Source organism: Equus przewalskii, chromosome X, assembly GCF_037783145.1.
Source record: "Equus przewalskii isolate Varuska chromosome X, EquPr2, whole genome shotgun sequence".
NCBI lineage: Eukaryota > Metazoa > Chordata > Mammalia > Perissodactyla > Equidae > Equus > Equus przewalskii.
This window is the reverse complement of record NC_091863.1, coordinates 35240738-35384916: the sequence shown is the minus strand read 5'-3', so window position 1 is coordinate 35384916 and position 144179 is coordinate 35240738. Positions and strand designations below refer to the sequence as shown.

At 38.0% G+C, this 144179-nt stretch overlaps 1 long non-coding RNA gene across 2 annotated transcripts; it reads left to right on the top strand.

Moving 5' to 3' along the window:
- The first annotated feature begins 49653 nt into the window (after nucleotides 1-49653).
- LOC139080957 (uncharacterized) lies at nucleotides 49654-99522 on the top strand. 2 transcript variants are annotated; one of them, XR_011535850.1, is made up of 5 exons: nucleotides 49654-49771; nucleotides 57976-58042; nucleotides 94613-94776; nucleotides 96854-96914; nucleotides 98667-99522. It is a non-coding gene; the product is annotated as an uncharacterized lncRNA (long non-coding RNA). The 2 variants fall into 2 exon arrangements; XR_011535849.1 differs by having other exon boundaries at nucleotides 49655-49790.
- Nucleotides 99523-144179: the final 44657 nt, after the last annotated feature.

Below are 144179 nucleotides of genomic sequence, written 5' to 3'. Positions count from 1 at the left end.
CCAAGAGGGAATGAGACCCTTGAAGCAGAAAAAGCTTGTCTTCAGAAAGCAGAGAGCTACAGATTCACCAAGAGCCCATGAGAGGGCCCTGAGAAACAGAACCATCTCAGTTTTTCAGGAACAAAGAAAATCTTGTTTTCTCAATGACAGGGGAAAGAGTCATTCTCTCACAGATTCTCAGTTCCTTGTACCAGTTCCCACGAGATGTGGCAGTTTTTTCTTCTGCAATATTTCTGTTTATTTACAATGTTACAACATCTCGGGTTTGATTTGACCAATGGCACGTTTCTTTCTGTTGCTTTCAGCCAAAGAGGCTTGCAATGTAATATAGATAAATATCACCTCTTGGTTTTCTAATCTAGAAAATGACAACAAATGAAAAGAACACTTTCCTCCTCTCTGCAAACCTCCTTTGTTAAGCCTGAAATTTTTTAGCTTTGGATAAGAAAAGTAGTATCTTCAGAATCTTTCTTTTTTAATACCAGGAGTTGCTGTACTTCTCCATAGAATTTGGTTTAGTTTTACTTTGTGGTCACCATTAATTGTGAAGTTTATCAAGCTTGACTTTTTCATTTTCATGACTAGAAAGCTTAAAAATAAATTTGAAACCCACAAAGAGCGACAGTTTAGGAGTTTGCAATATTTAGTTTTCCATTAAGCTCATTCCTGGATCCATTTTCCAAAATTACTTTTTTCTTTCCTTTCCTTTTTTCATTTTCACCTATGTATATTGAAGGGGAACAAAATTAGCCACCTCAAAATATGTCTCTTTAACATGCGGATTATTTCAGGTTGATTATTTTTAAGAAACAAAAAACTCAGAAAGTTATTCTTGTTAGCTCCCCCTTTACTGCCTAAAAGAATTTAGACAAATGTCCTGTAACAGGAACAGAGCTACCACCAGAGATATCTACAAAGAATGTGGACTAAATGAAATGAGGGCGATTCATCAGGGCCTAGAGATCAGAGTCCTCTCCATGTCCCATTGTCTCTGCATGGCATGGCAAACATTTATTTATCAAACACTTGCTTTTGCATCTCCATGTAAATTGCCTTCCTCCCTTTTGAAGTCCCAAACCACTACCCCAACATCCTCCTTTGTCTTTAGCTGAAGATGGTATTTAAGGTGGTGGCTTTGGCCATTTTGGTGAGTTACTCAGTTTTCCTGGGTCTCACCCATGTATATACATGCTATTAAACTTTCTTTGATTTTCTCCTGTTAATCTGTCTCATGTCAATTTAATTCTTAAACCAACCAGAAGAACCTAGAGAAAAATTTCTTCCCTCCCTACCTTATGTAATCTTGTCTTATTTTACAAACTTTTAAAATAAATATGAATAAATGAATTAAAATCGTATCCAATGAGGCTGGCACACAGCTGTACATGTTAAAGATGTTCCATAAATACCTGTTGAATCTTCTTTCACTTAAGGTCATAAATGATCTTCTGAATGCAATAAGTAATGACTACCTAATAAGTGACTTAAATAAAAGGCTCTGCCCAAAAGATTTGTGGTCATTATCTATATCCATACATATTTATATCTATCTGTCATGCAGATGCAATTTTCAGAATTCTGTTATATTCAATGTATTACTTTAGATACATATACACACATTTTCAATAACATTATGTACAAATATAATGCTTTGTAATTACTCCTGCTCCCATTTCATGAAACATTTTTATTCAAATTTTTTATATGCATCATCAATGACACTCACCAGCATCACTCTTCCTACCACTAGAGACTTCTTTAAAACTTTATATTATAAAAGTTTTCCAACATATTCAAAAGAGAATCTTATAATCTTTCATGTACCTATTGTCTGGCTTCAACAACTATTGACATATGGACAATTTTATTTTATCTATATCTCTATGCACTTCCCTTCCCTGAAATAAAAGCCCTTTAAAATTCAATTTAAATTAGATGAACTTATGATGCATTTAATCTTGAAAATACTAAGTCAAGCCACATGAAACTGCTGATATACTACCATTTTTGATTTATAGAAAAAACAATTTCATATAGTTCAAAACCATGTGGTTCATATGGTTTCTTGCTCTGTCAAAAAAGCCCAGAAACAATGGGCAATCTAATAGCAATGAGTGTTTCTGCTACCTAAATTGTGGTCTCTAAATAGCCTTTCTCATTAAAAGGACTAAGTGTTCTTTGGAAAAATGGCTAATTCTAGCTCTGGGGCAGGAAATGTGCAAGATAAGCTTGGAATATCTTGCCATACCGTAAAGCAAGAATGTTGACAAAGACTATTGGGATTGGGTTAAAAGAACTCAGGAGCTAATTTAATGTTTTTAATGATTCTTGTTCACAATTAAATCAAGATCATTTCCCCTTCACATTTTCAGAGGTATGGCAGATTAAGGGATTTGATTTGAACTAGTTAATCAATAATAGCCTTTGTTGGTGATTTTCTTTCTCATTCTCCAGGAGAGCTACCTTTCTCTAGAGAACTTGTGAGTGACATGTCATTGATGAACTTTCTTTCAGAACATTTAACACTTAACTCCAGAGAAGGTTAATGGGTTAGAGTAGGTTGAAATTTACATTTCTGGTCCAAGTAGAAACATGTGTATATGACTGTGGAAATGTTTAACTTTGGAGTTATTTATATAAAGAGACAAAGGTCCTTTAGTTTGGGAAAAACTACAGCAAAACTGGATGAGGATGGTTATCACGAATGACTGCCAAATGCCTTAGGACTCAGGGAGGCTATTTGTGAATCTAGTGATTATTATGAACGAAATTGAAGAAATCCTTCTAAGATGCTATCAAGGTCTTCAAAGGGAACTGAATAATTGTTTGCCTCTGGTAAGTCTGACTTCAATTGAAAATATAGACAAAAATATTAGAAATGTGTGTAGATGTTCCTAACACACTGGATTCCCGGCCTTTGTATATCTGAGAACCAAATGAAACAAAAAATGTTAGGGATTAATTCCGAATTTCTCCTAGGACACTTTTGTCAGCAGACAGATGCAGAGAAATGAGCAAGGTTATCTGAAACCCTTATCCCTTCTTGCCAGCTGGTATTTTCTGCATTGGATTTGGGACAAGTTCCCTAGACAAGAGAATGAATGAGCAATGGAGGCTTTTGCAATGCAGAATGCTTCCCACTAGGGAGGGTAGAAAATATCCTGCTGAGAGGTGTGGATAGAACTAGACTAGACTGAGAATAAACCTCTTTCTTTGGCAGTACTAAAAACTGGCAATGAGTTTTTTTCTGAACAAATCTTCGATTATTTTAGCCTTTCCCCTGTATTTTACTCCCCATATAATCAACTCTCTGTTAATTACACCTTCTAAGTATTTCTAGTATATAGTTTTCTCCATTGCTGACCCTACCATCCAGAAACTCCTTATCAGTTGCCTGGCCTATCCTTATAGCCTCCTGATCCCAGCCTCTTCCATTCCTTCCGTTCCAACCCATCTTCACACTCTTACCTTTTTCCTCTTGAAAAATAAATCTGATCATGTCATTCCTTTGCTCCAATGCTAAATTAGTATGGTTCAAATACCCAAATTTGGCACTAAAAAAACCTCCTCACAATTTTAATTCCTGACTTTCCCAGCTTTATCTCCTGCCATATCCATTACCCCAGTCTTTCATCTCCAACTAGAATTCCTCTGGAAATACTTTTTAACTCCAATGACTATTAATGCCTAAATAAGTATGACAAAAGACAAGAGCATTTCATATTTCACTATTACTTCACACCCTCAGGGCAAAGTAAAAAATGCGAATACTTGAGTAGAGTTAAGGTCAAAAGAATACCCAAAACATAGTTCTTTCTGGGTCTTTCTAGAAGACTAAGATTTATAAAGAACTTTAATAAAATAAAGATATCAGGTTATTACAAGTAAGGGGCATAGACATTCAATATACACCAGAACAGCCTTTTTTCTTCCACATTCTCTGAAATTTCTTGCCTCAAAATAATTGTTTCAGATGTTCCCTCTCCCAAGTTTGCTTCCTTATATTCCACAACTTTTTATCAAAATCTCCCTCTTCAAGGCCAATTTCCAATTCTACCTTTTCCAAAATCATCAGTAAAATTAGTATTACTGGTCATAATAGTCCCTTCACATTTCATTTGCACCAGTGTACCACTCTGCTTTGTTTCAGAGTTTTCTACCTTTTATAATTCACCTGCGTATTACACGGAGAATGTTTAGAAAGCATTTCTTATCTTGTATTTCCAACAGTACCTATCACAATGCTTTATACACCATAGGTAATGATAAATGTGTTAAGTTGAATTGATTGCATTGAATGTAAAAGAGGAGAAACCCAAGACATATTTGCTTACTGCACCTGTTTTTCCAGGCCCACTTTTCATGTTGATCCCATGGTGAGTGACTCTTGGTAGGAAAACTTTTTCTGTCTTTGTATGGATATCTCAAGTTACCTCCTCAATTTAAACAAACTGTAAAATGTGAGGCACAGATTAATCTCTTGGAGTTATCCACCCTGAATGGTTCCTGTTCTTAAAATTGCTATGTGGAATCAAAAGTAGTTGAGGGCCCACCCAGTGATACAGCAGTTAAGTTCACACATTCTGCTTTGGTGGCCCACTGTTCACAGGTTAGGATCCCGGGTGCGGACATGGCACTGCTTGGCAAGCCATGCTGTGGTTGGCGTCCCACATATAAAGTAGAGGAAGATGGGCACGTACATTAGCTCAGGGCCAGTCTTCCTCAGCAAAAAGAGGAGGATTGGCAGCAGATGTTAGCCCAGGGCTAATCTTCCTCAAGAAAAAAGAAAAAGTAGTTGAGAAGTAGAAAGTGGTTGCCATCCGGAAATTTATCATTGACATCTAGAGGCACACTGCATAGTTGTTAAGCACATGGGCTTTGAGGCTAGATGGATGGTTAAGTTCTGGCTCTGCCCCTTACTATCTGAGTGACCTTGGTCAAGTTATTTAACCTCTGCAAAAGGTTAGTTTCCCCAGGAAGAGATGGAGTTTAGGGTATAGGATGTTTATTTTTGAGGAGCATGGGATCAACATCTGTGGAAGGGATGTGATGGAAGTAGGAATGGGCAAAAGGAAAAGTCTAATGCAAACCCAACAACAGCATCCACTAACTCCTTGAGGGGCTCTGTAGGTAGACTGGTCCTACAGAGTTGACTCAAGTTGGATCAAGGTGTCAGACCATTATTTTCCCACATAGTCATCAGATATATATAAATATTTAACAACTGGCTCTCTGGGGAGAACACATGACTACTCTGTGTAGTGTTTTCTGATTTCCATGATGTAAATACTCCCATCCATGCCCATTTCAAGCTATCAATATGATGTCACTGTAAATAACATTGGGAAGAGTTACACACAATGGGCTCTAGCAGTTCTTACAGGCTCCAGCACACACTGAAGGGATGTGACCTTGGGTGAGGGAATTCTCTGCAGCCAAGGCAATCCAAGAGGCTGAAAGGTGAAGGCTGTCTGCAGAAGGCACTCCCAGAAACTGGGGCAATCAGTTCTTCATTGAAAGGGGATCTGAGAGATACAACACACTGTCTACCACAACCTCTTAGTCTTAACTTTCTCCTCAGTAAAATGGGGATAAGACTAGTATCTAATGTATATGCTGGTTATGAAGTAAAATTAAATGGTATGATATAAATACAAAATGCTCTGTAAACTGCCTGGCATGTTGCAAGTGTAAGGAAAATGTAAGCTATCATCATCATTACTTACTTGGGACTGACAAAGCCTCTCTCCTTGACAAAGCTTTAGTTAGGCTCCTCTGAGTACTCTTTGTGACCAGGCCTAGTGCTTGGGCCCTGTCTGCAACCTGCCCAGTCCAATTTTAGCAAGATCCTACTAAGTCGGTTTAGAGTGACCTTTGACATATGATCATGCTCCTCAACTTCCACCTTTGATATATAAGTCCTTGACCTGCCTTCAGCAAGGACCCTGTTGAGTCAGGTTATGAAGAATCCTCCTACCTTTGATATTTCCGTTTTGGTAATTTTCCATCCACTGACCCCCTTCATTCTGCTCATTGGCTATAAATCCCCAGCTGTCTTTGATGAATTCAGAGTTAAGCCTGATTTCTCTCCCCTATTGCAGTAGTCTTGACAACTATAACAGTCCTGAATAATGTCTTTCTTACTATTTTAACAAGTGTCAGAATAGAATAATTTTTCTTTAACAGGATAAGCTCTGCAGTTTTAAATTATTATTTGTATGGACACCATCCATGTGAACCCAAACAGCACCCAGAGAAGGAGCACAACTCTCTCTGAGAAATTAGAGTGACTATGGCCTGTTGAGATCCTGTCAGGGGGAACACATAGCCAGAACTGAAGCATCCTCCACAGAGAATAGATCCCAACCCTAGACACTTCAGTATTATCTGTATAACCAATAAAAATTGGTGCTATGGCTCAACATGATTGTTTTAGAAAACCTAAAGCACCCAGCTAAGGCTGACAGGAAATCCAATCTCAGCCATGTTGTCTGAGATTTATTTATGAAGCCCAGAAAATGTGGGTTAGGGGCCGCTTGCCACTTCCTCTCTGAGCTTCAGCCTCTCTACATTCCTCCCCCTATAGGGAAGCTCAAGTTTAATTCTTCCGTAGACCTAATATTCCCTACAAGGGCCTGGCCAAGTGTTTCCTTCAAGACCATCTAAAATACAGTTTAGCTGTCTCCTGCCCCAGGGGTGGGGCTTAGAAGACCTTATGTCTTAAAACAGTTTTAGCTGTTCTTCCCATCGGGAGATATAGAGCTAAAAAAATACTTCACTATCTTTCTTATCTCTTACTGCAGTAAGAACAAGGCAGACATTGAAATCTCCATAGACAATCTTGCCACATTGGCTTATAGTAATGCTCAGCTTTCCTCACCATCCTCTGAAATCAGCCTTTCTCCCCCTCTGACTATAACAGTGAATCCCAACGTCTTTAGCTGTTCCTACACGTAGTAAAAAAGAAGTGGACCTCGGATGCCACACTTTCCTCTACAGTGCTCTAATTATGTCCTTTCTCTCTGGGCAGGCACTCTGTCACAAGCATTTCCCTCGAGGGCCGTTGTCAAGCCCAGAAAGCAATCCAGGAGCGTTAAGGGAGTCATACTTCCTGCCATTACTGAAGTGGAGGTAGAAGCACGTGCTACTGAGAACTTTCAGTGACTGGGCTCCCCTGGGAAATCCTGCGACTGAGGGTCATGTTTTCTAGCCCCAGGAGCAACTGGTGTCTGGACTCAATGGAGGCAGAAACAATTTTACTTTTTCTCTATAACTGCTCTCCCCCAGGGCAAAATAAAAGGTAAAATTAAAATATTTGACAATGATTAGTTTTAACAGTTTCCAAAATTCTCTTAGCAAATAATTCTCTGTGGATTTGTTCAGGAAAGTAAAATTGTATAAAGAATCCTCATCTTGAATCTGTAAAACCAAAATAAAACTAAATATTCTTGGGTAGTAAAGTTGAATAGCAACATCATACCCACATGTGGTCTACAACATCCAAAGCCAATACCGATATAATGATTCTCTGACCCAAAGCATCTCTGTTACTTTTTGAAATAAAATTAATTGATTAGAATGTTAAGACTCAAAAAGACTTTAAAAATATTTTACAGATGACAAACTGAGGCTTAGAGAAGTTAAATTACTTTTCTAAATATATTTTACTTCCAGCAACTCACGGCAATCCTTGTGTATCTAGGAACTAATTACTGTTCCCTAACTCAAAAATTATTTTTTTCTAGAAAACTTGAAAAAAATGGAAAACATTTGACTTTCTTGTTGCTCTCATGCTATTAACAAGAGAAAAGTTACATTTTTTTTTCCAGTTCTCAAAATTCAAGCTTCATACCACTGGCTGAGAAAAAATATCCTTAGTAGCCAGCAATTGGAAACAACCCAAATATCCATCAACAGAAGAATGGATGGATAAACACACGGTAGTATATTCATATGATAGAATATTACTCAGCAATAAAAGTGAATAGACTACTGATAAACACAACAACATGGATGGATCTTACACACATGTTGAGCAAAAGAAATCAGGCCTCAAAGAGTACACTTTATATTATTCCATTTACATGACGTTCTAGAACGGTTAAAACTAGTCTACGGTATTAGAAATCAGATTACTGGCTGTCTATTTCTTCCTCAGGCGACAGAAATGTTCTAAATCTAGTTTGGGGTCCTAATTATATGGACATATACATTTGTTAAAATTTACTAAACACTCATTGAACTTTATCTGTGCTGTATGTGTCTTAAATATATATACAACAAATGATTGAACAGAGCCGTGCAAATATTCAGAAGAAACTTTTGGTCATCTCACAACGTTAAATTCACTTTGGTGAAGAAAACAGAGAAATCAATTTATAGTTGAGTAATTTTCTGCTTCTAATCTTTAACCTCTTGGCTCTCTCCATTTTATCTCCATGTGTGCTTTGGGAATTTCAGTGGTTTTTCAATAAAGACTTTGTTTATATTATGTGGACCCACAAATTTTTGTATATTTGCTTATTCTTTCAATAAGTAAAGAGTATTTTAGAATGCTTATTTTCCCCCTCCATCACTTGTATTAATTAGAAATGTTTTTAGCTGCAGGTAATAGATAACTTGACTAAAAAAACTTAAAGCATAAACAGTTTCGTGTATTTAATAAAATCCCTGAAATGGGTGATTTCAGAGGTGGCCCAGCATTTTAATGATGTACTGAAGACCCAAGTTCTTTCCACCCTTCTATTGTGTTGTCAACAAGATGATGGCTTTCATCTTCAAGCTTGCAGCTTCTCCTGGAGTGGGTCACATTGCTACCCAAAGCAGGGTTTCCTTAGCAAGGAAGAAAGAGAAATAGCTTTTGAATGAGCAGCCAATAGCATATGTCTCAATTTTAATGCCATATTTTAAGTCATTTCCAACTACTATATGCAAAAGGGAAATGTAAATAATGACCTAATTGTAGCTCCTCCAGTGAACACTGCTATAATTATGATTAGAATGAGCATGCTTGCTGACATGCTTCTAACCCGTGAAGGGTCCCTCAAAAAATTTCAGTCCAAATCGCAACTCATATGCTATTTCCTGCTTGTTTTTCCTCCTCACCATTGTTTTTCAACAATTTCTTGAGTGAACTTGTGCATTTATCTTCTAGATAACTTGAGAATTAGCTTGCCTCATTCTATTTTTTAAATTCCTATAGGCATTTTGATTTGAATGGCATTGCATTTACAAATTAATTTTGGTAGTATTACGTGAAAGCATTTTCTCTGTACATTGATGAATCTCCCTACAAACAAGATCCTTGAAGGGGCTGACATTTTACATTTTACAGGGTGGCTGACAAGAAGCAAGTGGTTGTAGCATTCAGAGTCAGTGAAAATACAAAGAAGAATGGAATTATAATACATATTCATCAGTAAAGGTATAAGGAGAGAACCAGAAGATGACCCGGCATTAAATTTCCCACTATTCATGGTGGCTCCTTAATTGGGAGTTTCCAAAATAAAGTGAGAGAAATGAGATTTAGCCCTGAAGGAACATTGTTTGGCACTAAAGGAACATTACTATGCTACAAGCACTGATCTGCTGCAATAAACTCCGTATTCAGACATCACAGAGAACCCATGATAACAAAAGTGATGTCTTGCATCATTCATAAGAGACGTGTTCTCCTTTGCACAATAGATCAGCATTCTCTTACAATGAGTCACAGAGTAACTCAGTTTTCTTCTGCAGCTAAGATTTATTGTAAGAATTAACTCAGATATTGTGTAAAGTGCTTGATACACTGCCAGACATATAGTGTGAGCTTAGTAAATGGTAGCTATTACTATAAATAGAGAAATATAATAGTAGATAGTATTAGCTCCACTTTATAGATGTGGATAATGAGGCTCAGACTCCTTAAATAGCTTTTTCAAGGTGTTCCAGATAATATGCACCTCCTTGACTCCTAAATTATGCTATTTCCCACTATACTTTGCTGTCTTCATCATTTACCAGTATCTTACTCTAGGGAAGACATCTCTCAAGCTCTTTTTGTTAAGGACAATTATATCAAGGTGACGATTTTTCCCTCAAATATAGATATATGGTATGATCAGTATGCTCTTGAAAGAATGGGGAAAACTACTTGAATTTGAGAGGTTCCTAAATGTGGAATCTATGGACATGAAAGTCATAATAAACATCTTCAACTACATTTATTTGATTTTGAGATTGCCGTGGAATCATAGGTTTTTGTTAGACCTTGGAGATTACCTAGTCCATCCCCTTTAAATGATAGAATGATGACATCTGAGCAGGTGAGGAACATGCCAGAGTTAGCATGTTGGTAGATGTGGACTAGAATCCAGGCCTTCTGATTCCAAATCCAGTTCTTTGAACTAACATTGTGGACAGAAAATGTGAATTGTACCAATCTACGTAGAGAACCACAACTTTTATCATAAAATTAGGAATAATTATGCACTTTATTGCATTTAAAATTATTTTAAACATTATTTTAGGTTTTAAATATTTTTCTCTTTGCAATTTGTTTTAATATATCTTTGATAAGGACAATTTAAATTGAAAAATCATTATTGATAAAAATAAAAGAGACAACAAAATTTTATTGAGAATATAGTTTTTCAAGATTACTTAGATTATAGTTTGTACTTTTAACATATACAGTATTATAATAAATATCATTGCAAAAAGTTAAAACAACGCAGAAGTAAACAGAGCAAACCCTTCCACATTCTCACTCTATTCCTCAGCAGTAACCACTTCGATCAGTTTGGTGAATATTCTTCCATTTTTTTAGTCAATTCACTTACATATATGAAATTTAGATATTTAGCTTGATAGTTTAGTTATCTGAATCATTTTCTACTTATTTCTTCAAAAGCAATATGTCTTGATGAACTTTCTGTGTCACTACAAACAGGTGTACTTCATTTTTTTCATTTCTGCGTATAGTCAATGACTTGAATATTCAAAAATTTATTTGATTATACCCTTACTGATGGTCATTTAGGTTGTCCATAATTTTTCACAATTATTCTTCACAAAAATGCTGCAATTAATCTCCGTCTACATGCTTCTTAATGCACTTGTGTGCCAAGTCTTTCTCAAGGATAGATACCAGGAAGCACCTAAATGTGTTTACACACTGCTAAACTATACTCCAAGATTATTTTGCCAACATACACAACTGCCTGTAGTATGAGAAAGTCTGACCCTCAAATTTGTGCTAAGTCTTGATATTACTAATCTTTAGCTTTTACCTGATGGCCAGATAATATTTCTTGCTTCTTTTCATTTGAATGTATGTAATTCACAGTACGTTAGTACAATATATATATTTCTTCTCTTTTATCTATTTTTTACTTTTGTGTTGACTGTTTTATGCATATTATTTTATATAATATCTTTATATATGCTTGATACCAACCCACTATGTTATATGTAACAGATATCTTCTTCTGAATCTTTGTTTTTTGGAAGATATGGAACTTTACTTTTTGTATGATAAAATCCGTTATTCTTTTCCTTTTTTACATCTATATCTTCCCCACTTGAAAATTATAAAAATACACTTTAAATTTTACTTTTATACCTTGGTTTTTTAGGTTTAGCTCTTTATTCATTTTGAGCTTATTCTTGGCGTATGTAAACATGGAGGATTATATAGTTTAGTTAATAAAATTGTAGAATTATGTTACAAAGTAATAAGCATTCAGAAAACAAAAGCTCAAATGTCAAATAAAAAAAGGAAAGAAAAGAAAAACCTCCCCATTTCCCACAGTCACGGTCTCTGTTCATTTCTTGGGGAAGTGCCCGTCCGCATTTAGTATGAGGATTTATAGGTTTGTGCATGTTTCTGCAGTCTTGTTTATATTCTCCATTTCCCAAACTTGATGTTAACTTGTATTTAGTATATTTTGGCTTTTAATTGATTGTCCTTCCTACATTTTGTTGAATTGTCAACTTCTTTTTGTTCATTGTTCCCTCCAACACATCCTATTTCAGTATTTCAATTGAAATTTTAATGCACATTAAAATACATATAAATTTAATTTTATGTATTACTTCATATTTAAATGTGAAAATATAGAGTTAATCATTAGCAATGACATCTGTCTTTCTGTCTATGGCAAAATCTTAGCATGCTTTCACTTTCTCCATTCCATATCCCTTCTGCCCGACAACACACACACATGCACAAGCACACACACACACACACTTCCCATGTTCAGTTGAGATTGTCTGGAGTTTTCAATTTAGACTAATATTAAATTTTGTGACATACAGCATCAGCAAATATTTAAACAAGAGTAAAAGTTGTGCTACTGTGCTTGGCAAAAATGAAAAATAAATCTCAGGAAAGGAAGATATTGACCTCAAGAAAATGTAGAGATAGAGTATATCTTTTAAAATAACTTTTTGTGAGCTGCAAACTTTCTAACTCCTTGAATGTCCAAAACACTCTTTATCTTCACACTTAAAATATATGTGCATGCATATACATAGTGTGCATATAAGCATATATGGATACACACGTGTTTATAAGTGTGTATATACACAGGTGTACTTGAATGTTTGCAGTAGCATTATTCATAAAAGTCAAAAAGAGGAACCAACCCAAATGTTCATCAACTGATGAGTACATAAGCAAAATTTGGTATATCAATATAATAGAATATTATTTGGCCATAAGAAAAACTAGAGTACTGAAACGTGTTCCAATGTGGATGAACCTTGAAAACATTATGCTAGGTAAAAGAAACCAGACACATATTGTATTCCACTCATATTAAATGTCTGTAGTAAGCAAATCCATTGAGACAGAAAGTAGATCAGAGATTTCCAGGGGATGAGGGGAGTATGGAATTGAGAGGTCTAGGGTTTTATTTTGTGGTGATGTAAGTGTTTTGGAATTAGATATTGGTGATAGTTACACAACATTGTGAATATGCTAAAAATCACTGAATTGCATACCTTAAAATGGTTAAAAATGGTGAATTTTATGTTATGTGAATTTTATTCAAAAATTATAAAATTAGCATAACATACTATGATCAGTAAAATACTACAAATATTCAAGTAAAAACTTAATAATCTCTCCACTCCATTCTATTCTCCTGCTCTTCTAGCCTGGAAACTAGTGTACACAACCTTGTGTGAGTCCATTCACACTTTTTTACTCTGCCCACTCAAATGTAAGCATACACAGTGGATATGTACATGCACACACATATTTTTTATTGCTTTGTGTATTTTAACACTGATGGGATCATACCATATACATGCGTTATAGCTCATGGACATCCTTCAAGTCAATAAATATGGCTGCATCTCATTATTTTTGACAGCTGTATAATATTTCATAGCATGTGCATTAGTCAAGGTTCTCCAGAGAAACAGAACCAATAGGATATGTGTGTCTGTGTATATGTATATGTGTGTATATATGCATGTGTGTAAAGCAAACTTTTGCTTTACTTCCATAGAATAAATTCTAAAACTTTGGGATTTCTAAATCAAGGATATGTACCTTTAAAAAAATTTAAAAAGATGTTGACAGATTAGTATCCAAAACTGGTGTAACAATTCACAGATCCATAAGTCACTTTCTTACATTTAAAGTCCTTATTCGTTGTTGTTTTGGCATTCTGATGAGTGAGATTACATTTAATTTTTCACTTAATTTGCATTTCCTAGGTTGCATTTATAGTGTCTTTTGTCATACCTTTTCTTTGCTTTTTGTTTTATAATGTTTTTAAGAGTCCTGTTTTTTTCCCATTATGACTTCTAAATTTCTGTCTTCTTTAGGATGATGATTCTCTCTCACTATGAAATTATGCAAGTATTCTCCCAATTTTGTTTAATATTTGTATTTTTTTAATTCTGAATTCATCTATAATTAGTTTTTATATATGGTGTGAAGTAAGCATCTAGCCTTGTCACTTCAGATGATGTCAGTTATGCAAGCACCTCTACTAAAATAAATCCTCTATATTCTATTAAGCTGGAATAAACCTTCATCATATATAAAGCCTTCACATTTATTTGGATCCATTTCTGGACTTTTTCTTCTATTTCATTGATCTGTTTGTTTATTCCTGTGTCATTTTAACACTATTTTGAATATAGTAGTTTTATAAATATCTGGTAAGGGGAGTTCCTTAGCCATTGTTTTTATTTTTCCTACTTTTCTTGACCAATATTTGGCTATTATTCTTCCATAAAACTTGTAAAATAATTTTTTATCCAGTTCACATAAAAGCGATGCTAACTAGAATTTCAATAATTTCATCATTATTTAAGATATTATTTACATTTTTATACAATATGAATAGAGTGTCTTCTTTCTCTCAGTGCTGTTTTATATTCTTCAATATGATTTTATAGATCTCTTTGTATTATTTCTATACTTGTGTAGTTCAATGTATTAGTAGACAATTTCCATATTAAAATGGTTATTGCCAACATAGATAAAAAGTATTGATTATTGTATATTTTTTATTCATGCTTTTACCAAATATTTTAAATTAATTTTAGCAGTTTTAAAATCTCTTGAGATTTCTGGATATAGGAACTAACCAACTATATCTCTATGTACTTGTTGTATAAGTAGTTTTACCTTATTAATCATAGATATTTTTAGTTTTAATATTTTACCATAAGAATATATTACTTGTTAAATTAGAAACAAAAACTATTTCACAAAAAAGTTAGATTTAAAGCTGATTTTTACTAAAAATAAAAATCATTTGCATTTTCAGAAAAAAATAAATTCAAGGATTAATACAGTAGTTGAACTTCAAAATAAATAACATCTCTAACACCAATGGGAGCCATCAGTATTGATTTGACTTACTGATTATGCTTGTATTATTTAGAGTCAGTTTTGAGATTTTCAGTAATGATATCTTTGGTCAAATAAAAAGGAAATAGATAAAAGGGATAACAGAAACAGAGATAATGCAGACGAACTAATGCAATGTAGATCATGTGAAGTAGACGTAATTGTCACATCTACAGGAGAACCTTCTAAGTTTGTATTGCCATTCACTGTCTGCTTCCTCATGATTAACGGCATGCATTTGTATGACAGTAGACATGGGCTTAGAAGTCTGATTTGTTACTATCAAATAATGCAAAGTCAGCAGGCTCACTTCAGGAGTAAAAGGGAGATTTAGACTTATTTTATCCCTGCATGAATGGCTGCCCAGTTGAGATAAACCAGCCATTGCCTATCCTCTCATTATTTAAAATCACTGGTCACGACCATGCTCATGATCATCATCATGTTTCTAGCAGTTAAGAGGAATCATCACACTGTAATTAAGGAAGGAAAGAAATATTCAGTTTACATTTGAGACTATTACGGAGAAAAATCTCCCTGTAGCTTTGTATTTGATGCATTTACTTTAAATATGTAGTTTAAAGAATTCTGAGTAAACCAGACATGCAAGACCAAAAAATATTAATAATTAAAAGAATAACTCCATTTCTCACATATAAACAAATGTTGGCCACTATTTTTATGAATTGAAAACACCTGAGACAATAATTCCTAATATACAGTATGATATCTCCTTCACCCTTTCCCTACCCTATCCCCCGAGAATAGACAGTCACAAACAGAACTTTAAAAATGCCTTCTATGACAATGAGCTTGTAATTTGAATATTACATAACTCGAGTTGTAGGTCTATAGCAGTCATTTTATTCTGTGTTATGACTGGTTGTGACAAGCTCCTTAAGAAAACATCCACACTAATAATCAGGAATATTAAAATATCATGTATATCTACCCACAAGGCAAAGAATATCATAACCGTTGGCAGTAATAGACAACAGATATCACAGGCTGGTCAGGGCACAGCTCCTGCTTGGGTCTTGGTCCTGCTTACCCTTGGGAATTGCTGGGTACGTGATTCCTTACGAAATCTGCCAGAGTAGTTTCTAAGTATCATCAGGACAACAATCTATACCTTACGCAACCAAAGGTTCAATGATGAGACAACTATTTTTAGGGTATTAACATTTTTCTCAGCTGTTACATACTTTTTGCTAGGTGCATATTCTATTCTCATTGCTGCCATTGACTACATGACATTTCTCTGAGTTGAAATTCTAATAGTCTTCATTCCACAAGCATCCTACACTAACTCAGTATCCTGTTCCTAGTGATTCCAAACATCCTTGAGATCCTTCACAGGAGCTGTAATTAATTTTAAGAAATTCTTCACATCTTAAAAATCTCTTATGATAATGTAAAAGCTGGTAATTGCCTAGAAAGTTAAGTTTAACCTAGCAGAAAAATCTGTAAGCAAGCCTACCACAATTTCATATACAGGAAACTGACAAATGAATTAGGGATGTCCAAGAAGACATCATACAGGATTTCACAGGGTGGCATCCTCTTGGTGGAATCCCAAAGGTTGGAGGCTGTTCCTCACATTTTCAGATCTGGCAAATTAACATGTCAGTCTACTCTGTGCTGATTAGGGTCTCAGGGACAGACTATATCTAACCAAACTTATAAGAGGCTGGTGCATAAATTGCATTCAAATAAATTTATTGCTAAAGAATTACCCATAAACTAGAATGACCACATAATTCATTGTACAAACTGTGACACTTTTAAGATTGCAAAAAGGAAACTGTCAATAATTAAGCTGAGACAAGAGGTACAAACTGTGACTGACCAGGACAAAACAGGACATATGGTCACTTTATCCATAACTCATCTCCATGGTCCAGTGCTTCTCCTACTTTGTATCAAGGTCTCTGGGAAACTAAAATAATAATTTACAAGTTGTGTGGTCAGCTTGAACTTAGAGCCTAAGGAGATGGATAATTCTGGCTATAGATAAATCTATTGTAGTGGGGCAGGCAAGCAGAGTGCACCAGAATGTTTTTGTTGATTGCAATATAAGCATGTCCTCCAGGTCCAGTGTGTTTCTCCCTTTGGACGTATTTTTGTATTTCTCTTTTCTAGGTCCATTTCCCCCATCTATTCAAATGGGATACAACGCAATTGATTCGAATTCAATTTTCTAGGTTACAGATTCCAATCTTGTCTCCCTGAAGAGATGCCCTAGTCACCTGAACTTGAGTATTTTCCAAATCTTCTTAGCCACATCCACATCCACATCCACCATATCTTAGTTTACAGCTACAGGTGTTTAATCTCACTTATTAAGTATTAGAAATAAAATTACCTTCTGAGAATGAAACCAGGGAGAAGCAATTCCTTAAGCTTCCTAATTTCATCTTTGTGTACTGATAATATTTCTCTGTGCTGATTTATACAAGATTTCATTAAAGCCGTGTGTAATTTATAACTAAAATAAGACGTTGAATGAGATCAAAGGTTTTGTTGTGGCAATTCAGGGTAAAGTAATTACCACCAAATTTACTGCAAGCTTGATTGGTGATAAGTAAAGAGCATGTGTGACAACTGGTTACACAACTGAACCTATAATTGGAGGAAGCAAAGCTTTGGCTTCTACAAGATGTAGATGAGAGTAATAGGCTTAATCAGAACTTAGTTTAGATACCAACAGCAAACAACCTGTAAGCATGTGCTTATAAGCACATCAACAAAGTAGTAAGGGCCAAATCAAATGTTGTTTAGAAAATAGCACCTGTAAGACATTCTGGGAGAGCATCACAATAATAGAGGAACAAATCTTGCCCAAGAAACACTGGAAATATTAATGCAATGGAATGTGTTAGTTAGTAGAACATTTTGCAAATGCATTCAGAGGAAAGAAAAATGGGAATTGTTATCTTGGTCAGAGACACTAAAACTTGTGGAGAAAGTAGAGGGACTGATTTCAGTAATCAGGGAGTTTAGACTTATGCTGACTGTGCTTTGTCTAAGCAAATCATCTTTTGAAGCCAGGTTTGGAAGGCAATGCTCTGTTCCATTGGATCCTGAGTCTAAAATGAATACCAATAAGTGTTTGTAACCTTAAAGACTAAAAGGAGAATTAAATAGGATTGTGTGAGGGCAACAATAAAAACTCCAGGGCCAAGGATGAGTAAATAAATTATTGAGTGATAAAATTAAACGTATACAATGAGAAATAGGAAATAAAATTGACAAAGAAGAAGGTTTGGAAGAATCTCAATATTTATACTCCTACGCTACCACCACCAACACTGAGAGATGGTAAAATAAAAGCCCTCATCCATGCCTGCCTTTTGTGATCTTCCTTTGTCCCTCTTCTTTGTCCTATAATCCCTCAATTCAGAAGAGATGGGCTCAGTGCTTTTCAGTCCTCCTATTCTGGAGCAGTAAAACTCATATCCTGGCCTTCATACAGCAGAAGAGGTATTTTCTCAAACTCATGGAAGAAAATACAATGATCTGAGCCTGTTCTAATCAAAATAGGATTGAGTTATGGTGTAGTAATAAGCAATCCCCGAGTTTCGGTAGATTAACACATGAAGTTTATTTCTTGAACACATAAAGTCTATTGCAGGTCAGGTGAATCTCCAGTGCAACTACCTTCCGTGAGATGAGCCAGCAATGCAGGCTGCTTCAATCTTGCAGCGTTGCCTTTTTTTCTTAAAGATTGGCACCTGAACTAACAGCTGTTGCCAATCTTTTTTTCTGCTTTTTCTTCCCTAAATCCCCCCAGTACGTAGTTGTATATTTTAGCTGTGGGTCGCTCTAGTTGTGGCATGTGGGATGCCGCCTCAATGTGGCCTGGCGAGCAGTACCATGTCTGCGCCCAGGATCCCAACCAGCGAAACCCCTGGCCGCCAAAGCGGAGCTCGCGAACTTAACCACTCGGCCACAGGGCCGGCCCCCAGCTTTGCCTTTCTAATACACCACTCCAGGCTCACCACTGAAAGCAAGGTTGGACAAAGGTATTTCACCATTAGTCCAGAAGAGATACTCATTACTTCTTCTCATGGTCCATTGGCCAGTAGTAGATGCATGGCCTCGCTAACTTCCAGGAGCTCAGTAGGGTATTGGTGAACACTAGAAATATCTACCAAGAGCTTTCCATGCTTTATCCTTGATATGCTAAAGGGATTTATGAAAATTTCTCCCTCTCCTCAAAGCCTGATTTTTCAAGCTTGTTTTCCTAAGAATGCAAATAAAAATTTAATTTGACCCTTGATGCTGAGAAATGACAGAGTTCTCCGGGTGGATGTATCCACCCTTCCCCTGAAATACTGAAGTTCAGGGCTCCAATAGGCAGGAAATTCCTAGAGCCCAGTTGGAGAATATGCAAATACAGGGAAATGTTTCCAAAATATGACCTCGTTTCACGATGGAATTAAAATATAATATTAGGTCTTTGTAATACCTGGGAAATAATGCCCATTCTACAAGCAGAAAAAGGGTAAAATTGGCTGAGTTTAGTAAAAGAATCTCATCATCACTAAACGGAATTAATTTACCTTCCTCATTGCAAAGTAAGAGAAACCCTTAAATACAGATAATATATAAGCGAACAAAATCCTTTTCCATCTCCTGTTGCAAAAACCCATTCAGTGAGTAACTATGAATTAGAAATCAAAACAAACAGCTGGTATCTAAGTATAGACTTCTGAATATGGGGCTTTTTGGTTGACTATCTAAATATGTAATACTTTTTGAGGAAGTCAACACAGTCATCTCCTTCTGTTAAATGCATTATTTAAAAACAATCAGGCAGTAAACTCCTAAAAAATATGTTGGAAGGCTGAATATAAGAAGCGTCCTTTAAGCCATCTGACAAAGGTTCAGGGAAGCACTTTGAATGCTGTTAACATGAAAAACAGTTTGCATACAATGAATCTCAGTAAGAAGCAGTGTTCACAGATTTACCTATAAAACCATACACCTCTCCCTCTCAAATATTTATCCTGCCAAATTTAATTGGGCCAAAGCAGATAAAACTGTTCGAGCATGGAAACCAGTAATTGTTTGTAATTCATAAAGAGGATTATGCACATGCAACACTTCTGGAGAAACTACCTGTCTGTAAAGGCACACAGTTACAAAAAAGTGTCTTACGAATGTGTACTTTTTAATAGTCTACTTACCTACAGGAATAATGCAAGCATCAGTGCCCTGGGTAAAGTGGTGATGACAATTCTTGCCCATGCCCTTCAGTACAGTACACTATTTCAGAGGTCACATCTCAGCTCGAAGTTCATACTAAGTGTCAGATTTAGTTTCTAAAGCTTCATCTGCAGGCTAGACAGCTAAATCAGCAAGGGTCATCTACGCCCTGGTAAAGTTAGGACAAGACCTATTTCTGGGTCTTCCATGCTGACAAGTTTCCCAAAGGTACTCACTGGAACAATTATTGAAATTATCCTTCCACTGTACGTAATCGACATAAGCCTAAGATCCAAGCAATAAGGCAAGCTGTGTATATATGAGATTAATCTATTCATGAATTTCAGTTGGACATCTACTATGGGCACAGGATGGAATCAGGACTAAAGGCCAGACCAGTGTAGGCCAGATAAAAACAATATACGCCTTATACAGTAAGCAAATGAGAGTAAATAAGTTATTGTCCAACAGCAGTTAATTGTTTAGCTGGTAGACTTCTCTGGAATGGTAAGAGTAGAAATGCTGTAAAAAATAAACAAAAATCAGACTTGTCATTCAGAGAAATAGACAGTGGGGATATTTGTATGTGGGTTCCATGAAGCCATCTTGGGAGCATTTATTCATACAGAGAAACTAAATGATATCACTGAAATATCATGCCAAGAAATTTCTTCACAAATGTACAACGAGTCTTTAAGTAAATAAGCCATGAAAACATCAGATTTAAGAATAATAGAAAATGCCACAAACTTGCAATACTTTGGGAGCCTTCGTGGATTTAAGAGGAGGCTTTAGGAGAATTTACAATGGCAGGGAACACTCGTGCATTCACTGTACATCTACAGGGACTTCATTCTTCAGAGCAGAAAAATATGCTTCCCGCGAATTGAGACTCTATTATTTCACCATTAACTCTAGCATTTATATGAGTGCAGGATCATTGCCCGGATCCAACACACCATTGGCACTATTCCAAACCTGCAAGTAATTCTCAGGCCACTGAGGGGACCTTAACTCTGAAAGCCTGGAAATTATGCTTAATTAGTTTCCTTTTGTCATCTGTGGACAATAGATGACAAAAGGTAACATTTATACCTGTCAGGGACAACCCATCAGGGAGCAGGCTTCCTTGGAGTCAGCACTCCAAGAGGCAATCTTTCTGAGAGGAGTGATGAACTATAATTTGGTTGGAAGAAGGATATGCATTCATCTTATGGTCACCCTGCGTGTTTTACGGATTCACGCATTAATTTGGTTCACAAATACATAGCTTCATTTCCCCCCATCCTCATCCTGAAATGACCTTCACTGAACTCTGGGTATGACTTGAGTTTCTCATCACTTCCTTTTCCACAACATCCATCCCTTAGTGAATGCTTATTTTCCAATGGGAATTTAAGTTTTCTACTCAGAGATAGTGCACAGAAATGGGTCTTGTGTCTGTACTGCAGTCTGCTCTTTTGAGTTTGGCTGCAAACAAATATTGCCTAAAAATCAGGACAAAAGGACAGAAATAATAAGTCAGATATCCAGCTGTCCCAAAACTCCTGAAGAAGAATCATCCCAAACATGACCACCATGTGGAGTCTATGAACGACTGCTGTTTTCCAATCTCATTCTTGTTTATTTTCTGGGTATTTTAACCCCCCAATTCAAATAATCTTGTTTACTAGATTAAAGATGTATCTTATGAGCTATTCAAACCTTTTCTTCCTTCTTCTCTTTTCCAGATTCAGGACACCTGGAAGGCAAGCTGGGCTAGCAGGACCTTCATAAATCTGATGACCAGTGGAGCTTTAACAAATTATCATGCCTTGATGATAAAGTACGGGGAGGAGGGCTTTAATTGGTTTCTGGTTGCCGTCATGAAGATCTGTTATTTACAGGCAGTTCTAAACTGTGCATAAGGAAGTGAGGAGGTGTGACTAGTCTATAGCTAATTAAAGATTTTGATTCCAAAATCACAGAATTCAATTAATGTTATGGGGTTGGGATGAGAAAAGGAAAAAAAAAAAACCTGTCTCCCCTTTCACCACTTTAAGACATGTCAAAGACGGGCATGTCTGCCTCTTTATTTGCCCATCTGGAATAATTCCTATCAACCCTTTCCCCACCTGTTCTCCCTGACCACCTCCAAAATGTGTTCGGGATACCTAGGAAAAGAGCTGAGATGATTCTAGTATAGGCAACAATTTCGCAGTAAGGACAGCAACTTTAGCTGAGGTCAAAGGATAAATTTTACATGTCTTAATTAATATTTAGCTGACAAAGCCAGTACAGATCCTACTTTTTCCAGGGAATAGAAGATTTCAAGCCTCTTGGGTATATTTTTAAGTAATCTAATCTGCTTGAGGTTTATTTTTCCTTAGTAACCATGTTCCCAGCTCAGTCTGGGATTTTGGACCTAAATGATGATTTTTGAGAAAATCACAAGGTGAACTTCTCAGCTAAGAACAGAGAAAAGCCAAGGATTTAGTTGCTAATTGTACTCAATAACACAAAAGTCAGGTATGCCTGAGGTTCTAATGGATGCCCAAACCCTCTCACATTTTTTTTTCCAAATCTAATAAGGATGGAGCAGTGATTTCCTAATAACGATGTTGTGGTTGCTGCTGGGCATGCTCTGATCACATCTGGTCTCTAAGGAGGGAAGTGTGGGATGGAGGCTGGAATTTTAATGTTATGTCTCTCCTCCCGAATGCCCGTCCCTTCATTTTCTGTGGCTGGAGCCAGCAACTTTGTGCCATCTTTAGGATCTCACTTAGCCTAAGCATCTTCTTCTTCCTTTCTTCCTCCATCACTCTTTCCGAAAGCAACTGATTTTCCTACTGGGGGATTTTTCACCGATACAATGGATATAATTTGGGAGCCTTTGATGGAAGGACTTGAAAGAGTCATTAATTTCATTTTGCTTCATTTGTTTTCCAAGTCAAAGAATCCCCAAGAGTACTGCTGTGAAAAATAAGAGCATCTTAATTGACTGCCTTGAAGCTATGTGTTTCAGACATCATAGACAGGGGCTGAGCTCTCCTTTGAGGATGGACAGATACAAAATTCAACTATTATCTAAGGTTGGAGTTCCCCAGCCTCAGTCCAGTTCTACCCTTCTTCTCCCTCCCCCAATCTTCTGCCTTTGAGCATTGACTCTCCTTTGTAGTTTAGAACCCTACTTTTTCCTGTGAATTGAAGATTTCAAGCCTCTCTTGTATTTTTAAGTAATCTTATCTGCTTGAGGTTTACTTTTTCTTACTAATTTTTAGCTTGAATAGGAGTTTTAAAAGAGGCCGCTTGAATAAGTAGTATTTTACCATTTGCCTAATTAATTCATGACATCTTTTTCAGTGGGATCAAACACTGGTTATATCATTTACTAGCTGTGTGACTTCCAGTAAGTTACTTAACTTACTTGGCTTATTTATATAATGAGGATAATAATAATATCTACCTCATAGTATCACTGTGAAGGTTAAATGAGTTGAGAACTTTAAAGTATTTAAAATGGTGATGGGCATATAGTAAACTCTCAATATGTGTTAGCTATTGTTATTACTAGTACTAATAGGACTATTATAATTTCTAAACTTTCAAGATAAAAGTAGACTATCAGTGTACTACCTTTTTTGATGTTAGCATAAACTATGAACATAGGCTGCCTACCTATATGAAAAAATAAAATATGCACTAGTATTTTAATTTGTGTTCTACATCTTTTAGAAAAGAAAGAAGATGCAACAGGAGTTTTCTAAAGGTAGATCTTAAGAAATGGGACATGAGACACTTTTATTTACAAGAAAATGATGACGACAGATTAGTTAGAAAAATTTATACACAAAAAGGTTTGGTGTAATTATCAAATGTTTAGGATTGCATGAGATAAGAGAGAGCTGTATAGGTTACTAACGTAGAGTGTGTGTGTGTGCATGTGAGTGTTAGGTAAGTGTTAGCTAAGCACGGATAGAACAATACAATAACTGTTGTTAGGCACTTTCATACTTGATCTTGTTCCAGAACAACCCTGTGAGATCCTTGGTTATAGATAAAGAATCTAAGGCCTAAATAGGCTAAGTATCTAAACATAAATCTTCTGAATCTAGTATTCATTACTTTAGACTAGAGTCTAGTGCTCTTTCAACTCTACAGTAATTGCACCTGTTCTAGGCAAAGGGGATAGAACAAGACAAGATAGCCATGGTCTCTGCCTTTCTGAAGCTTCCAATTTAACAAAGAAGACGAACTTTGAAAAAGTAATTATAAGGGTTAAAAAAATTAAAAGGATAACTGCTGGGTAGCTGAAGGCAATATGGCCACCAATCTACCAGTCTCCCACTATATCTTCCCTGAACAGTACCAAATAACAAGATGGGAAACATAAACTTACACAAAAATCAAGCCCTCGGCATAACTTGAAGACATAGAATGCCAAAATTTCAAAGTAACTATAGGTAAAAACATGAAAGTCACCAAATCCCAGCATAATTTCCCATGCTGCCATCTTAACATCTACCCTCCAGCCACAAGGCAAAAGGAGAAAAACTGTGGGGAAGACAGAAGAGGGAAGCTAAGGAAAGGGTGTACAAGAGATCCAAAATCAGCCTCAGAAAGATAAAGACCACCTTAAGTCTACATATTCTAAAAAAGCATCTGAATAGATCAGAACATGGATTACAGGGAAGAGATGTAAAAGTACTTATAGTTTAAGGGAGTAATCTTTGAAACACATAGCTTCTGGAAGAGAAAAAAAAAAGTCAATAAAGAAAAGAAAAACTCCACTTGGCAATTAGGCGGTGAAAAGGAAAAGAAGCTGAAGGGGGAAATGTAGGGTCGTACAGGACAGAAGTGAATCATAAAACCAGAGGACACATAGCCCGTCCAACCCCCACCAAAACAAACGAATCTGCTTACAGTGTCTGAACTTTGTTATGTTGAGAGAAAGGCCATCACTGAACTAGGAATCTTGTGAAATACTCCAATGCTACAAATAATGAACAAAAGGAAAATCAACAAATCCACATAGAGCTATTCTAAAAACTCAGAAAACAAAATTTCACACATAAGAGGAAATTTCACACATATGAGGAAAAGTTCCTATAGGAAGAACAACCATAAAGCAGACAAAAACTGTAAGAATTAAATATAATCAAACATATATTTGAGGATATAAAACACCACCTTGTAAGAAATTTAAAAACTAAGAAAGGAAATAATCGAAATCCAGGGAGATATGAAAAAAGATTCGACAATTCAGGAAAGAATTAAAGAAAAGACAAAATTATCTCAGAAATAAAGAATCAATGATAAGGTACCCTGGAGAGAATAAATCCAAGTGAAATTTAATAAGGGGTATTGAAGAAAGACAAAAACACAACCAAGACAATGAAAAGGAAATGAAAAAAGTAAAATGGATCGGAGGGAAAGTAGTAAAAACGAATGACAGTAAAAGTGAGAATAATATTCATATCAGAGGCTACCTAGCACAGTGAGTTAAACCCATCCACGACTGGATTAGAGCCTTGTGGGAGATCCTGAGTTAGAGGCATCCAGTTAGTCCATGCCAGGATTTCTGTCCCACAGAGACTGTGGGATAAAAAAATGTTTGTGCTTTTGAGCCACTAAGTGTTGGGGTAATTTGCTACATAGCAATAGTGAGTACAGATTTTTGTGCTTGGAATTCTGGTACTGCCGTAACAAATAACTAAAATATGGGCATCGCATTAAAACTTGGCAGTGAACTTTGAGGAGAGGGTTAGCGAATGTGTAAAATGCCTTGACCACACTAAAATTTTGGACTTTGAGGAACATGCTAGTGTGGGGACCTGGAACTGGCCACCCCAAGATATATCTCTTTGGCATGATGATTATTTGAGGCTGGTTACTTTGCAGACAGGAAAGCAACTGAAAAGCAGTATTTACTTACCCTTTGTAAGAGACATTTACATTGTAAAGGAACTCTCCATCTGTAAAGATATCGCCCTCTGTACCAGGAAGAAGGGGAAATGACCTTGTCTCTAGAAACTCTTAATCAGTGGGGAAGGCAAGGACTTAAATCTGCATTTGTTTATTGTGCTTGTCTGGTAACCTCATGTAACTGACTTCCCTCCCCCTCCCAACGTTGGCATTTCTTTAAGGAGCAAGCATCTTTCCTCAGGCTAGGAACTAATTGCTGCGCTCACCTGTGACCACCCAGCTCAAGACAATAGACTTGCCTCCTGCTATGCCCTCTGAGATAGCAGACCCACTACCTGCTGTGTCCATCAAGCGCTGTGCCAACAGGGCAATCTTGTGACTATTGTGGGAGGGACATTTCAATTCATATGTGAAACATCCTGTTTGGGGGTATATAACCACTCTGTGCACCCTACTTCTTCAGTGCCCTTTCGTCCTTTGGGAAGAAAGGCCCAGGGCCATGGTCCTCATAAAGCTTTGTTTAATTTTCTCTTGCTATTCTGTCTCATGTGAATTTAATTCATTCTCAGGCCAGACGAACCCACACTAGGTAGAGGAAAAGTCTTCCTCCCCTACACTAGTGAGGGCTCAAAAGAAAGTGAGAAAAATGTTACTGGAAAGTTGAAGAAAGGAGAGTCTGGTGATGCAGTGGCAAAATACAGCTGTTGTCTGCATTTATGTGGAAAGTAGAAAATGTGCCTAACGAGCTGGGTGATCTACCAAAGGCTATTTTTTAAGTAAAATGTGGAAGGTGCCTCCTGGTTGCTTTTTGATACATATAACAAAACATGAGAGGAGAGAGATAAATTGAAGAAAAGACTATTTTTAAAAATAAGCCAGGACTTAGGGTTTTGAAAATTCTCAGCCCCTCAAAATGGCAAACAATGGTAAAATTAAGAAATGGCTTCTGAGCAAAGATCTAGTCCAGGGCACACCCAAAGAAAACATTGTCTAAAAATGAAGTCAAGGGTGTGACTGTAAAATCCCTTCTTAATGGTTAAGAAATATCAAAAGTTTTATTTAGGTCCTTAGGGTTATATTCAGTCACACACGTGGCCCTTTAAAGAGATTAAGGTATACCTTACAGATCCTTTAAATCAAAACCTAAACGGTGTTGTCCCATAGCCCACTCAGCAGGAGCATAAGGTAGAGAAAGATTTATCTCACGGAGATTTGTAGGTGTGGCTTTTCTGTAATGAAGTGAATTCCAGTGAAATTTACAGAAGAGCCATAGAGTTAATGAGAAAACTACATCAGCAAACACACTGCCAGTTTGGACCATAAGGAACAGAGAGAAAACAAAATGAAAAGAGGCTCTTGAATCCCCAAAATTCAACTGGCAAGTAGCAGGCTGAGAAAGCCACTCAGCTGCAAATGCTGACTCAGAGGGTAAACCAAAAGCGAGATAATCAGAGCCAAGCACCCAAGACTAATCGTGCAACATTTGCCTGGCTGGATTTCAGAATCTCTGTGGACTCCGTTGTGCTTCCTCTTTTCCCTCCTTTTAAATAGGAATATGTACAGCATTTATCCTATGCCTGTCCCACAAGTAAATGTTGGATGTGTTGGGAGGAAGACAACTGTTTCTTTGGTTTTACAGATCTACAGAATGAGAGGAACTACACCCAAGTAGCTGCACCTGGACCTGATTTAGTTGATGAGATTCTGAACTTTGAGCTGGTACTGTAACGGCTTATGAATTTTGAGGACCTTGAGAGGGAGTGAGTGTATTTTGCATATAGAAAGGAAGTGAATCATTGAGGACCAGATGTCAGAGTGTAGTAAGCAGCCTCTAAGCTGCTTCCAAAGATCCCTGCTTCTTCCTGGTGTTCAAGCCCCTGTGTAAGTCCCTCCCCTTGAGTGAATTCTAAACTATGACTAGCTTCTAATGAACAGTATACGCCAAAAGTGAAGGGATGTCACTTCCACGATTAGGTTACGAAAAGATTGTGACCTCTGTCTCACTTACTGTCTATCACTTGTTCTGAGAGAAGACAGCTGCCATATTGTGAGCTGCCCTATAGAGAGCATGGCAAGGAACTGAAATCTTTAGCCAACAGCCAGCAGAGACCTGAGACCTGACAACAACTATAAGAACTTGGAAGTGAATCGTCCCCCAGTTGAACTTTGAGATGACTGCAGCCCTGGCCAGCAACTTGACTGCAGCCTTGTGAGAGGCCATGAGCCAGAGGATGCCAGCTAATTGACTCCCTGATTCCTGACTCACACAAACTGTGCCATAATAAATGTTTGCTGTTTTAAGCTGCTAAGTTGTGGAGTTATTTGTTTATTTAGCAATAGATAACTAATACACTCATTTATTAAAAAAAAGGTTTTTAATTTTCTCACAAAACACAGCCCAACTATGTGCCATGGACATGAGACACATCTATAGCTAAGTGATTCAGAAAGGCAAAAAGGAAGGAAGAAGAAAGGTATACTAAGCAAATGGAAACAAAACAGGAGCAGGCATAGAGATGCTGCTATCAGACGAAGTTTCATTCAAGCCCCACAGTATTAAATGTGACAAAGGACATTTTTTGTACTAAAAGCTATAATACAAAATGAAGACACAACAAGTATGAACATTTATGCGCTAAATTACAAGGCAACCATACTTAGGAAACAAAAACTACAGGAGATGAAAGGAAACATATGTAGATGTTATGAATGTATATAGAATGACACATCCTGATATAGCTTGTGCTCAAGCATTCATGACACATTCACAAAACGTGAGCATATATTAAGTTCGAGAGGAAAACATCAGTAATTTCCATTATGTAGAAATATTAAAAATAACACATGTGATCACAATACAATAAAATTGGAAACTACTAACAAAAACAAACAAGAAAACAAACAAAATAAATTAGCTCTTCCCCTTGGAAATAAAAAATCCTAGTAAACAACTCCTGGGTGAAGGGGAAACACAGACTGAAACTACAGAATCTTTAAGAAAAAAGATAATGAACACAGTACATATCAGAATCTATGGGATATATTTAAAGCAGTGATCACAGGAAAATTCATAGACTTTTTAAAAATAGGAAAAGACTAAAGTAAACCAAAAGAAAGCACAAGGAAAGAAGCTATAAAGATAAAGGCAGAAGTTAACAACAGGAAATAATGGACCTAAAAACAGAGATTAAGAATAGAAAGAATAGACCTCATTAATAAATCAAAATCACATTTTTTAAAGAAAAATAACAAGATACATCACTAGCTAACTTGTCCAAGAAAAAAAGAGATAAAGAACAAATATACAAAATAAGAAATGACAAAAAGCAAATAATCATTGAAATAGAAGAATTAAAAATATTAATAAGAGCCTACTTTGGAGATCTCTATAGAAATGAATTTGAAAATCTAGATCAAATGGATAATTTCCTAGGGAAATATGCACTACCAAAATCTACTCCATTAGAGTTAGAAAGATCAATTTCCATAAAAGAACTAGAGAAAATCATTAAGGAACTACCCCACCAAAAAAGCAAAGCCCAGATATTTTCTCAGGGAAATCCTATCAAATCCTGAAAGATAAAATAATTCCAATGCTCTATATATGGTTCCAGAGCATTGAGAATAAAGGAAAACTTCCCAACTCCATTTATGATGCAACACCTGATAAAGACAGTACAAAAATGAAAACTATAGGCCAACATCACTCAAGAATACAAATACAAAAAGAAATAGATAAAATGCTAGCAAACAAGACCCAAAGTTAGAGGAAGAAAATAATATACCATGATTGAGCGAGGGATTTATTCCAGGAATATGGGTCAATATTAAGAAATCCATTAATATTATACACCAGATTAACATATTGACAAAAAAACCAAACACATGTTATTCTCTCCATAGATCCTGAAAAGCCACTGACAAAATATAACAACCATTCATGATAAAAAAATCTCTCAATAAAATAAGAATCGAAGGATACTGTTTTACGTAAGGTATGTATACCTTAGTTCTAAAATCAATATCTTATTTAACTGGAAAACACCAGAGGCATTTCCACTCATATCAAAGCAAGACAAACAACAAAAAAATAGATCCTGAGAGATGGAACAATTTCCTACTGTCTCTGACCACTTTTGTAATTCGTCATTGCAAATTCAAGTTCTCTCAGCAGTACCTCTCCTATGTGGGGCCCAAGTAAACAGCAGTTAGAGATAAAGTCCACAGGCTCTGTAGCAGATACTAATAACAGAGTGGCTCTTAATGTCTTTGCTTATTAAAGCACTCAGAGAAGCCATTTTGATAGTCATTGTGAGATGAAGGGAAAAGGAGAAGGAACGAGGAAGGTAGGGACGGAAGGTGAGAGAGAGAGAGAAAGGGGGAAAGAGAGATAGCAGTGAGAACTTCTGACTATCAGGGCCATAAGATCTGACCAGAACACAGGACAGTGATAAGCAGTAATGTCAGGTCACTTCACTCCAGGGAAAGAATCCAGTGTCGGCTCAGCTGACTGGATTTTCACACAGTCTAGCAAGGTTCACTTTCCTTTCGAAAGCCTCTCACAGCAATAAACAAGCTGTCTGCAAAAATGAGCTGTTCTGATCCCTCTGCCAGGCAATGTTGTCAAAAGCAAATCCTTGTGAATTTGGAAGAGTTGCTGGGCTGGATAACATTTCCCCTCCTCCTTTCCTTCTTTCTATCCCCAAAGGTAGAATTGTAGCATTTGAAGTAGAAAGACAATTAAATTATGTCTCAGTATCCTATCATAGAAGAGAAACCTGCACTGTTTTATAAGCACAGGCTAGGCTCTGGAGGGAAGGAGGTGAGAATGGGTCTGAGCAAGTCACTGAAGCGGGAAAAACCCTGGGCATTTCCCTCTTAGCAAGAAGTTAGATGGGTTGTGCAAGGTCTCCCAGCTACCTGAACATGAAACTCCTGGGACTCACTCGCTATCTTATCATTCATTTACCCCCTTCTTCGTACAGATGAAAATCCTGTAACATGTCATTCCTCATGTACACTTATTCATATTTTGGTGCCTCCTTTAGGATTCTCAAAGGCCACGTTGCTGGTGTTGGGTAGTAGTCTTCTGGTTGTGCTTCTGAGGAGCCTATTCATGATTCTCCATCATGGGCTAGATGGGGGGAAGAGGACACTCTGATGGGGCTTTGCCCCCAGCCTGCTCCTCTTCTCTTCAACCAGTGCACTGTGGGTTTAATTGTAACTTTTGGATTTCAACCTGACTTTTACTTGAAGAAATAACTCCATTCTCCCCTATGCCCTCTTGTCTAGCAAGTGGGATTTCTGTTGGAATATATATCTTGGAACAGAATTTTTGGATTACGGGGTTAAGTATAGAGGTAATTTGACTGAGTATTGCCAGATCACGCTCTGTAGTGGTGACATGGTACACACTCCCAAGAGCAATGTGCAAGAGTTGCTGCAATATTTGATACCATCCTTGCCACCTCCCTGCCGGTATTTGGTATCATCCAACTTTCTAAATGATGCCAGTCAACAGGCATAGGTAATGTCTCATGGTGGTTTTAATTTTCATTTCTCTGACTATCTATGATTTTGAACTTCTCTACTTTCAAGACTTTAATGTTTCCTATTCTGTATATTATCTGTTCATATCATTTGTCCATTTTAAAAATTGAGATTTATGTCATTTTCTGCTTGTTTTATGGGAGCCTCTTGTACAATCTGAAGCACTCCTCAGTTTTATTTATTTAGTTTTTATTTATTTTTTGGGGAGGGAAGATTAGCCCTGAGCTAACTGCTGCCAATCCTCCTCTTTTTCCTGAGGAAACCTGACCCTGAGCTAACATTGGTGCCCATCTTCCTCTACTTTATATGTGGGACGCCTGCCACAGCATGGCTTGTCAAGCGGTGCCATGTCCGCATGCAGGATGTGGGCCGGCAAACCTCGGGCCACTGAGAAGCAGAACGTGCGCACTTAACCACTGCGCCACCGGGTCGGCCCCAACACTCCTCAGTTTTAGACGTTGCCACTAACTCCTCCTATGTGTGACCTGTCTGATAATTTTAGATATCTTGTGCCTCACTGAACAGAAATACTTAATTTTGAGGTAGTCAAATTCATCATTTTTTTGCCTCATGGTATGTGTTTTTGAGGGTTTTGTTTATTCTATCTGCCCACCCACAGGTGACGAAGCTGTTCTCCTATATTGTTTTTAATTGCTAGTTTTACCTCCACTCTTACATCATTATTGTCCACATATTGATCATGAGCTAATACTCTGAAGAAAGAGAGCATATTCTGTTGAAAATGTAAGTCAGATCAGGTCACTTCTCTATTCAAAACCTGGCAATGGCTTCTCACTTTAGAGGAAGAGCCCTATCCAATCAGTGGTTTAAAGATTGCTGCTCCCCTGAAACCACCCTGCGTGTGCCTCCTACTTCTCTCCCTCACTCAGTCTGCTCCAGCCACACTGGCCTCTATGATCCTCAAATATGCCGGGTACATACACACCTTAGGCTGCTCTCTACTCCTGGAGTGTTCTTCCTGTATACACCTGCAGAGAGGACCTCTCCATCCACTTCGTGTCTGCTCAGAAGTCATTCTCTCAGTGCACTGTCCATCCCCACCACTTCTAATCTCTCTTGCCTTGACTTACATTTTTTCCTGTTTCTCCATACTATTCATCATTTCCTAACGTAATATATAATTTACTTATTTGTTATGTGTATAGTTTATTATCTATTTCCTGCTACTAGAATGGCAGCTACATAGGAGCTGGCGGGGGGCGGTTATTTTTGATCCAGCTGTAACCCCGGTCCTAGATCACTCCCTGTCTGGCTCAGAGAAGGTCTTTGTCATCACTGGCTGAATGATGAGTCATGTGGGCCCCCATTTCCTCTCTCCAGGGACGCTTCTGGTGTCAGCTTCCAGCAGCATGGCCAGTGTTGCCCCCCACAGAGCATGATTCAGGGCATCATCCTTGACTATGGGGCTTCCAAGCCCCATTTGGAATTTCTGAGAATTACACAATATTTTTTTTTCATAAAGTCCTTAATTTAACCAGACTTTGTTGGTGTAGTTTATACCATTTATTAAGGGTTACAAATATACACCTGAAATAAGTCAGAAAGAAAATGTCATTTAACTCAGGTTTCCTCAAAAACTCTTCTATAATTCATTAAACTATAAAGTGAAAAATGGTCCAATTTCCCCCAAAATGGACAATGTCTTAGAGTGATGTGGTAGATTGTCACAACACATCCTCTTGTCCTCTTTTGCAATGTAAATTTTCCACACCTCCTATCAAGAGATGGAGTCTTTTTCCCCACTCCTTGAATCTGGACTGACCTCGTGACTTGCTTTGACTAACAGGAAGCGACACTGTGCCAGTTGCAGTCTTAGGCCTGAAAAGACCTTGCAGCTTTCACGATTACTCTCTCAGAACACTGCAAGGAGACTATCACAGACGAAAGCTGACATATTCTATTTGAGGATGAGAAGCAAAATGCCCCAACTGATAACCGGAACCAACTGCCAGACCTGTGAATGGGGATCCTTACAGCCAAGCCAATGCTCCAGCTGACAGTAGTTGTATGCATGAGCTGAGGTGAAACCAACAGACCGATTGCCCTGCAACCTAAAACCGGTGAGAAATAATATTTTGTTGTTACTTAAAATTGCTAAATTTGGGGGTGGTTCGTTAATGAAGGGGATGAGGGTACACCATCCCAAAACATGCCACTTTCGCATAAGGATTATTTTGAGCTGAAAGCAATTGAGAATCAACAGATGCAGAAAGAGGCGTTCACAGAGCTTCCTTTACCTACCTAAAAGCGGAGCCTCCCAAAAGAACTCAATTGTCATAATTCCCTCCCCAGGAGCAAGAGACGAGAATTCAGCACCACACCCAAACAGACAGGGTCACAAGACTATCATATGCACCATCTATTCGCCCATTTATTTTTCCAAAAAGTCATTTGTTTGCCCCTAAGTTCGTTTCCTTTCCTTCCCCTTCACCTATTAAGATGGTATATAAGCCCCAATTCTAACCACCCCAATGAGTTACTCATCACTGAGTACTCCTACATATATGCAGCGTTGTATATGTAAATAAACTTTTTCTTTCTCTTACTAATCTGTCTTTTGTTAGTTTAATTTACAGGTGCTCAGGTATTGAACCTGAGAGGGTAAAGGAAAAGCTTTATCCTCCCCTACATTATGCAGCAATAGATAAGTGATGTAAGTAGAAGTACTACTTACCAGAGCCAGAGCCAGTGTCTCTTTTTTTTTTTTTCCGTATTTTTGAGACAAACAGGTAAGTTGTCCCTGGTCAGCTGAGTCATATGGTGTTGGTAGGCAGAATCAGCTGAAGTTCTGCAAACATAACAGTGGTATAGTTTTTGTTCATGGGGGACATATTATCTCAGTTTTAAACCCTTTAACATGCCTACCAAGAAGATATCTGGTTGAGAAAAATAAATCACAAAAGAAAAACTAACAGAGAGCTCAACCTAAAAAAAAAGGAGTGATTTTCTCAACGTGAAAGTCAGAAAAAGAGAACATCTAAGTATTGATTGAGACATTTTAAATTAAACCATAAGGAGGTGACGTTTGAGCATAGCCTTGAAGGCAGTGCGAAAGTTTAGGCGCAGTTATCTGGGAGAAGAGTATGCCAGATGGAGGGGTTAGCCAGTGCAAAGGGCCCAATGCGTGAATGCGCCTGTCATATCCTTAGTGTGGTTGGTGTATGTTATCCATTTCTGGTGAGAGCAGTGTGGAATAACACAATTGAAGATAAGGTAAACTTTAATAAATTCCTTATTTTCAACATAAAAAGGGATACAATTTTGACTGATAGATAAGCAGCTTCTCTCTCACTTCCAATAAATGAAAGTTAAATACTTAAAGAATGTCAGTTTAAGTATTTGCTAGCCCAGAATCTGGTTATAATCTTTTTTTTTTCCTTAAGAAGATTAACCCTGACCTAACATCTGCCTCCAATCCTCCTCTTTTTGCTGAGGAATAGTGGCCCTGAGCTGACATCTCTCCCCATCTTCCTCTAGTTTATATGTGGGACGCCTGCCACAGCATGGCTTGATAAGTGGTTTGTAGGTCCATACCCAGGATCCGAGCTGGTGAACCCTGGGCAGCTGAAGCAGAGTGCACAAACTTAACCACTACACCACTGGGCTGGCCCCTCTAGTCTATGTTTTTAACTCTGATCTCCACCCCTGTGACCAAGCTGGTCTCTGAGAGTCTAGCCCACATCTCTTGTTCTGATCCCCTGCAAGTTTGGAAGCCAGTAAAACTAGTCAACATCACTTGCAACTTGAATCTCAAATATCAACTTATTCTGGGGTATCTGAGATTCAAGGGTTGTTGCTACATATCCCGAAAAAAGGCCCAGAGTGTTACATCGTCTTTCTAAGAAATATTGTTTAAATACTGTGTTAAATAGTCCAGGAGAATTCTAAATATGACTTCTTGTTCACTACTACACGTTTAGGTCATTTTAAGAGCTTTCTCTTCTAATATTCAATTAATGTTTTAATGTGCCTAAAAACCTAAGTAAGGGTTTTTAAAAAGAAATTACCTTATATGATTTCATTATATGAAGATATATGCTACGTTAAAAATTTCAGATACAGATAAGCAAAAATAAGCCAAATGCAATTCTGCTACTGAAAGATATGTAGTTTGCATTTTATATTATTCCATTCTTGAACATATCCTTATAAATAAATACATAATAAAACAGGCTCAAACTCTATTTTATACGTTATACGTCTATTTTAAACGTTCTTTTATAACTCATTGTCCTACTTCATTGATATATCATGAAATTCTATCCTTGTTAATAAATATATGCCTTTATTGTCATTTTTAGTGGTTACACACCAATCCCTTATTTAGCCAATACCCTATTGTTGAACATTGTTTGATTCTGTAAATACAGAATGGTTATCACAAGGTTCTTTCCATTATTTATATTCTGACTATTTTCCAAAAATCAATTTCTCGAAATGCTTTAAGAGGACAGATATTATTCACATGCACTACGGCACATTGCATTACAGAGTTCATTTTGCCACACCACTGAAATTCTTTTTAGTCACTTAGAATTAAAATTCTTTTTAGAATTTCGAATTCTTAGAATTCTTTTTTAATCACTGCCAACCAAATAGGGAACAAATTGTGTCTAAATTTTAAAATTTGGAGTTTTGATTACTAATGCTAATAAACAATTTCCCATAGCTGTTAACAATAATTCCGTAATAACATCTGATATCCAGTCTATATTAAGATTGTTCCAACTATCCCAAGAATGTCTTCTGTGGTAATTTTTTTCAAATTGCAGTCCCAATCACAATGCATGCTTGCATCTTGCTGTTACGCCCCTTCCCACCCTCATTTTTATGACATTCGTTGTTGAAGATTGTTGGTTTGCAAACTGGCCCCTGTACACAAAGCGCAAAGAGAGACTGAAGAAAGAGGCAGGCCACTCCAAATTGGTAGGTGGCAGGTTTAATAAGCAAGGGGACTTACATAGGAGGCTTGTCTTGGGCAGCTAGCAAGATGAGTAGATCTCCACACCTGCCCACCAGAATCGTAAAGGTTTATATAGAGGTGTTCATGGAGTTCAGTCCTGTATGCAGGCTAGATGCTCTCAACACCACCTTACTCTCTCAATGCTGTGTCCTTGTAAAAGCTCCTAGTGTGGAATGGTGGGCGGTACATACATTCCAAGGACAGGGGATGAATGAGGAGCCCCCAATTGCCTGGGTCTAGCTTGCAGGTCAGCCTGCAGTCACATCCTTTGGATGATCATCTCTAACAAAGATTCTAGGCCAGCCATCCTATAGAATGTCCCACAAGCTTGATTTGTCTGGTTGTTTTTTCATGGTGTAATTTAATTTATCTTCTCCCAATCTGTGATACAGACAAAATGTTAGATCTAGAGGCTTGATTAAGCGATGCTGTGAACTTCATATTGTATATTGCGTATCAAGAAGCTCATAATTCCAGCCTGTCCCACTATTAATGGATGCTAGGTTTGATCACTTGGTTAAGGTAGGGGTTTATCAGTTTCCCCATTGTGAAAGTACATTTTTTCCCCTTCCCAGTTTGTATGTAATGTGTGGGCTACCACACTGATTAGCACCATGCAAATATTCTAATAGCTTTCATCGAAGTCTTAGCATCCACTGATGATTCTTCCTGAGTTTTATTAGATTAGGGATTGCAAAATGGTGGTTTTATAATTTTATCATTCCTATTAGATTTATTAACTAGCATACTTTCCAAAGAAGAGTCTTTCTCTCTCTCTCTCTCCATATTATTATGGACTCATGGATTTTTATTTATTTATTTTGCTAAAATAAATTACTATTATTTTTTTTTAATGCTCAAATTGTCCCACTTTTGACCAGTAAGGGCCCTTTCAAGCCAACTCCTATATCTTTTCGACACGATCTCATTAGTCTTCGAGCATTTTCTAGTTTTCTAGTACAGTGAGATGTTCTTAGGATCACTTTGTTTTCCTGCCCAGATCTGAAATTGCCATCTGTGGAAAAAGAATTCCTGGTTGGAGGAACATCAAGTGCAAAGGCTCTGAGGAAGAACCATGCTAATCATGTGAGAAGTAGAAAAGAAAGCAGTGTGACTGGAATAGAGTTAGAGAGGGGAGAGGGGTAAGAGATAGGGTCAGATCTTATAGGGTCTTGTAGATTAGGGTGAAGGTTTCAAATTTGACTTTCAGTGAATGGGAAACCATTGGAATGTTTCAAATAGAGGAGTAACTTTCTCTAACTTACGTTTCTAACTTGCTTTTAATGGGATTCCTCTGGCATCTTTGTGGAGACTAGACCAGAGGGCAAGGGTAGAAGCAGAGAGATGAGTTAGGAAAATTTTTAATTCTTCAGGTGGTTTTGACCAGGCTAACTGGTTAGAGCGTGAGAAATGGTCTCTACTTAATACATTTTGAGGCTAGAGCAAAGAAGTTGTGGGATGCAGGAGAAAGAAAGGAGCTAAGAAAGACATTTATAAAAATTGACAAGACACTAAAAGTAGAAATACAGAAGAGGGCTAAACAAAAGAGCAAATGTTTAATGTGAATAAAACTGAATTGTTTTGGGGAAGAATCAGATAGCACTTATTATTTACAGCCCTGTGATACAATAAGAAATATATATTTTGTGTTTGTTCCTGGTTCCTGGCACATAGCTCCTTGGAATCTCCTGAGTAATGAGTGTCTTGTATGCTAATGAGATGACTGCTGGCTAGAGCCCCTTGATAGATTCAGGATGGAGGCTGGTCACCAGAAAGACCAAGCCATGATTAGAGGGTTGGAACTTTCAGCTCCACTGCCCCCACCTCCCCATCCTCCCACCCTAACTCTGGGGAGCGAAGAGGGGTTGAAGGTTGAGATAATCACCAATGACCAGTGATTTAATCCATCGTGTGCCTATGTAATGAAGCCTCCATAAAACCTCTGAACACTGGGGTTCGGAGAGCTTCCAGGTTGGTGAACACATCGAGGTACTAGCAGGGTATTGTGCCTGCTCCATATGTTTGCCGCATACCTTGCTCTATGTATTTCTTCCATTTGCCTGTTCCTGAGTTGTAACTTTTAGAATACACTGGTAATGGCAAGTAAAGCACTTTCCTGAGTTGTGTGATCCTGAGGCAGGGGGTCATGGGAACACCCAATTTGTAGCCAAGTCAGACAGAAGTGTGGGTAATTTGGTGATCCAATACTACAACTGGTGTCTGCAGTAGGAACAGTCTTGTGAGACTGAGCCCTTAACCTATGGTGTCTGCGCTAACTCTGGATAGTTACTGCCAGAATTGAATTGAATTGTGCCAGAACTGAATTGAATTGTTGGACACCTAGTTTGTGTCAGAGAATTGGAGAAGTGGTGTTAGGAAAGACACCACGATATTTGGTTCCAGGAGGGAAAAAAAAAATCTCTTGTTCAGTATCAGAAATGTTGTGAGTAAAAACACTTCAGAGCCTTGAAGTATGGAATTGACCCTTCCTTTTTCAAAACATGGGCTTTTCACCCTCAGCCTGGGAGGTATCCATGGCTCCAAGGGAGATATGTCTTACTTTACTTTGAATGGGAACACAGGGTTCCAAGTATAATACCTAGGCTTCTAATGGGAGCTAATGCAGTGGAAGCTTGCCAATTTGAACTATTCTTTTTTTTCAACCCAAGCATTTTATTGTGTACGTCTCTGCAACTCAAAGTTGGTTCAGATCATTATTTACCTGTTCATAACTGCCATGTGTGACAAAATAGTAATTTCCAGTTCAGTGGTTTAACATTGTTAAGAAACACAGAATACATAAAATAAAGAATACAAATCATAGGTTTTCACCTCAAGAAATAATCACAATATAAACTACCATCCAGATCAAGAACTAGAACATTATCAGCACTCCACAAGTGATCTTACTGCCCCCTCCAAGGTGTTAACCCCGCCCTTCTCCCTAGAGGTAACCACTATTTTAACTCCCATTCCCATATATTAATTTTGCCTGAGTTTGAATTTTATATAAATCGAATCATGCATTATGTACGCTTTTATGTCTGGAATTTTTTGCTCAACATTATAGTTTTGTGAGCGATTCATCAGTGTCATTGTACATAGAAATAGTTCATTAGTTTTTATTGTTATATTTTGTATAAATGTATTTAATCCATTTATCCATTCTACTGATGAATATCTGATCTGTTTCCTGGATTTGGCTGTTAAAAATAATGCTGCTATGAACATTTTTGCACGTAACTTTTGATGCACGTATGTATATATTTCTTTTGGTATATGTCTAGGAATGAAATTATTGGATCATAGGATACGCAGTAAATAGTAAGAACTCCCAGTATTCGAAAATCGTTGTGTAAACTTACAGTTGTACCAGCAATATATGAGAGTTCCAATTGCTCTACAGCCTCACAATACTTAATATTTTCATTTTTCTCCATTTTAGCTATTCTGTAGATATATAGTGATTCCTCATTTTGGTTTTAATTTGCATTTTTTGATAACTAATAAGGTTGAGTACCTTTTCACACATCCTCAGGAATAAACAGAATATACGCATTTAAGTTTATAAATTCCCTTATATGCATATCTTTAGATGCATTTCACAAGTTAGCTTATGTTTTAATTATTATTTAGTTTGGAATATTCTTTAATTTCTACTGTAATTGCTTCTTTGACTCATTGTCTTTTGAAACTTATGTTGCTAAACTTCCAAACACAAGGGGATTTTCTGGTTATCTTTTTGTTAATGACGTCTGGCTTATTTCTACATATCCTGAATGATTTCATTCCTTTGAAATTTATTCTATGGTCCAACATATGGTAAATTTTGGTAAATGTTTTCTGTGCCCTTTTAAGTAATGCACAATCTATAATTGTTGGAGCCAGTCTTCTATATATGTCAAATTAGAACAAGCAAGAAAGAAAAAAATAAGAAGGCTCTAGAAGATTTGTATAATAAGATACACAAGGTTGACCAACTTTGGGATGTATTTAAGAAGCTGAAAAAATTCCCTGATCACAATACCACAAAAGTTGAAATGAACAACAAAAACAGAAAGAAAAAAATTACCATCTCTAAAGTCAAATACAACTTCTTTTCCAGAAAACGGATATGAGCGAAAATATCATTACAAACATAAATAAGCACAATTATATAAATGCTTTGTATCAGATAAAAGTTAAAGCATTACTCGGAGGAAAATATCTTAACCCGAAATACTTATATTAACAACCAAGCAAAAATAAAAATAAATTAATCACACTCAGGAGGTTAGAAAAAGAACACAAAATTAAACCTAAGGGAAGCAGAAAGAAAATGAAGCAAACCAGAAATTGTTGATAAAAAACAAAACTGCTATATTTAACAAATAAATCAAAGAGCTTATCCTTTGAAAAAGTCAATAACATTATTATATTAAAATAAGTTAAGTTTAGACTTTGGTTATAAACAACCCCTAAATCCTAGTGGCTTATCACATAAATTTTATTTCTCATGCACACAAAGTCCACTGTAGGTTAGAAGACCCTCCAACGCAACTATTTTCCCCTCATAACTCAGCAATTCAGGCTGCTTTGACTTGGAGTTCTGCTGTCAACACATGCCCTCCACGCTTACTTCAGCAGGGAAGAGAATCCGAAAGCTTTCACATGGGCTTTTCACCCTCAGCCTGGGAGGTATCCATGGCTCCAAGGGAGATAAGTCTTACTTTACTTTGAATGGGAGCGCAGGGTTCCAAGTATAATACCTAGGAAAGTGAGGAGCCAGTGGGTCTGGGGTAAAGGAGACATTCGCTAACCTGTCCATTTTCTTTGCTCAGGAGGCCAAACAGTGCAGAAACATGAAAATATTCACTTCCTGACACTAGCGTTTACTAGAAAACAGTTAGAAGTGAAATTACTGAGTTGTAGGATATGCATCTTCAACTTGTCTAACCATTGCTAAATTACTTCCCAAATGAGTATTATCAATTTAAACTCCCACTAGCAGAGTACTCAAGTTACTATTTCTCCATATCCTAATCAAGAAATATTGACAGACATCGTATTTTTTGCCAACCAGATAGCTGTGACATGATACCTCACTGTTTTTTTTTTTAAAGATTGGCACCTGAGCTAACAACTGTTGCCAATCTTCTTTTTTTTTTCTTTCTGCTTTTTCTTCCCAAATGCCCCCAGTACATAGTTGTATACTTTAGTTGTGGGTTCTTCCAGTTGTGGCACGTGGCTTGATGAGCAGTGCCATGTCCGTGCCCAGGATCCGAACCAGTGAAACCCTGGGCTGCCGCAGCCGAGCACACGAACTTAACCACCCGGCCATGGGGCTGGCCCCTCTCATTGTTTTATAAATTTTTATTTTCCTGATTTCTAGCAAAGTGGAAGACATTTTTAATGTATCGGCCGTTTGAATTTCCTCTTCTGTTAATTGCTTGTTCATATTCTGTACCCATTTAGCTATTGAGTTATTTGTGTTATTGATTTGTAGGCATCATTATACATTCTGGAAGCTAATACTTTGCTATTTGTATGCATCACAAATATCTTCTCCTAGTCTGTACCTTGTCGCTAATCTTTTCACTCTTCTGATGATGTCGTTGTATAAATTTTTTTAAATATTTATTTAGTCAAAATGTACCAATGTTTCGCCTTAGAAAGTATTTTGTTTGTAGCTTTTAAAATTGTCTCAAATCCAAAGTTACGTTTATATTCTCCTACAGGCAATTTTAAAACTTGTAGTTCACTTTTCACATTGAGTTATTTATTCCATTTGGAATTTAGTTTTTAAATAATATTGTAAAGTTTTCATCATATTTGGTTATTTTTACATAGATAACTCTGGGGAAAGAATTTGAGATCATGGCCCACAGGGAAAGCGTAGTGTCAGAGCCCACTGAGGTAAGAGGATATTAAATGAGAACTAGGAGGTGGTCTGTGGAGAGATAGACTTTTAGTACACTGAAGAGATGGCGGCAAAGTTATTGATCTGGGCGATGGTTCTTCCTTCTCTCACTAGACAAAGGATTGCCTTTGTTCTAGCTGAATATAATTTTATAAAAGTAGACCCATGTTTTGTGTGAATATTCCTTAAACAGGAGAACTAGGTTTTTTATGAAAGTTCTTTGGACTAGCGATGTAAGCTCGAACCTAGCAGGGCAGTGGCACAATAAGAATTAGGCCATTTTCTGCTCTGAGAGTGTCTCTGGCAGATATTCAAACTTTATGAATTTAGGGGAAGTGGAAAATGAAAAAGCCATGCCAGTTTATGCAGCATCTGCTCTGGCTCTGTTTGGCTATTCCACTTCTATTAAGCTCTGTAGCTGTGCCTAAATTAATTGGCACTTACAGCCAGCTTTGGGACGAGGAATCTCTTCCCACAAGTCTGTTATTCGCTAGATTGCTAAAATGTCCAATTGTCCCACACAATTTATAGACTAGTCTACTTTTTCCCATTGATTTGTCCAATGACAACTCTATCACCCACTAAATTTCCATATCTGCATGCATTTGTTTATGGGCTCTCTATTCTTTTTCCTGGGTTTATTTGTCCCTGCAAAGACTCACAGTAATTAATTACTATATCTTTATATTAAATCTTAATATCTGCTAGGGCGAGTATCCACACTTTGTTTTGTTTCTTTTATTGACTTGACTATTTTTGGACACTAAAAACACCCCCCAAAACATCCATGTGAATTTTAGGATTATCTTGATAAATTCTATGAAAAATACTGTTGAATGTTGTGATTGTAATGTCATTGACTTCAGAAATCAGAATAGACTGAATCAACATTTTATTGTATCGATTTGTCTTATGCATGAGCATGAGCTCTCTCTCCATTTAATCAGAACTTCTTTTAGTTCCTTCTGTAATGTTTTGTAATTTTTTTACAAATGGCTTGCACATATTTTGTTAGCCCTTTTTCTTATAAGTTTGCTTGTTATTTCGAGCATTATCATTTTAAAATTACTTTTTCAAATCATATGGCAGCCATGAAAGTGGGCCGCTCAGATGTCTATTCAGAGAAAGCCTGCTGGGAGGTACACAGTTAGCTGACAGCCTCCAGGTGCAGCACCTTTGAAATCCACTGCAGTTTATGAGTCAGAGCACAGTCTCCGCAGGCAGCTCTAGCCACCACCTGAGCATAACAGGCATGCCAGGGCCTAGCCAATCCTACCCAAGGCAGAACTCCTCTAGAAGCAACCTGTGCTCTGGAGTACCTTGTTGCACCGGCCAGAGATGCACCTCAGTCTGAGCCTATTCCTACTTAATTCCTTGCCCCCTCCTTCATCAGATGTCAGACATTCACTGTAGCATAAAGGCTTTCTCTGTCTACTCCTGTTCCCTGTCTCCTTTTCTTTCAAAGATGTTAACCACCATAGATCTCTTGCACTTCCAATTCTATCTTAGCATCTGCTTACCAAAGGACTTCAACTGACACAAGTGGTCCAAGAAAGCATGCAGTAAGATGGGGTTTGGAGACATTAATTTACTACTTGGCTAGAAAAAGAACCCCATCCCAAGTGGTATGTGGAGTACAGTGGCACAATTGCTAAAACGTTCACTGGCAATGACTTGGACAAACATCCTGATGAAAGGAATCACCCTGACCAATGTGATGTTACAAGCATTGGAAAGGTCTGGGGAAACCACGTATATAAACTCAATGAGCTTGGACAATTTTCATGAAGTTGCACAGAAACCCTACAGAATGATAAGGAGCAAATGAAGGCATTTTAAAAATAGATAAACACTAAATTTGAGAACTAGAGGGCCTCTTTGGTAGCTTACAGATACACCAGCTGACGAAAAATATCAAGATCTGATAGTGAAGTTTGAGGAGCTTTAAAGACAAGTCCATGCTCAATCAAAGGAGGTCTGTTACACTAATGTCAAGGCCCTAGTTGGAAAAGTCTGGAAGACTAATATGTGGGATGTAAACTTCTGGGTAGATCCTCCCAAAGATTATAGCTAGGCAGACTCCTCTGAACCCTCAGGAGCCTTGCAGAAGTGGCCCAGCCCACCTAATTGAAAAGGTAGCAATTCCCCTGTATAGGAAGACACTGCAGAGGCCTCTCCCCAGAGGGCAAAAGACACTCCCCTCAGAAGCTTCCCCCACCTCCTCTCCTTGGTGCCAGACTGAAAACCAGGGTTAAATCCAACATATACTAGCTAATAAGGGAAGAAAATATTGCATCTGAAAAGCTGCAAGAATTGGCTAACATTTACTGGCAGGAACCAGGGGAGTACGCTTGGGATTTGACAGAACAAATGGCAAGCAATAGGAGATATTGGAGTATATGAGGAAGCCATTTGGTGTAAACCTAATTTGGCCTGACCTTGTTCTTTCAGAAGGGTCTGACGGGGGCTGTTGAGCATGCGTTGTATATCTGCTTTAAGCCTTAGCTATGTCCCACAGACAAGAACAAATACCCTTGAGATAAAGGTGAAACTTGCCCCACATCCACCTTTCCTTAAGGATAAGCATCTCTCCCTACGCTAGGAACTAATTGCTGTGCTCACTTGTGACCACCGAGCTTGAGACGACAGACCTGCTACCCTGCTCTATGCACCAAGACAGCAGACCTACTACCTGCCATGTCCATCAATCGCTGTGCTGACAGAGCAGTCTCGTGACTATTGTAAAAGGGACATTTCAATCATATGTGAAACATGTTCTTTGAGGGTATATAACCACTCTGTACACCCCACTTCTTTGTGCCCTTCCTTGGGGAAGGAAGGCCTCGGGCTATATAGTCCTCACATTTGGCTCATAATAAACTCACCTCAATTTTGATTTATAGATTGGTTATGGATTATTTGCATCAACTGATTGAATTTTGAGGGTGCTTGATCAAGTGGGCCAGAATATAACACAGGATGAGGAAGAGTTTATCAACTTGGAAACACTCTCTCAGGACAAAGGAAATAATACCCAGGCAAGAGCCTGAGGGGATAAGGCAAAGTTACTACTACTATGGCTCTAAGGAGCCCAAGTGATAGCCCTAAGTGGTGGCTAAACAAAGTGGAAATGCCTCAGTTGCCATGGCAAAGAGTGAAGGAAGGAATGAAAAGAGTCAGGGAAATGGGCATGCTGAAATGGATATATTATGTGAAGCCAGGAGATCCACCAGAGATTTATCTTCCATTGGAAGGCCCCGAGGACATAGTATTCACCAAAGCCGTCAGGTGTGCACTGTTGGGAAGAGCACCAGCATTACTGAGGAGTTTGGTGATAGCTATTCTCCATAGGCTGGGACTGATATCAGGAGACATAGTTGCATAGTTTGGCTCATTGACAGCAATGGGGATGATCGCCACAGCCCACCCAAGCAATATAGGCCTATTGAGGTTGTTCATTTGTTTTTTCGCTCTTGCTTTCTTTGTTATCCCTCCACTCAAGTTGCCTAGTATCCCCATCTGGAACTAGTCAAATTTGACAATTGGCAGTGCTTATTTAGAGATATGGCTGACTGAGTTACAGAAAGAGTTGGCAGCTCTGTCTATATCGTCCACTGCCCTGGGCCTATTGTGTTTCATGAGCTGAAGCCCATGTTAGAAACTGGCAGAGCAATTTTCAACCTCCTTTCCGCAGGGAGGGGCCTCAATTCTGGCTACCTACTTAATTCTTTGTTGCCTTTAGTTGTTAAGCACCTGGTCATCTCTGGCTTTAGCCCTAAGGTCCAGCTAGCTTATGGTTTCACCTTTGCTCACTCTTCTGGTTCCTGTTTCATTTTTAATTTTTGACATGCTTATCTTGCCTATAAGTCCAATTATATCCTTTTACTTTCCCTTCTTAATATTTTTTCCATGATGTCAATGTACTTGAAGTTCATAGCATGTCCTTACAAAACCATCTTGACTAAAGTGTATTTCTTTTTTACAGAAAATCATCCTACTTTTCTTCTTCTCTCTCTCTTTCTTATAGCTTTTAAAATTTTCATCTTTATCCTTGGTTTCTCTAGTTTCACTAAGAGGTTTGTAGGAAATTTATTTTTGTTCATCTTGCTTGGTGCTTTGAATATCTTTTATATGAGAACATGTCTTTCTTCAATTTTGGAAACTTTTAATCATCATTGCAAATATTGTGTCACCACCATTCCTTCTATTCTTCTAGGAATCCTATGAAATAAATGTTTCTTCCTCCCTTTCTTCCTTCTATCCATCTTACTTTCCTTTTTCCATGAAATAGATTTGGATTGATTGGATTTTTACTATATGTTATGTACGAGGAGAGGCATTGAGAATAAAGAAGCAAATGTGTACACTGAAAGGCTTGAAACCTGTCCCAAAGTTATAGAAATCTTGAAATGATTAAGCCAAATGCTTTGGGACACTTGAGTGGGAAGAAAGTGGGGAATGCCCAAGAAAATATATCCTCTAGCTTCTACTTACAACCTTTTTTCCTTGACACCAGTCCACAAATGGGTCAATAATGGGAAGAAACTTCAACTCAGTTCCTCACACTCTGTTTTCAAATTATTCATGCCAATTGGCTCAAGCTCAAAATTTTGATGCAAATTATTCCTAGAGGGCTCTTTCCCTGAGGGCTACATGCCCACTGGGTCTGAAACCCAGCAGTGGATGAAGGTTCCCTAAATCTTAAGATCCACTGCTCTGAGGAAGGCAGTTTGCATGTTTTGTATTATTATTGGTATTCCTAGGCAGTATTTCTATTTTAATTTTATTGGCACCAATAAACCAAAGTGGTTGCACCTTATTGACTTTAATATAAAAGCAAATGGCCAAAACATAGAGAAATAAACATTAGCACCTTTAGATCTGGCAATCTACTATGTAACTCTTTATTTTAATGGTCATCATCAGACGGAAAAAGAAATAGAGTATTACCAATACCACAGGAATGATCTTGTGTCATATCATCACACCCCAGCCTCTAAAAATCCTGCTTCCTCTCCAACGATAATCATTATCCTGATCTATAATATGTCTGAATTGTCTCTTTTTGAGCATTCTGAAAAAGAAATCATGATAAGCATTTGTGTGTGTGTCTGGTTTTTTTGCTCAATATTATATTTCTGAGATTCGTGTATGTTGTTAGATGTAGCAGTAGTTTATTAATTTTCTTTGCTATATGCTATTTCATTGTGCTAATATGCCACAGATTATTGTCCATTTTTTTGTTGATAGGCATTTGAGGAGTTTCCATTTTGACCTATGAACATTCTTATACTTGTACATGTGTGAACATATGTATGCATTTATGTTCTATATTTATGAAGGAGTGAAAGTGCTAGGTAATAAGATGTGGATATGTTCAAATTTAGCAAATGGTGCTGAAGAGTTTTACAAAGTGATTTCACAAACATGTACCTTACTAGTAACATATGATAGATCCAATTGCCGCACATCCTTGCCAATACTTGGTATTGTCAGTCTTTTGCATTTTAGCCATCCAGATGGTTGTATAATGGTATTTCATTGTGCTGTGTGTGTGTGTGTATGTATACAGTTTTATGAGTTTAAACACATGTATAGATTTGTATAACAACCGCCATAATCATGATACAGAGCTGTTTCATTACATTAAAAAACTCCCTCATGTAGTTATAACCTCCTTCCACTCCTAATGGCTGGTGTGCACTGATCTGTTCTCCATCCCTATAATTTTGCTTCTTCAAATGCCATTTAAATGGAATCATATTGTATATAAACTTTTAAGATTGGCTTTTTTTCCCACTGTATAATGCCTTTGAGATTCATCCATGTAATAGCACATATCAATAATTTGTTCCTTTTTATAGCTGAGTGGTGTTTTATTGTATGAATATACACAATTTATCTTGCAAACTGCTGATAGACATTTGAATTACTTCCAGTTTTTAGAAATTATGACTAGAACTGCTATGAACATTCATGAACTCTTGAGTTTTTATTTCTCTAAATAACTACCTGGTAGTGGGATTGCTGAGTCATGTGGTAAGTATATATTAAACTTTATAAGAAAATACCAAACCATTTTCCAGATTGGCTGTACCATTTTCCACTCCTACCAGCACTGAATGAAAGCTCCAGTTGTTCAGAATACTCTGCAGCACTTGGTATCATCAGGTATTACTTTCATTTTAGCCTTTCTAATAGTTGTGTGGGGATATCTCATTGTGGTTTTAATTTGCATTGCCCTGATAGCAAGCGATGTTGAGCATCACGTCATATCCTTATTTGCCATCTGTATATCCTCTTTGGTGAAGTGTCTGTTCAGATCTTTTGCCCATTTTCAATTGAGTTGTTTTCATATTGTTGAGTTCTTTAGATATTCCGAATACAAGTCCTTTATCAGATATGTGATTAGCAAATATGTTCTCCTGGTCTGTGGCTTGTCGTTTTTCATATTCATAACAGTGCCTTTTGCAGAGTAAAGTTTTTATTTGATCAAGTCCAATCTACCAATATTTTTTTCATGAATCATGCTTTTGGTCTTGTATCTAAAAACTTATCACCAAACCCAAGGTGACACAGATTTTTGCCTTGTTTTCTTTTAGAAGTTTTCAAGGTTTATGTTTTACATTTAGGTCTATGATCCATTTTGAATTAATTTGTGTATAAGATATGAGGTATGTGTCTATGTTCTTTTTTTGCATATAGTCTGTTTGTTTTTTAAATTTTCTTTTTTCTCTGTGTTTCATTTTGGATTATTTCTATTGCTATGTCTTCATGTTCACTTAACTTTTCGTCTGCAATGACTAATATTTTCTTAATCCCATCCAGTGTATTTTTCATCTCATACATTATAGTTTTCATTTCTATAAGTTAAATTTAGGTCTTTTTAATATCTTTCATGTCTCTGATATTGACCCTGATATCAGTTTCCCCACATTAAACCCAGCATATATGGGGTTAAAACCAAAGCACTCATTCCCTGCTTACTCTCTGGCTTCCTGGCTCCAGAATCCACTATCCTCCATGGAGACAGACACCGCCAAGGACAAGCACCTGGATTATCTCCTCCCTGCAAAGAAATACAGTCTGGTGGGAAAGTTGCTGACCAGCAAGGTCACGGGCTCCCTCCTCTCTGCAAGTAGTCTCAAGGCCAAAGACAGGCTGGTGGGAAAGCTCCAACCAGCAAGGCCATATGCTCCCCCTCCCCTACCTAAAACCCCAAATAAAAACCCTTCCTTTTAGCTTTTTGGGGAGTTTGGGATTTCAGCGTTAGCTGCCCTCTCTCCTTGCTCAGTGCTATGCAAAAATAAAATTCCTGCTTTCTTCCACCACACCCAGTGTCAGGGATTGGCTTGCTGCACAACGGGTGAGCGAACTCATTTCAGGTTCGGTATCATCTCTACTTAAACTTTTAAGCATACAAAATATACTTATAACTATTTTAACGTTCTTGTCTGTGAATTTTAGCAACTGTGTTAATTTTGTGCATCTTCTATTGATTATTCTCATATGGGTCAATTCTCTTATGGTTATTCTGCTTCTTTGCATGCTTAAAAATCTTTGATTGGATGCATATATCGTGAATTTTACCTTGGGTCCTGGATATTCTTGTATTCCTATAAATATTTTTAAGCCCTTTTTACTGGTACACAGTTACGTTTCTTGAAAAAACTTGATCGCTCATGCCTTGCTTTTATGATTTGTTACGTCTGGAGCAGTACACACTATTGGGTTGTAGGGGAGGGAAAAGAATAATTTTCCCTCCACCCTTCTTAGTTCTCAGCTGGGGCCTCTGTAACAAAAGACAGATTACCAAGAGAAAAGCATACAAATTTATTTAATATGTTTTATGTGACATGGGAGGCTTCATAAGAAAATGAAGACTTGAAGAAACAGTTAAATCTGAGCACTTTTTATGCTCGATTTGATAAAGACTGGAAATTTATGGGAAAATGTGATAGGACGAAAAGGGTACAAGCTAAGTGTAGTAAACTGGGGAAACAACAAGACCTGTTCTTTCAGATTCCTTAAAGATGAGTGCTCATTTCCTTCGGGTAAAAGGAGGGCACTTTTTACACGAGAGTCTTACGAGCTGCTTCAGGGGAAGATCAGAAAGTCTTTCCTGCACCTGTCGTTTCTCAAAGTCCTTCAGCTTAAAATATTCAATATGCCAAGTTGCCATATTTTGGGGTAGCCATTAGGGCTGATTATTCCCTTATAATGAGACAAAATCTTTCTAAATTGTTCACCCAATTTCTCATGAATTACAAATTCTCCAGTCTGGCTAGTGGGAACAGGCACTATTCCCAGCCTTGTATGCATACTCTGTAGTACCTTAATCCTTCCAAACGCTTCTTTCACTGGCTTTGCATAGTTTCCTATCACACATGGTTTCATTTCTCAAGGAGGGCCATCTCCAGATCCCTGGGTTTCTGAAGTTCTCTCTCTCTGAATCTCTCTCCTTTCCAGTGTTCTGTCCTGTGAACTCTAGATAGCCTGATCTCCCTGAGTTTTCAGCTCTGTCTTCTCAACTCAGGGAGTTTGCCACGCTCTGCCTGGGTTGCCCCTCTGTGTGCCTCAGCCTGGAAACTCTCTTCAGTCAGTAACCTGCGTAATCATAGGATTCACCTCATTTGTTTCCCATCTCATAGGGATCATTGTCCTTCATTGCTTGATATCCAGTGTCTTGAAAACTGTCATTTCATACGTTTATTTCTCTTTTATTTAGTTGTTTCAGATAAATGGTAAATCTAGTCCTGTTACTGCATCTTGGCTAGAGGCAGAAGTCTTAATTTGCATCCTTTATTACTAGTGAATTTGAATATCTTATATGCCTGTTGGTCATAATATATCTTATTATGTGAAATGACAGTTTATGTTTTGCCCATTTTTCTACTACAGCAATTTGTCATTTCTCATTATTTTAGAAGAGTTTCTTCTACATTTGAGATATCAAACCTTTGTCTATCATACACATTATAAATATTTTATTCATTTGTTATTTGCTTCTCATTTTGATTTATTTCATTTTTTTATAATACAGCTGCTTTCGGTTTTTACTTAATCAGATCTATTATTCTCTTGATATTTTCCTTGTTGATCCTGCCATTGTAATGTACCAATATTGTACACACACTTACACTATCTTCTAATTATTTTATGATTTTTTTCTAAAATCATAAGGAGGTAGGGAATTAGGTAGGGAATCCAGCTTTCTGGAAAGGCTAAACCCCAGAGCACTTTTCGTGGCATTTTAAAACAAATGCCTTTCATTTTTTTATTTCAACTTGCTGTTATTCCATAAAACCAAGAGTGGGAACTTAGTCAAATAGGCTGAAGCAATCTGGGTACCCACACAGCAATTGTTTCCACTGAGAGTGCACAGTTTTCCTTACAGCTGGACTATAGCAAGGGAACATGCTAAAGGGTCTTCCACAAAGAATTGACTTGGAAGACTCAGACTGAAGCCTCAGCTGAGGATTTCAGTCTGGGATCACACTACAATCTGTGCAACTGTAGCAGTGGCTGAGTGGATCACTTCCAGTAGGAATCAGATCATGGTTAAAAAGCAAAATGAACACTCAGGTTCCATTACAGATTCTTTAACTATTACTTTTCAGGACCACTTTTCATGCCCCATTCCATTGCCTACATTCTCATTTCTTTCTTGCCCTAGATTCCACACCTTTCTCTAACCACAAATTTCCTCTTCTTTTTAGAGATGTTTCTAATGATGGGTACGAGAATATTCAACCCCAAAATATGTCTCTTTTGCATATGGATTATTTTGAGCTAAAGACCATTGAAAATCAGCAGGCACAGGAAAAACATGGCACAAGTTTTCCTTTTGTAAAGGAAGTTTCCATTTGCAGAGGTATCTCCCTCTCCTTACCAGAAGGAAAAAGACTCTTAACAACTCTTAGCAATAGAGAAGGCATCGATTTAAATCTGTATGACAAACCTGACTAAACAATCCTTACTTACTATACTTTTCCTGGTCACTTACCCATAACTTGCCTGTCCCACTTGGAAGCCCAAAAGCCCTTTTTCTGTTTACCCTAAGAGATACATAAGCCTCAATCATCTGGCTACCTCCTTGAGCCTCATTTTGTGTGTGTGTGTGTGTGAGTGTGTGTGTGTGGAATCCCTGTGCTGCTTATGTACTAATTAAAACTGGTTTTTTTTCTCTTGTTAATCTGTCTTTTATCACTTTGATTCACTGGCCCCAGTCAATGAACCTAGGTGGGTAGAGGGAAAAACAATTGTTTTCCTCCCCTGTACCACTAATATTAACTTCTCCTTACCTCTACTCCTCACAGGCTCCTACCAATTTTAGGTATTTATTGATATTACCTACTAAGATACAGAGAAGAAGATGAATTCAGAAAATCCATCCATTGAGGGAATTTTCTTTTTCTTTTTTTTTTTTTAAAGATTGGCACCTGAGCTAACGTCTGTTGCCAATCTTTTTTTTTCTTCTTCTCCCCACGTCTCCAAGTACATATATATTCTAGTTGTACGTTCTTCTGTCTCTGCTTGTGGGACACCACCTCAGCATAGCTTGATGAGAAGTGTTAGGTCCACACCCAGGATTCAAACTGGTGAAACTCTGGGCCACCAAAGCCGAGCGTGCAAACTTAACCACTTGGCCACAGGGCTGGCCCCCAGAATTTTCAAATTTACACAATTCCTGGTCATGATTCCTAGCATCATGAATACCTTGATTTACTTGTGCATCAGTTGTCTCTTGCCACAATAATGCTGTGTAATAAAGCATTCCACAATTCAATGGCTTAAAACAATAAAGCTTTACTAACTCAAGAAAACTTGGGTGGACAGGACAGTTTTTCTGATCTCAGTTGGGCTCACCCCTGCATCTGCAGTCAACTATATGTTGGCTAGGCAGTCCCAATTTTTTGGCCAGGCTCTGTAGGTTGGCTGATCATCAGTTTATCTAGAGTATCCCCAGTTTGGGCAATTTACCTACTTACCTTTAATCTACATATCTCATTCTCCAGAAGACTACATTCTTATAGCCAAAAGCCTAAGAGTGAGCAGAAAGCAGAAACCTAAGAGCTAGCAAAAAACTCAAGCAATTTCCCATGCCCCTGCCTGTTTCACATTTCTAAAATCCCAATGACCAGAGCAAGCCATATGGCCAACCCCAGAGCCCAAGGAGTAGGGCAAACAACCTACATAGAGTGGGAGGGCGTTTCAAAGATACAGGGCAAAGGGCATAGATACAGGGAGGAGTATAGAATTAAGGCTATATCACACCTTGTAATAATGCCAGCTTTCCAGTTTTATGCTGAATGGGAGTTCAACAAGATGCTCTTCCCACAAACCTCTGGGCTTCTTATGGCCATTCTGACTCCTTCCTCCAAGAGGGCCCCTGTCAGAACGCATAGCCTCAAAGATAGATTGAGTAGAGTAATAGGGACAAGCCAGTTCAGTTCAGGGCACCCTTAAACTCAAGCAAGTAATTTGCATTTCTGAGGTCTTTCAGCCAAGGGATAGCTTACATTCCTAGCCTGTGGTGCTCCTCAGAATCACTTGAAGAGGTTTTGAAAATACAGATTTCCTGGTTGAACTACTCAGAAGTGTTAGCTCAATTGGACTGTCTATGTGACCTGGAAATGTAGGTTTTGAAAAGTCCTCTTAAGTTGTCACCAACTGATTGCCCTGAGGAACTCAAGGGTGAGTTTGGAAGGAAATTGTTTTTTTTCCTTTTGTTATGTTAAGGAGATGCAATCACCAATCACCCTGAACCAGACCAAGCCTCACCACAAGAATTACGCCTATGTTCTTTGCCTTATTTTTAATGCTAAGATCTCTCCAGCAAGTGCTTAGGCCTCATTACTGTAACCTGCAGTGTTTGTGGAAGCATGCTTTCCAACTGAGCCTGCGCAATCAAATACCCTCCTCTCCTTTTTGAATATTCATCCCCATCTTAAATAAATGTCCCTGCTTCCCTTTGTTCAAGGAGAGCCATGACTTTGGAAATGATTCTGCATGGTCTCCTATTTGCTGCAAATATACTTTACTTTGTGAGACAACCACTTCTGGTGGAGAGTCTGATTTAACTCACCAGGAGGTGAACTCACTTTGGTTCGGTAACAAAGTAATTCTGTGACGCACCCAAGTTAAGAATCAATGCTCAAAGACATTTCTTTACTGACTTCATGCTTATTGATTTGGTTTGCTCTGATAATATGTTCATCATTCATTCTGCAAATATATATCAGGGCACCTATTAAGGTAGAGTTTCAGTAGGGGTCTGGCAACATCTGCTAGCAGAAAAACAAAATAAAGCTTCATAACCTTTATTTTTAAACATTCAAGCAGCTCTTCAACTCCTGTCTTATAAGGACTTTAAACAAGAAGATAGTCAGGTTTCTAGGTTTTCATTTACTTTTTGGATCTTAGGTCCTTGCTTTAAATATGTAACACCTGTCAATTGGCTAAAATTAACTTCAGTAGTCCCTGCTAGATTTAAGACATCATTGAAGCAGAAATCTTATTACTAACACCCAGTAACAATCTAAGGCCTCAAGAAATTAAAGTAGTACATCCATAAGAAGAGAAAACTGTGGCTTGGACGTGAGCCTGACTAGGGCCTAATATTATCTCCCTTTTAGAGATGAAGAAACCAAGACAAAGTGATAGTGGAACTTGCAAGTAGTCCCATAGCTGGAAATGAATATTCAAGTCCAGGCAAATTAATATTACAGCCCATGATCTGAACTACTGCAGGGTGCTGCCTCAGGATACTGAGCTGTCTTTGAGAGCCCAAGGACGAGAACATAGCTGGAGTGAGCACAGAAAAAAATTGGAACAATAAGCTAGTATATCATCACAGCTTTCTCACCCCTGCTTTGCCCCTCTTCATTCTTTCCTCTTTCTGCAAACCAGCTCCCTTGGCTCGCAATCCATGAGGAGGAACATGGCCAGCAACAGTCCCAATGTTGTGTTTTTAACAGGTAAAAACTCTAGAGAGAGGATGGCCTGGCCCTCTGAAGCCCACATCTAGAGTCCCAGCTTGGTTCAGGTGACCCTTGTGGTCCCGTGAACTGTGGTAAGACATGGTCACGCTGTAACAACATGGTACATGGCCACCCCCATTGCCACCGTATATGTGAGAAGAGAGAAATTCTTAGGAAAGCGGGAGCTGGGCAGAAAACTCAAAAGATGTGCACTACAGAAGGTTTCTCAGAAGTTAAATAGCATTCAGGATTATTGATTTTTAAAAATGATTTTGTTGAGTATTATTTCTAGGAGATTTTCATGCATTTTTGAAATGATTATATTATTTAATATATTCACTTATGCTTGGGGTTCCTTCTTGCTCTTAAAAGTTCTTGAGAATTTTCAAAAACAAAATGTGCCCAACTTGATCCAGACCCATTATCTGTTTTACTCACATTTTAAGTCTGTTTATTAACTGACTCAAACACCTTTGGGAAAAAACAGGAGATAAGCAAATTTCAAGAAATTAAAAGCATTATAGTTTAATTTCATTTTATTAGATATGGAAATTATTATGAGTTCATTTTTACACTAGTAAACATGTGCATTATAGAAAAATATAAAATGTGGATGAGCAAAAAATGAAAAATAAAAATCTCTAAGACCTCACAATTCAGGAGTAAGCATTATTAATATTTTACTGCATGTTCTTTCAGACTTCATTTACTGTAACTTGCTCTTTCTTTTCATTTGTGATTTAGAAGTTTTATTTATTTATTTTGTTAATTATCTACACATTAAAAGATGTTTTTCCTTTGAAATGATTGAAAAATAATGGGCTCAAATTTTTTCATTTAAACAGAATAAAGAAATATAAAATACATATCATTTTCATACCTTCCCTCACAGTTTTTGTTGGAATGATCTTTGATATTAAATCTAGACTAATTTATTTTATAATTATATATCTTGTCTTTCAAAAAGTGTTTGATGTTATTACATTTCACAGCCATATTAATAATTATTTCAACATTGAACATAAATATTACGATCTCAGTAGTAACCACAATTGCTTTTAAATCACATTTTCTAGCTATTGATATTAATTGTCATGATTCATTTTTTGGTTTGTCACAATGTATCCTTTTCCTAAAAACATTGCTCAGAGCTATTTGTGGATGGTACACTTTCTAAGTTCTTGCATGACTGTGAATGACTTTCTCTTTCATGAATAGTAGTTTCGGTAAGCTCTCAAAATTTTGTTGATGATGCTACAGTGTCTTCTGAGAATTAATATTAGAGAAGAAAGATCTGATACCAGCCTGACCTTTTCAAGTTCCTTTATCGCGGGTAACTTATTTTCCCTCTGCTTGGATGATTTTATGATTCTCTTTCTAATCTCTGCTCTACCATAGGGGATTGTTTTTTTATTTCAAAGCAAGAACCTCTTTCATTATCTTCTCCAACTAGATGGGCCAGTCTAATCTAACACCTGAAGTTTTTCCTCTGTTCTTGCTATTATTTTTTAAAATTAGTACTTATATCCCAGTAGCATAAAAAATGATGGAATTCTCAAATAAGTTAATTTAGTAGAGTTTAATGAGATACAAAGGTATAGAAGGGGTTAGAGAAAACCAAAGGAAGGATGAAGCGCCTAGAATAAAACAGCTGGAGAATCCATGCACCCCTGGGTCTGAAAGCCTAGAGGGAAGGAGTGGTTTCCACGACATGAAAGGGCTGTGGGCCACAGTTGTGTCAGCGTATCTAGGAGAGGGCCATGTATGGGAGCTGTGACCTTCAGCAGAGAAACACGGCCACTGTTAACCAATGGCCAGCTGGAGGAATAGCTGTCTAGGCCTTGCTCTTCTCCCATATTCCCATCTCCTGCCAGTGCGTCTCATAGACTGAACCCAACCAGGAGTCCCTTGAAGCCATCTAGTATACAGGTCAGCTGCATGGGACAATGAGCAGGGTGGGAAAGGTGGTGAGTGAATCTAGAGGGGCAAACAGAATATTTGCCTGAAATTCCTATTACATTTAATTTGTATCATCTTATCTCGGGGAAAAATACAAGAGAAAAACATACCCTTATATTTTTATTTATTTTATTTGTAAGCTTTATTTCTTGATTCCTCCATTCTTTTCCTAATTGTTCTGAGAACTGTTTATTCCTTTTTTTGCATTTTTCAATCTGCTGTTTACTGCTTCCATTGCATGTTTAAATTTAGTAATCCTAGTTTTTATCTGAACGTGATCTTTCCTAGCATTATATTATATTCTTTCAATGAGTACATAATTGCAACAAATCTTACTGAGGATGCAAATTAGACTTTTTCTTTAACTTAACTTTTCTTGGTATAAAACAGTTTCATATGGATACACTTATTCTGAATCCCCAAGTGGCCCTTTTATTTTGCTTAGAGTATTTTTCAAAAGTCGAGTGGGTTTTTTTTTTTTGCAGCCTTGGCTTTACCAAGAGAACTCCAAGCTTTTTGAGTAGTGCTTAGATTTGAGATGGACTCTGCGTCAGAAGCCAAATCTTCTAGTCCCCGAAAATGGGAACGTGAAAGTATTTCTGTTTGCTGTAGCTATATTTTGTTACAGGTTGGATTAAATTGTCTACATGGAATGGGGAGAGAGCTATTGAGAGAAAAGCCTCATGACAGGAAAGGTAATTGATTTTCTAAATGGTTTCTTTTCGGTGGCTGCATGTATGAGTCCTGATGGGCACAGCTCAAACAGCCTTTGTAGGATTTAGATTGGTTTCAAACAACCTCCTCCACAGCCTAGCTCACTCATTCACACCGGGAACACAGTGTTTCTGTGTCAGGACAGAACTCCATTTTCCCAGGAAAAACTTCCTTCCCAGGAAGGAGCCTGGGAACTAGTGCAATGGTTAATTTTCTGTGTCAACTTGCCTGGGCCATGGTGCTCAGATGTTTGGTCAAACATTATTCTGGATGTTTCTGTGAGGGCGTTTTTTGGATGATATTAACATTTAAATTGGTGGACTATGAATAAAGCAGATTGCCTTCCATAATGTGGATGGGCCTCATTCAATCAGTTGAAGGCTTTACTAGAACAAAGATTGACCTCCCCTGAGCAGGAGGGAATTCTGCCTGCAGATCACCTTTGAACTCGAACTGCGACTCTTCCCTGGGTCTCCGGCCTGCCAGCACACCCTGCAGGTTTGGGACTCACCAGTTCTCCATAATCACGTGAGCCAATTCCTTAAAATACACCTTTCTCTCTCCCTCTCTCTGTCTACACACATGCACATTCTGTTGCTTCTGTTTCTCTAGAGAACTCTGGCTAATATGATTAGCAAGAAGTTAACTTAATAGAAAACGAGCTGTTTCTTCTCTGAATTATTTTGTTTTAATTTTTATGGGTAGGTTATGGAAACCCAACCTTTTCCTTCTGAGAGATTCACCCATATAAGAATCCAGTATAGTAGCATTTTTACCTTCTTTTCTTTGCACCAAGAGAAAGCTGAGAGTGACCTCTATATTTAGCTGATCTTTTGGAGGATTTTTGGTATGAATCCTCATGTACTTTGATTTTTATCACACCTATTTTGTCCTAGAAGCCTTTTTTTTATAGCCTCTCCTTCTCGGAGGTGGAGATCTACCTGGTTTTGTGGAATAATAGTAATTGCTTACTTCCTTTACTTGCCAGCCAGTCTTGTTGAAATATGCAACAGTTATTACTTGCCTCAATCTAAGCCAATTTGCACAATGCATTTTTGGCTTGTTACTGATAATATTCACCCCTATTTCCCAATCATTATACGGATTACATCCTATTTGTATGTATCCTTGATCATTTTAGTAGAGTTCGTTGAGGAGGGGGAGTATCTTAGTTCAGATTTCCTGAAAGCAGAATAAGACAAGAATCTAGGTGCAATTAGTTTATTTTGGAAGTGACCCAAGAAGAATAGTGAGAAGTGATTGAGGCACAGAATGAAGGAAGGTCAATAAGATGTACTGTATTAGGTTCCTATTGCTGCTGTAACAAATTTAGTGACTTAAAACAACAAAATGTATTTTCTTATGAATCCGGATGTCAGAAGTCCAAATGGGTCTCACTGGGCTAAACTCAAGATGTAGGTAGGGCTGTGTTCCCTTCTGGAGGCTCCAGGGGGAGAACCCATTTTCTGGCCTTTTCCGGTTTCTAGAGGCCACCTATATTCCTTAACTTATGACTCTCTTCTATCTTCAAAGCCAACAATGGCTAGGCAAGTCTTTCTCATATCAAATCACTCTAATATTGACTCCTCTTAAGCCTCCCACTTTCATTTTTGAGGACCCTGGTGATAACATTGGGCACACCCAGATAATCTCTCTACTTTTAGGTCAGCTGATTATCAACTTTAATTCCCCTTTGCCATATAATATATTACAAATTACAGGAATTAGAACATGGACATCTTTGAGAGAACCTTATTCTGCCAACCACAGGTATATTAATGATCAAGTTACAACAGTGAACAATTGATGTAGAATATACTTGTGGCCCAACCTGACCAGAAACAACAGAATGAATTTTGGGAAATGTAGTTAAACCTAGCCAAACTGACACATTACAAAGCTACCATGGTCCATTCTTATCAATTTGAACTTAAGTACATCTCCTTCAACTGTACTTAATCTCGAAATAAAGACTATCCTACATGAAACTGAAACACACTATTCCTTTTCCCGGAAGAGGCTAAAAACTTCCTTTTGTGTCTTTGGACGATGTTCATTCTTCTCCTTCTTGGTTCATACTCCCTGTTTTATATCCTGTAACTTAAATGTGAGATAAAGTTAACAATTATTAGCAGGTCTTACGTTAGATGATAAGGGGATGACAGAGGCAAAGAAATTAAATTATATATAAAAATTAAAATATTAAATAAAATATTAAAATAAGGAAGACATATTCATAACTATTACATTCCTCATTTCTGCAATGGTCATGTGAGCATAGTAGGTATTTATAACTATTCTCTTTGTCTTTAGCAAGCACCTTGCTTATTTAGGTTCTTTACCTGGTGTAGTGACCCAAAACTTTATTCCTCAAGGATCTGGACTATTAGCAGCCCTGCCTGAATTAAGTTGTAGTTTTCCACTAACTTTAATCATAGGATGTGGGAGTACCAAGAGGTATCTTAGAGGACCTCCTATATCCCAGAGACTCTCATCCTTGTCTCCACCGTATGGTAGTAGCAACCCAATTTCCCCTTGGTAGTCAGAATTAATCACCCTAGCCAGAGTAACCCCCTTCTCTGTCTGTTCATTCAGTGACAAAGGAAAGCAGAGTGGCCAGGCAGCAGTCTCAACTTCCAGTTCCAAGGAATGATTGTTCGGTCTCCTGGTAGAAACATTCCTCTCTATGGAACTAGAGCCTCTAGATCAGCAGAGCCTTAAGTCGCAGAGGTAGAAAGCAAAACTCTTTCTAGTGTATCAGTAGAAGTAATAGTGAGAGGAACCACTCTCATTTCCACCCCTTGATTCCTGGGTTTACGAATATTGGCTAAGGGAGAAACAGTATCATACATCGGATGCTGACTTAGAGCATATACAGCCTCCTGTAAAACTTTGCTCAGCCCTGTGAGGTATTGCCACTTAGCTGGTGCAATAACTGAGTCTTCAAAGGGCCATTCCACTGTTCTGTCAAGACAGCTGTTTCAGGATAGTGAAGAACATCGTTAGACCTGTGAATTCCATGATCATGGGCCCATTACCACACTTTGTTTGCTAAGAAATGAGTTGAGTTCCTTGGTCAGAAGCAAGGCTGTGTACAAAACCATGATGGTGGATAAGGCATCCCATAAGTCCATGGATGATAGTTTTGCTAGAAGCATTTTGTGCAGAGAAGGAAAATCCATATCCAAAGGAAGTATCTAGTCTGGTAAGAATAAAACATGGTGGAAGTGGTCCAATGTAATCAACCCGCCGCCAAAGAGCTGGCTGTTCATCCTGGGGAATGATGCCGTATTGGAGACTCAGTGGTTTCTGCTGCTGGTAGATTGGGAACTCAGCAGTAGCTGTAACCAGGTCAGCTTTGGAAGTCTGTGTTGCTGAATCTATGCATAATCTCCATCCCTGCCACCATGCCCACTGTGTTTGGGAGCTCAGTGGGTAATGGCAGGAGTGGCTGAGGAAGGAAGCTCAAAATATATATCTGAGTTACTTTCCTATGGTTTACCAAAATATTTTTGGCTTCCAAGGACAAGTCAATATACAATATACTGTAAATCATTTAGGAATTGCATGTGGCTACTTAAACAGTGACTTTCAATAATAGTGAGTTAAAAGAACTACAAGTTTATCTTTTTCTTTCATAAAAGAAATCTAAAAATAGTCAATCCGGCACTGGAGTGGAGGATGCACAATCATCAGGGCTATAGTGTCCTCCTCTCTTTTGCTATGATATCCTTAGCAAATGCCTTCTATCCTCAAGATTACCTCATGATCCAACATGGCTGCTAGGGTGCTAGTAATTTCATCAAATTCAAGGTTAAAAGCGGCAAGTGGGGAATGCAGAAGGAGCATTCACCAGCTGTCTATTTCCTTTTGTAGGAGCCGTTCTAAAATTCCCTCCCAACAACAGCTCCGCCTATATCTCATTGGGAAGGTCTTATTCACCTGGCCAAACCTAGCAGCACAATAGGCTGGGAAATATAATTTTTGACAAGATCTGTTATCTCTTTAAATAAAATTGGGAATTTTTAACTAAAAACGAAGGCAGAGTGGATATTATATTAGCAACCAGCAGACTGACACAGTACAGCCAGCCTATTTTCCATGTACCATCCCCGATATGAGATGACGTGTGGTTCTAAAAATATATACTTTTATTGCTGTGACAGAATTGAAGTAGATGAAACTGCCTCTACCTTCGCTGTGTCTAGTTACTCAGTGGATACCTGAATCCAGTTACAAAACCTGTAAGATTTTATTCATTCATATTTTCCCAAATGGAAAGAGATAACGAGTAATGAGATTTTTTTTAGTTTTATTATGTTTTTGCCTTAAAAAACTATATATATATAGTTTTTTATATATATTTTATATATATATATATTTATATGTATATAAAATGTGGCTAAGCTAGGTTTACTCTGCAAAGACAGAAAAATAGAAACTAAATGCCAGCCACGTCATTCGAAAATTCAAGGTGATGAAATGAAGGGAGACCCCAAGATCACCTCTACTCAGGTGATAAAGCAAGTTGAGCACTGAGCCTTCCCCTCAGTGTCTATACCAAGACAAGCTGCTGTGAGGGGGTTTCAAAAGTGCCAGCTCCAAACAGGGACAGACATCTGCGTTTCTTAGGGACTTTGTTCACATTTTTCACCTCTATTCTTTATTTATTAATAATGATAAGCAAGCTCTGGAGGAGTTGCTCTCTAAAGATAGTGATTCATTTTCTCATAGCTTCCTTCTTCATAAAGCCTGAGCTCTGAACAAAGTCAACATAAGCCCTGCGTGGGTGGGGGGCAGTGAGGAACCAAGCGTAATTTGCAGGTGATCACAGAACCCATTACTACTTGAGAGTATTCACCACAAGAAAAGGGCTCATTTGGGTAATTTTAAAGCTGTTTGAAATAACCTCCCCGAGAAGAAAACTATTTTAATTTAGGCTATTAGTCATTTCTACCTGAATATGAATTAATTACGTCAGATACTTTCTGCTCAACACTTAAATGCAAAAGTTAGTCTCAGGGTATAGGGGTTTTGAATGGAGTGATGGGGTGAACATTGAGTAGGGGACAGGCAGGAAGGGGGATGCAGAAGGTTTTTAGGGTTTTGATAGGAAAAAGAGAGGAGTAGAAATGGTAGAGTTGGATTGGGTGCTGCGTTTGTAGGGCTAGGTGACATGGTAAGTACTTTAATCAGCTAAAAGCAAGTGTTAAGAGTGGTGAGTGAGTGGAGGGAGATAAAAGATAACTCTATTGAAGAAACGAGAGAGAAAAGTGAAACATGAAGTTCTTCTTAATAATTACATTGACTTGACTCACTTCTTTCTCTTTCACCCCAGACAGTGTCTATGAGCAAATCTCATAATCTCTATTTTAAAAAATATACCCAGAATCTGACCACTTTTCCTTATTTCCATCACTATCACTCTTTTCTCCTGGATTATTGCAAAAGCTTCCTCATTGGTCTCCTTGTTTCCACCATTGTCTCCCACAATGCAAACAGAAAGTTTTAAAACAAGTCAGATCATCACTCTCTGCTTAAAAGTCTCTGAGGGCTTCTTTTGTTTCTCAGAAGAAAATCCTAACCATGGTCTCTGAGACTGGCCCCACGGATCTCTTTTGACTTCATCTCCCAACTCTTTCGCCAGCTCATTCTACTCTAGGCACGCTGGCCTCCTTGCTGGACCTCTAATATGCCAACAGCTCCAATCTTCTGGGCCCTTGCGTTTATGATTCCCTCTCTCTAGAATGCTCCTCCTCTAGAAATCTTCATTCACTCACTTCCTCACTTGATTCAGATTTCTGCTTATAGGTCACCTATTTAGTAGACTGTCCCAGAATACCTGATCTAAAAAAGGCACCAGCACCCCACCGTCAGAGGAGGTCGTCGAGAGGACATGACCGCTGGTTGACCTGCGAACTTGACCCAGGAACTTAGAGGCTCTTCACTTCTTCTCCTGTCCTTGGAATGTACCCTCCAACCACCATTCCCACATTAGGAACCACTTCAAGGATGCAGCCTTGAGCAAGTAATGTGTTACTGAGACCATTAGGACTATATACATGACAGAACCCAATAAGGCCTGTATATAAACTTTTAAGATTCTGGCAGGTGGGTGCAGAGATTTATTCCTCTTGCAGCCACCCAAAGCAAGCCTCGTATGTAAGTTCCCTTGCTTATTAAAACTGCCACCTACTGATATGGAGCGCTCTGCCTCTTTCTTTGGTCTCTCCTTACCCTCCGTGTACAGGGCCCAGTTTCAGGTTTCAGCTGGGGAACTCCTGAGGTTGTGAACCAACACCACCTTAGAACAGTCCATCTTTTTAGTCTCCATATTTTCCCTCATAGCACTGATCACAGCTAGACATATATTTGTTTATTGATTAATTATCTACATCCTCTCACTGGAAGCCTTGTTGCTTAGGAAGATTCTTTGTCTGTTTTATTTCCTGCTATATAAAAAGCACCTAGTAGAGTGCCTGGCACATAGTAGCAGCTCGATAAATGTTTGTTGAATGACTATATGAATCACATGAGGCCTTAGGAAAGTTCTGAGAAATCTTAGAGGAAAAGTTGCGATATTCTTACTACAAATGTAGTAAATTCTCAGCATCTTCTCCAATCAGAAGCTGAATGCTTTTGTTCTGACACGAAAGTTGATGCTGCTTTGCTTAATCTGATCAATGTCTCTGTGGCACATTTAAAATGTTGACTCTCATAGATTACTTGAAAAACAACTCCATTCAATTACCTATAAACATTCCTGGGACAATTATCAAATGTACTTGTTAACATTAAATTTATCTTTCTGTTAAATGTTTTGCTTTGGCTGCGATCATTTTGAATACACAAGGGTCATAAATTTATGCCAGACAAATTCCCTTTCAACCTCATTAATAAAAAAGAACAGTTCGTATGACGTACTTTGAATTTGTGGAGTTCTAAAGTTTCCTAGATATTTAATATGATTTTGATCCATTTAAGCTTATAATTTCTTTTGTAGTTAGTCTTTGTAACTACAAATTCTTCCAGCTTGGTTAATATTTTCATGTGAATGTGGGCTTAGTTTGAATCCTACTTTGAACAAATTATCTTGTGATGGCTTTATAATGTATCAACTTGCTTAGGCTACGCTACATTTCCCAGAATTCATTCTCTTGTTTGTTTCCACTTATGGTCAACTACAAGGGAGATTCTTAGGAGGTTTGGAGGCTGGAAGGGAAGCAATGGCTGTTTTGTAGCTCACACATATTGCTGCTGATGTGCTGACTCATTTCGTTGGTGTGAAGCAGCAGCCGAGCCTGCAAGTGTTTTACCTTCCCCTGATCCTCCTTCAGCCTCTCCAACTCCTAGGTCACATATTTATGTTTAGCTCTATGATGAAGAACCCCCCCCTTCTGCTTGATAGCCTCATCACCAAGGTCAGAGGCAGCAAGACTGACACAGGTTTTAGCCTTTCCCCGTGAGGTTCCAGCTCAAGCTTGTTGGTTTCAGTCTGCTTGTAATCTCACCTTGCTGACTGCCTTCCCTGTGGACTTGAATCCCTAGAATCATATGCGGAAAAAACAGCCTTATAGAAACTGCTTAACCAACTCCCACAATCACATAACGCCAGTTCCGTGTAACAAATCTCTCTCAGACAAATACATATAGATGAGATAGATAGAGATACCAGTGGTTCTCAGCTTGGGGTAATTTGGCCCTTCAGGGGACATTTGGCAATGTCTGGAGACATTTTGGTTGTTACCACTTGGTGGGGGTGGGGGAGTTGTGCTACTGGAATCTAGTGGGTAGAGGCCAGAGATGCCTAAACAAACTTCAATACACGGGACAGTCCCCTCAACCCTTAACAAAGAATTATCCAGCCCAAAATGTCGATAGCATCACTATTGAGAAACTCTGATATAAATCCAGATGCAGATAGATCCTAGTAGTTCTGCTTCTCGGATTAAACTCTAACTAACACGGATTTTGCTACTAAGAGTGATTCCAGAGGAATAGAATCTTAAGGATGAGTTCTCTGAATTGGCTTTGAATCATGTGGAAAGTGTTCTGGAATCTGATTAGATTTAAAGGCACTAATGGCTCCATTTCCAATGGTAATGAAGATACTAGTAGCCAATGGCATGATGTAGCAATAGAGATACATAAAATATCACCATTGGATACTCCTAATCAAATACTTACAGAAAGCAAGGTTCTAGATAACCGTGTATTTGATGCCTTAGAACATTTTAGTCAAACCAAGGAGTATAATGGAATTGACTGGTTGCTCCTAACTGTGCTGCAGAAAGTAGGGAAAGGATGAACTCAGGGATTTGAATTCCCAGCTCACTGTCCACATAAAGGACCTTAAATCTTCTATATCTGGCCTCAAAGAAATCCTTGTCTTCTGTAGCCACAGAGCCGAGATTTCTGAAAACCAAACTCAGGGTCTCTCCCTGCCAGTGGTTGATTAATGCAAACTGAATTCCCAACCTTGAGGCATCTCTATTAATAACATCAAGGCATGGATTAAGGAAGAATGATATCCTGAAAAACTGTAATGGGGACCTATGGGCAGATCCTGATAAAGCTGGGGACCTTTAACCTCAAAGTTCTGCTGAGCCTTCTTTGCTGGTAGAAGCAGCCCTTCCACCCCGCCTGAGACAGTTAGCCCTCCTTTGCCTGAAGAACCTATAATGTCCTCCCCTGAGGTAGATGCCTTGTAAGGCACAGTTGATCCTCTTCAGGACCTATCTGACCTCTTTTCTTTGCTTCTAGATCCATGACTAGACTCGAGTCCCAGAGGCCTCAAACGGTGAAGTACAAAGTCTGACCCATGAGGACCTGCTTTGTATACCATAAGAATTGCATGATTTTGTCAATTTACATAGTCAGAAACCTGGGGAATATGTGTGTGAAAACAATCTTAAAGATATGGGGTCAAGGTGAAAGGAATATAAATTTGGATCAGGCCGGATTTATTGATATGCGCCTGTATTCATCAGTTTGGGCTGCCATAACAAAGTACTACAGACTGGGTGGCTTAAGCAACAGAAATTTATTTTCTCACAGTTCCGGAGGTTTGACGTCCAAGGTCAAGGTGTCAGCAAGTTTGATTTCTGGTGAGACATCTCTTCCTGGTTTGCTGATGGCCACCTTCTTGATGTGTCCTCATATGGCCTTTCCTCTAAGCACACACAAAGGTAGAGGGAGAACTCTCAGGTGTCTCTTCCTCTTCTTACAAGGACACTAGTCCTATTGGATTAAGGCCCCACCCTTATGATATCATTTAACCTTAATAATCCTCTTAAAGACTCTATCTCCAAATAGAGTAACAGTAGTGTAATGGCTTCAACTTATGAATTTTGGAGGGACAAAATTCAATCCATGACAGGCCCACTAAGCAAAGATTGTGTGGTCATGATTTAGGTTGAGGTCCTTGAAATGGCTCTAACAGTTTGCTTGGTTGGTAGGCTGAAACTTGAACCCAAAGGTGACCTAAAGTAAGTGAAATTGGATTGCCAGAACTGCCTTGGTGTACTGTAGAGGCAGGAATCCAAAGCTTAAGGATATTAGAGTATCAGAATGGCTTTATCATATAACATGTGCTCACTCACCCTGAGAGGGTTCTGAGAACACACCTTTTCTCCTGGCTATGAGAAATAAATCTGGAAGGGGAGCCCCAGCATCCTTGATGAGCCTTGTGCCTCTATTGACGATAGGTCAGAAATTACAGTGGGAACTGCTATCCATAGAACTGGAATCCATAAATGCAATGAGAATGATGGAATCCTGGGATGACAGAGCCCAAGTGGCAGCATTTAATTGTTGCTGTGGGTTGAATTGTGTCTCCCAAAATACATGTTGAAGTCCTAACCCCTGGTACCTGTAAATGTGACTTTATTTGGAAATAGGAGCTTTGCAGATGTAATCAAGTTAGGATGGAGCATAATCCATGACTGATGTCCTTACAAGAAGAGTGAAATTTAGACACAAGGGGAATACCATGTCATGATGAAGGCAGAGATTGGAGTAATGCAGCTGCAAGTCAACGAATGCCAAGGGTTGCCAACAACCATCAAACGCTAGGAGAGAGGTATGGAATAGATTCTCTCTCAGAGCACCTCCAGAAGGAACCAACCTTTCTAACACCTTGATTTCATACTTCAAGCCTCCAGACTGTGAGAGAATAAATTTCTGTTGTTTTAAGCCATCCAGTTTGTGGTACTTTGTTGCAGCAGCCCTAGGAAACTAATATGATTGCCTAAGACAAGATAGGGTGGTTACTGTAACAGACAGCAGTGTCATAGCAGTAATCAGAATAGTGCTATTCACAGAGATCATTAGTGTTGAGTGGTTGATCATGGTGTTCCTAGGAAAGAAATAGATGGGCAGTTTACTAAGTTCTTAGTTAATTTGTATAAGTAGGACAGATCTAGGCCTAGTGAAAAGAAGTTTAACTTGAATCCCCAAACCTTAATAGCCACTCAGTCAATTCCAAGATTTGAGCCAGTTCACAAACCTGGAATCCTTTGAATGAAAGGGAGACTGGGTCCCCTTGAGGAAATTGACTGCTACACTGCCAAAAAAATCTATATTGTTAATATTCTTCCTAGCCTTCCTCAAAGGAACCTGCAGCCATTTACCATTTATCAGGGTGACTATGCATTTGGGAATGAGAAATAATCAGACTTTGGAGGAATTACTGGACACTGGCTCTGAACCAACGCTAAAACCTGATGACCCAAAATGTCACTGTTGTCCACAAAATCAGAGTAGAAACTTATGGAGGTCAAAGATCAGATGATCGATGGAGTTTTGACGCAATTCCATCTCACAGTGGTCTCAGTGAGTACCCATAAACCCATCATGGAGTTATTTTTCCATTTTCAGAATGCATAATTTGAATAGAAATACTCAACAACCTGTAGAATCACCACTTGGTTCTCTGGCACATAGAGAGACAACTATTATGGTCGGAAAGGCCAAGTGGAAGGCACTAGAACTGCCTCTAAGTATAAAAATAGCAAATCAAAATCAATACTGCATTCCTGGAGGCATTGCAGAGACTCGTACCACCATCAAGGCTTTGAATGTGGTTGAGACTTATGACTAGCTTCTAGGAAATAGAATATACAAAAGGAGATGTGATGTCACTCACTAGATATGGTGACGTTATATGGCAAAGGTGATGGGATGTCATTCCTATTATTAGATTATGTTATGTAAGACTCTGTTTTAGCTGTTTATAGTGAGATACTCTCATGGTGGCCTTGAAGAAGCAACCTGACACATTGTGAACCGCCTATGGAGAGGGTCACAAGGAAGGAAACTGCAGGTGATCTCTAGGACCTGAGGAAAACCTCCAGCCAGCAAGAAGCTGCATCATATAGCCGGAAGGAAAAGCATTCTAGCAACAACCCAAATAGCTTAGAAGCAGATTCTTTACAGTCAAGCCTCCAAGTGAGAATGTAGCAGGTCTAACATCTTCATTGCCTCCTTGTGAGACCATGAGCAGAGCACTCAAGTAAGCCAGGTCCAGACTCCTGGCACTCTAAGATAATAAATGTGTGTTATTTTAAGCCACTAACGCAAATTAATACATAGTAATGGGCATTCAAAAATCCAAAGCTGCCTTCTGAGAGGCTGAGAAGCTGAGAAAAATATTGTGTCTGAAAAGAAAAGAAGTTAAGCAAATGGTGATGACTGAAAAGCTGAGGAGGGCTTCTGGAAGTTTCATAGGCTTGAGTGAGGGGGTTAAAGTTCAGAAACTGTGCAGAAGGAAGGACCCTGCTAAACGCTACAGACTTAAATTGGGATCCTCAAAGACCTCTAATTTGAGAGTAATGGTGAGAGACAAATAGTCCAGCCCTCAGAATGATTGAAACCCAGCTTTGAAAGAGTTCAATACCTAATTGGTAAAGGTGATATGCCCCTACTGTAACTGCCTTACAGAAATGAAGTCAGATCCTCACTGGAGGAAGAAAACATAATCCAGAGCTTCAAATTGCCTCTAGAGTGTTTCATACACAGTGGACAATACGCAATAAAAAATAGGCAGGGAAATAGACAAGGAGAAAGATTAAATAGCAGAAACAGGCCTTCAGGAGATTCAGATATTGGAATGATCAAACACTACTTTAAAATAAATGTTGTTAATATATTCAGAGATTCCAGTAGAGAACTAGAAACTACAAGTAAAAAAAGAATCCAATGGAAATTTTATAATAGAAAAAATACAATAACTAAATTAAGAATACAATAGATACATTTAAGAGGAGATTAGACATAGCTAATAAAAAACTATAAAACTGAAATATAGTTTAAAATAAAGTGCTCAGAAGTGAAGCATGAAGAGACAAAGGATAGAAAATACAAAAAAAAGAGCATTAGATATATATGGTGCACGGTGAAAACATCTAGCATATATGAAATTTGGATTCCAGAAGAAGGGGAGATAGAAACAAATTTAAATAGGTGATGTCTGTCATTTCCCAAAACTAATGAAACATACCAACCTACAGACTTGAGAAGTACTAGAAGCTGCAAACAAGATACTTATAAAGAAAAACACTTCTAAACACATCAGAGCAAAACTACTGAAAAACAAAGACAGTGAGAAAATCTTGACGACAACCATAGGGAAAATATATTTACCTTCAAAGGAGAAATACTATAAATTCTAAAGAACTTCTCAACTGAAATGATGGAAGCCAGAAAGCTACGGAATTTGCAAAATGCTGAAAGAAAACAACTGCCAACCTATACCTCTATATTCACCAAAAATATTCTTCAAAAGGAAAGCAAAAATAAAGATATTTCAGAAAAACAGAAACTAAGAAAATTGATCACCAGCATACCCACAGAAAGGGAATTACTAAAGGAAGTTCTTCATGCAGAAGGAAAATAATTTCAGACAGAAACACAGAGAGGTCAGAAGGAATGAAGAGTTAAAAAAAAAATGTGAGCATGTAAGTAATTCCAAATGAATATAAACTGCATAAAACTGTAAGAATAATGCCCAAAACTGTTAACATACATTTTAATGTTATCACAAAAGAAAGTAAGGGATGTTCGGGTCAGCATCCATAGGTTATGTTATGTGGCGGTAACAATCCCCGAAGTCTCAATGGATTAACATAGCAATTTTTTTTCACATTATATGTTGGCTGTAGTAACTCTCAGTTGACTTTAGTAACTCTCCATGTATCGTCTTCCTTTCATTACCCAGCCAGTAGAAGTAACCACTATTTGGGACATGCTATTCTCATAGCCGAACAAACAGAGAAATGGCAAAATTGTCCAATGGCACTAAAGTTTCTGCTTGGATATCACATACAATTGCTTCTATTTATATTTATTTGGCCCATGTACGTCATATAGCCAAGTCTTGTGTGAATCAGTCAAGCATATTTACCACAGGGAGGCACTTCATATCATGTGACATTTGGCAGGATTCTTTCACAAAGAATACAGAAATCAAAATATATCTCTGAATCTGAAAAAAATACAATCTACCACAGAGTATAAATGAAATTAATGTGTTCTAGGGTCCTTATGTTTTCCGGGGTGTGGGAAAACATCTAATTTATGTTAGAACCTAATGAATAAAGGATTCATATTTTAATCTCTAGAGTAATCTTGAAGAGTAAAAGAATGTATAAGTAATAAGCTAATAGATTAGAAATTGAATAAAAAAGAATATTTTATCAATGCCAAAAAGGGAAGGAAGGAGATTTAAAAAAGAATATAAAGTATATGGAACATGTAGAAATGCAAATATGATGGTAGGTTTAAATACAAATATATCAATATTACATTAAATGTAGGTGATGTAAATATTCCAGAGATTATCAGACTGGATAAAAACCAAAGTCCAACTATATCCTATTTACAAGATCCATACCTTAAATACAAAAATATAAGAATTTTTAAAGTAAAGATTTGAAAAATATATGTACAACAACTTACCATAAGAAATCTGGTGTAGCTGGACTAATATCAGATAAAGTAAACTTTTAGGCAAAAAACATCCCCAATAAAAGAGACATTTTATTATGATGTAAAGGTTAACCCATCAACAAGATATGACAATTCTAGGTTTGTATGTTTCAGATAACATACTCCCCAAATAAACAAAGCAAAAGGTGACAGGACAGAATGAGGCCATAGCCTTCAAAAGAATTGTAGTAAATTTTAATTCACCTTTCTTTTCTCAGTTACTGAAAGCCAAGTTTATGAAGCCCGTTGTTCAAGTCTTCTACAGATTTGCCAGCATATTTTCTACTTTTTCTATCAGTTAATTCGAGTTCGACATACAGAAGTATGGCATTTTTTTCTTCCATATCTTTTATAATTTTGTATAGTTGATCTAATATGACCTAGGAAAATTAAATCAAAGCCTACTAATACTAACATAACTTTCTCTATTTTTCCTTACATTTCTTGTAGTTTTTGTTTTAAGAATGATGACAAAATGACATCTGGTATATAAATATTCATAGATGTTTTATCTCCATTATAAATTGAACATGTATTAATTAGGAATTATATTTGATTATAAGTAGCAGAGACATCCTCCCAAATACTAGTGTAAGACTGACGAAAGTTTTATTCTCACATAAAAACCTCTGGAGGTGAGGAGGTCAGGACTAGTAAGAGGGCCCTTTAAATTCATCAATAGCCAGTCCAATTGAAAAAAAAACAACTCCTTAACCTATGAGTAGAAACCACAAAACAAAGAAAGGAAAAACATAATCAAAAAGCAAATTGATAACATGTATTACAGCAAGCGTGACTTAAAGGCTAAGAGTTAAAAATAAATTTGTCTATAATTTCAGAAAAGATACAGGCAGCACTATCTTGTTTAAAAAAGGCTTAAAGCAGGAGATGGTAAATAAACTGTCAATGAAAAGAAAGATGAGAAATAAAAATAAGTATTAGAAGTAAATGAAAATGCTTATGGAGGTAAATGTCACATTGGATGCCATTATAACTAGAGTAAACAATATTTGAACCCACAATCAGGGATATGAAAGTCAAGCTTCAAAAAAAATCACATGAAATGTAATCACAAAGAAATTAGAGGGGGCCGGCTCCATGGCCCAGTGGTTAATTTCGCGCGCTCCACTGTGGCGGCCCAGTGTTCGGATCCTGGGCGCGGACATGGCACTGCTGTCAGGCCACGTTGAGGCTGCGTCCCACATCCCACAACTGGAAGGACATGCAACTAAGATATATAACTGTGTACGGGGTGCGGGGGCCGTTGGGGAGATAAAAGCAGAAAAAAAAAAAAAAGATTGGCAACAGTTGTTAGCCCAGGTGCCAATCTTTGAAAAAAAAAAAAGAAATTAGATATAAAATTATTATAAAAAGAAGACAGATATGAAAAGCGATGAAAGGAAAGAGGAACAGAGAAGATAAAAAAGAGTATTCAAAGATTTAGTAGAAGTGTTTTTGAAATAAGAGTCTTGACTCTGATGGTCAAATTAGGTTGACCATTTCCCAGGAAAAGTTACTGGTGAAGTTACTGATATTCAAAGGTTAAGAAAAAGAGTATCCTAAGTGAATCTTGAAAAAATCCAATTAACATACAAAAGGGAGAATAATTATGGTACTCTGAGATTTCTCTATAGGATACTATTTACCAAGATAATTGGAGGAATTCAATGCAATAAGTAGTTATACCAGTCCTTGGATTGGCATCAGGGCATTCATAAACTTACCGAGCTTACTGTTTGTGCACACATGTGTAAGTTTTTCTGGGATGAGGACAAATGGCTTTTTTCTCGCCTGACAAAGAGATGATAAATAAATTAAAAATCACAGCCATAGGGCATGTCTCCCCAATGGAGTACTTCCTTTTTTACTAGTCCATGGAAAGAATATTTTGTGTCCATGAGTTTATTACAAGATTTTTTTAATGCTTAATTTTTTAAATGTTTTAATGTGTTTCCATTAAAATTATGTTTGAAATTAACAAGAATAGCATGTTCAGCATAATGTGGTTGATCACCTTATAAGTGAACATTACTTTATTTCAATGCATGTGCTTTGCCCAAAAGTATTACGGAGTGACAGCATTCAAGTTCTAATATGCTAGTAAGCACATTCTTTGCTCTTGTTCACCTTCCACAATGCTGCAAATGAAAACTTTATAACACTTACCATTGTGCAAATACTGATTTCTTTAAACAATTATAAGGGGGAAAAAAACTAGACTCTTCTTTAAAAAAAAATTAGTCGCTATAAATATTCAGTTTTGATTTAAGCTACTTATTTGCATAAGAGGCTGATGTGACATCCTGAAAACTACTGTATGCTTTGGGGCAATGTTCTACTTTAATTGTTTGGGGCTCATGGAAAAAGGCAGAGGCGGAATTAATATGTGAATGACCCATTCACATGATGAAAGGACTAAATAATATCCTCAAAATTGTTTAAACAAAGAAAACAGGAGAATCAAGTCATCACATGGCACACTATATTTGTATACGTACTATCAATTGTGAACTAGTTTGGCTTCAACAAAAAATTATCTGCTATATAAAATTAATGTTGTTTATTTAAATTTTATTAGTTGTGTGCTGTGATAAATTCAATTTTTAATTTTGATTTTATAATTGTATAAGGGATAATAGCATAAGCAATTCATTCTTAGGTTTACGTCTGTATATATTCATAGGTGATTATAATAAAATAAAGAGTTTCTGTCATCACTGTGGATCAGCAAAAAATTCGTTTTGCATTGTAAGTAAAAAAAATGCCCACACAGAGAATAATTCTCTCAAACTGCTCATCCTCTCCATCACGGCTTTGCTGTAGGCAGACTGCCTTCATTCTCTGGCTGGGTGACTCCACTCATCTGTCTCGAAGCATGGGAGATTGAGAGTTATACCTCAGCAAAATAAGCTACAACACGCCCCAACCAATCAGGGTCAGTCCAAAATAGGACCATTATTGATTTGTTGGTCAGAACTCAAAACAAATAAATCCCCTAAATCCATGTTTACTTAGTAGGAATGAACAAATGCATGAAAAGTTAGTCTTCCATGTTTTGTTTTATCCTGAGTTCTCTAAAAAACAGAGCATGAAGGCAGGATACACAGTGTACATGCTTGCTTTTGAGGTAGAGTGCAATATTATTGAAGCAAGAATGAGGGAAAATGGAATTGCAGTCAAGGAAGGAGCAAAAGCTAATGGAAAGTGATGTGTGACCAAGATGTTCACAGTTGTGCAGGGAAACTGGCTAATTGGTCATGTAGGATATCTTCAGAAAGGATGTGTGGAACCACTGCTTTCCTGAACTATCTGGTTGTGTTGGGAAGAGAAGAAGGGCAAGCAATTTATCTGCCGCTTCCTTTCTATCTCCTGTCTCACTGGTTAATGTTCACTCCATGGGGCATTAAAGGCCACCTGACCCCACTGGACAGTCACTGGAGAAGGCAAAGTCTCTGTGGGTCCAGATGATCAGACCTGGGTCTTGGAACCATTGTGGCTCCTTCTAGGGTAAACGTGATGGTGGCCATGCCAAAGGCCAGTTGTTGCCCCAGAGGAAGCGGAGATAATTTGTGGTGTCAAAAGACAAAGAGCCTGTGCTGGAACAGAACCCATCCTTTCACTATCTGGGTACCACAGAACCCAGGGTTCAGAGGGAGAAAGAAGATACTTTTATAATGGGAGGGAGAGAAGGAAAAAAGATGGGGAAGGAAGAGCTTGAGTGGAACTGAGTGCCAATTTACCCATTTATAATAAGGAATATAAATGACACTCAAGTGCACTGATCAGGAAATTTTCAGCATACCACATGAAAAACCAAATTAAATCAAAAGGTTGCATGTTGAGTGTGAGATCACAGCAGGAAGATTTGTTTGTACATGTTTAAGCCTGAAGGATATCAGGCTCTGACCTCCATAATTAAGACCTATTCTTGGGCAGGATACCTCTATCCATGGAATCACCCACTTTAGCATCTCTGGCTTTCCTTTCTCTGAATTAGCAGTCCCCACCTCTTGGTCTTGGGATTAGCTTTGGCCAGTAGAACGTAGGTGAAATTATGTTAAGCCAGTTATGAGACTAGATCTCAAGAGGACTTGTATGCTTGGCCATGACCTATTAGAACACTGCCCAGAAGCCTACTGCAGTATCAGAAACTACATGGAGGAGAGATAAACTGTCCAATATCCAACACAGAAAAGCCAGCCCATAGCCAACACAGGAGCTGACCATAAAGGCATGAATGACCCCAGCAGAGAACAGAACTCCTCAGATAAGCATAACCTAAACCGTCAACCCCACGAACTGTTTGCTCAGTAAATCATTGCTGTTTTAAACCACCAAGCTTTGGGATAGTTTTTTACACAGCAAAAATTAACTGATATGTTTGGTATCTGAATATAGGTTATTTTTCCCTTTTTCAATCGATAATCACCTTTCAGATTTATATTGTTAACTAAAATGTTGATTTCTCCTCAAAATAAATACAAAATAAGTTGAAGTATTTTTGAAAGGAAGACCAGCTACCAGGAATTTCAACTGGTGTTTTAATATGTTCCATGACTGCAGATAAAAATTTTTCTTCACAAATTATCCTTTTACTTTATAGCAGAAAAGGAGTTGTTTAATACACAGAAAAATAGTTTGTTTGTTTTTTTACAACACCAAGGGATTGTACTTTCTGCAAAACATACAATCCCTTTCTCCTCCTTCAACACCTACACAACTGTCTTGGAGAGAAACAAAAAAGAATTATTGACATATTTCATGAATCAAATGTCAACCATTAATCCTATTCTTCTGACCATACTCAGAGCCAAGAGACTTGGAAATTCTACATTCTCATTCAAGTTGTACCTGACCTGGAAAGTCCAATTGAACCAAGAGTCCCAGAGATAAAATATTGCTAGTTCAAACTTGCTTTACTTACAACTAATGTATTAATTATAACCAATGCATTACCCTGTTGGCAATGGAATCTTAGTCAATTCAGAACTGCCAATAGGGTTGGCACCTACGTCAGAAACAAATAGGATGTTGTCTGCATAAGCTGCCTTCCCTTTAGGGAAGATGGAATAGGAAAGGACAGCCCTTTGATTCTCCAACTCTGGAAATTCTGCAGGGTGTCCTGGCAACAAGCGAATAGATTATCTGATTTGTGGGATCAAACTATCTTGCTTCAGAGTGGAGCTCTCAACATTAATGTTCATAAAGATTCATGGATTCAGAAATGAAAAATATTTAACAGATATGATGATTATGAAATTATGATTAGTTTGAAAGGAAAATATTATCTATGCTCCTTAGAAATAGAATCAAAAAGAGCTTTTCTTTCCAGTTGTATGAAGAACGAAGACTCTACATATAATAAGAAAGGAGGCATGTGGCACTCACTATAAATACGCTTATTTATTGTCCTTTTGTTATTTGTCTTCTGGCTCAGCTTTAAGCCATGAGAATGATGATAACGTACACCCAGGGAAAAACTGGGAAGGGTTAATGTCAGCCCATATAATTTCCTTTATTAAATTGGTACCAAGCTTTCCTTTTAAAAGCACATGTTCTCACAACTGGAGAGAGTTCAATTGTACACCTTGAGATCAGTCTATTATATGCCAACTACAGTGAAAATAAAGAAATGGCTATCCTCTGGATAGAAAAAAATCAATTAACTGAGCAGCCTGCAATTCTTAGCCATTACTAATCTTTCCACGTAGCCTCAGCGGGATTCTTTTAGAAATGTGAACTTCCGCCAACCATTATCCCAAGCTCACCAGCAAATGACATCCAGTAGTGCAGTGAAAAAAAATCAAGAAAGTAAAGATTTCTCTATACTCCAGTGGTTATTGATATATTTTTCTGAAAGACAAAAGGGTAATCCTTTCGAAACAAACAGATCTTTTTCTAATAAGTGGCTATTACTATGAAACAAATGTTTGCTGAAATGTACACTGATGTTCAAAAATAGCGAGTTCTAAGCAGAATATGTGTGTGTGTGTGTGTGTGTGTGTGTGCATGTGTAGAAATAGATAGAGAATGAAAGAGAAAGAGAGATCTTGTTTTTTTTTTCCCAAAGAGAGCTAAGTAAATATACTGAAATGTCAGTGGTAAACAGAAGCATTTAAATGCCAAATATGATTTCATCCAAATAATTTTGCACACTAAAAAGCATGTTGCTTTTCAGAAGAGATCTAGGAAGTTATTGTGATAGTGTAATCTTTTCTAGGTCCCTCAAAATCATCAGAGTTGCCTCATCCTTGAAAAAGAGCAAAAGCAGAAATGTAAACCCAAAGAAGACATTAAGGAGCAATTTAAATGGCTGCACATTAAATAATGATACATTAAAATTTTTGACTGGTAATCTTGTGAGTGTGAAGATATTCAATCCATGGGGAGTGTAATTATTTAACAATAGAAACCCTTGATGTTCATTCAACAAATACTAGTGAATGACTGCTATGTACCAAGCACTTTTCTAGGTACTGAGGATATTGTGGAGACATAATTAAGCTCCTGCTCTTATACAGATTATATTCTAGAAGAGAGAAACAGGCAATAAACAAGTAAACAAGTAAATAAAATAAATTCCAATAAGGATAAATATAACATAGTAATGTGACAGTGACTAAAGCCTACTAGAAGTGAGGGTTGGCTACTATATATTGCCTGTTAAGACAAAGCTGTCTTGAGAAGGTGACATTTGCTGTAAGGCCTGAATGATAAGAAAGGGGCAGCCATTTGAAAAATCTGGAGATGAGAGTTCTAGGTAGAGGGAATAACAAATACAAAAGCCCAATGTTTAAAATAAACATATCATGACCAAAGATCAGAAAGGCCTGTGAGCTGGGGTTTGGTGAGCTGGGACTGGTTCACGTGGAACCTTAGATATCATGACAAGGAATAGAGATTTTATTTTAAGTATATTGGAAGTACATGAAAGCCTATTCAGCTGGAGAGAAACATAACATGTCTTATGTTTAAAAAAGATCAATCAATCAAGAAGCAAGAATGGAAGGAGTGACTCCGGTCGGGAGGTTGTTATAATAAAACAGAAGAGAGATGATGGTGGCTTGTTCTAGAATGGTATTTGTACTGGAAATAGAAAGAGTGGACAGAATTGGGGTATATTGTGGGAGTAGAGTTAGCAGAACTAGGCAACAAGTTTGAAATGAGTGGCAAGGATACTTGGATTTCTGGTTTGCATCATTAAATAAGAGAGGAGACACTGAAAGAGGATCAAATTTGAAGCTGTAGGGTTTGGAGGTCATGAGTGCTCTGTTGAACTTACTCAATCTGAGATACCTTTGAGCCATTGAAATGAAGAACCTGAGTAGAAAGTTGGACATGGAGGCCCAGGATGCAAACAGGAAGTCTGGGCGAGAGGGCCTGGTAAGATGACACTTATCCCTTGGCTATAACACCACTACACACAGCAGGATTCAAGATAGGCCTAAAGAGCACCTCTTTCTGGTGGACTTCTCCTCTGGGCTGGGACGATTCTCTGTAGTCTATAAATGAGGTCTACAGGGCTCAGTGTGCTCCAGATAAGACAGGATCTACAACACAGTTTGACATTGTCAGGGCCATTGATGTCAACTATCGGTCTCAATAGAACTGATGCTCTCCTTTCTTCTAATAGACTATTTTAAGACTAATCACTTTCTCCTCCCATCCCATCAACCTCCCTCCAATCCCTGTTTTCATCAATCACTATCAGAAATCCAAATCTCTCAGGTCATCCATCATCATCCAGACTTTCTCCACATCAAGCTCTGTACATGTGTTAAGTCTGATCTCATGGCCCACACTTCCCTGATCCTCAGTCCTACATCCTCTGAAACTCATGGTTTTTCGTCAGCAAAATCCCCTACACCCTTTACTTCATCTCTTAATGTTCTCTTTCCCTTCTTGTTCTAATCATAATAGAAGCACATTGTTTCCTGAGAACAATACCTCCTTTGCAGCCCTTTTAAATGCTACTTATAGGACAATGAGGTCAGGAAGGTGTCCTTCTTGCTTCCCAATCATTTTGCCTCCATTCTTTATCAAAAATCACAGGTTTTTCAATTGTATTACCCCAGACCTCACAATCCTTGGCTCATCTTTCAGAAGTCATCATATATTGCACTCCTGGTCACTCAGCCTAATTCATGATCCTAACTTCAAACATCGGAAGCTCTCAGCACAGCCTTCTATGTCTCCAGATCACTAACCCATTACCTTCATTCCAACTATTCTTAAATCTTATCTGTACTCCTAACCATCGGCCAATTGGGCCCTCATCAGTGCTTAGCAAATATGCTTCATTTTGCTTGTAAAGTTGCTGTGCTACTTTTTACGATGTCTCTTCCCTACCTTTTTTTCTGTTCTCCAACCTTCCAACATACCCACATCCTTTGTTATTCTCATCAAATCCATAGCCTCTTCTATCATAACTGATATTCTCTCTCTGCTACCTGTAAAAATGAGTGAATAATAATAACTCCTATACTTATACACTGAATCGCCTTTCTCTGTACCGCCTGAGGTCTTTGCTCTGGAAATGATCCTCTCTCTTATCACTCTTATTATCATATAAACTTGCTATAAAATCTCACACCTTAGATATAATATTTCCAATATTAAAAAGTAGATAACTGACATTATTTCATGTTTCATCCAGCTATGATCTCATTTTCCTCTTCCTATTCATAGCAAAACTCTGCCAAGTGTTGTCTATACATAGCGTCTCAAATTCCTCATCTCCTTTTCTCTCTTTAACCCACTCTCACCAAAAATTTTCCCTCTCCATTGCATGGCAACTACTTTTGGTGAACAGAACTCCATATCACCAAGTCAAGTGCTAAATTATCTGTCTTCATTTTACAAAATTATTCAACAGCATCTAACAGAGATGACCATTCCTCTGTTTTGAAAATACATTTTTTTTTGAGGAAGAGTAGCCCTGAGCTAACTGCTGCCAATCCTCCTCTATTTGCTGAGGAAAACTGGCCCTGAGCTAACATCCATGCCCATCTTCCTCCACTTTATATGTGGGATGCCCACCACAGCATGGCTTGCCAAGCAGTGCCATGTCTGCACTCAGGATCCAAAGCAGTGAACCCCGGGCTGCTAAAGCAGAACCTGCGCACTTAACTGCTGTGCCACCGGGCAGGCCCCTGAAAATACATTTTTCATTTGGTGTTTGAGCTACATTCTCCTGGCTTTCCTCCTACATCATTGGCTGGTCCTTCTTAATCTCCCTTGCTGGCATCTGCTCCTCTTCTTTTTTTAAAAGATTTTATTTTTTCCTTTTTCTCCCCAAAGCCCCCCGGTACATAGTTGTATATTCTTAGTTGTGGGTCCCTCTAGTTATGGCATGTGGGACGCCACCTCAGCATGGCTCAATGAGCAGCGCCATGTCTGCGCCCAGGATTTGAACTGACGAAACACTGGGCCACCTGCAGCGGAGTGCGTGAACTTAACCACTCGGCCACGGGGCCAGCCCCTCTCCTCCTCTTCTTATCTCTCTATATTAGTGTCCCTCGGGGCTCACCCCTTAGACAGCTGCTCTTCTTTATCTTCAGTATTTCTTTAAGTGAATTCATCGAGTCTTGTGGCTTTGAACACCATGTATGTTGATAATTTCCAAATTTGTCTTCAGTCCAGAGTGCCCGTTTGAGCAGCAAACTTACATACATATCAGTATTCAACCACCTATGTGACATCTCCACTTTGATGTCTAAAGGCATGTCAATCTTAATATGTCAGAAACCAAACTTTTGGTATTTGTTCCCAAACCTGCTACTTTTGCAGTCTTCCTCATTTCAGTTAATGGCAACTACATTTTTTTTCAGTTTCTCAAAACTTAGGGGATTATCCTCAACTCTTTCCTGTCCTCACTCCACATCAGCCCTTAGGCAGTTATGATTGGCTCTACCTTTGATATATATCCTGATTCTGACCACCACCACTGCTACCACCTTGGGTGAAGCCACTATCATTCATTACTTAGCTTCCTAACTGGACTTGCCCTTTCTCCCTTCATCCTGTAGAGCAGCCTCAGTGATTTTTTTAAATTACAAATCAGATCATACCATGCCCTCATTCAAAATTCTCTAATGGTTTCTCATCACACTTAGAAAACAATCAGAATTCCTGCTTACGGCTGAAGAAATCTCTGCCTATCCTTCTGTCCCCATCTCTTTACCACTCTCCGCTTTGCTCACTCCAATCTTCTTACAATCACTTGAACATGAACAATCCAAATTCATCCCTGCCTCAAGGCTTTTCTATTTGCTGTATCATCTGCCTAGAATGCTATTCCTCCTGATATTCTCATTTTTGCTCCTCTTTAATCAGGTCTCTACTCAAATATCACCTCCACAGATAGGCCTTCTCTGGCTATCCTATTTCAAACGGCCATCACCTCCACTCCCCACTCTACCTCACATTATTCTCTATCCCCTTACCTTGCTTGAAAGTCTTCATAAAACTTTCACTAAGATGAAACTATTTTATTTATTTGTTTGTTTCCTGTTTTTGTCTATTTCTTCCCTAGAATGTGATTCTCATCAGGGCAGAGATTTTGTCTTTTGTTCACTTCTGCATTCTAAGAATCTCAACAGTATCTGGCATAGTAGGCACTCATTAAACATTTGGTTTGTGAATAAATAAATTAATTAAACAGCCAATAAGTGAATGAATGAATGTAGTCAGAAAAGTCCATAGGAGGAATAAATTTTTGGAGAAAGATGATAATTTTAATTTTGGACTAATTGAGTTTGAAGTGCTGGTGAAGTATCTACTTGGTTACTTCAATTGAAAAGCCAGTTCTGGAATTTGGAGAATTTTCAGAGTGAGACGTAAGGAGTTGAAAAAGACAATTGTATTAGTTTCCTATTGCTGCTATAACAAGTCACCACAAACTTAGTGGCTTAAAACAACACAAATTTATCACCTTATAGTTTGGGAGGTCAGAAGTCCTAAAATCAAGGTGTAGGCAGTGCTGTATTCCCTCTAGAGGCTCCAGGGGAAAATCCATTTCCATGTACTTTCCTTGGCTATGGGCTCTACCACCATCTTCAAAGCTAGAATGTACCATCTTCAAATCTTTCTCTTTTTAACTCTGTCTTACCTCGGCTTCCATTGTTCTGCTTCCATTGTTACATCTCCTGCTCTGACTCTGACCCTCCTGCCTCCTTTTTATAAGGATGCTTGTGATTACTTTGAACCTACCTGTATAATTCAGGAATAATCTCCCCATTTAAAGATCCTTAATATAATCACATCTACAAACTCCCCTTTGCCATGTAAAGTAACATATTTGGAGGTTCTGGGATAAGGATATAGACATCTTTGGGGGCCAGTATTCTGTCTACCATAGAAGTTCATGAAACAAGCTCATGAATTATCTACAAGAGACTGAAAGGCTTGATATTGACTAGTCTTCAGATGGGTGAGCAAAATTCCAGAATATCGGAATGCTACGGAGCAAAGGGAATAGGGATTTTCAAGACAGAAAGATTGGTTCACGTGATCAAGTGCTGGATAAGCATTGCAAAAGATAAGAAGAAAAAGAAGTTCCAGCGTTTGGTAATTAGGACATCATGAGTGGCTTTCCAGAAAACACTTTCTGTCAAGTTTCAGTGAGAGAAGCCAGATTTTAAGTAACTGACAAATGAGTAAAAAGAAAAAAACATTAAACTTCTTTCCGTTAAGAAAAATGATTCGATGACAGTTGTTATGGTAAGTAGAATTTGAAGAGAGAATCTGGAATAAGAAACAATGTCATCATTCTACTAATATCTAGTTTTCTAAGGAGAATGAGTCAACACTTCAGCCCTTCGTTCTGCCTGAGGTAACAGGCAGGAACATAAGTGACTCAGTGTCGTGGAGAGAGGCAGAGCCGAGCAAGAACACTGGTTTACGCCAGCTTAAAAGGTCACTGCCGTGTATGAGTGTCCTGTTGGCATATTAGCCGTAAACTCCACTCCTGATTCAATGTAATGGATTTTAAAGCTGATGCCTTGCCAAATTGATTTACAAGATGAATTGCTGCTGAAGCCGAGTTAACATTTGAGTTCTGAGAATAAATGGACAAAGAGTATCAGCACTCTCCTCCATCCTGGTTCTGCTGCTTGCTTGCCACCCTAACCTCTTCTCTCCCTGTCCACCTCTACTTGCTGAGGGAGGGCCTGGGAAGTAAAGATAGGAAAATAAATGGGGCCTAGGAAGCCTGTAGGCAGAGATCTTTTTGTGATGAAAATGTCATTGAATAAATAGTACCAAACACAGCCTATTTTCAACAGTTAAAACAATAAGCATTTACTTACCTTACTAATGAAATTTAGATTATAATTGCTAACACAGTCATTTGCACAGGCTCTTACACTGACCAGCTGTATCATCTTGAGAGAATTGCTTAAGTTCTCTGAGCTTCATTTTCTTCGTCTGTAAAACTAGGACAATAATAATAAGGTCATGCACTACATAGTGGCGTTTCAGTCAACGACAGACTACATATACGACAGTGGTCCCATTAAGATTAGTACCATATAGCCTAAGTGTGTCATAGACCATACCATCTAGGTTTGTGTAAACATACTCTATAATGTTCACACAACGACGAAATCGCCAAACGACTCATTTCTCAGAATATATCCCTGTCGTTAAGCGACACATAACTGTAGTTATTTTAATCTTCACAGATGAACTAACATGAAAAGAGAAAAGTGATAATAATTACAGTTATTCAAATAATAGTTGCCACTGAGAACAGTAAATATCAGGCACTGTTGAAGCACTTTATATGGATTAGTTCATTTATTCTTACAACAACCTCATGAAGTGTGTATTATTTCAATTCCTATTTTACAGATGAGGGCTCTGAGGCATAGAGAAGTAAATACACAGCTAGCGAGCAGAAGAGCCAAATTCATGATAGTGCACAATTAATGATGAGTAATAATAATGATAATGATGTTGATTTTAAAACTCAAATGCCCAGGCCTTGGGTAGTGTGAGAACATCTATATGAGAAAATAATTGTTTTGAATCTCTTTAGTAAATAATTCTAGTTTCAATGATACTTTTTAATTTACTGACCCTCCTCCTCTTACCATCAAAAGGGTTCATGGCTGATATTTTCTATATTCCTTTTGTAAAGTGTACTCTTCTCTTTTGGCATTTGTACCAAATTGGTCAAAAAATGGCTTGTGCTCACTTGCAAACAAAGCGCTCCATAGCCTACAAATGGCATTTGTCACGGGAGAGAACTTTCCAAACTCTAAAACCCTATGCTTGATCTATCTTTACCGTGACTTTCTCTTGTTTATAAAGTGAAATATAATCATGTATTTCCTCTAAAGAAAATGAATGAATAGTTTCTCAATGAAGCTACCTCATTTCCAAACAGGCTACATGAAGAACCAACATCGAGAGAGCCTTGGAAGGCAGACAAAGAGGACTAAATAAGCATTAAGTTCACATTTCCATTTCTCATTGAGTAGGTCTATTAGTATGATTGTGGGCTGAACTGCACCAGTCTGTCCAGAGAGTGAGTAGGTTGACTTGATGTCTTCATCAACCAGAAGTAGACCCTATTTCTCCCATGAAGCTGTTAGACCATACCAGGAGGAGAGGCTGGGATTTCTTTCTTTGTCCTGTTCCAACAAGTCACAGTTGTCCCTTCACTTGCCTTATCTTCTTACTACTTTCATTCTTAGGAACACAAATACTTAATTTACAAAGTTAAATGTTTGTTGTTTTTCCTATTAGTTGGTCTATACAGTTCTTTTCTAAATCAGCACTGCCTCTCTCGGGTTATTTGTTGCCATGTCACAGAGCACTTAATGCCTAATTCCGTCATCAATACACAATGTGTACTGAAGAAAGTCCTATAAACAAAGTTGGGTTGCAGGGTTGAGAAGGCAGGCAAGATAGCTCTTTCAGTATTCCTTCAGTATAAAACACAGCAAACAGCATAGTTACTGGAAACTCATTTTCTAGTTTTAGGAATAAAATACATACATTGGTTTCACAATGATGATAATCATAGCCATAAGGATAATTATAAAAATAAAACAATTATCAATAGTACAATAATTTGGCATGAAATAAATTACTTCAGAGTGAATATACAGTAGTCCCCTCTTATCCTCAGGGGATAAGTACCAAGACCCCCAGTGGATGCGTGAAACTGGGAATAGTAACCAAACCCTATAGATAGAATGTTTTTTCCTATACATACACACCTATGATAAAGTTTAATTTATAAATTAGGTACAGCAAGAGATTAACAACAACTAATAATAAAATAGAACAATATACTGTAATAAAAGTTACCATGGATCTTAGTAACCTCAGCATATAATTTTTTTTCTTTCCTTATTAAGTCAAGAATTTACACCTTTTCACTTAAAGGAAGCACATTACAACTTCTCTCTGGCATATTCAAATTACCGCATCACTACTCTCGAGCTTTGGAGCCATTATCAAGTAAAATAAGGGTTACTTGAACACAAGCACTGTGGTGCCCGACAGTCAAGCTCATAACCAAGATGGCAACAAAAGTGACTAATGGTAGCGTATACAGCGTGGATCCGCTGGACAAAGGGATGATTCACGTCAGGACGGTGTGAGGTTTCCTCATGCTGCTCAGAACAGAGCACAATTTAAAACTTATGAGTTGTTTATTTCTGGAATTTTCCATGTAATATTTTTGGACCACAGTTAATAGCAGGTAACTGAAACTGTGGAAAGTGAAACCACAGATACGGGGAGACTACTGTATAAGCATTGAGTAGATAAAGGGGGAAAGATACAAATTAAGCAAGGTTAAGGAGAGAGGATGAGCTGAAATCAAAGGAAGTGAGAAAATAATTTTGTGGGCAAGAAGAAGATGAGAGATTTCCAGCAAGTACAGTGGGAGGTGGAGTGGAATGGCAGACTCTAAGCAACAAAGAAACACTCTTCTGTGTTAAAGGAGGGGGCTAGGCCAGAAGGAGGCTTTATTTGTAGTTAACACAACTACGTGTCCAGTGGACACTTATTCAATGAGTTTTAACACAGAAAGACAAGAAGGAGGTGGGTAGAGCAAGGACTATTTGCAGAAAGTAGTAAAGAAGAAAGTGGGAATTGAGGAGGAAAAATAAGATCAAACTATGTGATGCGGGGCTAGAAAGTGTTCCTTTTGGATACAGCCCTGGAGAAGATAAAAGATATGAAGGCAACTTGAACCAGAGGCCAGTGGAACCCCACTTCTCCACTATCAGGTAATTTGTGTATGGATGGGATGTAGCCAGGCGAGCATTCTAATTGGTTTCTGCCTTGCTTCTGTGAGAAAAAATCATGGTGATGGGGATTTGGAGATCATATAAACCTAAGAGCAAAAGAGGAGATGAGGGCATCGAGTGCATCTTGCAGTGGTTGTCACTTAACTGGGCTGAGTGAAATAAGAAAGTGGCCTTTGATTTCTTGGATTTTGTCCCAAATGAGTTATGCTCTATCTCCAGGATCTCAACCACTGAATGGGAAAGGGAGGGAGAAGACAGAGAAACAGAAAGCAAACTGTGAAAAGGAGGAAAATACAAAACAAAGTTCCAAAGTGAGACTTCAATTTTGTGCACAGATCCAAAAGGTGGGCATTTAAGTTAGAACAAGTAAAGGAAAAAATTCTTTAATTAATAAACTCAATTTCTGACTCTAAGTGAACTCAGGAGATAGAAATAGTCGTAAGTAGGCCCCTCATTTTCTTATTTGAGAAAGCATCAAATTAGTGGGTTTTGAAGTAAATCTGATTGTTGTACTTCAGAATAACACAAAAGCTCTGGTTTGGTCTCTTGATATTCCACAGATTACACAGGTGAACTCTTTTCCAACAATGAGAGGAAGTCACTTCTTCATCTCGCTTTAGCTAAGTCCTTGCTTTGTTTAGGAGGTACAAAGATGAAGGGAACCTAGTGCCCACACCACAGGGACACTGTTTCCTAAGTGTGCCAGTATCTTTGCTCAATGCTCTGGAGGGTGGACCTGGGTGGACCATCAACAGTCTCCCTTACCCTCTGGCTTCCCTTTGGGCTCCACTAGTGGGGGGAGATCAGAAGGAGAGACGAGAGCAAGTTTGGGGATGTATTTTCTCAGCTGTCTTCCTGCAGGGACACAGCAAGCCATCTGTGTCTTAGCACCTGTCAACAGCCCTTCTGCACAATCCTCTCCCTAGGTCCCCACGTCCTGGTAACATCTTAGACTCCAAGGCTTTTTGGGCCTAGGGTAGTTAATAAGTAATGGGCCTAAACCCTTGTTACTAGCCCCAGGTACTGTGCTATCCCTTCTGGTTTCCATAAACCCCAGCCACGTCTTTGTAAATAGTCTTTTCATTAACCTCCCCTCAAAAATTGTAACTGAAGCATGCCACCTGTCTCCTAGTGGGGCCCTCATACCATAAGAAAAACAGGCATGCAACATTTTCTGCCCTTGAATATTGGTCGTTAAATTTAACTGAAGAAAGAATGAAACAAAATTTAAAATATTGAATGAAATTTAGAACTCTGTCTACCCTCAACAGCTGCATATACCAGAAATTATCATTGCTTTAAGAAAAAAATAGCACATCGTTTAATTAATAGTTTACTTGAAAGTTGTTTAATTAAAAGCTTAATTGAATAAGATTAGTAGAGGTAAAACCAGCTTGAAATAATAAAAGGCCTAAACCATAGAATTACAAATGTGTTATTCTCTACATGTAGACACATATGGATGAATTGTTTACCACATATTCTAGAACACAGTTCGATCTACATAGTTTTAGAATTTAGCGAACATTACTACCTAATTCCAATGCTTTCAAACACATGAATACCAAGTCATTTTGTTTAATAAGATGAATACTTTCCCTGAATTCTTATTTCTATTATTTTTACACACCAATGTTCTATTTATAATTAACATAAACTTCAGCGGAGCTGTACACGATCAGGGATTCTGAGGTGGGACTTAAGAAGTTTGTGTTTAGTGCTTTCTAGATATTTTAAGGTTCCATTGGGAGGAACATTATCTCCAATGTGGGACTTTCAAATAATTGGATGATATTGATGAGAGAGCTTGAAGGAAGAGCCCCATCCTCTGATTCTGTGTGGGGAGGGAGAAGGGCAGAAGGTTCTGAGAGCAGATGCTGACATCAGTCATTTATTCTTGTATTCACATCTCTACAATTTCTACGTTATCTGACCTTTGTCATGTGATTTAAGTTCCCAAATCCCAGTTACCTCATTTTGAAAATAAGGATATTGTTAAGGGCTTATATCAAAGGGTAGTTATGAGGATAAACTGGATAACATCTCTAACACTCATGTATCGGCTGGCCAACAGTGAGTACTCAATAATGTTGAATATTATTACGCAGAAATTTGATAAAGAATGATCTCCTGCTTCTACCTTATAACACAAGTAATTTCAGGGATCCCTCTTCACTTCTATTCTTGCTGCCTGTATTTTTTGAAAACCAAGTGGCTCTGCACCAGTGTCAGCTTCCAGCCATGAGCAGGCGCTGACGCAGAACGGTTTTCTGAGCCTCTGAGCAGACTGTCTCACAGACAGCAATTCACAGTGGCAGCAACTCAACATGCAGAGCTTTCTCCCCATCTTTATGTTGTGAAATGAGGTATTCACTTATGCCTATTATGATTGTACTGTCTGTTTTTACCTTACGTCACCTACAAAGTCACCCTCAAATTTTCTTTACTCAGTATTGAGATTAAGAAGGGAGTAAAGGATGGTATTGAGAAGGCAGAAACTTCTTGGGTTCTAGAAGGGTAGAAGGGCTAACTTGGCCATGCAGTGATGATTTCTCTATTAAAATGGAAATAGCCCTTGGAGGTAGTCCTTGGCTAAGTCCTCTGCACTCTCCCCTCATCATATTTAAAAGGGAACTTTCAGTAGAGGTTGATGTCTTTGGGAATTTTAACCAGAATGGGACCCAGCATAGGTGGGAGGGAGGAGTTTTCAGAGGAACCTTGAGAATTGATAAGTCTGTCACAGCCTCTCTTCACAATTTAGGTGAATTAAACCCAAATAATATTTGTTAAGTGCAAAGAAAAAGACGCAGGGGGTGTCATCAAGTAGTGTAGTAAAGAATATACCTACTGAAATAAATAATAGAGAAGATGTAGTAATATCATAAATTCTATTAGAGAGATTACTAGACACTATTGAGGTTCCACTCAGATACCCTCAGACCCCTTTTACCATTTCTGCAAACCCCTCTCCAGTTTTTGGGTGGTTTTGTATCTAAGGGCCCATGGCTTCTGTGTTCTTACTAGAGAACTCCCCTTGGCTATTAAGGCCACTTTGCCTTGAGATACCGAAAGCCTAAACCGCCTGGGAGTTTCTGTCTTCCAGGGATCAGGGGCTTAGCCAATGACTGGCAGGCGAGGGGGAAATTCTAGCTTGCTTGCCTTGGGCCAAGATAAACCAAGGTGTAACTTACACTTCAGAGTTCAAACAGAAGCTGTGGCTCTGCCTGAATCTCTCCTTTGCTTGCCTTCCTCCCCTTCCTTGTCCTGCTTCACCTCACCCATAGCATTTTCTCCCGGGAGCACTTCCTTCAGAAATCACTCACACACAAAACTTCATCTTTGGGTCTGCTTATGGGGAACTAGACCTAAGTCATAGGGGTACTTCAAAAAAAAATGATGAGAATACTGAGGAGAAAGAGAGAGAAATTTTGAGAGAAGAATGTTTCCTGGAAGAAATGACATTTGAGTTGGTCTTTGAGTAACAAACAAGCTTTCAATAGAGAGATGGAAGGGAGAAAGACTCTAGGAAAAGAACCAGTATTTTGCTAAGGCACCACCAAGCAAGTTTAGGAATGAGAAAATAGCCCAGAGTCAGTCATCCTATATTCTAATTCAAGCCCCTTTCCTTACTTTATAATGAGCAATTTACTTGATCTCTCTGTACCTCAGTTTTCTAATCTGTAAAATGGCAATAACAATTGTACTTGCCTATTGAAACATTTTTTATGAGGGATAAATAAAATAGCATTTGTAAAGTACTTAGTACAATGCTTGACATAAAGTAAGTACTCCATAAAACTATCATTTTTGTTGGTATTGTTTTGGTTAATAAGAGTAATGGGTGGGAGCATAGAACATAAGCCCTCTGCAGAGGCAGACTGTAGAGGCATGTGGATGTCCTGATAAAATGTTTGGAATTTATTATATTTTGTTTTATTTTATTTTATTTTTGGTCACTAAAAGTTCCTTAAACAATGTTGGGGAGGAAAACATTTCCTCTATCCTCTCTGGGTTCTTCTGGCCGGAGAATGAATTAAATTCACATGAGACAGAATAGCAGGAGAAAATTAAACAAAGCTTTATAACATGCATACATGGGAGAGGCTCAGGCAAGCTGAGCAACTCGCCAAAATGGCTGAAGCCACCACCTTAAATATCAGATCCAGCTAAAGACAAAGGAGGATGTTGGGGGTGGGGGGAGTCAGTTACAGGAGGTTACCAGAAACAGGAATAAGATTATTATGCAGATTTAAGTCCTTGCATTCTGTATCGATAGGAGTTTCTAGAGATAAGGTCATCCCCTTCTTCCTGGTACGGAGAGGGAGGCATCTTTACAGATGGAGATTTCCTTTACAGTGTAAATGTCTCCTAACAAAGGGTAAGTAAATTCTACTTTTCAGTTGCTTTCCTGTCTGCAAAGTAACCAGCCCTAAATCCTCATGCCAAAGAGACATATCTTGGGGTGGCCAATTCCAGGCCCCCACAGCATCCATGTTTGAGACATGCCTTAGTTTTTTGACACCTCTTTCTAGTTATTGGAGGGAAAGGATATGTCAAGCGTTCCGGTTACCATTCACTCCTCTTCCCATCTGGGATTCTGTCTGTTAAAGCAAACACACAAAGGTCAGGAATCAGATGGAGCCCAAATAGGACTTCATTAATAGCTTGACAGTTGATCCCAACAAACCCACCAAGTACAGGAATGTCAGGTAAGATCCAGGTTTAAGAATCTGATTTGAGCCTGAAGCTAAAAGGGAACTTTCTGATCCTCAGTCTAAATCTTGATATTGAGACCCACCTGCTCAGGTGGTCCTTGAGATATGAATGGCCCTGCAGTGTAGATTTCAGGTCCATTTATCAAACTAGCTACATAGTCAAGGACCCCAGAGCAGCCTCACACATCCAGCAGCAGGAGCTAAAGAAGGCTGATTTGTTCATTTCAAGTAGGCAAGAAATTCAAGAAGACCTATCAACTTCCTGCCCAGCAGTAAAAGCACAAGCAAAAACCAAACAGAACAAATTTTCTAATGATGTTTTAAATTTTCTGTATAAATTTTACATTCCAAGAACTTTATTATTTTTGCATTTTTTTAATATAGGATTTTGTTTTGTTTTATAGATGAAATATTTTCACTCTTCTCTTTTAGGACAATAATTATAGATCTTTTCCTTCTCTTTTAAGTTTTCTTCTATTTCCTGTATTGTCTCTGTTTCTTCTAAATTCCTTCGTTTTTCTGTTTGTTTGTTTTCTGTTTTTCAAATTATAGATTTTCTTCGAATATCTGATAATATTTGTGGGAGAGAGAATTGAAGGAATTCCACTAGTGATGGCAGAAAGAAAGAGAAGAATATATAGATGAAATGGAGCAGAATGGAATGAGTGAGTGTGGGATAAAGATGAAGTTTTAGTGGAGGACAGAAGATGTGAAAGTGTTGTTACCAGACTAAAGTATTTCAATAATGGGGTAGCACATCCATTAGAGGAGAAAAGGAAGTTTGGCTTGACAGAACTGTTGTTAAAATGGGAATGGACTCAAGTCTTAACATGTTATGGTGAGCAAAAGAGGGCCACCAAGATGAAGTTGAGAGAGGATCATTTCTAACATTCCAAGTGTGGAGTGGGGAACCTTATCCAGAGCCTGAAGAGCCTGGGGTAGGAAGTTGGACAATTCACGACACAGAGCTCAAGAGGTCTCACCTGGCAGATGGTACCTCGTAGGGGAAACTTTCAGACGACTGGAAGTCAATGACACAAGAGTCATGGCAGAGTCATTGTAGAGGCTCTGTCTACTCTCACGAGGGTCTAATCAGTGACTGAGGAGGAAGGCCAGATTCTTCAGTGAAGGAAACTAGTAAAGGTGAGGTCTCTATATAAGAGGTCTGAGGCCCCTACCCAAGAGAAAGTCCTGATATTAGCAGTTCCCTAAAGAGATCACAGAAAAGGAATCAACATGGAAGGACATTCCTACACACTCGTTCCTGGCTGGCTAAGAGGAGACAGGAACTACTGAACATCATCTAAAATCTGAGTGGGATACAGGAAAAAAATGTCCAGCCCCAGCCTGAGCTCACTCTCGTTATAAGCTGGATCTCTTTGTGTGCTCAGATTTGACCTAGGAAATGGGCTGGGTCTGGGCCAAGAGATGAGGCTTATCCATAAATCTAGTTGTAAGAGCTGAGGAAGGCAAAGGTAGGTGAAGTGAGACAGCAAGCTAACATCAGAATTTTGACCTGCCGAGGGCAGGGCCAGATGAATCAATGATTCTTAAACTTTGCTTGCATTGGAGTCCCCTGGGGAGCTTGTAAAACTACAGCTGCACAGATCCCACACCCAAAGATATAGATCTACCTGGGGTGAGATCCAAGCATATTTATCTACTTAATGAACCTTTTCTTTTAGAACAGTTTTAGATTTATGGAATTAATGCAAAAAATAGGACAGAGACTTCCTGTATATCCTACATCTAGTTTCTCCTATTAACACCTTACAATAGGATGGAACACTTGTGACAATTAATGAACTGATCCTGAAACATTACTATTAACTAATGTCTATACTTTATTCATATTTCCTCTGTTTTTCCCTAATGTTCTTTTTCTTTTTTTTTTTTTGGTATCAGGATCCCATCCAGATACCACATTATATTTGGTTGTCGTGTCTCCTTAAGCTCCTGAGTTGTGACAGTTTCTCACGCTTTCCTTGTTTTTGATGACCTTGACAATTTTGAGGATTACTGGTCAGGTATTTTGTAGACTGTCCCTCAATTGGGATTGTTTTGATGTTTTTCTTATGGTTAGACTGCGGTTATAGATTTTGGAGAGAAAGAGCACAGAGGTAAAATGTCAACGATGCATGCTATCAACATGATTTATCACTGTTGATGTTGTCCTTGATCATCTGACTGAGATAGTGTTTGTCGGGTTTCTCCACTGTAAAGTTACACTTTCTTCCCCCTTTCCATGTTGTCCTCTTTGGAGGAAAGTTACTATGCACAGCCCACACTTAAGGAGTGGAGAGTTATGCTCCACTTCCTTGAGGATACATAAAAGACCCACCACATATTTTTAAATTATGGTAAAATACACACAGCATAAAATTTACCAATTTTTAGATGTTATATTTAGTTTTTATGTTTCCCAGTAATTCCAATGCATACCCAGCTTTGAAAACCACTCAGATACACGGAGGGAGGGACAATGGTGAGACGCCACAGAACATCAGACCAGATGTAGACATCTTCAGTGTATGGTTTGGGAAGCCCCATCTACCCTCCTAACTCTCTGCCCTTTCTGCAGCTGCTGTAGGCTTATCTGTGCAGGTGGTTGCTGAAGAAGAAAGAGGCCCTGATCTAAGTGAGAATATGCAATAAATGAGGAGAGGAAGAAACCGCATCTTCACATCTTTATATCTCCCACAGCCTCAAACACATTGGTTGGCACAGAATATTAAAGACAGTTTGGTAAACAAAGAAAACACTTCATTTACCACACATTGTCAAATTTCACAACCTGCTATATGTAAACTTACTCCCCTGACACACAGATGCTGTTAACCTATCACAGAGCTGTGACAGGTCTCAGTCCCTCTCTTTGAATCGTTTGCTCATCCTCTTTTCATTCCCATCTTTGACCCCCACATCGACCCCTCGAGGAAGAGAGGTCTGATCATATGACCATTTGGAGGAAAATAGGAAAGGAGATATTCTGTAAAACAAAAAATGTGTGGTCTTCACACTTCTCTAAAAGCCTGAGAACATGGACAAAAAGGGAGTCTGCATCCAGAAGCAACTTCTCAATAAATGTTTCCTGGCCTATCAATAAACATTTATTGACTTAAGGCCCCAGATGTGATGATCAGTGAGGATACTATTACTAGCGCTTGGATTAGAGATAAGGCCAGGCATTTGACTATAGTAATGGATAAGGTGATAAAGATTAGAGGAAACATGTTTCTACAGCATATAGTGATTACTTTACATATTAAAGAAACAAAAGAGAGAAAAGGGTCAAATATTACTCTAAGACTTTCTTGATGGCCGACTGAATTTTTATAGTGGTCATTTCTCCCACTGTGACAGAAAAGCTTAAGCATGGGGAGATGGTGTCAGCAGAAAAAAAATGAAGGCTTTAGTGTCCAACTGTGAAAAGCCACAGAAGCAGAAATAACTGCAATATAGAGGGTGATGCAGAACTCCGTAGCTGTGGTTTGTGGAGTGAAGCAGTGGGTAAGTCACTAGTGGAGGGGGCTGTGCAGAGGAGAGAAGAAATTGCACTTCCAGGCTATCTGGTGTTGTGGAAGTGGATAGCTGGGTGAGACAAATGAGTGCAGACAAGAACACAGCCAGTGAGTGTCAGAACATCTGCTGAGGGGAAGCAGCTTTTCAAAGCTGCAGAGCTGAGCCTGAGTTTGCAAAACAGGAAAGGAACTTTTGTAAACATAAATTCCAACAATTAACTGCGGCTATTTATGAGATCCTTTGTTCATGCAAAATTCCAAAGACAGCAACATAGATTCAGTGTTCTGAAGATGGCGGCTAAACGCGGGCTGAGGAAGCAAGCAGCCTAGAAATGGTGAGATCTGAGGAGGCTTTTATTCTACAGAGCTATCATTCGGGTTGAAAATAAGCTAATATTAGTGCTGCATTTTGATTGGCCGAGATTCTCCTCTTTTGAAATAGTTCGGAATAATGTGCCCTGAGCTTCTGAAGGGGAGAGCCCTAGCGTTCCTCTCTTGGCAAGGTTTCTGAATGAGCTTGGAAATCTGCAGGCAGCAGCAGTGGGGGCCGCCGCATCCCTTCTGCCTGGGGCACCTAGGGATTCCATTTGTTTTCATTTCCACTAATGAAAACAAATAGAGGCAGTCAGCTATGGGGCAAAAAAAGACACTCTCTGGCTCTTCTAAAGGACCCGGGTCTGATCTTCCTGAGGGCTGTGATGAGCAAGCCTATTAGCACGGAACATTTAAATAATTGGGAGAAATGCCAGGAAAATTCACAGAAAGCATGCTGGCCCATGGCCACTTAAATATATCTATGTAACCTCTCTATCCCTAACACACACACACACACACACAAACACAAGAAGACATAGACTGAAAAAAAAAAGACAACAAAGAACAATTTCTACTTTCCCCTTCACCCTCACTCTACAGTTATTGTTGGCTATATCCCCATTTAAAAAATGAAAAGAAGAGAAAATATTTTCCAGATATTTAATACCCCTGAAAATTGATATAGAATTTTAAGAGATTTGCTTAGATCTTTAAAAGAGAAGAATTTGTAAGTGTATGGTACCCATTCCATGGGAAGTGTATTTTCAAGGTATTCTCCACATTTAAAACATGGTTAAAAATTCCTGTTTCTGATATCAGAATCCACCCCTTCTATCCTTTCTGTCGCCCGGATAAGAACTTTAGGAAAGCACTAGAGATGTCTAATGGGAACATGTGTACTATTTTAAGACGGTAAAATGAGACCTTTCCTTTATCTGTCCATGAATTCCTTAGAGATAATACCCACTTCTGATCATGTTTTGTAGAGTTGGTTCTGTTTGGGGAACTCCTATAAAAGGCCAACTATGAATTCAAGGTGGGTGTGAGGTAAGAGCTGAGGAGTCAAATGAAATATAAGCTATCCAAGAATGCCTTTATTCCATTTGAGTTTCTGTATTTACTTTTCTTAAAGGCTGTATTTCCACTTCTTCTCTCTTGATAGCTTCAACATTGTTGATTACTTGCCTCCTAGACGAAGAATTAAGTGGGGAATATTTCTAATATTTTATAAGGTAGTTGCAAACAACAAAATCTAATTTAGTGGTTTCAACTGTAAAAAAGATTACAGGTAAAGACAAAGGGTTAGCTCAAATAATTATCTCCTAGAGAAATGGTCAAAACCATATCCCAGAATTGGCCTGATGAAAAACCACTAAATGCCGAAAATTTGACTCTACTCAACATTACTGCTGCCAGCCACAATGCTACTTCTGCATCAGGAGCGCAAGTTTGCAGCACTAGAACCCACTGCCATTTGAAAGCCAAATGCCTTAGCTACTATCTGGGCCGGCACGAACAGAAACTCCATTCCTGGATTGTTTCCTTTTTTGCTTATTTTCAAATTAAAGTCTGTTATAGATATGTCTGATTCACAGAGCCTAAGTCACATGACTGCATGCTTGCTTTAAAGGATGCTGAGAATTTGAGTTCAGACTTCAACATTGTGGAGGCAGGACTCATGAGATAGGGTTTTCCTCAAATGTAGAAAAGCCTTTTGAAAGATGATGGCAAGATATGATTATAACAGATGTTTACTAAAACAATGGATGGTTATCTCTCTTTTTTTCTTGCATTCGTATTTGTGTTCCAGTCACTTCTTTAGCACATGATGTCATCAGCGCTATACTATATTTCCCAATATTTTTAGACTTGAATATTTGCATGTGGAACCTAACTAGCTTTCATTCCACAATCTGAGCTGTATTGACTAGGTTAAAAGTTCACTGTTGAACCCTGCAAACCTTCAATTTTTAGTTAACCAGCAATACTACCCTATTGAAACACATAACGATCTGGAACATTTTTATAACTTTTATGTCCTTTGCCAAACTGCTTTTTTAAGGCTCTCTTGAACACCGTCAACACCCTTACTCTTTCTTGAATCAAAATTGTTTCCCATGCCCATATTCTCTGGCACCAACTCATGGATTCTGGACATAAGAATCTCAGCTATGGCTTTATATGCCTAAAAGTCTATATTTACTGGAAGAACTGTGTATGAAAGGGACCATCTGTTTCAGAAGGGAACCAATGCTAAAACAACAAAACCAACAGCAAACCCAAACCTATGAAAGGATAAAATTATTCCACACCCACTGCTTAGTTCTACAATGTGCTGGGCACTGAATAGTAGGCTAAGGATTACAAGATAGATAACAGACAGTTGCTACTATCCAAGTGGTAAGACAATGTCTAGTGAGGGTGACAGACACATGCAGCGTGATCTAAACGGAAGGGAGCAACTAGGAAGCTGCCAAGGTCTGGCTGTGCGGCAGGTGAGGGGTTTGTGTGATGGAGGGAGATGTAATATTTGGGGTCATCATTTGCACAGCTTAGAAGCATCTTGTGTTTCTGCCTGTGTCTTTCATTTAAAATTGTTTGCAAAGTTAGAGGAAATGTGGGGTATTTGGGCATCCGGATGAAGGGTATATGGGGGTTCTTTGTAATTGTAGCAACTTTTCTGTAGGTCTGAAATGATGTAAATATAAAAGTTAAAAACAGAATAAAAAGCATTTCAGCAATTACAACTCCATAAATAGACTATACTTTCCTAATACTGTCTCTATATCTGGTTTATAGGCAAGGAACCTACATCTCAAGGACCTTTCAGTCCACTAAGTATTTGACACACTCTTGACTTTTCTTACTGACAACGTCATATCCACACATAGAGGAGAATATCAAGCTGAACTCTGACTTTGGGCTTAATTCCTACCAACAAGAATAATAGAGTTTTTAAAATGAATATGACAGCAACTTTGGAAGAAAGTTATCTTGGAGTTTGTAAAAGTGAAATGTTGGCAACATAAATAAAAGTACCCCAGACTTTAGAATATCATATGCTTAAAAAGTCAGATAGAATGTGATTACAATCTCATGATCAGGGTTTCTAAAAAGTATTCAAGAGAGATGAGAGGTTCTCGAAATTCTTATAATGTAATAAGGAATTAGACTAAAGAGAAGTAAAAAGAAGGAGGAATCTAAAGAAAGCCATGTGACTACACAGGGGTCCTCTGATGTGCCCAAAAGATAAAAGGAGGAGAAAAAAACCAAAGGGAAATACAGGAGAGTGGTGCCAATTTAGGTTTCATTTCTACATTTTCTAATGCCTAATACACAACACCGCAGGATGGAAGAAAGGCATAGAAAATTCAAAAGGCACCTGCTCAGTCGTCACAACAGGACAGTGATGTGATTGACAGAAAGACACCAACAGACACTGTTATGGAAGATGTAAAGTTTCTTCAATGGCAAAGGACATGAAAACTTATGGAGATACCTATAGAAAGCAGGAGCCAAGACATTAGACTCCCTGCTGGTGGCTGTCTGCAACCCTGGAAGAGACTTCTCACCAGAACCTGAATCGGCCAGAATCTTGAGCTTGAACTTCTAGCCTCTAGAACCATGAGAAAATAAATGTCTGTTGTTTAAGCCATTCAGTCTGTGGTATTTTATTATGGTGCCTGAGCAGACTAGCACAAGCCGTCCGTGCGAGAGTGCCTGACCCTCTATTAACTCACTTTGACATTTGTTTTTCTCACTAGTGTCCACTTATTCTTTAAGACTCTCTCCACTTCGTGCAACTTAAAAAAATACTTTTGTGGTATTTCTCCATCTCACCCTAAAGTATCAGGGAAGAGTATTTGTCAAATCCTTCCTTATTTCCTAGGTCTGAGATTGCTGAAAACATATACATGTGTCCCCTTCTGGCAGTCTCAAGATTTGTAACGTTGGAGAGGCCAACCTCCCCCTTTTTAGTTTAGGACGCTTGGTTGTCCTAAGCAAAATTATATCTATAATTATAAAGTCAATTATTTAGCATTTTAGTTGCATTGCCACATGCCATTTCTATTAGAATACTCAGTAACCGTGAGTTATCTTGAAAATGATGACACGTAGCTATCTATTTCTCAATCATGTTTAAAACAACACCTCCTGGCCTGCCTCTATGCAGCCAAATATTTATCTTTCACCCGGAAGTTTCAAAAAGAAATTGCTTCTTGTTCTTGTACACCTTAATCAATGGACGTTTTATACCTCTTTGAAACACTTGTGATTTCCACTTGAAGAATGCCTGACCCAAAGAGAAAATTATTCTGGAGTAGCTGTCTTTGAACACATTTCTCAAACCCCAATTAGATTGCACAAATCACAGAGCTCCAAGGTCAGAGCTGACAGCAAAGGGAAAGATTTAGTACACAAAATTTAAAGCATAGTTATTCATAATTAAAACTCTAATGTGGACCCAGGTATTCTTTATCTACTTTTTCATGTAAGGTCAGTGAAGATAGAGCATTACTTAATTTTATCATCATTACCACCACTTCCTCCCATGTTTAAAACTTCTTATTTCTTAAATTCTTATTGTTCTAAAAATCTGCTGCCTCTGACAAAATCTAAAAGAAAAGGCAAGGAATTTTCTCTACTTAATCTTCACTCCACCCTGTCCAAATCTAAAATGCCAGGAGTGTCCAATTTCCGCCGACAAACAGCTTTGGTCTCAATCTCCGCTACTACCCAGACTGGATTTCATAATCTCATTTTCTGCTGTACCTCGGGTATCTTTGACCCTTTGGCTTGAACCAATAGAAGTAAGCAGGAAATTATGACTGTGACCATTTCCAGTATTCACTCCAGGATGCCAAGCTGTGTGGAATCAAGGAGACAATTCACATACTTCACTGAAACACTTCTTCCTTTATTCCTAGCCACACTTCTTCTTCTTCTCCTTTTTTTTCAACAAAGATGGTCCACTTGTCTTAGCATTCTATTATTAACATCTTTGTGGTTTCTCAAGTTTTCCTTGTCAACTCAACTATCAGGATCCAAGGACTTTGCAGCAATTCTATTTGAACTGTGAATCAGTGGTATAATCCACAGAAAGACAACAATAGATGCAGCTGGAAATGTAAAGTTTCTATGAAGATGGTTAAATGAAGTAGAAGATCTATAAAATACCCCCAGGTGGAGGGAAGGCATTCTAGCTCCCCAAAGCTCCCTACAGGGACGTTCAGCTGTGGATGACACAGCCAACATGGACCAAGTGTTTCACTAAACACAAGAAATTCTCCTTGCTATTCTCATGAAGGTTCACAGCCTTCTAAAAGTCCTCCACAACCCACAAGACTCTTCTGGAAACTGTCCACCTTCCCATCAGCTTCAAAACAACTACAGACCATTCCCGAGCATTTGCTTAAGGTTTAGGTGATGCTTCAGAAACATTACCCAGCAGTCCCAGCCTTTAAGCCTCTCTGATGTTCACCCTCGTAGTACCCAAATTAAATTTGTTGTCTCACCCTGGAACTGTCTATTCCTTCTGTGTGTTACAGACTGATTGAGAGCATCAAGATTCAGTCAAGCAAGCAAGGGGGAATCGCAGACCGACCTCTGACTTCAACTTTCTCGCTCTTGCAGCCAATCAGGCTGCAAGTTCTGTGGATTCTTCCTGTGAATTATTTCTTAAATCCATTCCTTTTTCTCCATTTCCACTGCTCCTACTCTACTTCAGACCTCCTTTACTTCTCACGCAAAACCAACACAGCAATTTCTAAGCTGGTTTTCCTGTTCCTGGTCTCTCTTCTCTCTAACTCATTCTCCACCTACTTTTCCCAAACAGACCTCATATCTTCTCTTTCTTTATGCAATATTCCAAGGTGAGCTCATCTATTCTCTTGGATTAAAATATTATAATTTTGCTGATGAGTCATAATTTTTTCTCCAGCCAGAGGAATTCTCTGAATCTCAGACTCACACATCCCACATATCCAACAGCCTACTTGATGTTTCCACTTGGATGTCTCATAAGCATCTCAAACTTAACATGCCTAAAACAGAACAATTACTTTCTCATGCAAAATATATTCCCTCTCACAATCCTCTGCATCCCAATAAATGGTATCACTCTCCACCTAGAAGCTCAGTTTAGAAACAATCATCCTTGATTCCTCCTTTTCGCTAACCTCCTACATCCAATCTACACAGCAAGTCATGCTAATGTACCTCAAGTATCCACATTTCTTCATCCCATAGTCAACACCTTGGACTAGGCAACCCTTATCCCTCCATCATCTTCCACCTAGACTACTACAACAAATGCTATCTGGTCTACACCATTCTATTCCTGCTCCTTTCTAATCCGTTTTCTACACGATATCAAGGACACTCTTTGAAATCATGACTTGGATCATATCACTTGCTTCAAACCCCTCAATGGCTTCCTGTTCATTTAAAACTCCCTGCCATAACCTAGAAGGCCCTGCCTATCTCTCCAACCTCATCTCAAACCTTCCACTCCCGATTTGGGGAATAATCTCCAGTCACGATGAGCTTCTTAAAGTTCTTAGAAGCTGCTAAACTCTTTTCTGCTTCAGGCCTTTGCAAATGCTGACCCTTCTGCTTAGAATGCTATTTTTATCAGTATTTGCATGACCAGCTTCTCATCTTTTAGGTCTGAGCTCTATAGTTACCACTCCTAAGAGGCCTTCCTACCACATCTAAAGTAGGCCACTCTGATTAATCTTTAGCAAAACCAATTGTTTCTTTCATAAGACATCCTTATTTGTAATAATTGTATTTGTTAGTGTGTCTATTTGTTTTGTTTTGTTTTGTCTGTGTAGTTCCCCATAGTGCCTGGCATATACTTAGAGCTTAATGGTCTACCATTAAATAAATCATTTTATATCTCTCCTTTGCATAAAAACTCTTGGTATTTCTCATTTGTCTAAGGATAGAGTCTAAACTCCATAGTATAACATTTGATACTCTTCGCAATTTGAACCTAATCTACTTTTTCAGCATCTTTCTTACCACTTCCAACTCCGTTGTATATCAGTTAGTATAACGTTTGACACTCTTCACAACTTGGAAATAGGTCATTAGGGCTGGTGTGGTGGCTAAGCAATGCCACAGGGAACACAGATTCCTTTTGTCTTTCTGCCTGGCCACTGTTAATATGTGGCTTTTGTTTTCACGATTGTGAAAGGGCTACTGAATCTCCAAGTGTTGCATCCACTTTCAAGATCATAAGACAGCCTTCTCCTATATAGTTGTTTTCTATTTATTCAGAAAAAGAAGCCCTTCCCAGATGATGCTGATCAAGGCTGCCCCAGGGAGAGAAGCCCAAGGCGTCCTGCCCTACATACTGATCTATATCATCCTCCAGGAAGCATAGGACATCCTGACTTGATCTGACCTGCTTCCTAGCCAAAGTTATAGGACCACCCGATAACCAGACCCCACCTGCACTGATACCATTTTAATGACATTTTTACATAATCTTTCCTTTGTCTTGTAAAGAAATAATTCACATACCTATGCCTTATAAATTTAGCCCTACCCTCAACTCACTGCAACTCTTCACTGCCCATGGGTCCAGTCCCCATGCTGGCAGCTCTTCACTCCCCGTGGGTCCTGTCCCCATGCTATTCTCTGAATAAAGGAGCACTACTACCAGAACTTGAGAGTCCAAGAAATCTTTCTTTTGACTCCTTGGCTCACTGAGCCCTCATCACCAGAGACTTCTACCTACATCTCATTGACTAGAACTGTGTCACATGGCTACCTCTAGCTACAAGGGAGACAGAGAGATTGAATATTTTCAGCTGGGTACATTTTCTGCCCTGGACAAAAGCATGGACCTATGAGTAAGGAAGCAGGGGAAATAGACATCAGGTAGGCTCTATTATTTTGTACCTCAGCATCCACCATCATGTTCTCTAGCTATATTGGACTATTTTTCATAGTTCCTTGAAATACCGCATAATTCTACAAAACTTTTCTCTCTTTGCTCCAGCTGTTATCTCTACTTGGAATGTCTTTGTTTTGCTTCTCAGTCTATAATATTCCACTCGTCCTTCAAGGCTGACCTTGAATGCCTCTGATCTGAAGTCTTCCTATATCCTCTGAGGCAGGATTAATGCTCCTTGAACTCCTGGGAGGTGGTGCAGGAAACAAGGGCCTTGTCTTATGGTTGTATCATCAGCATTTAAACAAGTGCCTAGAATATTGTAAACAATCAGTGTTAACCGAACTGAAAGAGGGGAGAAGCCCAGGAGGACACGTTTCTGTCTTTTAATCCTCACAATAATCCCATGAAGAAACTATCACCCTTGTTTTACAGATAAGGAAACTAAGCCTTAAAGAAATAAAGTAATTTGCCCAAGGCATACAGCTAATAATGTGGTCCTAGAAATTAATTAATTGAAGATTATCCCTTTGCTTTGCCCCCATCTCCTGCCACCTTTTTTTTTTTAATCCAGGGGTCAGCAAACTAAGACTCATGGGCAGGCCTCTTGTTTCTGTAAATTAAGTTTTATTGCAACAAAGCCATGCCAATTCCTTTTCGTAATATCTACACTGCTTTTGCATACTACCACAGAAGAGTTGAGTCATTGAAACAGACCATATAGCTTGCAAAACGTAAAGTATTTACTATCTGGCTCTTTATAGATAAAGTTTGCTGACCTCTGTGCTATTATACCATACTGTCTCCAAAATTAAATCAAAAGATAAACACCCCAAAAAGAGAGTTTTAAAATTATTATTTTCAGAGCAACATTATGAAGAAGAAAAGACTAGGATTCCTGCTCAAGGAAGATGTAACATTAAAAAATGATAGAAGGAAAAAGAGAATTCAGTAGTTCTGACTTCTTTCTGTGTTCAACAAGAAAGAGAACCAGCATTCAAAAGAAATGGGTTGAAAAAAATTGATTAACCATTATAAGAATAATTCTTACTTCACAAGGCAGTTGTAAAAATGGAATGAGCTAAGCATGAGATAAGTGACAATGCCCAGCATATAGTCAAGGCTCAATGAACAGTGCTTATGCTCCAATGTGGCAAATCTTCATCAGATATTGATGCTTCTGAACTTGACCCTTTCCTATTGTGAGGATTGCCTCTTGGGGTCAAGGGAAGAAAGAAAGACCATTTGCACTGTTGTAAGTCTGGAATTCCATAGATTGGAAAATCACCATGATCTATCTTGGTTCCATTTTCTCCAGAAAGCCATTCCCATATCTTGGAGAAAATTGCAGTCTCAAGTAGGAAAGCAAGTAAGTCTAAGCCTATTTGCTTTTCCTCTGTCTATCTAGCCCAAACAGCCCCATTTGGTACCATCACTACTCTCTCACACAGGAGGAGCCAGGTGCTGGGGAGACAGGATGAGAGTAAGGGAGTCCCAGGGCGACTTCAGTGAACTCCAGAGCAGCACTCATCACAATCCTCTCAAAAAGCCTCAGAGGAAAGTTTTCCAGACGTATGAAGGGAGGGGAAAATCCGCCTAGTTAGAGCCTTACATAACCTCAGTGCAGAAATCAGCTACGTCCTAACCCCTGCAATATAGTCATCTCATTTAAGGCCTGTGAATTTACCAGAGGCTCATTATTAATGAGCTGAGAAAGAGGGCAAATTGTAATTTGAAGGAAGTTAGCAGGCAAGAAGTAACAGCCATCTGGATCCAAGGTAGCAAAACATCCAACACAAAGGGCCTATGACTTTCCTACCAGAAATGACTTATTTACAACAGAGCGTTTTGGCTTTTAGAGAGCTGAGCCTGAAAGTATGTTTTGTGTGGTGGCTTGTTTTATAGCACAGGTAGAAGTCTGAAGAGAGGATGTTATGGAGGCAACTCTTCTTACACCTTCTTAATGATTGTAAAGTGTCTGGATTTATTGCATGAAAACTGCAGGCTATAAAAGCAGAGTGGTGCATGCCATATAAAAACTGCTGTTTTTTCCTCTTTAATAGAATACGGTCAAATCATGGCAACATTCAGTCAAAAATTGCAGTTGGAGAGTAATAATAAATAAAATATTCCTTAATAATGCAGTTAAGCAGGAAATATCCAATCATTAAAGCTTTGCTTAAGTACACTGCCAGCTTACTACTCAGAGCAAACCAAGTGCACCAAACCCCATGTAAATGATAATTCTTAGAGATTCGGAAACTCCCCACTGTTGACATGAATAATTCTGACAACCCTTCAAGTACTAATGGTTAAGACATCTAAATAAAACAGAGCATTAAGGAGACATGAGGGCCCTGCCCTAATAGACCCACTTCTGCTTATGCTGAGTGGTGCAGGAATTCATGAAGTAGCCATATTTTTTTCTTCCCCCCTCTTGACTTGATTGCAAATATTCTTTTTTCTTTTTTTTGAGAAAGATTAGCCCTGAGCTAACTACTGCCAGTCCTCCTCTTTTTGCTGAGGAAGCCTGACCCTGAGCTAACATCCCTGCCCATCTTCCTCTACTTTATATGTGGGACGCCTACCACAGCATGGCTTGCCAAGCGGTGCCATGTCTGCACCCGGGATCCGAACCGCTGAATCCTGGGCTGCCAAAGCGGAAGTGCGAACGTAACCACTACGCCACGGGGCCGGCCCCCAAACATTCTTAAAACTCAGGAAAATATCAGGAAATATCGCTATCAGCAGCGACCAAACTACCGGAAACAAACTATAGGATATATATTGATAAGCTTTAGCCAGTTCACTGTAGTCGATAAATACCATTTCTCCCTGCAGTTCCATTTTCTAAAGTGTGCATCCTGTTTCTATAGCAACTTTCATTTTGTTAACCTGTTACTCGCATTAAAAGTCTGTTATTTTTAGCATAACATTTCCAGAAGTCTTTGACAAAGAAAAATGGGAAAAGATTGCAGGTTGAAGATGAAAGTGATATCCAATATGAATTCTAATATGGAGCATTTTTGGTCAGTGCATCATCCATTGTGAGACTGCAGAAATATACATTTTTGAAAATTTGTATGTTTATGGATATTGCAGAAAAAATACCATGCCCCACATCTTTTATTGGAACAGGGTAGGATATAAATAAATAACAATATCCAAATGAATTTATTTTCTACAGATTTTCACTTAACTAAAATCCAAGAAGAGGAACATATGGCTGAGGATTTTTTGTGTGTAGTAGAGTCAAGACCTCTGCTATTGGATCACAATTTTGAAGACACTGCTGTAATATTAGGACACACGGGGCTAAGGGGACAAGTTGCAGCTATGAAAAAGTCACATAATAAGAAACTGAATTGTCAAGGGTAGGGACAGTGTGTAAATAGCTGACACTCATAATAAATTGTGACATAACCTGCCTTTTGGCCTTCCCACAGATTGCTTCCTCTTTTTCCAAAATATTGTCTTATCTTTCATTTCCCTGGCAAAAATGAAGTCCTGTGTAGTTTGAGATAACATGGCTGGGGATGAGCAACTTTATGAACACTGCCTGATTTCCCCCTTTGAATTTGGGTGGGGAGAACATTGCCCCTCATTTATTACAAGTGATCCTGGAAATTAAACTTGACTTGAATTCTGGATGGGAACAATTATCTTCTAATGATCTACTATTCTCTAATTATTAGAAAGGCAGCGGAGTGGAGTGGATAAGAGGCTAGCCCAGCCCCATTAGTCACTAATTGTGTGAACTTTGGCAGCTTACCTCCTAGGCCACACCTCAGTTTTCTCGTTTGTAGGTCAAGGATGACAATAGCACCTATCATAGGGTTGTTGTGAGAATTAAATAATTCGTACATGTAAAATCCTTAAAAGAGTACCTAGCACATAATCAGCTTTATCAGCTTATCATCATTTTTATCCTTCACCTTCAAGCAGTATAGCTTCCCTTCACTTCCTTAAATAGGAAGGCAAACATAATTATTTATCCTTTCACTGGCTGGCTGATGCAGCTGAAAACAAACCAACATGTAGTTTTCTAATAGGTAAGTTGACAAAGGTCACACAGTTAATGACTGATGAGGCTGGGATTCAAACTCAGGCAGTTTGGTCACAGAAGCCAGGCCCTCAGTTACTCCACTTCACTGTCTTTCTAATAATTAGAGAATTTCAGTTAGAACATTAGGAAATAATTGTTCCCATTCAGAATTCAAGTCACAGCTGCAATTTATCCCATTAGCCTCTGCCTTTAGCATAAATACATATTACCCCAAAGATTGCATCCCTGTATGCATTCACAGCCCTAAGCATTTTTCTAACACACATAGACACAAGGTGATAGGTCCTAAAGGACACTGGCCATGCCCTAGAACTTAATCTCCCCCCACCTCAGGTTTACTGAGGTATAATTCACGTAGAATAAAATCTACCCTTTTAGTGTACAGTTCTATACATTTTGACAAGTGCACATAGCAACCACCATTATATTAACATATAGAACATTACCATCAGTCCCCCCAAGTCCCCTCCCGCCCCTTTATAGTCAACACCCCTCTCCTACTCTTGGCCCCTGGCAACTATTGTTCTATTTTCTATCCTCAGAGATTTGCATTTCCCAGAATGCCACATAAATGAAATCATATGGTATGTAACTTTGTAAATCTGCCTTCTTTCACTTAGAATAATACATTTGAGATTTATCCATGTTGTATGTATCAGTAGTTCATTGTTTTTACTGACAAATAGTATTCCATTGTAGGAACGTACACAGTTTTAAAACTCAGACTTAAGCACATCGCAAAAGTGCAGTGGGCCTTCAGTTTCTGCTCCAAGAATATGTAATTCTAAACCAGATGAAGATCACATTAGTAGAAAATTAGTAGAGATACCTGATGTTACCTGACACAATAAAGAATCCTAGGAGCTTGAGTCATTGAAACCTATGAAAGTGTTGCTTGGTATTATTTGCGGAGACTCCTCTGATGGTTCCAGTGGGAAGGGAAAGAAAGGGGAGGATTAGAAAAGTAATCTTAGACACAAATCCTATCTCTGGAGAAACTGTTAATTAGTAAGAAGGTCAAATGCAATAAGGTACAATTAATCAAACAGAGTTATATTCATAAAAGCTATAATTTTCCCTTTCCCATCAAAGCCCTTCAGCAAACAGGCCACAAAGGAGAAACATGAGGTGCATGGGATGTGTCAGGTGAATGACTGTGATGACCCTCAACTTGAGTGCACCTTGAGGCAAAGCTCACTTCATTCACCTTTGCCATTTCTCCTTTTGCTTCACAGTACGTGATAATTGATTGGATCTCACAACATATCTGTTTAATGAATGAAAAAATTTACTCTTTGGCAGGAATTTTAACAAACAGGGAGTTGTAAATTTGGTCTATGATCTCTTAAAACTCACATCTTTTCAGGGCTGATCTGGGCTTCTATGAAAATATCTGGTAGTACTCTTTCTGCTGCACCATGCCACCTTCCTAAGACTTGCCAACTGGATCACAATTCCTCTTAGTAGAGTGGTTGTAGACTAATGACTTGATTTTCTCTGTTCCCAAGGAAAGGGGATGGGAGAAGAACCATTCTCAATCACTGCCTTCCAGTGATTCACCCAAGTACTTGAAAATCTATTGTCAGCCTGTTTTCTAAGGAATGCTTTTCTCACTACTGATTTTTAGTTACTACCTATTTTTGAAAGTAAGACTGAATATTACTAGTCATTTGACCCTAAAGTCATAGCCTCATAGAAAAGTTAACCTTTTTCTCATTAGGACATTTTCCAATACAGTAAAATATTCTTGCCATAAATTATAAAAGTATATGAAGAAAAATTGCTTGAAAATTTCTTTCTGGGTAAAGGCTAATTACTCCCATGAACAAGACTAGAATTTTAAGCATAAAATTTTGATATTTGTTAAATTTGGGGAGGTTCAATTTCCATGACTAGTAAGTATCTGCACACTTAGATTTATTAGTGTGAATAATGACATATGCAGAAAGGGATATTTCTGGCTCCAGTCACTTGTAAGCAGCTGCTTAGCTTGTCCGCACATTCTGTTTGAGCAATAATTATTATCATCTGGACTCACCAAGTTCAAGTACTCACAAATAAGCAGATATTGAGGGGATATTTAATTAAAACTCTAAAATAATAAAGATTAATTGAGAAAAATTGAATGTACACCAGGGGCAGAGAACTAAATACAATTAACATTAAGACAATCATTTACAACAAAGTATAAATAATTGAAAGTATAATTTTGGCATTTAAGTGCAGATTCTTTCTTCCTTTCTTCCCACTTTATTCCAAAATGGATTTACCATATTAGTCATAGGAGATGAAAAAATTTATGGCCAGAATTCTGAGTATCCAAATCCTTACCCCACAGTTGGTATCGGAAGAGGCAGATTGATTTGGGAACCCTGCTCCCTGCTGAGCTAGACTGAAACGCAAGGCTGCCTTTTGTGCTTCGGTAGGAAGGCCATGTTTTAGAGGCAACTGAGTGGCCTCTAAGACTCTTTGCTCCCAGGGACACTTGCTGATATTGAGCCTCAGCATCTTTCCAGTTGATGGTAAGTAGAGTTAAAGAAGCATTAATCCAAGGCAAAGGCTATAAAAGGAAATACCTATTCCCTCCAGAGACAAAAGCAGAGTTATCCCATGCTAACCACCCACGCACTTAAGGAAGGAAAATCCTCAGAGAGTCGATTAAAAAGAGAGCTAAAACCTAAACACAAAGAAAGGATGACTAGAAACTTCTTACCAAGATGCAGTAACAGGGATTGGATTTATCCTCCCTTCTGAAATAATTAAAATCCTGGACTAAATATGTGAAACCGTGGTTTTTACGTTATCGGATATCAGGCTATGAAGGATATGATCCCTGAGAGATGGGAACCTACTATTGTCCCAGTTTACTACTTTGAGAGAGTGTCCAGGACAGGGTGTATGGAGGGCAAACCTAGACAAAAGACATTAAACTCCCTGAGTTGAGGAGATATTGCTAAGAGGCCTTGGAGAACAAAATATCTAGAGTTAACCGAACACAGCACTAGAGAGACGAGAGCTGCACGGAGAAAAATTCTGCAGATTTATAAAGGGTCCCTCTCAAGTATTCATCAGCACATGCATGTAAGAAAACTACCCAAGGCCAAGGGAAAAAACCACCCAAAAGAAGTCAAAGGAAGAGCACTTGGTGATAACACAGGGCTGTTAGTAGTGTGGGTTCTCACCAGCCAGATTGTTAATTTTCATAATTCATGGCATGCCTGGTAGAACCATCAGAAAGATCTCACCTCAGCTGTGGAGAGTAATTAGTCCTGACTAAATACTGCTCCATTCCTGACAAACAGGTGTTAAAGGTGAGACCCAAAATGATCAAACTATTTCCAAGTAACTTAACTTCATTCCACAGCAAGCTCAAGAATATTTACAGGAATACAAAAATATCCAGCATCCAACAAGGTAAAATTCACAATGTCTGACCTCCTATTAACGATTACCAGACAAGCAAGGAAGCAGGAAAACAGAACTCATAATGCAGAGAATAATAAATCAAGCAAACAGACCCAGAACTGGCACAGATATTTGAACTGGCAGACAATGACATTAAAACAGTTAATATAACTCTATTCCATATGTTCAAGAAGCTAGAGGAAAGATTGAACATGTTAACTAGAGACATTGAAGATATAAAAATAAAGACCCAAATCAAAATTATAAAGATAAAAACAACAATGTGAGATATGAAAGATACACTGGATGGGATGAGTGGAAGATTTGCTGTTGCAGAGTACATGGTTAGTGAACCTGAAGACGTAGTAGTAGGAACCATCTGCAACACAGACACTAAAGCACAGAAAAGAAAAAGAAAATTTTAATGAACAAATCACCAGGGAGCTGTAAGACAACCTCACACTCCTGATATACATGTAATTGGTGTACCTAAAAAAAGAGGAAAGATAGACGGGGATAGAAAAAATATTTGAAGAAATAATGGCTCCAAAATTTCCAAATTTGGTAAAAACTGAAATCCTAGAGACCCAAGAAGATCAAGGAACCTCAAGCACAAAAAACATGAAGAAAACCACACAAAGACACACATAATCAAATTCTCAAAAACAGTTACCAAGAGAAAATCTTAAAACTAGTCAGAGAAAAAAGATGTGTTATATATGAAGGAATAAAGATAAAGAAGACAGCAGATTTCTTATCAGAAATAATGCAAAAGACAGTGGATCAACATCTTTATAGTACTAAAAGAAGTGAACTGTCAGTCTAGAATTGTCTTCTCAGCAAAAATAGCATTCAAACATGAAGGTAAAATAAAGACCTTTTCATACATAAGAATGCTGCAAGAATTCATCACCAGAAGACTCATAATACATGAAATGCTAAAGAAAGTTGATCAGGCAGGAAGAAAATCATACAAATGAAAATCTAGATCTATACAAAGAAATGAGGCACACCAGAATGGCAGCTACTTGGGAAAACGCATAAGATACTTTTGTTATTTAAATCTCTTTAAAAGATAATTAACTACTTAAATAAAGGTAAAAATAATGTAGTGTGGAGTTTATAATACATTTAAAAGTAAATGTATGGTAACAAAAGCACAAAGCCCACGGGGAGAAACGGAAATATACTGTTTAAGGTTCTTAGACTTTATGTGAAGTGGCATAACATCAAATGAAGGTAAACTGTGACAAATTAAAAATGCATACTGTATACCCTAAAGTAAACAGTAAAAGAGCAAAGCAAAGAGTTATAGTCAACAAGCTAACAGAGGAATTGAAATGGAATTATAAAAAATAATCATTTTAAAAGAAAGCAGAAAACGAGGAACAAAGAACAAATGAGACAAATAGAAAACAAATAGCAAGATGGTAAATGTAAATTTGAACACCTTAATAATCACAATAAGTATAAATAGTCTAAACATCCCATTAAAAGCAGGGATTGTCAGATTGAATAAAAAGCGAAATCTCACTGTATGCTGCCTACAAGAAACACACTTAAGCATAAAGGCACAAATAGGTTAAAATTAAAATGATAGGAAAAGATATACTATGCTAACACTACCCAAAAGAAAGCTGGAGTAGCTATATTAATAATTACCCAAGAGAAATGAAAGTGTATATTCATACAATGACTTGTACACAATGACTTGTTCATAGAAACTTTATTTGTAGTAGCCAAAAACATTCTATCTGTGACACAGATACTAAAACAGAGATGTCCATTATCAGGTGAATGGATAAACAAATTGGGGTATATTCATACAACGGAATATCATTCAGCAACAAACAGAAATGAATTATTGATACATACAACAACATGAATGAATCTCAGTATAGTTATGCTAAGTACAAGAAGCCAGATGAAAAAAGAGTAAATACAATTTAATTCCAAGATCATGGTGATGACTTCTGCTGTCATCCTTTCCAGCACTTTTCATTCTTGAGGGTCAACTTATGGGGAGGGAGAGAGGCAGAAAACAGCCTTGAACTCACACTTAGAGACAAACATTAGGCAGATTACAAAATATATATAATACAGAAAAAAAAAACAAAAATAAAACAAGGAGAAAATGAGGAAGTTGGGGAAAATGTACATAAAAAAGCAAGTTGAAGCCAGATGTGAGGTCAGGAAACAAAACGCTTAGTGCAAAGACTTGTGTACACTCAAGACAGGAGTCAGGAATTTGGATCTAAGTTCCTACCCTTCAACTCAGAGAAGAAACTTATTCGAGATGGCCAAAAATAAAAACCCAAAGGGCTTCAGAGGTAGTATAGCAGAGGCCAGACAGGAATTTTTTCCATGGGATCATATAAAGAAAGAGATATTTAATGAAATAAAAAATATCCAAACATCCTCAACAACATTGTACAATAAATACAACAGAACCAGTTTCATTGAACTTTTTCTTGTAATGTCCTTCAATATAGGTTAACGACATAAAGCCAAAGTGTGACAATAAAAACAGGATTTAGGGGTGGTGGGTAGGCAAAAAGAGCATGGTCCAGGTGGATGGCTCTCTGAAGGTCTAGGCTAATCCAAGGATGTATTTTAGAGTCTTTAGAGAAATAAAGATCTGCATGTCTCTTGACTGTCCTCCATTCATAGAACGAGATTTTTGGTAATATTAGCTAAAAGTGAATTCAAGGTTATACTCCTTGAATGTATCTGAAGTACGTATATTTTATGTTGCTGGTAAAATGAACATCTAAAAGTTTTAAAAAATTAAAATGTGAAAGTTGTACAGTAAAAGGAAAGCATGTGCACAGCTGCTCACAGAGGTAGTCAAAAAACTAGAGGGAGAGAAGGCCCTAGATTTTCTGAAAAACAATTTTGGGTCCTCCCTCCCATGTGAATTAATAATAGATGATTGAGAATCAAGATGCATACCAGAGAACATGAATCAAAGAATTTTAGTCCAAAAATCTTTGAAGTGGGTCTTACCAAATGCCAACTGTTCCAAGGGAACAAATTTAAGTAAGGGACCATCTTAAGCTGTTCCAGAACACAGCTGCATTTTTTAGCAAGAAGATATTTACGTGTTGAGGAGTTAGGGCAAGGGCACTCCTTCCATCTAGACAAGGGTAAAATCCCTGGTAGAAACTTTTGATCTGGGTCTGAATTATCTTTTCCTATTGTGCAAATTCTACTCATTCTTTCCTGCAAGACTCATTCTGGTTTTGCCCCAGTTGGTCTTTTATCTGTGATGCAAGTTTCTTTGTATCAGATCTTCCTCACTAATTAGAGTAAATTCTCAGAAACCCTAGGCACTCAGTTCTAAAGGATATTCTGGAAACTCTTCACTTTCTGTTATTTACTCACTATCCTCGGAATGGCTTAGCTATTTATTTTCATGGCTCTTCCCTCTTTGACCCCTTTCCTAAGTACCTCTTGCTGCTTCAGTGCTCAGCTCCAGTAGAATAATGCGGTGGGGACAGCAGTGTAAATACTCCTGCTTTTATCAGCAACTGTAATTTCCAGATTGGCCCCCAATCTAAGAACAGATTCTTCAGTTGTATAGAACACAAAGAAAGCTTTAGACACTTTCTGTGTGACACTCCAGCCCCCGCAGCAATTTCTACGGTTTTCCCATTCGCACCTATAACTTTTAGACTTGTGGCATTATTAGTTCAAGGTTCTTAATTGAGCTGTCAATAAATTTTAAGCTCTTCTTTTTCAGTGACTCTCCCAGGACTATGAAAATGACCTTTCTGTGGTTCTGCACTGAAACCTTGCCCTCTGATCCCATGACGAAGGCTAAAAGTATCCTCCGTGCTTGCTCCTTGGCTACCTCCTCTCTGCTTCACATTTCAGAGGGTCTCTCCATTTGTATCCAGATAAGATGCACCTACACGATTAGGTTTCTAGGGACCCTCCTTAGCTACTTTTGACCTGGCTCTCTCCTCCATCTCCTGCTACATCTGGAGTCAGAGATCCCTACTTGCCCTCTGTTATATATAGATATTATGCTCTTACCACTACCTCGTTGCCCATGGCAGCCCAACGCATTCACACTATGCTTCCTATCATTTACAACTTATTATCCTTTAAATTTCACTGGAAGCCTGATCTCCTCCAGGAATCTCCTTATATTATTCCCAACATTCTCATCACAACACTCTTCTACACAGATGTGTGTGGAAATACTACCAATACCAAGTGGGTTAGGTTGGGGCAGTAGGTCTGCACTGTGTCACCTGTGCAATCTTGGATAGGTCATTTAGCCTGCCTTGACCTCCCTTTGCTCATCAATAAAATGGAGATGATGCAACTTAAACTCATTTAACTCACACAAATTCAAGATGTTCACAGGAAAGAGCTTTGCTAAAGTTGGACTCATTCTTTCCTGCGTGAGTCATGCTGGTTTTGCCACACATTGGTCCCTTGTAAATTCAGGTTTCTTTGTATCAGACCTTCATCATCAATTATAGTAAATTCCCAGAATCTGTCTGTAATCAGTGTGGTCGTCAGACCAGTATCATCAACATTAACTGGGAAGTTGTTAGAAATGCAAATTCTCAGGCTCCACCCCAGAACTATTAAATCAGAAATAATGGGGTGGATCCAGTAATCTGTCTTTTAACAAGCCCTCGAAGTGATTCTGGTTCACTCTAAAGCCTGTCTGGCTAATTATCTTCTAATAATTCTAATTCATCTGCAATTGTTTAGTTCAGTATAAATTTTGTTAGCTACTTCCTTGAGATTGGAAACTTCCTGAGGGAAGGATATGCCCCAAATGTCTACCTCTAGCATTCACTAAAATCTTGTCGAAGGATTATTTCAAGATAAACTATCTTAATATGAGTCTGCATTGCATCCTGAAAATATCAGTTTTCTTTCTTTTCTTTTTCTTTTTCTTTTTTTTTGCTGAGGAAAATTAGCCCTGAGCTAACATTTGTGCCAATCTTCCTCCAGTTTATATGTGGGTTGCCACCTCAGCATGGCTGAGGAGTGGTGTAGGTCCACAGCTGGGATCTGAACCCACAAACCTGGGCCACCAAAGCGGAGTGTGCCAAACTTAACCACTATACCATAGGGCCAGCCCAAGTGTTTTCGTTTTTACAAAGAAGATCATTTGGATTCATAACACTTACAGAAATGTAGTGAATTGGCCCATTTATTTTTCACAAAGTGTTGAAAAAATGCCAAGCAAGACAGTGCCAAATGGAAAACTCAGTTGGCAATTCCTACATGCCTCCATCCTCATACAATTTTTGTGGTACTTCAAACGTCAAAGCCGTAGTGAGAAGGGAGTGAGGAAAGGCGGGTGTAGGAAACTCAAGGGAAGAAGCCCTGAACTTCTCCCAGGGTCTTCACATTACAGTAAGTACAATGCCCTGTGGAATTGCAGTGATGCACCAGGCTCGGCAAGTTGACTGATAACGTTAACAATGCCAGCTCCTGGACCTACATTCCAATTTTAATTTACACTTGTTTTTCAAAGCCTGACTCTGAATAAAATGCAGCTATATGGAAATTCTGTAGAGAATAATCAACACTTTTGGAATCAAGATAATTTTAAATTCTAAATGGAGAGTCACATTTTCCACCCGATATCACTCTATGCAGAGGTTTCTGATATTCAGTGAAGTCACCGAAAAATACACATTATAGAATGAAAAGTAATGAAAATTTGGTCTTTCTCAGATACATTTTAATATAGCACAGTGCTCATCGATATTGGAATTTATACTGCTACAATCTGGTAACATAAGATAATATTAGATATCATCATTTTTGCTCTTTTTTAAAATAAAAAGCCTAGTGAATATTTGAATATAGTTTCATCTGGCTCTCATAGGGGAGAATATGTTCTATATACTGTGCACATCTCACCCTGGAGTTCTACAAAATAATGAAAAAACTTTGTTCTCAGATGCTCTTTCTGTTTTAGCATAGTCAATGTCCTAGGAACTTCTTGTCATTTCATCTTCTGAAAGTTTAGCATTTATAAAAATACAATTCCACATAGGATTCTCAATATTAGTTTTTATTGGCATCTCTGTATTTCTGGTTTAATTCTTTCAAAGTAGGACAATGGAAAACTTAGATGCAATGTCTTTCTGACTTGTGTGATTACAAAAAGGTCTTTCATTGGACTCATGAGGCAAACAAATGCAATTTTTCCTACTATTCCGTCAATATTGACTTTTAGGAAATTGTTCATTTCAATTTAGGCTTGTGTCCTGTGAAGCAGCCTCAGTAATAAAACTCCAGGACCTTGTTGACTACACACTACCATTTTACTTTTTCTTTAATATTAATTTCCTTTTCTTAGTCCCATGTTGTCCTTTTTTCCACATGTACTCATCTTTCAAATGAATTATCTTGTTTTCCCAGTTTTCTATTAGTGTGAGTTGATTATTTAGTATTAAAAAATATCAAGGGGCTATGTTTTCTCCGACTTACATATTTTTTTACTCTAACCTCTTTGAAGGATTTTCCTGAAACTTTATCTTCCATATATTCCTTACACATCTCAAAAATTGCATAACTGAATCAGAGAAACTTTCCACATAGTTTAAAAACTAAAAGAAATGATGTAAAATGGTAAGAGAAGACCAAATTGGAATTGCCATTCCAATTGCAAATATCAAGATATAAATAATTTTATAGTAATATAGTCAAATTCCCCTAATTTCCATACGTATAATACCTGTTTATTAGGTCAACAAGATTAAATAGGAGAGCTAAATGTTATATGTATGAGCACACGTTTAAATATATGATGATTTCAACCTAACCTCCTAAAAATTCTCGTGGATTGCTGACCTGTGCCCTTCCAATACTGTTCTGAGAATTCAACTTCCTGTGGAACTTTGCTACTCTGATCATTAAGTCCAAGGCCTGATATTCCACTTTTTCTGCTTCATGGCTGTAGAAGGACACTTCTTCCTATGCTGCCATGGAGACCATCTGACCTACACATTCAGCTTTTAACTACTGATTAATGTATTTTGGTATTGCATCGTCTTTATCTAATACAATGGCCCCCACCAACAAATATCCAATCCCAAATCCTTAAAATGACTACTTCCCCAAACATCTCAAATGTCTCAGATATTGCACCCACCAGTGCATTCCACTCCACCAATATCCCACATGAGTTTACCACTGGTATAAATCTTAGCAATTGTACAACCACAGCATGCCAGAGGCTTTCCACACTCCACCTACAACCAGTGTTAGAGTCTGTATTGTCATCCAGGCTGCAGATGGTCCATCCCCAAAATACCATTTTAGAATCTGCTGTCTAGGACCACATCCTATACGTATTGTTACAGGTCAGGTTTCCAGAGAAACAGAATCTGAGACTCTCAGATTTGCATGCAGGAGGTTTATTGGGGAATGTTATTGGACCAAAATACCTGTGGGGGAGCAAGGGAAGCAAGACTGGGTGGAGGGAGACGTTGAACTATGATACAATTACACAAGCAACTTCAGCTAATCCAATGGGGGGCTCTTAAGTTGGGATGGCCTTTCAGAGATGTCCCATCTTAAGGCAAAGAAACCATTCCCCTGTGTGCCAGCATCAACCAATCATGAAATACAACCTTGGGTGATGCAGCATATTCTGGCCAAGGGTAATTCCCAGAGAGGGCACAGCTGTGACCTCTCAGTAGCCAACACTCCAGGCAGATGTTGGAACAAGCGATTTTTTTCCTGAAAGGGTATCTGGGCGGCATAGCATAGTATCTGCTATATCCATAATATATGAAGAGACCTATAATTGAATTAGCACAAATAATTTTAAGTGAAAAATGATTCACAGAAAAGAAAATTCAAATGGAAAAAATAGGAAAAGATGCTCACCCTTGTGAGAAGTTAGGAAAATTCAAATTAAAACAACAAGATATTCATTCATCAGATAATATATATTTTTAAGGATTGATAATATTTAGTGGTGATGAGAACATAGGGAAGTGGACACTTAACACATTGCTAATGGAAATGTGTCCAAGAACATAACTGGACAAATCAGACAGTATTTAATAGAATTAAAATGCAAAATAAAGTGCCTATTTCCCCTAAATTAATTTATAAATTTAATGCAATTCCAATGAAAACACAAAAAAAATTGTGCAAATCGACAAGCTGATTCTAAAATGCATATAGAATTGCAAACAGTCAGAAATCACCAAGGCAATTTTGAAGAAGAACTTCAATTGGAAAGCTTTCATTACCAATATCAATACTTATTATAAAAAATCAGGAACTAAGATAGGGTGGTATTTATAAGGATAAACTAACAGACAAATAGAGCAGAATAAAAAGCCAAGAAACAGACCATCCAGATCACCATATATATGGTCACCCAACTTACAGCAAAGGTGCTAGCCACTGAAATGTAGTAAAAAAGGGTAAACTTTTCAATAAATAGTCCTCTCATTTAATTAGATTTCCATATGGAAGAAATAAATCTTGACCTCTACCTAGCCTTATATTAAAAAATGAACTCCAAATGGGAGACAAACCAAAGTGTTAAAGGCAAAACAATAAAGTTTCTGAAACAGCACTATACAGCAGGACTTCCTGAGATGATGAAAATATTTTCTCTCTGTGCTGTCTAACCCAGTATCCCCATGTGGTTATTGAGCCCTTGAAACTTGGCTAGCATGACTGAGAAACTGAAGTTGTAATTTCGTTTCATTTCAATTAATTTAATTTTAAACAGCCACATGTGGCTCCCATATTGCATATTACAGTTCTAAAAGATAACATAGAAGAATAACGGTGATGAATATTTGATGTGTTAACTTGACTAGTCTGAACTACAGTTTCAAGGGAGATTCTCTGGCAAGAATTGGGGAATGGAAGAGAGGTAGCAGCCATTTTGTAACATACACAGACCTAATCTGGGTGCTGCTGGAAAGGGATTCTGCAAATGTGATTGAGCTCATAAACAGCTGACTTTAAGTTAATCAAAAGGGACATTATCTTTGTGGGCCTGATTTCATCATTTGGAAGACCTTTAATAAAGGGCTTAGGCCATTCCTGAGCTCAGACTCCAAACAGCACCTGCGTCTGCAATTGTTCTCCCATCACTCCTAAATCTTCCTTTCTAACTCCTGCCTGTGGTCAATAAACTTTACTCATGCTGTGCAGTTCCAGCCTGCTGGTGATCTTCGCATCCTGCCTGCCTGCCTGTGGATGAGCTTCAGCCCACGCCCGTGGGGTGCCAGCCTGCTCGTGATCTTGCCTTCCTGATTTCATGCCCTACAGATTTTGAGCTTGCTTACCTAGCCTGCACAAAATGCACTAACAATAAAGGAAATGATTGGCTAACTGTACTCCATTAAAATTAGGAACTTCTCTTTTTCAAAAGACTGTATTAAGACAGTGAAGAAGCAAGGCCCAGATTGGGAGAGGATATTTGAGATTTATATATGTCATGTCCAGAAAATATATTTTAAAAATGCCTCCAAATCAATAAGAAACAGAAAACCACTTCTTTTTTTTTAATGCACAAAAGACTGTAACGGACGTTTCACAAAAGAAAATACCCAAATAGCCAATGAAAAGGTACTCACTTTCATTAGTTATCAAGGAAGTACAATTAGAACAACAATGAGATGATACACACCAACCAGAATGGCTAAACTTAGAACAACAATAAATGTAAAGGTTAAAAACCTTACCTTACCATGTGTTGACCAATATGTGGAGCAACTGGAACCCTCATATGCTACTGATGAAAGTATAAATTAATATATTTACTTTCAAAATCAGAGTAGAAATTTGTGTGTGTGTGTGTGTCTAATTTATCAAGTTTTTTCATCTGTGATTACTGCTTTTTCTGTCCTGTTATGAAACTTTGCCTACTCTAAGGTCATGACTATATTCTATGTGTTCTCCTCAAGCTTTATAGTTTGAGCTTTAATATTTAGGTCTATGATCCATACCAAATTAATTTTTATACATGTGTGAGGTAGGGGGCCTAGGATCATTGTTTTTCCATATAGATATTCAGTTGCTCCAGCCCCACTCATTTTGGTTGCTCATTGAAAAGATTTCAGTTTCCTCTACTAAATTGTATTGGCATATCTAGTTTCTTATACCTTAAGCTAGCGTTTAAAAAAAAAGGAGGTTGTATGAAAAGATACATAGGATTATCTCATTTTGTGGAAAAAGAAATTTAAAAGTTTGGATATTTTAATATGAGAATCTAGAAAGGTACAGAAGTTACACATCAAACATTTCACATTGGTTACCTTGAACAGGGGCAGAGATGAAAAGGATGGAGGAGCACATTATGAACCATTTCTTTTTATGCCTCTGTATTACTTGACTTGTTGTTAGACAATATCTCTTTGCTCTTGTAACTTACAAAAGTTTTTGCTAAATGATAAAGCAAGACAAAGCATCAGAAGCATAAGAAGGAACGTGATTTTTCCCTCTGGTGCAATTTTTCTTCTGGGCCCTAAATATTCTACCTTGCAATAAAGGAATTTGTCTACGTGTCCTCGTTGCTGCTCTTAAAGAACTTGTCATCAAATAGTGGGACCATATTATACTCATCTTTGCAACCCCAGTGCAGCTCTTTCCATGAAATGCCATGAAAGGTTGTTATCGGATGAAAGAAGATAAGCAAAACAGGGGTTTCTCCTCAGCTTGGCTTCTTAGGTGACATTTGTGAATTAATTCTATTATGGTAAATAATTATTTCCTTTGCATGAGTGCTACATCATTATATGGCTCTCTTTCATTTTAAAATCTCATTATTAAGAGGAATACAAGCCTTTTAAACTAGATACATAATAAGATAAGTTCAAAAGGCTAGCTTTGAAAACTAGCTCAGCCGTTAACACAGACAGCAGTTCTTACATTCTGAAAGCCATGCTGAGGATTCATCTGTTTCTCTCTTTTAACTTTTGCATCTAATTAATCTTTGTCTGAAGGGCATGTTCCTGGTATTCAGAAGCATGCCTCAGTGGTGCTAATGTGCAGCGGAGTGACCTTGAGTGAGCAAACAATTTTCACGCAATCGTTTTCCAGCCAATTATCTCCAAAGGTACAGAGAAGGAATATTTATTATGCTTTCCTCTCTCACAAGAGAAGAACATGGACAAATTAATTTTGTTTCCCTAGGAGAGATTATAAACCTTCACATAATATATTATGAAAGGGCAAGGTATTATTGACATGATTTCAATATATCTCTGAATTTTCAGGCAGCCCTAAAGGGATCTCCAAATATTGTTTAGTTGTCTATAATGTATGCTTAGTAAACAGGAACAAGGACCTAAGTGTTGAGATGAGAGCCTTTTTTAATATATGTGGAATTTTTACGTATGCGGTATAGAAGTCATACTAACGAGCTCTTAACCAAATGGCATTTGGGGCGCCAAAGAAGGAACACAAAGTGGGCAAGAAATTTCTCTAATAAATTAAAAGATTTCAGAGCAATAAACTCCAACACCTACAATGCTATGCTTTCGTCTTGTAATTTGCAGCAACACTAGGAACATGAGAAAGCGGGGAAAAAGTTGAAAATTCACAGCCTGGTAAAAATTGTTTTGGATTAAGAGAAAAATCTAAAACTCATTTACAGGACCACAGCCAAGTCCTTCGGAAGCTGAGTTAGATCCTGGAAGGTCCTGAATGTCTTGCTTTGCAGTCAGTGGTGACTATATGATGGTGTTGTATGATCAGATACGTGTTTTAAAAGACGACTCAATCAAAGGAAAAATACTGCATAAATATCTCTACAGATGCCCCCAAAGGAATTTGATAAAATTCAACGTCTTGTACTGGTAAAACTCTTAGTGAAAAAAGAATAAAATAACTATAACAACATTGATATTGCATTTACACTGTGCCAGGTACCGCTCTGTACATTTCACATATTTTTTAAACACGTAAATTATTTAATCCTCACAACAAACGTACATGGTAAAAATATTATAGAGTACGGTATTTTAATGGAGCAGATACTTTAATATATCCAGAGCGGAGGGTGCAAGGAGGAAGTAGGTAAGGTTGGAAATGAGAGCAGGGGCTATATCAAGGAAGTTCTTGAATGTCTTGCTAAGGAATGATACATCATCTTATGCAGGTGCGATCAGTTCAAACCAGGCTATAACATGATCAGATGGGTGTTATAGAAAGATGAATATATAATGAATTATATAAGAAAAATGAATTCATCCAAGGAGAAACGCCGTATTCATTTCGCTATAGATGCCACAAAGGCATTTGATAAAATCCAAACTCTAATGTTGATAAAATTGTTAATTAAGTCAGAATAAAGTAATAATAAATAGCACTTATGTAATATATTAAATGCCACTATTTTATCATATGTTGTATGCTATAATATATTGATATCATATAATTAAGCATTTATATAGCAATTATTATAAACCAATCACTGTCCTAAACATTTTTTCATATTTTTAACATATTTTAATGAATTTAATCTTGAGAAGGCCCTGTGAGGTAGTGTTATTATTTCCATAATATTCAGGTGAGGAAATTAATGCTAAAAGTTTAAGTAGGCTGCCCAAAGTCACACAGCATGTAAGTGGCAGAGCCAGAATTTGAACCAGAATAACTCCTCACATGATATACACCTCAAACCAAAGGCCAGCATCATGTTTCATAGTGAAAAACCAAACAAGTCCCATTAAAGCAAGAACAAGACAAAGATACCCATTATCAACAGAAATATTTATTATGTTCTGCAAGTACTAGTCAATGCAAATAGATAAGAAAAAGAAATTATAGGAATAAATGCTGGAAAAGAGAAGGTAAAAATGTCACAATTGTATAAAGGTAATTTTTAAGACCTTAAGCAATAAGAAAAGTCAGTTAAGGAGATTTCACAAAATTAATACAATTAATATATAAAAAATGCTAGCTATTTTTGCACAAATAGAAATGACTTAGAAAATCCAAAACGTCAGTGCCCCTTAGACAAAGACCACCAGGGACACACCCAGAATTGAACAAGTTGGATTTCTTGCTCATTGTCATGTGGGAGAACGCATGCTACAAGGGTGTTAGAAAGGACTTGTAATAGGATTTGGGTTTGTGTCTGGTGCTTTAGGGGAGAGTTCAAATGGGACTTTGCTCTGGATTGCACGCTGTCGGGAAATGGGGGTAATTCTGTGATTGAGTATCTTAATTAATCTTCTCTAAATAGAAGGAAAATTAGAGTGAGGCCTAAGTTCTAGTTGGTAAAGAAACAGCACTCACTCACGTTAGCTGAAAGAGGGTCCTTTTTGTGGCTTGGCAGAGTGCACATTTTTGTCTGTGTTCAGACATGATTACAGAGTGGTCTAGCCTTTGTCTTGTTCCACCAGGATTGTGGAGTGGCCTTGTCTGATGTTGATGTTCTATGAAAACTTTTGTTTATGTTCAACAAGAAAGGGCCAGGCCAGTTCCTGGATGTCAGAGGTTGATTTACTCTTTCTCAAAAGGAGTAAAAAGTCTGACATTATAGAACATTTAGGCCTAAATTTAATAAGGTGGGGGATGTAACTGGGAAGGGGCCCACAGAGGGTCTCTAGCCTGTTGACGATGTTATATTTCTTGACCTGAGCAGCAGTTGTGTGTCTTCGTGTTAAAATAGTTTGATGAGCTAGATATTTATGGTTTTTGCACTTTTCTCCATGTGTGTTATGTTTCACAATATTTAAATTTATTTATTTCAATAATATATTAATTTAAATTTATTTATTTAAAAACATATTTTCTCAAAAGAACTATGGCTCATAAATAATAAATAAGTAGAACACAGCCTGTATTAGTCAGGGTTCTCCAGAGAAACAGAACCACTGGATATATATAGATACATATAAGGGGAGGTTTATTATAGGAACTGGCGTATGTGGTTGTGGAGGCTGAGAAGTCCCACAGTCTGCAGTCTGCAAGCTGGGGACCCAGGAAAGCTGGTGGTGTAATTCAGCCTGTGTCCAAAGGCCTAAGAACCAGGAGCTTTGATGTCTGAGGGCAGGAAAAGGTAGACATCCCAGCTCAGGAAAAGAGAAAGAGAATTTGCCCTTCCATCTGCTTTTTGTTCCATTCAGGCCCTCAAGAGATTGGATGATGCTCACCGAATTGCTGAGGGTGGTTCTCTTCACCCAGTCTACTGAATCAAATGCTAATCTCTTCCAGAAACACCCTCACAGACACTCCTCAGAATAATGTTTTAACAGCCATCTGGGCATCTTTTAGCCGAGTCAAGTTGACACATAAAATTAACCATCATGCAGTGTATGAAAAGGAGAGGACCTAGGCTTAAACTTTCAGAAAATCCAATATTTGATTTTCGTGTGGAGCAAGATAAGCCTGAAACGGAGACACAGAACAAGAGGCCAGGGAGATGTGAGGAAATCAGGAGTATTACGTCAGAGCCTGTGGCACACGGGATAATAGCCCCCAAAGATGCTCATATCCTAATCTTTGGAACCTATGAATGTTCCCTTATACGAAAAAGAGATTTTGCAGATGCCATTAAGCTAAGGATCTTGAGATGGAGAGATTAGCCTGGGCTATCCATGGGTCCTATATGGAATCGCAACTGTTCTTATAAGAGAGAGTCAGGGAAGAGATTTGAGGATAGAAGAAGAAGGCAATAGGACATCTGAAGCAAGATGCTGAATGGCTGGCTTTGAAGATGGAGAAAGGGAGCATGAACTAAAGAATGCAGGCAGCCTCTAGAAGCTAAAAAAAAAAAGGTAAGGAAATGGCTTCTCCCCTACAGTTTCCAGAGAGAGCACTGCCCTGTTGACACCTTGATTTCAGCCCAGTGAAACTGATTTTGGACTTCTGATCTCCAGAAGTGTAAGAGAATAAATGTGTGTGTTTTTAAGCCATCAAGTTGATGGTCATTTGTTACCGCAGCAATAGGAAATTAATACAGTATCTTAAAGGAGAATGTAGCCAACTGTGCCATGTGCTGCTGAGATGGGAAGTCTGAAGTTTGTTACATCTAGAAACAAGGATATTATTGCTATCTTTTGTGAGCGCTGTTTTCATTGAATGATAGGACCAAAACCCAGATGGCAGTGGATGGAGAGAGGAGTGGGAGGTGAGGAAAGCCCTTCTATATTCTGGAATCACCAGTGGAAAGAAACGAGTATCTGAGGTGGCCGGGAGAGTTATTCTCCATTCCTGCCATTCTATACTGTTGGAAAGAATAATGCACGTCTTCAGTTAAAAGCAGTAGTGAAAAATATTTACTTTCACATAGTATTAATAAAAAAGAAATCATTGAAATGGCCAAATGAAGATCAGATAGGATGGGAAAATTTCGAAGGCAGAGAGATCAACTGGGAGTTTATAACAATAGTCCCAGTGAGCAATTATGACTTTAATTGAGGTAGTAACATTGATGCTGGAAAAGAAAGATAAATCTGAGAGATATTAAAGATAAGGCATTGGTGGTAATTGATCACCAAGAATGTGAGTGCAGGTGAAAAGTGAGGTGTCCTATTTTCTTGCTTGAGTGAATGTATAGGAAGGAGTAACATTTATCTCCTGAGAAAACACAGAAACCAGATAGTCTGCATTATTCATTCGTATTTCCTGTGTGTTGATCTTCTTTTCTTCATCAAGTTATAAATTTATGAAGGCAGAAATGTTTAGTTTACATTTTCTCTGCCATTGTTTGCCCCAAGTACCTGGACCAGGATCTACAGGTAAGCACCCCCTTTTTGGAAGAGGAATTTGCTCAGCGGGAATTTCTGTGTGCTCCATCCTGTGCTAGATAAGTTCTACGGGGTGCAAGATTAATAGAACGTTCATATCTGTGGAACCAAGAGTCCAGCCAGTGCTTCTTTGAGGCATCTTGGTACTTCAGAAGCATGAGCTAATGAAGAAGGAGATAAAACTAGGACTGGTAATTCTCGGAGAGTTACAGAGGCTTGTCCTAGTAAGCATGGCCAGACAGAGAGAAATCCATTGTCCCAAGGGTGTAGCATGTTCAGCCATTCTGATCTTGGAAGCCCAGTCTTAAAATTAGTAAGGGCTCTGAGAAGGTCCAGTTTGGAAGTCAGGTGGCAAAGGTTAGTTGGATGAAGGTTGAGTACATCATGTTTTTGAACACTATCCATTCAAAGACAGACTTTAGGTCGTGGTGGAGAATATAGGGAATGAGTTTCAATAACTTCAGAGAAGAGCTTGACAAGAGTGTAGTAAGACCTTAAGAACCCAGTTAAGTGGTAGGTGGATTCAGGGGGAGACTATAGGGCTAACTTGGCTGGGCTATTGTGTAGGGACTAGGGGAGAAAAGACATCCCTAGCATACCTGATGCAGTCTGTCACATTAAACCCTAATTCTAAGTAACTCTTACTATTGAACTGGAGCTTCAGAGATTTATGGCATCTAGGATTGGCTCGGGGCCTGAGACCAACCTTTGCCTTGAAGGAAAACCTACCAATAGGTAAAGAAAGTTGGTCAGGTGAAAAAAAATCAGGAGTTGGGGGCAAATAATGACTCCCTGAAAGGGTTTGCATTCAGATTGAGGAAGGAACTCTAACATTCCCATGAAAAAATAACAAGTGATACACAACTATACAGACAGTCACCAATTTCTACCATGATACATTCTTGCATTTCTAGGGGCAGAGCACACAGTCCTGAAACAGGTCATCTTTTCCCCTCAAGGAACAATGTAATAATCGAGATTGTGTTTCTAACCAAGAATATGATATAAAATAAGTTATAAACATGACCAACAATATGCTATAGAAGCAAAGATATAATAGCTATAACCCTCCATAACAATTTAAAAGAGTAAAATTGTGTGTCAAGTCCTATATAATGGGCAGAAATATATTGTGCCAATTGATATCACAAAAGGGACTCCAATGTACCATAAAGAGTACATACAGCACGTAAAAATACAGCTCTCCTGAATCACAAATTTGACCTAAACTCTTAGGCTAAGTATAACAAACGCTAATTAAACATTTACTTAACAATTATTTCCTGTGCCTTCTTAAATAATTAAAGGGCTTTTTAAGGGATGGTTTTGCTGACTCATCTCTTTGAAGAGATATCTAAGAAAGCTTAAACAGACGCCTTTCTTTTCCTTTTAATAAACTTTGTAATAGTAAATAGACATATTGAAGATTATTTCACTGTCCCTATGGACGCCTTAACAAGAGTTAAGTTGATACAATTTAATTCAACATACACTCATTGCATATCTGTTAAAGGTTGGAGCCTATGTTAAGTACTAGAAACGTAGTGATGACAGAACATGCCTATACTCACAGTCCCTCAGAGTCAGCCTCTTCTTCTGGTTACCTCTCTCCTCGGAGCATATGATCTTGCAGTGTTCTCATTTACATCTTTCTCTACCCAACTGGGCTGGGAGTTACTTGAGAACAAGGACCTCCTTTTTTAATCGACATATCCTCAACTCCTAGCAATATGCCCAGCACAGAGTAAGTCAATGATTTTTGTATTGAACTACTGGATATTTATTGCCTGTGATGATTTTCTTTTCTTTTGAAATTCAGATGGGATCCAACATGATCAATTTTACCTACTCCTCATTTCTGTTAGGCTATTCAGGGGTATAATGCCAACTGTTCTGTCTCTAACCAGACATCAGACCACAGTAGTGATGATGGGAGAGAGAGGAAAAAAACAAAAATGGTTGTTAAAGGCGTCTTTCTTAGTGTTCACAGCTACAGAGAAGAGAAAGCTATTGACAGCTATTAGAAGGACTTCACACTTCATTGGAAAACCATAAAAAACAATTACCAGGTCTTTGGCACAGATTTTTCAAGAGGAGCTTCAAAACATCTCTCACAAAATTGCTAAGACAGGCATAAAACTGGAAACCCATTGTCTGCCTTTTTGCTTTTATACTTGGATTGTGACAGTAAGACTCCAAAAGACTATGTAAAATGAGAGAAGATTGAGGCATGGGTGTTAATTAGGGAGCAGATTTTCCTGGGACTCATCAAAAGACAGCGATTGCCTTAGAATCAGTGCCAAAAAAGATGGGCAGTCAATAATAGAGCTACTGTGTTAAGGAAGGCTTGATGAACGGGAGAATATTGAGCTTGAATAAGGGGAAAGATTAGCAGAGGTAAGGACATCAGTATAGACATGGATTTATAGGAGACTGATATGTTCCCTGGAAAGTGAGTAAACCAACCTGCATGCAACAGGTTGGGTATGTTGATTGCTAGTAGACTAGATCCATAGGATGGGGCAAAAATCAATAGAAACTTGGATCAGTTTCCTGAGATGACTCAATAATTTCCTCGATTAACAATTACGTTCCAATTGTGAACTCATAGATAACATAAAAAAATACATGTTTTGGCAACCATTTTTGTAATGAAAGTTCCAATTCAAATATCTTCCAACTATTCCTTCTGCGTGTATCAACTGGAGTTTAGTTCTTAATCATAGCCTATGAGAGCCCACGTGAGTGTACACGTGCTGAAATATGTGTGCTGGTCTTCCCCATCTGTGGGTTAATGAGAAGGTTAATTTCAGATTAACTAGATGGAGTGTGGGAGATGAGCAAGCTTTCTCAGCAGCAGACTCAGCAAAATCCCAGGAATCTGAAAAAAAAAAAACAAAAACAGTGAAATGTGGAGAAGGAGTTTTCCTGTTTTTCCTTTGAATTTGTGCAAGCCCAAGCATTGAATTTCTGGGGCCCCGGGTCAGCTTTAAAATGAAAATGAGAGTTATTTCCCAGACTCTAGAGATAAAATGTGGCACCTATGCCTGGGAGGAAGGCAATGAATCTTATTATGGAACAATCCGAAGTGTTCATCAAATGAAATTCCCAGCAACTCCCAGCCCTTCATGGCCTTTGAAACACCAGGGTAGTTGCATGGTTAAATATTCATTTGGAACAGAAGGAAGCTACATCTAATACATTTTTTGGCCTTTCTTCTCCAGGACTAAAAAATGCTGTGCTGCTACACACAATACTCATCATGTTTTGGTCTCCGAAACCACACAAGTTAGCTTAGCAGACCAAGGCAACTATAAGAAAGGTCAGTGGGAGATAACATGGAAATAAAGTCCACCATAAAGTAAGCTACAATCAGACAACACTATTCTAGAAAGCAGTCTATTACGTCTTAAGCCTCCTACTTGTTTTGTGACTTTGAATCTTTCCAACTAGGCTGCTTATTTACTCATGTTCATTTCATTCTGAAAACAGATGCTTAGAATAAGAATGTACCAGTGACATACAGGCCACTAATTTTGACACCCAGTAAGTCACCAAAGAAGCAATTCAGTAGAGTATGATGTATAAAATCATTCTTCCACAGGAGCCAAAAATGAGCATCCTGGGTGTCAACAATACTGGTGGTGTTTTCTTCTATTCTGCGAAGTACAACTCAAAAGATGGACTGGCCTCCATTTTTCCTTTTCTTGCTGGGTATCTATTAATACCTGACTGTAATACAGATGTGAATGTCAGTGGATGCTAGGTAAATTAGCATTCGTTGCTCTGCAGTTGGGTTTTAACATGCATACAAAAGAAAATTGAAAATTGTCCTCATCTCTAGCTTCTGTCCAAAGAATAGAATGAACTCAGAAACTTTTAAAATTTAATTCTACACTCCCATTTTCATGTTATTGCATTTTAACTCCCTCTTATTTTTAAATACACCGAAGCTTACCATTCTATAATCGTTTAGAATTACTATCGTGATTACCAATTTCTTTGCTCACCATTGTTTTTTGTACCCTGCATGTTCCTTCTAGATTGTTACTGAAGCACTTCCTTTCATTCTTTCAACAAGGTTCTATGAACAGTAAACTCTCCCGGTTCTGATATAACTCTAATGCCTTTGTCCAACACAGAATTCTAGTGTAACAAATATTTTCCCTTAGCACTTTGGAAATACTATTCTTCTGCAGTAACTGGCCAAAAGCTTGCTGTCTATCTTTCTAGGTAAGCTCTCTTTTCTCCTTGACTGTTGTAAAAATTTTCTCTTTATCTTTGTTGTTGTACACATGTATTACAATGTATCTAGGTACTAATTTTTTTTAAATTTTGCCTGGAATTCAGCATGAAATTTTAATTTGCATTTCCTCTTTGACTCAACCAACAAGACTTTTTTGTCTTAATTTCCAGTAGATAATTTTTTTTCTGTATTTTTAATTTCTAGTATTATTGTACCGAAACAAGAGAATGTTTCTTGTTTTTGTCTTTTGTTTTTCCTTTTGGAATTAGCCATTTGTTTTGCTTTGTGTTGTGTTGTTGTTCTTCATAGACCAATACATGTTCATTTTTTCATGACTGTTTAATGTGTACTAGAAAAGGTTTATTCTGTATTTTCAAGATAGAGTTTGATATGTATATGTTAAATCTATCTTGTTAATTACATTTGGTTTTGGTATGATCAGAAAACAGGTGAGGCATACTTACATTGGATTACTTGAAGAGGGTTTAATAAAGGCGTGATTTACAATGGTATAGGCAGAGTAGAGGGAAGGCACAAAGGACAGAGCAGTAACTCAAACGTTTTGAGGAGTGTCATTACCACATATAGGCTCAAAGGTGAAGGAGAACAAGTGGTTATAGAACTTGAGATAGAATTCACGAAAAGGACCACCTGACAGGAGCTTTGGTAGAAGGATATAGCTAACCTGCAGCAACTCAATGGGGAGGGAGACATTGAAATAAATACTTTGATCTCATTCTTCTTCCATCCTCTCTTCTATTACAAGTGCTTCCCATTGACTGAATGTAGCCAGAAGCCAGAGACAAGAGGACTCAGTGATGCATTTGGTATAGCCCACAGAATAGTTCAATTTCCCAGGGCACCAGAGTAAGACAGAAAAGGGAAGAACATGCATCCAAAGGAGCAAATTGAAGATCCAGCAGCACAGGTCTTCTGTAGCCTTCCTCGTTTTTTAACAATTTGACTTACTTGGACAATGAGAATATATTTAAAGTTTCCCACTAGTAATGAGTTTCTACTTGTAGTTATCTCCTGTAGTCTTTGGTTAAAACTAGTGTCTGCAACATGGTCCATATATATTCACATTGTGATTTGTACCCTTAGCTTTACAAAGTGCTTTTCTCTGTCTAATTTTACCACTTTGTACCTAAATTCCATTTCCTATTAAGATCATGAACTCTCTTCCTTTTGGTTTGTATACATCTAGTATACATTTACCAATTCTTTATTTTTAACTTTTTGGAATCATTCATTTTTATGTGCCTAAATTTATTTTATGAACCAATCTAATAAAGAATTTAGCCCATTTAGATTTATTGATATGAAAAATGTAGTTTTATTTTTGCATAATACTTAATTTTATGTTTCTGTACTTACAATTTTTCATGTCTTTCACTATGTGAACTCTTCACGTTTTTTGAAAAGAATTATATTCTTATACCAATAATCTCTTTATAACGTTAATCTTTTTCATTTTTAAATAATTTTATATATACATTACAAAGTTATAAACATAGCACAAATGAAACTCTGTATTGTATTTCCTTCATTTAACCTGTCAGAATACCAATTAAGTGTTGTATGTCACAATGTAGCATAGTCTCAATAACTACATAAAGAATGTTTTCATAATATTCTATTGAATTGATGTGACAAAATAACTTATTAGAATTTTGGGTTTACCCTATTTTCCATTAAACATAAAGCTTTTGCCTCTGTTGAATTAAGATCTGGGACAAACCTTCTGAGTTCACTTCAGAGAGAGAAAAAGTGAGTTCCAGAGAAGTCAACAGTCCCCGCCTCACAGGAGTATCAAGAATCCGTGAACTAATACATGGAAAGGCTCTAGCCTGGGGCTGATAATTTGTGATGACCTGCTTGTTCTCTGTTTTAGCATTCACCACCATGGAAAGGATATGTTCCACGTTTGTTCACTTCCCTGGTCTTAAATCTCCAAAGGGGCAGACGTTGCTGATCTCATCAACCTTGGACCTAGTGTTTAGAAGTCCTCCCAAAAAATGCATGGACAGTATGGTGGTGGGGAGAAAAACTGGGTCACTGAAATCGACTATCCTTTCATTTAAGCCTGAAGGACTTCCTTTAGTATTTGTTTTTTTTAACACCTTTAATGAGATATGAGTCACATACCATACAATTCACTCAAAGTGTACGATTCAATGGTTTTTAGTATATTCACAAGTATGTGCAATCATCACCACAGTCAATTTTAGGACACTTCATCTCAGAAAAGAAACCCTGTACCCTTTATCTAACACTTACCTATTCCTCTACCCACTTCCCAGTCCTAAGAAATCACTAATATACTTTCTCTATGTATAGATTTCCCTATTCTGGACTTGCATACAAATAGAATCATATAATATGTGGTCTTTTATAACTAGCTTCTTTCACTTGACATAATATCTTCAAGGTTCATCCATGTTGTAGCAGGTATAAATACTCCATTACCTTTTATGACTGAATAATATTCCATTGTATGGGTATATCACCTTTTGTTTACCCATTTGTCAGTTTATGAATATTTGAGTTGTTTTCAAATCTTGGTTATTATGAATAATGCTGCTATAAACATTCATGTGCAAGTTTTTGTGTGGACATGTTTTCATTTCTCTTGGATATGTACCTAGGAGTGAAATTTCTCAGTATATGGTAACTCAATGCTTAACCATTTGAGAAATTACCAGAATGTTTTTCAAAGTGGCTGCTTCAGTTTACTTTCCCACCAGTAGTGTATGAGACTTCTGACGCTCCAAATCCTTGCAAATACTTGTTCTTAACTGACTTTTTGATTTTTAGCCATCTGAGTATGTATGAAGCAGTATTTCATTGTGGTTTTGATTTGTATTTTTCTGATGACTAATGCCATTGTGCAGTTTTTCCTTTTCGTTTTTCTTTTTTTAAGGAAGATTGGACCTGAGCTAACATGTGTTGCGAATCTTCTTTTTCATTGAGGAAGATTGTCACTGAGCTAACATCCATGCCAATCCTCCTCCACTTTATGTGGGATGACGCCACAGCATGGCTTTCCAAGTGGTGCTAGATCCGTGCCCAGGATCCGAACCCACAAACCCCGGGCCACCAAAGGGGAGCACTATGTCACTGGGCCGGCCCTGCCATTGTGCATCTTTTCATGGGCTTATTGGCCATTTGTATATCTTTTCTGAATCCTTTAGTATTCTTATAAGACAAGTCTGCTAGAGATGAATTTTCTTAATTTTTTTTTCCGGTAAAGTCTTAATTTCTCTTTCTTTTTGAAGGATAGTTTTGCCAAGTATATAATTCTTGGTTGACAGATTTCCCCCACCTCCCCAAATGAATATGTCATCTCAATGCCTTCTGGCCTCTCTGGTTTCTGGTTAGAAATCAACTATTAATTTTATTGAGGATCCCTTGCACACAGTGGGTCACTTCTCTCTTGCTACTTTCTAAATTCTCTCTGTCTTTGGCTTTCATCAGTTTGATTATGATGTGTCTCAGTGTGGATCTCTTTTAGTTTATCTTACTTGAAGTTTATTGAGCTTCTTGGATATGTAGATTCATGTTTGCTCATCAAATTTGAAAAGCTTTTGGTTATTATTTCTTCAAATATTCTTTCCGCCTCTTTCTATCCTCTCCTTCTGGAATTCTCATTGTGCATATGTTGGCATGTTTGATGGTATCCCACAAGTCTCTGGGCCTCTGTGTATTTTTCTTCATTATTTTTTCGTTCTATACCTCAGACTGGATAATCTCAAATGACCTATCTTCAAGTTTGCTGGTTCTTTCTTCTGACTGCTCATAGCTGATGTTGAGCCCCTCTAGTGAATTTCTCATTTCAATAATTGTGCTTTTCAACTCCAGAATTTCTACTTGGTTCCTTCTTACAATTTCTATCTCTTTATTGGTCTTCTCTATTCGGTAAGACATCATTTTCACACTTTTATTTAGTTCTTTGAACATGATTTCCTTTAGCTCTTTGAACATATTTAAAATAGCCAATTTAGAATCTGTCTAGTAAGCCCACTGTCTGGGCTTTCTCAAGGACATTTTATAAGGATTGATTTTTTTCATCTGTATGGGTCATGCTTTCTTCTTTCTTTGCATGTCTTGTAATTTGTTTTCTGTTGAAAACTGGACATTGGAAATAACATAATCTGGTAATTCTAAAATCAGATTCTTGCCCCTCCCTAGGATTTGTTGTTGTTTACTTGAAGTTTTTGCTCTTCGCATTTTTAGTGAATTTTCTGAACTAATTCTTTAAGGTCTGTATCTTTGTCATGTGTAGCCATTGAAGTCTCTACTTGGTTAGTGGAGTAGTCAGCTAATGATTGGACAGAGATTTTCTCATGTGCCTGGGACCAGTAAATCTCTCCCAGTCCTTGCAGGGGGGCTCTGTGTACTTATTGGGATGTGGCTTCAACACTCAGGCAAGTAGTTTAAAATTTCGCCTTAGCCTTCACTTCATATTTGCACAGTCTCAGGATCAGCCAGAAGTGAGAGCTTAGGGCTTCCTAACATCCTTCCTGTGTGTGTGCACAGCCCTGGGCATGCAAACAGCCTTAGTCATGTGCCTGGACTTATAGATCTTTTTTTGAGGAAGATTAGCCCTGAGCTAACATCTGCTGCCAATCCTCCTCTTTTTGCTGAGGAAGACAGACCTTGAGCCAAGATCTGTGCCCATATTCCTCTACTTTATACATAGGATGCCTGCCACAGCATGGTTTGCCATGCAGTGCCATGTCTGCACCCGGGATCCGAATTGGTGAACCCCAGGCTGCCGAAGCAGAACATGAGAACTTAACCACTGCGCCACTGGGCCGGCCCCTGGACTTATAGATTTTTAGGAATATATCCGAGCTTTTGAAAGCTCCTTTGGAATTTAATTCCCCAGCTTTTGCTTTCAAGTTTTTTGGTTAGTCTATTGTTTGCCTCAACTGTTATTCACTGCCTCAGGCAGCCATGAAGTTCAGCAATAGTCTGTAATTGCTTTTTGATAAATGTCTCTGGGGGATAAGGCTTTTAACACTGGACAAGCTCAGAGTCAGGTAAGATACAGACAGCTTGCAAATATGAACTTCCAGGGGACTACAGGCAAGTCACAAAGTGACAATTTGGGGGAACAATGCTTTGAGAGAACTTCAGCCCTATTCTTCTCCATCCAGTAGTTGCCAATCTTCATTGTCAATGTGGGTTGTTAATTTTCAAGACCACCATGCTTCTGAAAAGCAGAGAATGGGACCAGGACAAATTAAAATGCCCCAGAGCTTGCTGTTTTTACCAAGATTTACTAGCTATTTTTCTTGAATAAACATTCCCTGGGTTGCTACAAGCTTTTGGTTAATTTCCAGAGTTCTGAAAAAGCTGATACCAATAATTTTTGCCAGTTTTCCCACTGTTTTTATGGAAGAGAGAATTTTTGGAGGCCTTACTTTGCCATTTTTACTTTATAACTGTAAATGTACATGATATCCTTAATCTTCCATTTCTTAGGAAGTATCTATTATCTGAGCAATGAAAAACTTAGGATAGTTCTTTCTTCCTCTTCCTTACTTCACTTCTACCACTCAATTTTAATTATGTTATATTTTTGTTTACCGTTTATACTTACAGTTGTGCTTATGCTTCTATGACTTTATTTGCAACATTAAATTATCTTCTTGAACTCTCAGCAATTACAGATGAAGCAATTAGATATGTGCAATACTTTATATTTTCTTTCTCCCTCCCCCAATCAATTTTGGCTAGTTACATTGTCTTAATTTGGGTTCTCTCAGAGGCAGACCATGAGACAATGATTCAAGTGTAATTTCTTTCTTTGTAAAAGGCAAGAAATACCACTAGGGAGGTAAGGAAGTAAACAGGAAAGACAAAGCAACCAACAAAAGGAGTATTATGCCAGCTATTTCTATGGGTGACTGGAACTTAATATTGTGAAGAATTTCTGGGAAAGATTGTAATACACATGCCTCAGAGTTGTCTCTCCAAGGGTCAAGGAATCTGGAGTATTTATTCACCAACTCCCATCAATCATTTGTTGAGGGCTTCTCCCAGGGGGATTTTAATTCCTTGGCACTTCTTCTATGCTGCCCTAAGGAAAAAGACACATATATTAGTAGACAGACTCAGCTAGAACAAACTGAAATGGTAAAGCTGCAGGGATATGAATAGGCACTGACAGAATCCTCTGAGTATTATATCATTTCACTATTATTATTATATATAACTTTTAAATTCTATTTTGTACTTTCCTCCTCATATGTGTTATAGGCTTTTTTCTACTGTTAAATATATTTGAAATTCATTGTGATTTCTTTCTCCATAATTTCTTTCTTAATCTCTTATTTTCTTAAATTTGCCCTCCACTAGTTTTCTCAGGAAGTTCACGTGGCAATGATGTTCCCTGAGCTCTTGCATGTTCAAAACTATTTGTCTTTATTCTTTTGTACTTTAAACACAATTTGCTTGCATAGAATAGTCTTGGCTCACGTTTTTGCCAAGGTGCTACAGGAAGCTCCATAAGGAACTGAGCATCAGTGATGGTTTCCTGCATTTCCTGACTTAATTAATGTACTAGGCTGAACAGTATCTCCCAAAAATTCATGTCTACCTGGAACCTCAAAGTGTGACCTGATTTGGAAATAGGGTTTTTGCAGATGTAATCAAGTTAAAATGAGGTCATACTGGATTAGGACGGGCCCTAATTCAAAAACTGGTATCTTTATAAGATGAAGGAAATTTAGACACCAAAAGGAACCAAGGGAAAATTATATGAGGAGCCAAAGGGAAGAATGTCATGTGAAGAGAGAGGCAGAGATTGTTGATGGAGCTACAAGCCAAGGGATGTCAGGCACTGCCAGCAACCACCAGAAGCTAGGGAAGACACAAGGAACAGATTCTCCCTCAGAACCTCCAATAGAAACCGATCTGGCTAATACCTTGATTTCAGACTTCTAGCATCCAAAACTGTGGCAGAATGCAACTCTGTTGCTTTAAGTCACCCAGTTTGCGATACTTTGTTATGGCAGCCCTAAGAAACCACTACAACTATTAAATGTAACTTCCTGATCCCCTGAAAAACAGTAGCAGCCTTCCCTCACTGGCTCCAAATGAGGTTTTAAAGTTAATTTCTTTGTTGACAGTTACTTCTTGTGTAGAGTGTGTATACAGAATTTGTAACATGTTTTGTACAAGCTTGAGATCTTAATTTCTCTGAAGTAACTCTTTTACATGCAACCCCAGGTAGATGGCTAGATTCCTTGTGACTTTGCAAGACTGAGGGATAAAAAGCATAGAATGTGTGCACTCACACACACACACAAATCCAATACAATATCCTCTCCCATTTGTGGGGCAGGTTTTTTCTAATGTCACCACCCTTGCAGCTATACTTTCACAAACTCTTAAGAACACAGTAAAATTAATAATTATGGAAAAGAAGACAAAATCAAAAATTAAGGGTAAAATGCAAGGAAAAAAGCTTAAGAAAATATTAATAGTGTCAAAACTATAAGTTAAGAACCAGAAGGGAAAATAAAGGGAGTTAAAAATAGATCGAAAGTTTAAACAGACATGATTCCAATAAAGATTAGTGTTAAGACTGCCAAAAAAGGGGGAGGGAGAGATACAGATTTAAAACAAAAGCCTAGAACTAGTCTGATAAAAAGTTTAAAACCAAAAAGGAAAAGAAAGAAAAGTCAAAAGCGAAAATAATAAACAACATATTCAGTAACATAAAAGGATTTTACAAAATGACCAATGAGATTTATTCCAGAAATGCATGATTGGTTTAATAGCCACAAATTAATTAATGTAATACACAATATTAATAGAATTAAAGACATAAAAAAATGATCATATCAATAGATGTGAAAAAGCATTGGAAAAAAATCTGACACTCTTTAATAATGAAAACACTCAACAAACTAGGAATAAAAAGGAACTTCCACACCCTGTTAAAGAGTATCTATGAAAAACCCACAGATAACATCATGCTTAATGGCGAAAGGCTGAAAGTTTTCTTCTTAATAACATCAGGATCAATACAAGGATGTCTATTCCTGCTACTTCTATTCAACACTATACTGGAAGTTCTAGCCAGAACAATTAGGCCAAAAACCAAAAGTAAACAAAAGGCATCCAAGTTGGAAAGGAATAAGTAAATTTATCTTTATTCAGAGATATGACCATATGCATAGAAAATTCTAAAGAATCCACAAAACAATTGTGAGAGTTAAAAACCAAATTCAGCAAAATTGCTGTATACAAGATCAACGCATGAAAATCAATTGTATTTATATAAACTAGAAATGAACAATTTGAAAAGGAAATTAAGAAAACAATTCCATTTACAAGACCATCATAAAGAAAATACTTAGGCATAAATTTAACCAAGCAGGTGTAAGACTTCTATACAGAAAAATGTAAAACATTGCTGAAATAAATGAAAGAAGACCTAAACAAATGGAAAGACATTCTGCGTTCATGGATTTAAAGACTTAGGCTATGTTAAGATAGTAATACTGCCAAAGCAATCTGCAGATTCGGTGTAGTTTCTTTGAATACCCTGGGATGAAATTCATTTGTTCACTTATTTTTGTTCATTCTTCCGTTTATCTATTTGCTTATATTCGATACAAATAATTATTTGGTGCCTATTTTGGGAATGAAAATTATCTGTGATCTGGAGCATAAAAGTAGTTAAATGTTTACTGTCTATTTATACATGTTTGACTCAGTTTCCCTCTACATGATAATTTGTCTGCTTTTTTCCTGCTTTAAAGAGGAATCTCCATGAGAGATGTTGGCAACACAATGGGAATTGAATAGTTTTGCTTTCTCTTTCACCTATTAACATCACACCGCCTCGCCCAATTTGGCACCAATCCACAGACCTCGCAATTTCTTTTGTTACCACCCAATTCTTCTTGTGATAGAATCCTCTGTACACAGCACAGTGCTCACCCAAACTTCTCCTCTGTCCTTCCCCAAATCAAAACTAGCTAGGCCACTGGTACTCTGCCCCTGCTTACTATCTAGCTCATCAGCATGCAGCGTTTCTCATTATTAACACGAGGAAAAGAGCCATAAGCAGGACAATGAAGCATGGGTTTTGACAGTCTACTATTCACATAAACTTTTCTGCCACTCAACTGTGCTCCCATTCTGTTCTGGCTTATCTTTTAATTGTAAGAATGTACATATAATTTGATCTTTGCCATATTTCTGTAAGTCAAGTATTGAGGTTCTCCTGTTATATTTTCCTAAGTTGGTAAATCAGCCTGAACTTTAAAATATTCCCTTTTATCATCACACTATTGTCCTCTTTTTGTAAGGTTTCTCACTAAAGGAAATTGTTATTTTATAAACTTTATGAGTGATAGCTGACCAAATTGTACTCACTCTAAAATAATAACTTCTCTTCTGATTTTTACCAAATCTCATCACTACATACTAATCTCAGATAGCAATATGGAAGCTTCACAAATTGCACTATATTTATCTAATTGGTTCAAATGTATTTTGTTAACATATGCATCAAGCACTGTGTTAAATGCTAGGCCAGGTAAAACAATGGGACATGGTTACTGAATTCCAGTAGCTCATAGTCTTTGTGAATAATGCAATCAGTCCTTTAGCAGTGACATGTACAAAGTAGCAGAGAAGCATGGAGGAAATTGTGCCTAGAAGAGTCCAGGATAACTTCATGAGCAGGTTCATAATTCATTAGTAATTTCCCTAACTAACTTTGAGTCAGAAATACTCCACTGCATCCTGGCATGAAATCCACACTGACTCACCCTCTTGTGGCTATGACCATGTCAGAGTCACTTAGATGCCACGAGAATAATTTATAATAAGGAAAGTCTCAACAAATAACTATGTTCCTTACATTTCCTTTGGCATGATGTCTTTTAATGGAAGAGGACCTCAGTAATGAATGCTCATTTCTTATCTTGCTTAAGCTGCTGCTACCCCAGCCAATCACAGAAGAGAAAGACTGGTCTGGCTTTAAAAAGTCCTGAGTGTTAATTTGCTACAAAATAGTTCCCAATGAATCATACCACCCTGAATTCATGAACCTGTGCAATCTCCTCTAACACTGAATGAAGGTTGGCCTTATAATTTGCTTGGGCCCATAGAATGTGACAGAAGTGATGCTGCATAAACTCTGGACTAAGGTTCTATGAGGTCTCACAGCTTCTTCTTTTGCTCTCTTGCAAACCTAAGGAAATCATGCTGCAAAACATCTAGGATGAAAAACCACTTGGAGAGAGGTTCAGCTCTCTTAGCTATTCTAGCAGAACAAAGACCCCACTAGCCCCTTTCTGCTCAATACAGCTGCGTAAGTGATTCCAGGCAAAACTAACATAAGAACCACCCAACCAACCCATGGAATCCTGAGAAATAATAAATTGTTGCTTAAAGCCATCAAGTACTGGGGTGATTTGTTATGCAGCAATAGATAGCAGATACAGTCACTGTTTGTAAAGGTTTCATGTGCTGGAAGCTGGCTTCTCTTACAAGGGTGAGCTACACGGGCTCACAGTCACAGGCTCCTGCATGGGCCTACAGTACAAGGAGAGTTTGAGCCACGTTTTCCATCTGAGCCTGCAAATGAGCATTCAAATGATGAATATTTCTCAGTTCTAGTTTATATTAGTATGTACAAAGTCTGAAACTGCAGCAGAAGACATGACCTGCTTTTTTAAGAGCAACTGGCAAAATGCCTAGTGAGAAAAGCCAAATACAAAAAGCGTCTGCAACTCTAGGTAACTTGGTCTGTGTTTGCTTATTTCATTTTCCAGTGGCAATGTGTCCAGCTGTGCTCCAGCATCTCTGCAGCTTACATCTGGGTTCTAATGGGAAGTCTTCCTAATTTCTCTCTTCTATCATTCTCTTATCCGAGTTTCTTGGTTTTCCTGCTCAATTTATCATTGACGAAGCTTCAGGTGAAGTAGTTCTGTGCTTGGAGTGTCATTTATACTATTTATCACCGGAAACTAGTGGGAAGAGCCTCATGTTAGAGAGACAGCCAGCGAAAGGAGAGCTTCACCACGTAGAGAGGCAGAATAGTGTGATGGCAAGGCATACAGATTCTGGAGCCAGATTGCTTGATTTTGAATCCCAGGTCTGCAAGTTACTAACTGTGACCTTGGATAAGTTATTTAACATCTCTTTGCTTCATCTTTCTTATCTGTCAAATGGGGATGATAATAGTCATACCAACCTTGGAGATATTATAAGGGTGAATGTAAACTTGACCCTTAGCAGCTGTAAGAGTTTAGTTGATAGTATTATTTGATTATTATGCAAGAAGAACTGAATATAATAGACAGAAGGCAAAGGTTTTAGACTCAGATTGTTGACAAACTAAACACTTGACCATGGGTAAATTACTACGCCTCTGGGCTTCTGTTTATTCATTTATAAAATGAATCCTGTAAGGACCCTTTCAACTTTAAAATTTAAGAAATCTGTGAAATGTGAAAAGAAAGGCTAACTTTGACCTCTCTGACCATGACTGCTGAGGGTAAGATATTTATTCTCCTTGACCAGAAGGATCACTTCTTTTGAAGAAGACTTCAAGAGAAGTCTTGAAGCATAGTATTGTTTCATATATAAATCAAGGCCTCATTTTGTTTGGAAATGTAGTTTCAACTGTAAACAAGGGTATTTCTCACCTGGGATCTGATGAATAAGGAATGGTAGTAACAGGATTAAATAACCATCCAGATAGGGAGGAGCCACATACTCACAGACTTTTTACTGGTTTAGGAGGATTTTAGAAGGACATTCCAAGGTCAAGGAGGCCAGCACATGCAAGTAGAGGAGAAGGAAGACCAGAAAACCATGTGTGTTACTGGCTAGCAGGAAAGATGGAGGAGAAGTTGTTTTGATAAGAGGTGAATCTGCCAAGAAGAGATGTTTGACCACCAGTTCAGAAATGGTACTGCTTTTCCTCCTGAGAGCTTCCTCCCATCCATCTTCATGCCTCATAAGCAACATTGTTAAATAGACGTTTGTATTTAATCCTTTGTAGTCTTCTCATACCTGTAATCTAAAGTCAGGATAACATTGGACTATACAACTGATGAATAAATGACAAGTAATAGGACATATTAGAGTATATGAGGAACCCATTTGGTTTAAAACTATTCAGCCTGACCTTGTTTTTCCAGAAAGGCTTGGCATGGCTTTTTGAGCATGCATTGTACATCTACTTTAAACATTTACTATGCCCCAAAGACAAGAATAATGCCCTTAAATATAGAGATGTCCTTCCCCCCATATCAGCCCATATTTCCTTAAGGATAAGCATCTCTTCCTGGGAACTAAGGATTAATTACTGACCTACTGTGCTCACCTTGTGACCACCGACCTGCTGTGTTAGCTAAGCGATGACAGTAGCAAAAGAGATATTCCTGTCATATGTGATGTATCCTCTTTGTTCCAAGACAGTATGTAACAACTCCATACACTCCACTTCTTTGATGTGTTTCCTTCCTTGGGGAAGGAAGCCCCTCGAGTTATAGGCCTCAGACCTGGCTCATAATAAACTATCCCCACTTTTAGTTTAGAGATCGATTATGGATTATTTTCATTGACATAACCAAGACCATTATTTTTCTTTCCTAACTTCCACCCCCAACTTACCCCAAGCTCAGAGATCAAATTCATCTTAGCTATCTATCTATCTATTATTTATACTTTTAGAGCTTTTGCTGCAAATTAATCCCCCACTTGTAGGATTCATGGCTATTGATGAGTCTCCAATACTGCACAAAGAAGCAATCACACATTCATAGGCAGAAACACAAACACACGCCTATGAATGGTTTCAAATGGTCTAGTTTTGCCTTACTACAGGACTATTAAAAGTCATATAGGATGTACGCTAGTTTTGACCCAAAAAAACCCCCACTACTACAGAATTGGAATAATCAAAAGAATTCTCTCCTTTCAATGTTCTTCTTCT